We start from the raw sequence: 132181 nt of genomic DNA on the forward strand, positions 1-132181 counted from the left end.
ATCAGAGGTTCTAATGGGGAGAAAAAGAAGCAGAAGTAAAAATAAAAGTTGCTCTGGATTATTAAACTCCATCCAATCGCCCGAGTATGCTTTACAAGAGCTGAAAACAAAGAGGAGGTGGTGGCCAAAATTTATTTTTAAGCTGGTTTTAAAGAGGTAGATGACTCCATTAAAGCTGCACGCGTGAAGAAGTCCGGGGATGAGGCAGAGACATCTAAGGAGTGATGTTCCTTTTATTGTAGGAAATGAAGGGTAAGGTGAAGACTGAGTAGGTGGGATTAAGTAGGCCAAAAAAAAAAAAAAGTGTTTTCTATAAGAGTCATAATTTTAGAGCTAGAAGAGAACACTGAGATACTCAAGCAGTATTTAGCTGCGGATTTTGCCCTTTAGCAAAGGTATTTCTTTCATTGTATAGATGAGAAAGCAACCCAGGTTCGTGATGTCCCAGCCTGAGGTTTCAGCTGGTAATGGCAAGGTCAGGCATGGGCCCGGGTCTCCTGAATTCAGAGTGTTCTCTTACCCTCCACTATGCCAGGCTGACGGGGGCTCCCATCGCCGAGAGACCAGGTGAGCAGAGGAAGCTAATGTAACTAATTATTAAGGTGACCGTCCACTTCCTCATCTAAACTTAGACACTCCTGAGAGTAAAAGGGGGACATTAGGCAAACATCAACTTATTTCTCTTTAAATCCCATTTGCCATCTTTCTTGTGTCACCTTATTGATAATTCTACCATCAGTAATACTTCCGTTTGGACAGTGGCTTTTATAAGCTTTTCAATGACCTTCAACTCATCTGTCAGCCCTTCCAGGTGAGAATGCCAACTTGTCAATCAAAAGAAAAGTTGCCTGGTTCTAACTCCTGTTAATTTTCTTTTTCCTGTTATCTGGATCCTAGCATTCCTGTAAGGCAACTCAGGGACTCTTGGGAGAGCAGTTTCACAAACACACCTGTGGTGGGAGTGAGGTCTCACATGTGCATCCTGCACCTTGCTATCCACTTGCTTTCTGTGGAGTTTCTGTAGGGAGGCTCTCTGAGTTAACCTCTCTCTTTCCCAGAGACAAAGTGTTGCTTCCCCGGTGAACACACTATTTCTCCTTCCTTCATTATGTTTCCTTTCTGAGAAGGCAACACTTTGATTTCTGCAACTGTTTTGCTTGCTAAAAGACAGATCTGCCCTCTTTGCAGACGAGGCCCTGTTTAGTTAGGGCTGGATTTTTAAATATGCACCAAATATTGGTCAGCGACAATGATGGCTGTTAGTCAGTTTTCTGTCAGTGGTGCTCTTACCTTCCTGTGTTAAAAATTTATTTTTGGGGGAACCCACCAAGAACAGAGTGCCATTTCCTTACAGAAAAGGAATGCTGTCTCCAATTGGGCTAATCATATATCTCTCCTGCACCACACAGGTTACAGACTCACAGATACTGGGTAAGCCCCTTTAGTATCTCTCCGTACTGATATTCAGTGAATTCCTATTAAAAACTCTTGAGATTGGCTTTTGGAACTCCTTTCTAATCAAGATTGGGACCAATCAGGAGCAGGACTCAGTCAAGGTTACACAATCTGTATAAAATATATAGATTTCAGTTATCAATACTTCAATGTTCACCCAACTGTTGCTGCTTCATCTTGAGATTTCCTAACACAGCAGCTGGTTAATTCATTTATCTTAATTTAATAGCCTGCCAACAATTGGTATTCTTCAGTTTGCTGTTACTGTAGATTTTTGCTATATGAAAGAAACTTAAGCCTATTTATTCTCGGATGTGTCAGGACTTTTGCTGTAGCACTATCTCCCAACTTTGTTGGAGCTTTTCCTACCTTATCGTGTTGTCTTGATTTTCGTTAGCTTCCCTACACAAAGCAGTGTTTTCTCCTAGATGAGTTGCTTGGGGCCATGAAGCTCACTGGTGATTAAAGAGGTTAACTTGTGAAGGTGGGTCCCTGTGCTGGATGGAAATCCTTAGGTTGGAAAGGTTCTGACAGAGAACGTAGTGGGACACTCAATAGCATTTTCATTCAAGTTGCAGAATGAAAAATCACATGCTTTTCGTTCTGCAACTTTGTGGGAATTGTGAACGTTGCTGGGGTGGATAAGGTTAGATTGTGGAAGTGGGTGCTTCAAATACCATTTGCAGAGTGATGTCTCATCTAATTTCCCATGCTGAAAGCAATTTTGAAGTTCAACTTTTGTTGTAGCTTTATGACCTTTAAAATAAGAAATTATTAAATTTCAATGTTTATTGCAAAACTACCGACATACCATGTCAGAGAGGTTTTTTTCAGATCTATTAAGCATAAGCCTGGTTTGATTCCCTGAGCTTTCAATTTTCTCTAAAGCCATCTTCAAGTGTTTGTGGAAGCATTCATAACCTTATTGGGGGGTAGTGTGTTCTAAAGATGGGGGTACAATCATACCAAGCCATATTTTAAGGCCTCAAGGAGAGTTTACATGTTTTACCCCCAAGGAAATTTTCCTTGGCCAGTTACAGTTTGATTGGTTTTAAAATGTATGTGTTGAAGGACATATCTTCTGTAAGTGCTCTGGATCACAGTACAGTACCAAGATAAACAGTAGAGAAATAATCAGCTTGGTGAGACAATGAAAAGAACATTATCTAACTAGCTGGGTGACCTCAAAAATCAACCAGTGTTTAATAACAAACGCCTTAACCTCTTAGAACTCTGGTGTTTTTATTTATCTTATGAACATCTTTGAGACAATATACATGACAAACAAGGCTAGTATACTGTCCCATTGTAAAATATTATTGTTGATTTTGTTGTCCTAATAATATTTTGCAATTTAAGATTTGAAACCTTAATTGTGGTAAAAACTGAAGTGGATAGGGCTTTGGCTCACTCAAAAATTTGGAGGGTGAGAACAGGAAGACCTGCATTGGCACCCCATCCCCCCATACACTTCAGGGGTTCTCAGTGCTTAAGGCAGACTGAATACCAAACCATGATTCGAATTTACAAGTGCTATTGTGGAGATAGGGCATTGTGAAGGGTGTGTCAATATCAAAGGCTATTTTCTTTATGGTTAAGTGGCAAACTGTTGCTTTGGGGGCTTAGAAGCAACATGGATTGGACTTGGATATAATAGAATAGGATTCAGTAATTAATATGAATGGACCCCTGGATTCTTTAGTGTATCAGAACCAAAAGTTTATCCAAATAATTAGTGTGAAGCTGACGAATACAAAGACTGGTGGAGGCACATCAAAGGATCTAGTATTCAGGGTTGAGGGTTCCCTGGCTAAAAATGTGTGTAAGGAAGGAAATGTGTGTAAGTAAGGGCTCATGGAAATACTGTGTCATCAGTATTGTCAATTAGTCCAGTGGGATAATCAGGGACAGTGTAGAATCTCCAGCCGCGAGTCTTGGAAGAATCATTAGCACAAAAGAGTTTCTCATGACTTGCTACAGAATGCCCTGAGCTAGAGTGGGGAGTGGATAATGGCAAGATACAATGAACCTAATGTAATGGATGTCCACAATAAGCACAGAAAAAAATGCTTAAGTAAGGCCTAAAATGCATTATCAAACATTGGAGCAGAGTTGTGGACTGACTTTTGGTGGGGGAACTATGGGAGCTATACAACTGGCAGTGGGGTTAGAAATGAATAAGTAACAGCACTGAGCATGTCCAGCCAATCCTTACTCAAAAGCAACCTTGATTTGTAAGAATAGATTTTGTTTGATATTGGTTGGTCAGGCTTCATTCATTCTAACATGACAATTTTGCCATCTCAGTAAAAAAGAATGTTCACATCCAAGGTACAGGCATATTTTAGTAAACATCCTAAAACTGAAAATTTAAAATAAAAAGTTCAGACTCATCATGGTGATGAGGGTCATCATAACTGGACCATGTCAATGGGAAGAAATGCTTCAGGGTAAAAATAAGCTGATTAGAAAGGAAAGCAGAGTATAACTGTAGGGCAGAGATTTGCTTATGTGGAAGGCCATAAATTCATGGGCAGTGATGTGCTGGCAAATGTTTAACAACCAGTTGTTTTGCAGGGGGGGAGAGGGGGAGAGGGGGAGAGGGGCATTCAGGCTTTTGGGAGGGAGCACTGACTTCTAGTATTTGCTGATTTCTGAGGTATAAATATTCCCATCGTGGCCAATTGCGACCACACAGATACAATAAATGTAAAGAACCTCAAGAGCATAGAAAATAGTAAAATGTAGTGAAAATAATTAGGAAGTGATGATATTTTAGTACTTATTACCTTTGCTTATAATATAAGCAATTTAATTATAAGTTTTTAAAATTTAATTTTTAAAAATGGCTGTTTTCAACAAACAGCTTGCAAAATTCCTAAAAATTTAACAACCAGCTCTGAGAGCAATACGAGCTGGCTCCATCACACCACTGCCTGAGTGAAAGCAGAGCACCTTTAGGGAAAGATAAGAGGAGAAAGGCCCTGCTGGCTTGTCTCATTGGTGATGGTTGACCTATGAACCTGGAGGTCATGGTTTGATTCCCCAATGGGGGATATGCAGGAGGCAACCAATCAATGATTCTCTCTCATCATTGATGTTTCGGCCTCTCTCCCTCTGAAATCAATAAAAATAATTTTGTAAAAAAAGATAAAGCAATAGCAGTGAAATATGTTTTAATTTGTGAAGAAAATATGGATAAATGTGAGTTTAGACTCTTTTTCATTTAATACTTCAACATAGAATGGAAGTTGTTTTTTTAAATATATTTTTATTGATTTCAGAGAGGAAGAGAGGGAGAGAGAGATAATTGGCTGCCTCCTGCATGCCCCCTACTGGGGATGGAGCCCGAAACCCCCACGGGAATCTAACCGTGACCTCCTGGTTCAAAGCTCTATGCTCAACTACTGAGCAATACTGGTCAGGCTAGAATGGAAGTTTTAAAGCTACGGTTGTATGAATACCAAAAGGCATGTTGAATAGGGAATTTAAGTATCTCTGGTGAGAACTGGGCTTGTTAGTGCCTAAAGTTCCTTCCAACCTTGAGCCTATACATTTCTGTGTTTAGGCATAAGACACATACCAGTGTCATAGCTAAACTCAAATGCCAGCTAAAAAACTACAGTGTGGAAGGAGACTCATACTTCAAAAAACTGTCTATTTGGATAACAGTTGTCTACACTACAGGTTATTTATGATCAAGTAATAAGAACACTGAAGATAGGTTTCAGAGATAATGTTTAATTTCACAAAGTTTGCATTTTATACCAAAGAGATATTCAGCTTATATATTTATAGGCTTTACCTCCCATGAAAGCATAAAACAAGATTTTAGTTGCAATTTACAAACAGAAGGTATTGGTATAAATTTACCAATCTCTCATCCATCTTTACATATGCACACTGTTAAATGACCAAAACAAAATGTTCCTGTTTTATGGTCAAACCAGGGATTAAATCACAGTTATAATGGACTATAACTTTTACTTTAATGTGGAAAATCTATAACATAGATTTTTTATCATGTTCTAATACCAGTATTAGAATTAACTTTATAAATTAAGGTTATTCTTTCCCTTAATATATGTTGATTATACAATACTAGAGGCCCAGTGCACAAAATTTGTGCACGGGGTGGGGGAGGGGTGTCCCTCAGCCCAGCCTACACCCTCTCCAATCTGGGACCCCTCAAGGGATGTCCGACTGTCCGTTTAGGCCTGATTCCACCAGTCGGACATCCCTCTCACAATCCAGGACTGCTGGCTCCCAACTGCTCACCTGCCTGCCTTCCTGATTGCCCCTAACTGCTTCTGCCTGCCAGCCTGATCACCCCCTAACCACTCCCCTGCCAGCCTGATTGATGCCTAACTGCTCCCCTGCCGGCCCAATTGCCCCTAACTGCCCTCCCCTGCCGTCCTGGTCACACCTAACTGCCCTCCCTTGCCAGCCTGGTTGCCCCTAACTACCCTTCCCTGCCAGCCTGATTGCCCCTAACTGCCCTCCCTTGCCAGCCTGGTCGCCCCTAATTGCCCTCCCCTGCCAGCCTGGTTGCCCCCAACTGCCCTCCCCTACTGGCCTGGTCCCCCCCAACTGCCCTCCCCTACTGGCCTGGTCCCCCCCAACTGCCCTCCCTTGCAGGCCTGTTCCCTCCCAACTGCCCTCCCCTGCTGGCCTGATTGTCCACAACTGCCCTCTCCTGCTGGCCATCTTGTGGTGGCCATCTTGTGTCCACATGGGGTGGCCATATTATGTGTTGGAGTGATGGTCAATTTGCATATTACTCTTTTATTAGATAGGATTTGGAGAAACACAACTGTCAAAAGGAGAAAAAAATTATCTGTTGTGTCACTGCCAGGAACATTTGGCATACCTTGGTACATTTCCTTCCTGTCTTTTTTGGCTCCATACATTTTGTTTATTTGTTGTACATACTGTGATCATATTGTATCTTCATTTTTGTATCCTGATCCAAAAGCACAAGCAATTTCTTCTGTTTTTACAATCATTTGACTACATAATAATCCACCTGGTGGATTCACTGTAGTTTTTCTTAAACAACTGCTAGTGTAAGATTTTTGGTGATTTGATAGTGAGTTCTACGCTTTGAACATCGTGGTGTGAATTGTCATTGTAATCTACATTTTGCAGAGTTTTAGGAAACTGCCTTCCAGGCCAAGTCTGTAGATATGAAGAAAGTACATAAAAATATTCTTATAATTTTCCCCTGTAAAGCTCTTGAACCTGTTCCATGTCAGAAAGTATGGGTATGGTTTGCCAATATTTTAAACTGTCTTTTTCTAATCAGGGACTCCTTTTACCCATGATCTTTCCTAGACAAACCACTCCCCCACCCCCAACCCCGCTCCTCCCACTCTCCAGTTCTAACTGCCTAGAGGAAGAAGCTTCTAAACAGTGTCACTTCTTATTCAGTGTAGGGGAAGGTTGTGTTTATCTAACTTCAAGGAAAAAGAACAACTTTCAAGTGATTCTTCTCTCATCATCCTATATAATAAAACCCTAATATGCAAATCGACCGAACGGCAGAATGACCGGTCGCTATGACGTGTGTGACCACCGGGGGGCAGACACTCAACACAGGAGCTGCCCCCTGGTGGTCAGTGTGCTCCCACAGGGGGAGCGCCGCTCAGCCAGAAGACAGGCTCATGGCTGGTGAGCGCAGCGGCGGTGGTGGGAGCCTCTCCCACACCTGCTGCAGGCGGGTGGTAAGGAGCCAGGGGTCCCAGACTGCAAGAGCCCCAGACTGCGAGAGGGATGTCTGACTACTGGCTTAGGCCCAATCCCCTCCGGACATCCCCCAAGGAGTCCCGGACTGCGAGAGGGCGCAAGGCGGGCTGAGGGACTCCCTCCCCCGCAGTGCACAAATTTCATGCACTGGGCCTCTAGTATAATATACTTTTAAAAGCTGTCTTATAAAAACCCACAGGTGAGTCCCATTAGCTTCCATTCTGCTGGCAAGATTGTGGGTGTCATAGGTGCCTCTCAGCTCAGACTGGAAGTAGAACACATCCAGGACTTACAGATTCTCCAGGACTTCACCAGGAAAACTCACAGCCAGTTTTCCTCCTGTGTACCTAAGTTGAACTCAGTTCTGCAAGGAGCATCTTACATGTGGCCAGGTGTTGAAATTCTGGCTAGCAGCTCACATGAAAAAATGCTTTCATGATAGCAGGTGGATCATGTGAATGAGAGAGCAGTGCCCTATAGAATTCTCTTGTATAATATGTATTCAGGGACAAAGGACCAGTTAGAAATAGTTGAGATGAATCTATCTATAAGCAACTTACATATTTAACCAACTATGGCCTAACAAATGTAGATCAGAATGACCAAAATAATTTGTAAAATGTCTCTTTCTTCCAGGGATAAGAAGGGTGAGTAAAAACATTTATGATATGGCAAGCTTTAAGGAGCCAACATTCCACTGGTTTTCTTCCCAAGCCAGAGAGATTTATTCATTCATCCATTAGTCCAACAAATTATGTGACTGAATATATATGGGGACATACTTCCTACCCTCAAAGAACTCAGTCTAATAACAGACACATATTTAGATAATTTAAACATACTCTAGGAACAGAGAAGCACACTAAATTTATTGAGACTATTCAGGAAGGGCACCCAGCTTAGGGTAAGGTGGGTAGATAATGGAAAAAAAATATCAGTGGCCTAGCTGGTATAGCTCAGTGTTTGAGCATTGACCTATGAACCAGGAGGTCCCAGTTGAATTCTGTCAGTGCACATGCCTGAGTTTTGGGCTTGATTGCCAGTAGGAGGCATTCAGGAGGCAGCAGATGAATGATTTTCTCTCATCATTGATATTTCTCTCTCCTTCTCCCTCTCCCTTCCTCTCTGAAATCAATAAAAATATATTTTAAAATAAATAAAGAGCAAATTTTTTGTTGTTAATCCTCCCCTGAGGATATTTTTCCATTGATTTTTAGAGAGAGTGGAAAGGAGGGGGAGAATCAGAGAGAAACATCAATGTGAGAGAGACACATCGATTGGTTGCCTCCTACACATGCCCCAATGAGGGCTGGGGATCGAGCCTGCAGCCCAGGTATGTGCCCATGACCTGAATTGAATCCGGGACCCTTCAGTCCATGGGCTGATGCTCTATCCACGGAACCAAACCGGCTAGGGCAGAGCAAAATATTTTTTTAAAAAAATCAGGGAAGCCTTCCTGGAGGCAGTTACATCTAAATTGGTTTTGAAAGAACTATTTACTGGGTGAGGAAAGAAGAATGGGATTGGGGGAACGTTGGGGCAGGGGTGGGTGAGTGGATGGTGATGTTCCTGGCAGAGAAACAGCATCAGCCAAGGTGGAGAGGACGTGGTATCAAGACTTGTATTCTGGCAGTGCTTGTTAAAATGCTTATTGTATACTGTAAAAATGTCAAGTAGGCAGGTAGAGGTGTGTGTGTCTGCAGTTCTGGGGGGAGGACAGAGCTGGAGATCTAGATTTGGCAGCCACTGGTAAATACATGGCATTTGCATCTGTAAATATCTGGAAATGGTATATGAGGTTGTCCGGAAGAGTGAGAAGGGGGTCCAGGACAGAGGCCAAGAAGACAGATCATACTAATATTTAGAGGGCGGTCTGGGAGGAGAAGCCAACAAAGGAAACTGAGAGGAATGGCTAAAAAGGTTGGAAGGAAACCAATCATGGGTCAAGGAAAAAAAGGGTCTCAATGGGGATGTGGTGATCAGCTATTTCAAATGCCTTTGGGAAGTAGAGAAAGATAAAACCAAATAAGTACCTGTAACCATTAGATTTGGTAACATGGAGATTGTTAATGACCTTGACAGAAACCATTTCAGTAAAGTGGTAGGGACAAAAGCCTTAGTGCAGGGGACAGAAGACAGAATGTAAGATAAGGAAGGGGAGATAGACAAGAGCAACTCTTGCCTCTGGGCTAGTGGGTGTGCTGACCTCTCTTCCTAAGAGCCATTCAGAAGAAAGGGAGGCAGTTTATGGTCTGCTGAAATGACCGCTCAGGGCCAAAAGTGCCAGGCCACTTGTATCTGGGTCCCAGACCTTTGATAATTAGACCCATCTCAGCTCATCTCATGACTCTATACAATGTTCTTAGAAAAATGCTCAGGACATTATCTGTGCTATAGGAACTTTTGTTATAATTATCACAGTTTTAGATAAGCTTTAATGGCTTCTAAGAACAAATAATTTATGTAGACGAAATCGTTTTTCAGGATGTGTGAAGATTCAAATCTTACATATGGCAAAAACCGAAGCCTAAGAAAAATGATTTCCCCAGTTTAATGGTCTGTTCTCTCTCTCTCTTCTGAGTTCTGGTTAAGGTGGAGAGCCCTCACTAGGGAAAAGGAAAAGAAATAGTAAAGACATATGCAGAGAAGTACATTTATGAAAGCAACCAAAATAGAAATACAGCAGTGTGCATTTAAGGTTTATACCTGTTTGTAGCTGAAAGATGAGATACAGGGTGGATTTTTAATTTTGGTTTGTCCATTGTTAAAGTGAATATTTTTAATGTAGAAATGGAGGAATAATAACACTGGTGCAGCTGTTCCATCGTGGAGGAATTCTGAAACTTGTACAATTCAACTTTCTGGAAATGGAGAATAAGATAGAAAGTGGAAATGATGGACAGGAGGTTAAGGTCAAATTCTGGGTATTTTTGCAGGTGTTTTTCATGTGGAACATGTGGACATCTATCTCATAGGAGTATTGTGGAGATTGACATGTAAATGTACAGTATTGTGACTGCAGCATTAATACATCTTTAATGAAGTGCACATCCCTTCTTGGCTGATGACTGGTTTCCTGTTTATTTTTTTCTTACACCTCTTAACTGCATAGAAGATGCTTTCAGTACACATCTAATAATAACGGCAGTTAACATTTATCATGCACTCAAATTAAGTCATTTAATCTTTGAAACAGTCCTATAAGGTAGAAAGAATGACCATCATCTCATGTGTGGATTCAGTATTTGGCAGCCTGGCTCTTAATTACTGTTTCTACGCTTTTAGTTAGACAGAAACTGGGCCACTTTTTCGGCCATATTCTTCTACTAGCAAACTCAGTTTGCTGTTTAGAAACCATACTTAACAGCGTTCAGTCGCCAAGGACTCTCGCCGCAGTTTCCGGGTCACCCACATGGAACCAGCTCAGCTACGTCCTCCTCAGCTCCGCGAACTTTCACCTTGGCTAAGCAGAATTTGCACCCCTGTCCCTTTCCCCCCACTGGCCTCAGGACTAACCCACAGAGTCACTATTTTAAGTAGCAAAACGGGTATTCGCTAAAAAGACACAGGCCCGCACGAATCCCGGCGAGCGAGGACTTTTTCGGGACAGCTGCGCCGCCCCAGGGTCCGGCACGGCGCGAGGGCTGGAGACCGGGGGAGCTGGGCCGAGAGGAGTGCGCACCGGTCGCCGAAAGAGGCCAGATCCCCGATCCCCAGCGCGCGGGCCGGGGCGCGGCACAGGACGGTGGGACCAGGCGCCCCCGCGGAGAGGAAGGGGCGGGACCAGGAGGCCGCCCGGCCGCTCCCCGCCTCGCCCCGCCCCCGGCCCCGCCCGGCGGTCCCGCCCCCGATGACGTCACTGTCCAGGACAGCCGGCGCCATTTTGAAAGTGGAGTCGCCTGCTCCTGCTGCCGCCGCCGCCGTCGCTGTCGTAGCTGCCGCCGCTGCTGCAGGAGGAAGAGCAAGAACGGGGAAGCCCCTGAGTGAAACCCACCATCCTGCTGGCTCGTCTGCCCGCCCCTCCTTCCTTCTCCCCCGACCCCCGACCCCCACAGGTGCCATCCGCCGCCATCCGCCCTCTCTACCCCCCCATCCCCAGGTGAGGGGGGTGAGTTCAGGAAGCGGAGACCCCGAGGCACCCAGCAGGGTCACCATTTGCAGCGCAACATGGCAGGTAAAGGAGAAATCACCCTCGGCTACTGACAAGGCTCTGCTTCCTTTCTCCTCCCTCCGTCACCCCCTAGCGACCGCTGTGCCTCTCGGAGAGCTGCGGGCGCCTCGGGTTTCGGGGAACTGGTCAAGTGGGGTGCGGTGGGTGGGGAGGGCTCTGTGCGGCCAGTGGTCGCAGTGATGTCGAATTGGCTTTTAAAATGAGGGCTGAGCCTCGGCATGGATGGGGGTGGGGTGTGCGCCGGCGAGCTGCGGGGTGAGGCGTGGGTGGGGCGGGGTGGGGGCGCGGGCCGATTTGTCCCTCCTGCTCTGGAGCCGGGTGTAACCTCCATGCCACCCTCTGCCCGGACTTTTTGGCGGATCTTTCTTGATTTAATTACTGTTTTCCCCCTTGATGCAAGCCTTCTTGGGTGTTTATACAAATATATTTTGCACTGAGAAGGAAAAGTGCTTTACAAGTTAAAATGCAATATGCCCCTCTCCCCCGGTAGGCACGTATATTTTGAGACTATTAACCTGAGTTTTTTTGTGTCGAACCATCTCCTTTTCGTTTCTTACCCTTGACGTCCAAAGAGTGCAAGGCCTTTAATAGAGCAAGTTGCATGAAAAATGTGATTTCAACTTTCCGTTTTGCATCTTAGCTTTTGTGCAGATGTCCTTTTCCCAAAAGGGTTTCAATTGAGTTAAAATAGTTGTGGAGTTCAGTGATATAAATAGCCAAGAAGGAAGAGATTTAGGTAAAAGCTTGGAAGGGGGGATGATGCATAGGGAAAAACAGGTTTGAATATTTAGCAAAGAATAGAAGTGAAGGAAGAGAAAGGTAATTTTGCTTCGAGGATTCCTTTTGTACATTTTGGTGTGGCTGAATATCTTCATCTAGTAGACTTAATTCTAGATCTAGGTTCGGTTTCCCCATAGATCCAGGACATTTCCTCTTCAAGTATTTAGACCTGAAATAGAAACATTCAGGGACCAAACCAGTTTTCTTGGCTTATTTTAATATTTAGATAGGATAGGTAATTAAACCTTTGAAAGAGTTAACAAGTTGGATTGACTTATGGTTTGTTATAAACAAGTTGCTCTTTGGATAATTAAGTAAAATTAAAATTGTTTTGCTCAGGATGATGACAAATGAGCAAAATTAATTCTTTGCAAGGTCCTTTGGAATCTGAGGGGTAAGGTGAAGAGAGGCATGACAGGCTTCCTTTGAGAATCTTTTCACCAGCTTTTTCCCTCTGGAGCCAGTGATTTGCTGGCAATTCAGTGCAAGAAGTGGGTGGTGAGTGTTGTGTTTGCTCTATATGCGCTTTGGTGATAGGGTTCATACTCTACCGTTCATTACTCCTCACCCGGGCAGTGATGTTCCTTGAAGTTTTCTACCCGTTCCATGTTTTATGGTAGTTTAACCTTACTGATTCTTCTGCAGACTTTGTACACTTAAAGAAAAACGAACTTTGGCTATTTGCTTTTTTTTTCCTTACATTTAAGCAAGACCTACCAGTCAGTATTTGAGGGGAAGGGAACTTTTGAACACATGTACAATGTTAATGACAGTAGATGGCCTTTTAATTTTTCATACCCAGATCTCTTTTTTTCCTAAAGCAGTACCAACTATCTGGGACTAACCTTTTCCCAATTAGTGCTCTGGGGTGGTGGTTATGTATGTGGGCAGTACTGGACTATTAGTATCATGCCAACCATGGATGCCATCTCAATGTTTAGTACAGTAGACATGAACAGAACTCAGTTTTAATCGGTATGTGTTCTTTTTTCCAGGAGCTGGAGGAGGGAATGATATTCAGTGGTGCTTTTCTCAGGTGAAAGGAGCAGTAGATGATGATGTAGCAGAAGGTAAGAAAGCATTTATGAATGCAAATTTTGAATACAGAATCTTCAAAATCTTGATTACTAAAGGATTTCTTTGTAGATGAGTCTGTTATATAGGAACATGTTGTGTTTTCCAAGCAACAGAAGAACAGTTTCAGGAAAATAGTCTCAAATCTTTCATTCTTTAGGCCTCATTATTAATTTTCCATGAATTAAACGAAAGGAGCAGTAGATGATATATGTAAAGCCATCAAAAGAGAAATCCAAGGTCTATATGATAAAGGTTTCCTTGCTATGTAAATTCCACATACAAGTAAATGGTGATGCCTTTTCATGTTGTACATCATTTTTAGGTAATTGAAATAGGTGCCATCAACATTCAGCTCAGAAAGCATCTTGACAGTATCTTGTATTTTAGAGGGAAGCTTTTTAGTGTTTTGGTTTTTTTAATTTGCCTACTTTGAAGGTGTGGTGTTGATTAGCGTATTCGGTGAAGAAATGTTGGCTCAAATGATTCATTTTATTGTCTTACAAGGATTAATTTAGGTGGATAAAAATAACTGCTATGGATATATCACATGTGTTCTAGGGAGCTTATTGTGCACTTAAAAGCTGGATTTGATCAGTTGAGGTAATAGAATAGTATTAGTTTTTCCTCCAAATTTGTTTATTAGTGTATTTCAAAAGCTTAAAGTTTTGAAACTTTAGGATTGTGTTCTCATTTGAGATGTGGAGGAGACATTATTTCCCAAAAGTAGTTGCATTGTTTTATTCAGCAATATAATTTTTAAAGTTAAAATTTTAATAGTATTCTGTCTTGAATGACAGTAGGAATTTTCCAACAAAACTCAGATAAATTAAAACGTGTACTTTTAAGCCCTGGCTGGGGAGCTCAGTTGGTTAGAGTTGTGGTCGGCAAACTGCGGCTCGCGAGCCACATGCGACTCTTTGGCCCCTTGAGTGTGGCTCTTCCACAAAATACCACGGCCTGGGAGAGTCTATTTTGAAGAAGTGGTGTTAGAAGAAGTTTAAGTTTAAAAAATTTGGCTCTCAAAAGAAATTTCAGTCGTTGTACTGTTGATATTTGGCTCTGCTGACTAATGAGTTTGCCGACCACTGGTTAGAGCATTGTTCCGATACGCCAAAGATGCAGGTTTTATCCCTGGTCAGGGCACATTCAAGAAGCAACCATTGAGGCAACAAGTTGATGTTTCCCTTTCTCTCTCTCCCACTCTCTCCCTCCCTTCCTTTTTTCTTTCTCTAATAATAATTTTAAAATGTACTTTAATTTTTAAAATTGTCTAGTGAAAGTTTATAATTCTCAAGATTATATTGTCCTCATATTAAGACCCTGTTTTTTGACTTAAAATACTGTTTTGAGGATTTTTTCATGTTATGGTAGGATAATGGCTTTGTGTTAAGCCAGTAGAATACTTGGATATATCAGTGTCATTTTTAATGCAGTGTCTGATCAGACTTTGGTGAGTTGTGTGAGGAGCCAACTGGCATACATTATACTTGTGATACTTTACAGGGCACTCTCACATTTCTTCTTTTGAATCCTCATCTGTTTTTCACATGAGAAACCAGAACCTTAAAGAAGTTAAGAGACTCATTTATGGTCACACAAATAAGGCAAATCAAGGTTTTCTGGTGAAACCTTTTGGTGTTAGACTTGTTTAGAGAAATAAATTCTAAGTTCCAGGGAGGAGTCATGTGTTACTCATTTTGTAACTTCATTACCTGTTGAGTAGTAGGCACTCAAATACTGGATCATAGCTCTGTGCTGTTGTATAATACTCACCAAGTTATGAAAGTGCTGTATACTTGAAAAACATTCCTTGGTGATTTATTTCCATTTATTCCTTTTATCAGAGATCTGTTGGGGGGCCTCCTGAAATCTGAGCACTGGGGCCACGAGGTGTCTAGAACAGCCTTGGGCATACTACGGCCCGCGGGCCGGATCTGGCTGTTCTATCCGGTTCTCTTGCTCTCCCCCTCCGCTCCTTTACTTTGAATTTATATTAGTTCACACAAACACTCCATCCATGCTTTTGTTCCGGCCCTCCGGTCCAGTTTAAGAACCCATTGTGGCCCTCGAGTCAAAATGTTTGCCCACCCCTGGTCTAGAACATAAACCCTGCCCTGAAGGAGCTCATACTTTTTACTTGTTAAATGATAGTCAGAAAGACTCCATGGTTTTTTTTGTTGTTTACTCTTTTGTTTTTTAAAATAGAAAATGCCCAAAATTCCAGGAGTACATGAGGGGGGTGCCATAAGAAAATGCAGTTGACGTTTATGTGCTATTTTGGACAAAGGAGAATGGAGTGGTGGGGCGGGGCGGGGGAAGGGGGAGTGCTGGGATTTCAAAGGGAAAATAGGTAGTTTACAGGTAGATGGGAGAGTGAACGTGTAAAATTCTTTCTGAGCCACTCAAAAACAGTGTTACCCAGAGGGAAGTGCAATAAACAGGCTTTACTAGATATTTCTCTGTATGCCACATTTACTTTATAGTATGATGCTAAGGTGACCCTTCCTTTAAGCAGGATGTTCTTTCTGAATCTTTTGTTTTCTAACAACCAACCCAAAATCAATACCCTAAAAGGCATATTTGGGGGTGGCAAAACTTTGGTCCCCTTCAGCCCTGCCTTTGAAACTTTGAATAAAAAGTTTAACATTCCAAAAGCTAAGTTGGTAGGTTGCTCCTTTTTAATTTAACCAACCAGTTCAGTTAAACCTTTGTGTCTCGTTTGATGAGGCATTGGTGCAGATGAGCTCCCAAATTAGGCACATGGGTTTTATTTAATCAGGAGAAATTGATAATTGCAGACTTAACCTAACTGAACTAAATGATTGTGGATATGTATGATAGATCAGTTGTTCTCTTCTGCTGATACTTAGTAGCTTCATTTTGCTACTGATTTATTGCATATTTTTCTGAGATTGTTAAACATTACTTTAGCATACAGTATATTCCTAGCATTAACATGGTGAGGCTTAATATGTATATTTTAATAAAAATATGACTTGTTCTAGTATCTGTGTCTATACAAATGTACTAATTTTCAATTTTCAACTTACACTCTTTTAATTTTGGGTATTTTTGCATACTATAATTTGCATATCATAGTCTATTGTGTTTCCTAAGGGAAGATTTGCTTTACTAAAATAAAGTAAGATTAATACATTGTCCCCCTTGGTTTGTACTGATCTCTACACAGGTTATATGTAGCTCAATCTTTAGCTTTGTTTGCCTGTTTTCTGTTAATGATATAGCCCAAGTTCTTTTCCATCAAATTGTCTCTTTCCCCTCTTACTTGTAGTTGCTATCATGGCATACCATTTTTACTTCTGTAATGTTATAATCTTTCCATACTCACTTTCACCTTAGTACAGGTTCTCAATATCTCTCATCAGGATTGGATTAACTTCCCAAATGATTCCCTGCTTCTTGTGCTGTTTTCTTCTAAGTTAACCTTAATGCAGTCCCAGTGTTATTTTCTTTAGAAATCTTCAGTGGTCACTGTATCCACAGGATTATAAATTACTTTCAGATATTTCAGTCTAGAATATGAGACCCTTCACCACTTTGGCCTCTACTTCTCTAAGTTGATTAGCTAATATGGTTTACAGTACAGCTAAATGGATACTGTTCTTCAAACAAGTCCTGTACACTTACTTTTGAGTCTTTGTGTTTTGCTGTTCCCTCCCTTGGAATGCCAGTCACTCCTCTCACAAACTTCCTTCATAACATTTTGTATATACAGTATATTTAGTACCTCAAACCTCTACTGTGATACTTACTGAAAGCTTAGTGCAGGACTAATGTATCTTTGTTCTCTACACTGGCCTATATAAAAACCGCTGTGCTTAGAACAATGCCTGGCACACAGTAGGTGTTCAGTATTTGTTGAATGAAGGGATATAAGTGTTACTATTATTATGAGGTTATGAAGGGGGAAGACAGGTGAAATGTAGGCTGATGAGATCTTTCTGGCCATTATGGATTTATTTATTTGGTAGGCTTTATAACTGGATTGATGACATACAGTATCATAGAAGTCAGGAGAACTTGGGTTTTTATCCTAATGACAAATTAGTATATATCACTTTAGATAAGTTCGCCTTTGGTTCTAGTTTATTTAATTTTAAGATTACTAGACTGGATTAGGTGATTTCTATTGTTCCTTCTAATCTTGTTAATTCTCAAAGGTGTCCTAGAAAGAAACAGTTAAATTGATTGAGATGCTCCACTCTCTGGGAGCCTTAATTTAAAAATAAGTCTACTGGACTTAGTTACTCAAGTCTTAGAATTTTCATTAATTTAATATTAATATTGTTAAATATTAAATACTTTTTTGGTTTTCATTATTTTATGTAAGTATAATTTTCCTTAGCTTCATATTTGATACTCTTAGACTTCCTTTCATAGGAAATTATTTTAAAATGTGATTTTATTACATGAAGCCTGTTTTTATGAGCCTTTGATCCAAATGCAGTGCATCTTTTCAACACTTGGCTTCCTGTTTATTTTTGATAGGATATAGACATTTATGGATGGTTCTCAGGAAAATAATTTTAAATGGTAGAGTGGAAATACTCCCCAAATAAGGACATAAATAAAATTATGAGAAACAACTAATCTTTGGGGTTTCACATAATATTTAATAGTTTTAAATCCATTCTATATGTAATGCTACGTATTTTTTAGAGTAGAATGCATCTTAGATTTAGGCACTACTGTCAATTAGTAGGAAAAAAAGTGGTAGAACCCTATTGTTTGCAGATTTCAAATATTGGCACACTAGAGGCCCGGTGCACGGATTCGACCAGGGTGTGTCCGACCCGTCTTGCCCAGTCTCTACCGGTCGGAGCATCTGCCCCCTGGTGGTCAGTGCATGTCATAGCGACTGGTTGACTGGTCAAATGAACGGTCGGACACTTAGCATATTAGGCTTTTATTTATAGGATTAGCTATATTCTAAAACCTAATGACCCATAGCAATGGTTTTATTTAACATTTTTACCTTATATCCCATGAGGTACTCCTCGTCTCTTTTAACTACCATTACTGATAGAAGTCTAGTACTTAATGCAGTACAATCACTTAGAGTAATGTAAAATTGCCCATAAATAACATGAATGACCATATTTATCTGGTTTTAAGCAGTATCTGTGTCTTCTTTTTAAGATACTAATTTTCTTATTCCTTTATTGATAAAAATACTTATATACAGGGTGCACGAAATTTGTGCACGAGGGTGGGGTGTATCCCTCCGTCCAGCCTGCACCCTCTCCAATCTGGGACCCCTCTCACAATCCAGGACTGCTGGCTCCCAACTGCTCACCTGTCTGCCTGCCTGCCTGCCTGATTGCTCCTAACTGCATCTGCCTGCCAGCCTGATCACCCTCTAACCATTCCCTGCCAGCCTGATTGACACCTAACTGGTCTCCTGCCAGCCCAATTGCCCCTAACTGCCCTCTCCTGCTGGCCTGGTTGCCCCTAACTGTCCTTCTCTGCAGGCCTGGTTGCCCCCAACTGCCATTCCCTGCTGGTCCAGTCACCCCTAACTGCCCTCCCCTGCCAGCCTGGTCGCCCCTAACTGCCCTCCCCTGCCTGCCCGATTGCCCCTAACTGCCCTCCAATGATGGACTTGGGGATGTGTCCGAAACCAAGGTACATGCCCTTGACTGGAATCGAACCCGGGACCCTTCAGTCCACAGGCCGACGCTCTATCCACTGAGCCAGACGGGTCAGGGCTTAGCTGACATTTTGTCTCAGGTTATTAAAATAAACAAAAACCAAAAATTAAACTTAGTTATTTCCTAATACTCTCTTCTAGTGAACTAAAATTTAAGCTTCTTAAAACATGGAGTAAGCAGAATGATGAAAAGTTGTTTGAAGCAAAGAATTAATTTTAGTAAAAAGATTCCCATATTATGTATTTGCACACATATATTGCCTAATTTAGTTGAGTTGCAGGAAGAAAGGTAAACTATATTTTAAGTTTCTTATAAGTCGGAAAATTGAAGGGCTGGGGATAGATGTTTTAGTTAATACCCTCAACAATAATCTCCCTTATGTGGTAATGGAAATTATAATTGAGTAATCAAGGGTCAGCAAGTTTCTTTCTTAGTAGAAGGAAAGGCCTGGTTATATGTAAAATATATTTCTTACAGATAATTGAATTTAATTATTATCACTATATAATATAGTCAGTATCAGGAAGAAATGGCATGGCCATCTTAATTACAGCAGCCAGCATTTATTCAGTGCTTAACTAGGTATTGTTTCAGGTGTCTTATATACAGGGTGTCCACCCTCCCCCCCCCCCCCCCAAATGTATATACTACTAAGAGCTGGTAGCCCAATTGATGTTTCTTTTTTTTTTTTAATTGTATTGATTTCAGAGAGGAAGGGAGAAGGGAGAGAGTTAGGAACATCAGTGATGAGAGAGAATCATTGATAGGCTGCTTCCTGTACACCCCACACTGGGGGATCGAGCCTGCAACCCCGGCTTGTGCCCTGACCAGAAATCGATCCATGACCTCCAGATTCATAGGTCAATGCTCAACCACTGAGCCACAGTGACTGGGCTGATGTTTCTTTCTTTTGAGATTTAACCCATTGGGATTAGTAAGATTTAAAGTGTGTATAGTTTTTTTGGAGGACACCCTACATGTTCATTAATCTTCACAAAAACTCCATGAAATAAGTAGACACTTGTTTTTCTTTTTTCTTTCCCCTCCCCCTTCTTTTTAAAATGCTCACCTGAGGATATGTTTAGAAAGAGGAAGGGAGAGAGAAACATCGATGTGAGAGAGAAACTTCGATCAGTTGCCTCCTGTATGAGCCCTGACTGGGAATCAAACCTATAACCTTTGGTTTACTAGGACAACGATCCAATCAACTAAGCCACCCGACCAGGGCAACACTGTTGTGTTTCCATATTACAGATGAGAAACTGGTCTAGGAAGGTTAATTTAGTAACTGTGTGTTCTTGAGCAGGTGGTGGACCTGGGATTCTTAACCTGAAACCTTTTACTTTCCCTAATGTAATTCTTTTTTTTCAAAACTTGAGCTACTTCTTTTAGTTCAGGTGAAGTTGTTTGAGGTTGTCAGAATGTGACTTGCTTATAATAAAGTTTGTTTATAGTGTCTAGTAGATTGTTATTGTTTTGAAGTAAATTTGCAGGCCTGAGTTTTCTGCTGATGGAATTCTTTAGCTAGAACATGATATAAATGGGCAATAATGGCTTTGTGAATCTTCTGAAGTCGTATGTAAAATTGTATTGCGTGTACTTGTTTGTATGTGCACTTTTCTGGTCAGAGAGGGTCCGTAACCACTGTTAAAACAGCTATCATTTACTGCATTTCAAAGTGTGATCTGGGTGACCCTTCAATTCTTTCAAAAAGCTTATCAAGTCGAAAGTATTTTCATAATAACAAAAATGAATGTGCACCAATGGTACAAAAGCAACGTGGGTAAATTTGCTGGCGCCTTTACATGAGTCAAGGTTTTGGCACCAAACTATACCAGTAAGTAGTCATGGTCATCTTCCATCATCATGTACCAGCAGTTTAAAAATGCCAATTTTACTTAAAAATGTTCTTGATGAAAAGTAAAAATTATTAATTTTATTAAATCTTGACTCTGGAGTACATGTCTGTTTGTGTGACAAAATGAGAAGTATACCTAAAGCACTTCTTCCATTGGCCAGAGTACAGTGGTTTTCTGGAGGAAAAGCATTGGTGTAAGTAATTACTATTTGAGTTTCAAGCTGAATTATCTGCTCTTTTCACTGAGCATTATTTTTACTAGTATTTTTACTACTGATAAATTGTGGTTATTGAGACTTGGATGTTTTGGCAGATATTTTTCTCAAATGAACAATGAATCTTTTGCCTCAAAGGACAGTATTTGTTGCCCTTGATAAATTTTGAGTTTTCAAGCAAAAATTAGATTTTAGAAATTGGTATCTGCCATCCTGAGCTTGATAACTTTCCAGTACCTAAAGATTTTCCGGATGAGATCAGTAATGATGTTAATGACTGCGATTTTTGATATTGTGTAATGAAATGTGCCAGCCTTTGAGAGATCTGTGTAACTGAATCAGTATTTTACCTGTGATGTTTAAACATCATGCCTAAGCCCAACCGGTGCGGCTCAGTGGTTGAGCGTCAACCTATAAACCAGGAGGTCATGGTTCGATTCCCAGTCAGGGCACATGTGGGCTCCATCTCCAGTGTGGGGTGTGCAGGAGGCAACTGATCAACAATTCTCATCATTGGTGTGTCTATCTCTCCTCCCTTCCTCTCTGGAATCAATAAAAATATATATTTTAAAAAACATAAAAAACATCATGCATAAGTAAAAGCGCACATTGGAACATTGGATTTTAATGTAATGAACAGCTAATAGGGTTTCAGATACCACAAACCTTTAAGAAACTACCATATGTTGAGTTTTGGTGTAATATCTAAGAGATATTCATAACTGCCTACAAAGCCTGTTAAAATACTTCTCCCTTTCCAACTATATACCTACGTGAGGCTGGATTTTCTTCATGTATTTAACCAGCACAACAAGAGTAGTATGTTGATGCTCTAACCGGTTTGGCTCAGTGGATATAGAGCGTCGGCCTGCGGACTCAAGGGTCCCAGGTTCGATTCCGGTCAAGGGCATGTACCTTGGTTGCAGGCACATACCCAGTAGGCAGTGTGCAGGAGGCAACTGATCGATGTTTCTCTCTCACCGATGTTTCTAACTCTCTATCCCTCTCCCTTCCTCTCTGTAAAAAATCAATAAAATATATTTTTTAAAAAAAGAGTAGTATGTTGAATGCAGAAGCAATTAAGATAATCTGGGTATCTTCTGTTAAAACGGGCATTAGAGAGACTTGCAGCAATGTAAAATGCCATTTTTCTTACTAATTTATTTTGGGAGGAAATAGTTATTTTTCATAAATTTGTTACTGTATAAGGCTTAGCATTACTACTTTTTAGATGAATAAATATTTTAAAGTTTAAAAAACCCACGAACCTCAAGATAAGTGATAAGAATAGTGTGCTACTTTTGTACATGAAAGCTTTCCTCTGACTTGAGATTGTTTCAGCTTGCCGTTCTTTAGATACCAAATCAGATCAGCCTTAAACTCTTTCATCTGGTGATCTTGGTGAAGAAAGGATACTTTCAGGACTTTAAAATATGTGTTTTTAAATTTAACTGCCCCTTAGATTAAATACCAGTACATATTTGCCAAAATACTTTAGCTCTAAAAGTTTTCCAGGGCATTTTCCACTCTGCTCAGGTCCAGCTATCATTAGTAGTTAATGTAGGATTGCTGAACTCCTCAGAGCCTAGTCTAGTGCAATTCTGGGTTGGCCGCCTGGTCATTAGAAAATAATTGGTGCCCTTGGCATTGTGTTTTAAGCCCAACATGTTGAAGTTTGATATGTTGTTTTATTCCTGAAAGGCATAAAATATGCATAATAACTTTCTATTTCCAACTCTTCTAACTACTAAAAGGAGAAAAGGAGAAGAAACAGTATTTTTCTTTAAATTCTACTTTAAAGTACAACATAATTCTATTTTAAAATAGTTGCTTAATTTCCCATTCTTAGAATGCAGTATCAACTATTTGTTGCTTGGTATTTTCAGTATTTTTGTGGCTATTTCTGTCCTTAAAAAATTTGTCCAAGTATTTAGGACTTTTAAAACTTGATGTACCAATTTTCTTTCCATGTTCAAACATTGGGTTTATTTTAAAAGAAAGCTAATCTTGCCCTAACCGGTTTGGCTCAGTGGATAGAGAGTCGGCCTGCAGACTCAAGGGTCCCAGGTTTGATTCCGGTCAAGGGCATGTACCTTGGTTGCGGGCACATCCCCAGTAGGGAGTGTGCAGGAGGTAGCTGATAGATGTTTCTCTCTCATCGATGTTTCTAACTCTGTCTCCCTCTACCTTCCTCTTTGTAGAAAATCAATAAAATATATAATTTTTTTAAAAAAGAAAGCAAGCTAATCTTTTATTAATATGAACTACTTTTAGTTAATATTAGCAGTAATTGATTAAAATGCCATCTAGATCCTTGCCAGTGGCATATGTGGAATCCTTAGCGAATTATTACTGAATGCTTCTGTACACCATGATATACTAGTACACCCTTAATTGTAGTTTCTGTTGGTTGACTTCCTTGAATGTTCAGATGTCAACTGGAGTCTCTGCATGATCTTTGTCCAGTTCAAGGGGAATCGTGGACCAACCAATGACCCTGTTTAAGAACCTCAGCTTTAATGTAATATTTTGCCTATGGTTTTATGCCTACTGAAATTTGGAGGAGTCAAGGAAGTCCTGTCACATGCTACAACATGGATAAATCTTGAGGACATGAAATCCAATCACAAAAAAAACAAATGCTGTTAAGATTCTACTTGCATGAGGTATCTAAATTAGTTAAATTCATAGAAACAAAAAACAGAGTGGTGGAAACCAAGGACTCAGGGGAGGACAGAATGGAGAGGCTTTTAATGGGTCCAGTTCCAGTTTTACAAGATGAGAAAGTTCTAAAGATGTTTTACAACAGTATGAATATAGCTAACACACTACTGAACTATAACTTAAAATGCCTAAGATGGTAAACTTTATGTCAAGTGTATTTTACAATAAAAATGCATTAAAATATTAGGGAGCTAAAAAGTATTTCCCTGGAAGAATTAGTTCTGCTGCTAGGACCGGGTTTTGGCTCCATCCCTGCTGGGCATGGAGGAGGCAGCTTATTGATTTTTCCACTCTTGCATCATTGTTTCTCTCTCTCTCCCTCTCCCTATAAAAAGTTAATAAGAAATAATTTTTAGTCCATTAAGAAGGTATTGTTTCTTAGGAATCCTCTTAGTTTTTTTTTTTTTTTAATCTTTTTAATGTCAAAGGAAAATAAAACCTAGGTGCAATCCCATCTCTACTACCAGTTTCTATAATAACCATTTTGCATGTTGCATCCCATCCCTAAATAAAGAATTTGACAATAACTATTTATTGCCTACAACAGCCTGTGTGTGTTGCAACAGAGCCTTCCCTGTCTATCAGCCAATAGAAAATATTAAAAATTCCTCTTACGTAATCTTAGAAACATATCTACTCCAGGCTCATAAAAACTATTACCTACGGGAAGCTGGGGAAAAGGGTAACACTAAAAAGATTCTATTTCTCCTTTCAAATGAAGCAGACCTGAACCTCTACAATGGCAAATTCCAGATCTTTGGAAAATGTTTAAAAATTGCCTACCAATCCCTATTACCTACTTTGGTTTCTCTCTTAATACAGACTACTGAAGAAGAATTTAGATCCCTTCTAAATGAAATTAAAAAGGGGCAATTGGTTCAAAATCCAATATATTCCTCTAATATTTTTGCCTATGGTTCAAGTGACAGTAGTTTGTAATTTAAAAAAAAAAATTTATCAAGGGAATACACTAAAGCCATTAAGTCCAATATCTTAGAGAAGATTCATCCCTCTAATATTACATCACAATAAAGAATTATTAAGATGCCCTGCTGGTGTGGCTCAGTTGTTAAGGGCATGCTCCTGGGTTGCAGGTTTGATCCCTGGCCCTGGTTGGGGTTCGTGTGGGAGGCAACCAGTCTATATGTGTCTCTTTCACATTGATGTTTCTCTTTCTCTACTCCCCCCATACACTCTCCAAAAATCAATGGAAAATATATCCTGGAGTGAGGATTAACAGCAAAAACAAAACAAAACAAAAAAGATCATGTATTCATATAATGGAATAATATGCAGTCATAGAAAGGAATGAAGCACTGACTGATACACACTGCAACATGGATGAACTTTGAAAACATTATGAAAAGTGAAGAATGCAGTCACAAAAGACTGCATGTTATATGATTCCATTAACTTACCAGACACTGAATAACTGCACAAATTAATAAGCGTAACGCAAATAAACCTATTTTTCTTGTTCTCCGAAAGCAAACTATTTACTGTTGCGTACACCAAACAGGTCAGTCCAAAACTAATGATGTGGTAATCGGCTGCTAAAATATTTGCTGCTAGTATTAGTAGAGAGAAATGGTGCACCTGTGCATAAGGCGCATAAAGGAAATGAATGCAACATGATTATAGTAATCAGTCATTAGCGAATGTTGTAGTTTGTTATTAATATGTATAACAGGATATTGTAAAAATTAAGTCACAAAATTTTTATTAAAACGTTTCTTACATACTGTTATATAGGCTGGGCTGCAAAAATATTCATTGTGGGTTGCAAGTTTGACATGCTTGCTCTACATCTACACTAATAAAAGAGTAACATGCTAATTGACCGTACCTTCGTGACACCCACCAGCCAATCAGGAGTGAGTATGCAAATTAACCCAACAAAGATGGAGGGTTCATTTGCATATGCAGGCGCCGAGTGGCCAGGGGCGGGGCATTCCGCACCACCCCAGCCGCTCTGGGCCTCTGGGCAACGTGGGAAGGTGGAAAGGCAGCTCCGGCCAGTGCGAAGGCAGTGCCGGCAGCCGGGGGAAGGAAGGCCCATTCTTGCATGAATCTTCATGCATCGGGCCTCTAGTCCAGAATAATATAATTGGGAAATGAAAGGGGACTTGGAACATGCATTAGTGTTCAAAGCATCCTTTGCTATTAGTTTCATTTTCCCTTAGAAGGTAGGAGTGGAGTTTGGGAGCATTTGAAGGTCTGATCTCAGGAAAATCCCATAAAGATATTGACCCATAACTGCTAAGGCTGTAAAAAGCCCTGCCTTCCTTCCCCTTTGTTGCCTAAGGCAGTGGTCAGCAAACTGCGGCTGGGGCTCGCGAGCCGCAGCTTGCCGCTCTGTTGACTAATGAGTTTGCTGACCATTGCACTGTGTAAGGCATTACCCTTAACCAGAAGTTTTGACTTCAGGTTAAAGACATTATTAAAATGTTTTTTAAGTGTTTTTTCCTAAGGCAGGGGTTGGCAAACTCATTAGTCAACAGAGCGGCAAACGGCGGCTCACGAGCTGCACTTTGCCGACCACTGGCCTAAGGCAACATTGTAAGTACAGTATTCTTTTACATTGTAAGTATTTTCTTATTACACTTTCCTCCACAGCTTAGCTGATTATCTGAATTCTTTACCAGATCTTGAGTAGGATGAAGAATATATGTAGAGCCCATAAAAAATTCTACAAGAGTCTGAAGAGAAAGCAGATTTTGCTGTAGTAATGAGGACCCTTTTTTCTCTTGATTCCTTATTCAGAAGTGTGCAATATTATTGTTGTTTTTTATTTTTATTTTTTTTATTTTTTATTTTTTTTAAATATATATATATATTTTTTTATTAAGGTATTATATGTGTACATATCTTACCATTGCCCCCCCCCCCACCCCACTCCCATACATGCCTCACCCCCCAATGTTTTGAATCCGTTGGTTACTCTTATATACATGCATATAAGTCCTTCAGTTGATCTCTTATTTCCTTATTGTTGTTTTTTAATACTAGAGGCCCAGTGCATGAATTCGTGCACGGGGGGGGGGGGTCCCCTCAGTCCAGCCTGCACCCTCTCCAATTTGGGACCCCTTGGGGGATGTCCAACTGCCGGTTTAGGCCCGATCCCAGGGATTGGGCCTAAACTAGCAGTTGGACATCCCTCTCACAATCCTGGACCGCTGGCTCCTAATTGCTCACCTGCCTGCCTGCCTGGTCGTCCCTAACTGCCCCCCCCCCCACCCCCCCCGCTGCTGGCCAGGTCACCCCCACCTGCCCCCTTCCTGCTGGCCTGATCGCTCCTAACTGCCCCCACTGGCCTGGTCACCCCTTACTGCCCCCCCCTACTGGCCTGGTCGCCCCCAACTGCCCTTCCCACCAGCGTAGTCTCCTCTCACTGCCCTCCCCCCCCGCCAGCCTAATCACCCCCAACTGCCCTCTCCCCTCCCCCCCCCGCTGGCCTGGTCACCCCCAACTGCACTCCCCCCCACCCCTGCTGGCCTGGTTGTCCCTAACTGTCCCCGCCAGCCTGGTCGCCCCCAACTGCCCCCCCTGCCAGCCTGGTTGCCCCTCGCAGCCCCCCCACCGGCCTGGCCGCCCCACGCAGCCTTGCTTGTTCATTCGTTTGGTCGTTCCTCACTAACCCCCCTGCCGGCCTGGTCGTAGGCAGCCATCTTTGTGAGGGCGTGGTGGTCAATTTGCATATTACCTCTATTATATAGGATGTTTTTATTGATTTCAGAGAGAAGAAGGGAGAGAGAGAGAGATAATGAAACATCAATGATGAGAGAGAATCATTGATCGGCTGCCTCCTGCATGCTCCCTACTGAGGATCAAGCCCACAACCAGAGAATGTGCCTTGACTGGGAATTGAACTGTGACCTCCTGGGTCATGGGTCTATGCTCAACCACTGAACCATACTGGCCAGACTGCAGTTTTGTTTTGTCAAAAGAATTGTATTAGGCGGATACCAGTACTTCTGGAGCTTTTGAATTTCCTAGGAACCTTGTTAAAATGCAGATTATGATTCTTCTTGCAGGTATGTAGGTCTGGGGTAGAGCCTGTGATTTTTGCATTTTTAACCATTTGCATGATGTCCATGTTGCTGCTGCTGCTCTGGTGGTCTGCAGTCTGCACTTGGAAGGACAGACAAGGTAGCTTTTAGTCTTTTTTTAGAGAAAGGGGCAACAGGTAGGGTGGTTATCTTAACTTTTTTACTCAGTATCCATTGTGCTATTCTCACATCAGTTAACATTTCAATAAATGAATAAACACCTCCTAGGGAGCTTTGTCCTAGCTGTTAAAGGAGTAGCTTCCATCATAGCATTATATGTTAGCTATCTCTAATTGTTAGATTAAATTTGTGTTTGCATTTCAAGTTTAGCTCAGATCTTACCAAAAGGTTTTCTTTTGCTAGTAATTTGCCTTTTTTTAAAAATGTATTTTATTGATTTTTTTACAGAGAGGAAGGGAGAGGGAGAGTTAGAAACATCAGTGAGAGAGAAACATCGATCAGCTGCCTCCTGCACACCTCCTACTGGGGATGTGCTCACAACCAAGGTACATGCTCTTGACCGGAATCAAACCTGGGACCTTTCAGTCCTAAGGCGAAGGCGGATGCTCTATCCACTGAGCCAAACCGGTTAGGGCAGTAATTTGCCTTTTTAATGCAGATTGTCCCTCAGTGCTGTAAAAAGGATGAATTTAGGGAATGAAATTTTAACTTCATAATTGGTTGTTTCATAACATCTAACACAGGTTTTTAATAAGTATAAATGATTAACCTTTTAATTTTTATGTTTGTGATTTTGTTTGCTTCATTAGCCTTGAAGTACTTTTTCATTCTCCAATCAGAATTTCTCTCCCTCCCAAGCTACCTAATCTTAGTTTTGTTTTAGGTTGATTTTGATTTATCTGCATAGCTCATGCACAAGTTAATAGTTTCAAAATGCTTGTGAGGAAAATTAAGTTTTATGTCCTGTTACATATCCTCAACTTGTGTCTTTTTTGCTCTTCTGGTATTTATTTTCCTACTTCAAAACATTATGCTCATATAGCTGTTTCTTTATCAGTTTGCATCCTCAAATATAAATGGTAGCTAACAATTGAGCTCTAGCCTGCCCCTGCTACAGCTCCTCCCCTGTTTTCTCAACCTTTTATACCATTAATATTATTTGAACTAATGTTCAGAGTTGTAGCAGTCTGAATAATGCTTCCTCTTTCAAAAGATAACCACATCCAATCCTGAGAACTAGTGAATATTACCTAGTATGGCAAAGGGACTGGAGGTATAACTAAAGGCTTTTGAGATGGATTTATTTAGGATTATGTTCTTAGGCCTAAGTGTAATCACAAGGGTCCTTATAAAGAAAAAAATGGGAGATAAAAAGATCTAAATGGGAAGTAGTAGATGTGACACCAGAAGCAAGAGGCTGGAATGATGAAAGGACAGGGTTGCACAAACAAAGGAATGCAGGAGGCCAGAAGCTTAAAAGAAAGAAAGAAAGAAAGAGGGGAGGGAAGGGAAGGGAAGGGGAAGGGGAAGGGGAAGGGGAAGGGGAAGGGGAAGGGGAAGGGAGGGGAAGGGGGAAGGGAAGGGGGAAGGGGGAAGGGGGAAGGGGGAAGGGAAGGGGGAAGGGAAGGGGGAAGGGGGAAGGGAAGGGGGAAGGGAAGGGGGAAGGGGGAAGGGAAGGGGGAAGGGAAGGGGGAAGGGAAGGGGGAAGGGGGAAGGGAAGGGGGAAGGGGGAAGGGAAGGGGGAAGGGGGAAGGGAAGGGGGAAGGGGGAAGGGGGAAGGGAAGGGGGAAGGGGGAAGGGAAGGGGGAAGGGGGAAGGGAAGGGAAGAGGGAAAGGAAGGGAAGAGAGAAAGGAAGGGAAGAGAGAAAGGAAATCAAGGGAGGAGATTTTCCCCTAGAGTTTCTAGAAGTAGCTTGCTTAGCTGACACCTTTAATCCTGTAAACCTGACTTTGGACTTCTGGCTTCCAGAACTGGAAGAAAATTTGTGTTGTGTTAAACCACCAAACTTGTGGTAATTTGTTACAGTAGCCATAGGAAACTAATGCAGTGGAACCTTGGTTCTCCAACTGAATTTGTTCTGGAAGGCTATTTGAGAAACAATTTGTTCGAAAACCGAATCAGTTTTTCCCATTAGAAATAATGTAAATTGAATTAATTCGTTCCAGACTCCCCGCCACCCCGCAATGATTCCGTTTTTAGCCTTTTTTATATACAGTACATGTCTAATGCACTGTTTAATCTATAAAGAAACACTTTTTTTCTTAAATGTATCGAACCACCCCCTAGTAGCCTTAATTTAGCTTCAGGTCCAGGGGTGTCTTTTAGGAAGTCGGCATGCTTTTTCACTTATGGTGGCCTCCGAAATGCTGTCACCAGCTAACTGCTTTTCATTTGTCCAATTCAGCAGTTTTTCTACCTCTTCAATTGCCTGTGATCATTGTTTCTTTCACACCTTTAGCAACATTAGCACTCTTGATGGTCTCTTTATGTTTTAAAATTGTCCTAATTATCCATTTCTCTAGTAACAAAAGCAGGAAACACACACAAAAATATTCACAGCACAATTTCCTGAGATGTTAGCAAGGCAGGGTTTAGCTGTAAACTGACTTTACTGGTCCACTCTCTTTTTTTGTGATATATCAGCATGAAAGGGTTGTCAGGTGGAGAAGCGACATTAAAACAGACTTTTCGTGAATAACTTGGTCGAGAACCCTATTCAAGTTGGGAAATGTTCGAGAACTGAGATTTGATTGTATAAGAGTAGGCATTTATTATGTCCATATAAATCATGTTCACTGCTATAAATTGTTTCCTCTAGTGTTAATAATTTTACCTTGTTTTTCACTTTTTGTTTTTTTGTTCACTCTACCATACATTTCTGTACTTTTCAATGTAATTTTCTTCATGATCAAAAGAATCAGATAATCTATTAGTTCCTCGTCTCCCTTCACCCATACCCAAGTTCTCCATCGTGATATTTCAGTCTGGAATGATTTCCTTCATTTTCTGTGAATCTATCACTAAATCATCCTCAAATCTGTCATTATATTGAAGCACATCAGATATCCTATTAGTTTTACTTTTCCCTTGAGTTCTATCCCTTCCATATTCCTTCAGACTGGCCTGTACGTTTTCTAATTTTATTGTGTAGCTATCGTCCTTGGATTTTCCTTTGTTATTAGCATTTTCACGTCACCATCATGGGAATTCTTTTTTGCCTCTGCTTTGTTGGATCTCCTTGTCTGGGGATCCTGTTACCAGAAGGGGAACCTGGCCCTGAGCAGGTCTGCCTAGGGCCGACCAGTAGTGTGTGGGTTCCTGGCTTCATGAAGGAAAAATTTCACAACATGAGTCCAGATGAATTTTAGAGGGTGTTAGTTAAAGTTGGGGACAGTGAAACAAGAAAGGCTGGGGAAATGAGCCTAAGCTGGTCTGCTTTCGCTCACTAAGAAATCAAAGAAAAAGGGGCCTTGAGGACCGGTTCAGGGGAGTTGCATAGGATGAACTACCATTGCCCATTGCTGTCCTGGTTGCAAGCCTCATGGGGTCCCTTACAGTAAAGGAAATGCATGCTAGTGGGCCAGAGAGAGTTAGGAGGCATGGGCGTGTGCTGGACCTTAATTGAAAGGGGTTTTAAAGGTTGCGTGTACCCAGCCAATGTGGCTCTGTGGTTGAGTGTTGACCTATGAACTAGGACAGTGGTCGGCAAACTCATTAGTCAACAGAGCCAAATATCAACAGTACAACGATTGAAATTTCTTCTGAGAGCCAAATTTTTTAAACTTAAACTTCTTCTAACGCCACTTCTTCAAAATAGACTTGCCCAGGCCGTGGTATTTTGTGGAAGAGCCACACTCAAGGGGCCAAAGAGCCGCATGTGGCTCGCGAGCCGCAGTTTGCTGACCACTGAACTGGGAAGTTACAGTTCGATTCCCAGTCTAGACACATGCCTGTGTTGGCAGTGGGGGGTGTTCAGGAAGCAGCCAATCAATGATTCTTTATCATCATTGATGTTTCTGGCTCCCTTTCCCTCTCCCTTCCTCTCTGAAATCAATTACACACACACATACACACACACACACACACACACACACACACACACACACACATATACAGTCTTAAAAATAAAAGAAAAAAAATTTTTAAAGGCTGGGTTTTTGAGGGGGGGGTCTTAAGGGAAGATTTCAATAGAATATTCATCACCTTTATGCTGATGTATAAAAATGAGGTTTATTCTGTTAACTTTATCTGTCCTTGGGAGTGGTTGGCAAATGGCACTAATTGGATTTCTGCTGTCTCCCTGAGTAAGGTGATTTAAGCTATTTACTCTCTGGTTGGGGAGAAGTGCAAACCATTTACTCTTTCTAAATGTCCCTGGTTTAGTGAAGATACGTTACTAGATGGCTGCAAACTGTGTTTAACTATCTGGTCTCAGTTTCCCTATTTCACATGTCCTGGCTTATTGGCCTGTGTCAATCCCATCCATGTATTTTTCTTTTTTGGTTTACTCCCTCATTTACTGGTACACAGCATCCAGTATTTCATGAGAAAGAGTGAATGCAAGGGTGGTACAGCTTTTGAGACCATGCCTATTTGGAAAAGATATCTTTATTCTGTTTTCACTTTATTCTGATGAGCACTTTCAATAAAACCTCAATATAACTGACCAATTCAGGTGAGGAGGTGTCCATTAAAGCTGAAAGTTAATTATCTTCTATAATAAAGAGCCAGGGTGTAACACGTTAGGACCAAAGCTCAACCAGACTGCTTCTGCTGTAGGCGCAGTGCCCCAGCACTGACTGCTGAGGGGGCTGCCAATCAGGGCCAGAGAGAGGCCTGAAGAGAGAAGCAGGGACTGATCCATTGCCTCTGTGGCAGCTTTTGACCAGCATGTGCCTCTCTATCTCCCAGTCTGGCCAGCAGCCGCACCTCCATTTCTCTGGAGGACTCCACCATGGCTGCTGATCAGCCCCGCCTTTCTGATCAGACCCCGTTGATAGGCCCAGAGACACTGACTGGCATAGAAACTGACCAGTCAGAACCAAATCTGGGTGAAGTGTGAGGAACCAATGGCTGCCTTGGAGGTGGAGCTTTTGACGCTGACTGGCATAGAAACTGACCAATCAGAACCAAATCTGGGGGTTTAGAGGTCTTTCTGTCCAGGGAGAGCAGTCGATCCGGAGGCCGGCTCCAGCAATAGCCTTCGCAAATCTCCAGAAAGTGCTCATCAGTGACAGCCTGGACCCTTGCTGCCAGAAGAACCTGCAAGATGGAGGGCTGCAGGTGGTGGAGAAACAGAACCTGAGCAAAGAGGAGCTGATAGCCGAGCTGCAGGACTGCGAAGGCTTTATCGTCTGCTCGCCACCAAGGTGACCATGGATGTCATCAACGCAGCAGAGAAGCTCCAGATGGTGGGCAGGGCCAGCACCGGCGTGGACAACGTGGATCTGGAGGCTGCCACAAGGAAGGGCACCATGGTCATGAACACTCCCAGTGGGAACAGTCTTAGTACTGCGGAGCTCACCTGTGGGATGATCATGTTTCTGGCCAGGCAGATTCCCCAGGCGATGGCTTTGATGAAGGATGGCAAATGGGACCGAAAGAAGTTCGTGGGAACTGAGTTGAATGGAAAGACCCTGGGAATTCTTGGCCTGGGGAGGATCGGGAGAGGTGGCTGTCTGGATGTAGTCCTTCGGGATGAAGACTGTAAGGTACGACCCCATCATCTCACCAGAGGTCTCGGCCTCCTTCAGCGTTCTGCAGCTGCCCCTGGAGGAGATCTGGCCCCTGTGTGACTTTATCACTGTGCACACCCCTCTTCTGCTCTCCATGACAGGCCTGCTGAATGACAGCACCTTTGCCCTGTGCAAGAAGGACGTGCACGTGGTGAACTGCGCCCGCAGAGGGATCGTGGACGAGGGCGCCCTGCTCTGGGCCTTGCAGTTGGGGCAGTGTGCGAGCACAGCACTGGACGTGTTGACGGAGGAGCCGCCTCGGGACCGTGCCTTGGTGGACCACGAGAACGTCATCAGCTGCCCCCACCTGGGTGCCAGCACCAAGGAGGCCCATAGCTGCTGCGGAGAGGAGATCACTGTCCAGTTCGTGGACATGGTGAAGGGGAGAGCCCTTGTGGGGGTCGTGAATGCCCAGGCCCTTACCAGCACCTTCTCTCCGCACATCAAACCTTGGATTGGTCTGGCAGAAGATCTGGGGACTCTGATGTGAGCCTGGGCAGTGTCCCTAAAGGGACTATCCAGGTGGTAACGCAGGGCTTTTCCCTGAAGAATGCCAGGAACTGCCTGAGCCCCGCAGTCATTGTCGACTTCCTCAAAGATGCTTCTAATCATGCGGATGTGAACTTGGCGAACGCCAAGCTGCTGGTGAAGGAGGCCGGCCTCAATGTAACCACCTCCCATAACCCACTGTGCCAGGAGAGCAAGGATGCAGGGAAGGCCTCCTGAGCATGGCCTTGGCAGGTGCCCCCTACCAGGCTGTGGGCTTTGTCCAGGGCACCTCACCTGTGCTGCAGGCACTCAGCGGAGCTGTCTTCAGACCAGAAGTGCCTCTCCACAGGGGTCTGCCCCTGCTCCTGTTCCGGGCTCAGCCCTCCAACCCTGCCATGCTGCCTACCATGATTGGGCTCCTGGCAGAGGCAGGTGTGCAGCTGCTGTCCTACCAGATCTCGGTGGTGTCCGATGGGGAGACCTGGCACGTCATGGGCATCTCCTCCCTGCTGCCCAGCCTGGACGCCTGGAAGCAGCATGTGACCAAGGCCTTTCAGTTTCATTTCTGACCTTGGGGTTCACCAGGACTAGCCTTTGGGGCTTTGTGATCAACATTGACAGGTCACATTCCTGGGGCTGACACCACTATGTGGTCTGACCCCTGTAATAACCACTTAATAAACAGCCCACCCTCCCCCCCCAAAAAAAAAAAAACAAAAAACAAAAAAAAAGGAGAGAGAGAGAGAGAGAACCAAATCTGGGTCAACTGTGAGGAGCCAATGGCTGCCTAGGAGGCGGAGCTTTTGCCTCTGACTGGCATAGAAACCGACGAATCAGAACCAAATTGGCCGGCAGAGGAGGGCAGTTGGGGGCGAGATCAGGCAGGCAGGGGAGGGCAGTTGGGAGCAACCAGGCCGGCAAGGGGAGGGCAGTTAGGGACGAGATCAGGCTGGCAGGGGAGGGCTGTTGGGGGCGAGATCAGGCTGGCAGCAGAGGGCAGTTGGGGGTGAGATCAGGTCGGCAGGGGAGGGCAGTTGGAGGCAACCAGGCCGGCAGGGGAGGGCAGTTGGGGGCGAGATCAGGTCGGCAGGGGAGGGCAGTTAGGGGTGATCAGGCAAGGCAGGCAGAGGCAGTTAGGGTGATCAGGCAGGCAGGCAGGTGAGCGGTTAGGAGCCAGCGGTCCCAGATTGCGAGAGGGATGTCCGATTGGAGAGGGTACAGGCTGGGCTGAGGGAACACACCCCCCCTCCGTGCACGAATTTTGTCACCGGGCCACTAGTATAATAATAAAGGTAGGTTTAATTAAGTATGTATGAGAAGTTTAATTTCACAGGAAAGTTTTCTATATGTATTATAGTAATTTTAAGTTTATACTGAATTGGTCTAGTACAGTGGTCGGCAAACTGCGGCTCGCGAGCCGCAGTTTGCCGCTCTATTGACTAATGAGTTTGCCAACCACGGGTCTAGTACATGCTTGAAATCACCAGTTACCTCAAGTAAACAAATGTACACAGCTGGAGCCTAGCTTAGTGCATTAAAACTGCTACAGAAAGTCACAGAACCAATTACTACCAGAGGTGTGATCACATGCTTATCATTTGCTGTTTTAGTGGTAACTTGGATTTAGGCTATAGTTGTAGATAGGTAATATTTATTTATGTGGGTAAAATTACTACAGTTTTTTCAAACATATGGCCTATCGCTAAAATTCTCAAAAATAACTGAGTTAATAAAAAAAAAAAGCACATTAATTTAATTATAAGCAAATCTTAGCTAAAAGCACTTTAAAATTAACAGGAAGTTAATTTTCACATGTGACATATGGACCAGAAAATTTGTTTGCTAAATTGGGAGTCCATTAAATCAAGGTCCGCAAAATCGAGGGTTTACTGTAACAAGTTTGGCTAGTTATTGGAAATCATTTTTCCTCAGAATTTGTAAGACATGTCCACTGTGGCAATGGAGAAGCCTGATGCCATTTTGGTCACTATTTTTTTCTCTCTAAAATGATACACCTGGTATTTTGTCCTGATTTCTGGGACAGTTTCTCATTTTGTTTCCAACTATGTCACTGATTTTTTGCTTCAATTACTGTATTTTTAAAAGCTTCTCCCTCCCCCCTTTGGAGTATTTTTTTTTTTTTTTAGCAACCCTTGTTTTGTAAATGGAGTATCTTTGAGAAGATTAATTTTATTAAAAATTTTGGCATTCCATTTCCTTTGAATTCTTCTTTTCTTGTGTTAGTAGATTGCAGTATCTGGCCATCCCTGGTTGTCTAGGGATGAAGTGCTGAAAAGCAGTAATTAGCTGAACTAATTATCTGTTGGGCTTTACTGGAAGGTTATGAGCCAGGGACTCGCATTGTCTCAGTGTGAGAAGGAACTTCCAGTGTCCTGTCTCAGAAGGAGGTTTGTGTGGGAGATGTCATCCTCAAGCCTGTGTGCCCTGCCCACAATCTGGGAGTCAGGAAGATAGGTGAACAACTCACTGTTCAGTATGTATCTTTTCACTTACTATTGCTCTCAGGTACTTCACTGATATCTTCTCTGGTCCAGTTTCTTCAGAAAGTAAAGTAGTTTTCTTCCTCAGAGTGGAGCTTCTTTACATCTTTGGTAGATGTTTCAACCAGTATCCCTTTTTTGAATCCCATGCCTCATGGTGGTCCTTTTCCTGACACTTTGCAGGGTCTGTAGCGTGAATCTGCTTGCCTCTACTTGGCAACTTCTTCCAAATGGTCTTAGGTTTCAAGTTCCTTTATTCTGCCAAGTTACCTCCTTACATTTTCCAGCACATTTGTCCTTGAGTTCCTTCTGCAGCTTCCCTGCATGTTCCCTTTGTTCTTATTGTCTTAAACAGTTTTATTCACTTACTGTCATTTTTAGTGGGATCTGGAGGGGAGAGATAAATGAATGTTTTAAAGCTCCATGTTTAACAAGTGTATCAACAAAATGATTATAGTTTTGTTTCCTTTATGTCTCAAAACTATACTTGGTAATCACTTTCTCTGCCATGGAAAAGGAAAATTCACAGGTTTTCTTAGATATAAATTATAATGTATGCTATAGTTTTAAATTTTATCATTTTAATTGATATCCCCTATTCACTCCTCCTCTCTTTCCCCCCTCCACCCAGTTCCTGCTCCATGCCTTCTCCACACTATTGTCTGTATCCATGGGCTACGCATATATGCCTATATGTCCTTTGATTAATCTTTTCCTGTCCCCCTCCCTTCTGAGATCTGTCAGTCTATTCCCTGCATCTGGACCTATTTTGTTTGTCAATTTATTTTGTTCATTAGATTCCACATATAAGTGAGATCATGTAGTATTTGTCTTCCTGTGCTATAATTTTTAATTCACCAAACCTTGTTAAATTGTGTAATTCTTTTCTTCAATTACAGCAAAAAAAAATGAGAAAAATTTAAATAAAGCCACTAACTTGCTTTTTCAAATCTAAATTTTAGGCATTAAGGAGTCAGCCAAAAGCAGTGAGGTTTTAAAAAAATGTATTAACTTTATTAGAAATGAAGGAGTTTCAGTTTTCTCTACTCTTAAAATCACTTTTAATTAATTAAAATGCTTGTCCAATAGTAAAGACATTTATAAGTAAAATGTAAGCTTACAGTCAGTTGCTGATTGCAGGGCAGCTAAGATCATAATATTCTATTGGGAATATCATTTATTCCTGAAACCAAGACATAGAATTTAGGGAGTAGTAATAGGAGCACTCATCTCCTGATATTAATAACATAGCATTAGTGTGTTCCATAACATGCCGCCTCTTCTACCTCTTAGATATTTTCATTCATTCTCTCCCTTGCTCAGTAGTAGCTCAAGCTACAGGGGCTTTCTTGGTGGTCCAGGAATATACACTGTCTTGTTCTTACTGAGGACTTTGAACTTATCTTTTTTAACCTGGAATATATTTACCCAGGGTTTTGCATGATCTTGGCTACCCTGTGTAAATTAAATGATTCCTCTTCCAATCCCAAAGTGTGCTACATTTAATTAATGTATCTGCTTTTTTGTCCTTTTTCAATAGCCTTATTATTACTTAAAATAATCTTGTTCATTACTTTCTTGCTTCTTTTAGGCTCCCTCTCAAAGTTTAAGTTTCACTCATGAAGGAATAAGCTATTCATTCTGTTCTACCACTTTATTCTTAGCATCTTGAATAGTTTCAGATACTTAATAGTATCTGACACTTAGTCAGCTATTTGTAATTATTTGTTGAATGGGTAGATAAATCGTACACGGTGTTTTCACATATCATCTCATTTAAAAATATTTGAAAGTTCCAATTTTTATTTTACTAAATGTACATTTAAAAAAAAAGGAAACAGTAAGCTAAAGAAGTTTAATAACACAAATCATTCTTCCCAGTTTTGTGAATCAATAAAATAAGGCCCAGAGAAGTACTCAGCAACACACAAGCTATTGATACAGGCCAAGCTACTGTAAAAGTCCCAAATATACAGTGGTTCCCAAAATTAAAAGCTTATTTCTCTCACGTAATCCCCCAGTGGTAGAGAGGAATCTGAAGTGGATAAGCTGCTTTTGTCCCAGGTTTCTTCTCTCATGTTGTTAACCTTTCCGTAGAATATTGCTGTTGTCTGCGTGGTCAGATGTGACTCATCTGTGTCCAGCCTATGGGAGAGAAACAGAGGAGGGCAAGTAGGCTCTTTTTAAGAAAGTGACATGGAAATTTCAGATCCCCTTGTTCAAAACTTGTCACAGAATAGTAACAATTAAAAATCTTCAACTTGGGTATAATTATGTCTTGTTTGGGGGTGGAAAAGGCTTCCATCTTCCTTTTAAGAGGCATGAATGCTCCTCCCCCAATTATGAATGCTCTACACTGAGTGGCCAGATTATTATGACCACCCCATCAGTACTTCATTGGGCCACCTTTTGCCTTCAATACTGCAGCGATTCTTCTTGGCATTGACTCCATGAGATGTTGAAAGGTGATGCGAGGAATCTGACACCATGCCTGATGAATAGCACTGTCCAGTTCTGTGAGATTTGATGGTTGTGGAACCAGCTGCCTGATGGCTCTTTTAACTTTGTCCCACAAATGCTCAATTGGATTGAAATCTGGTGATTGTGGGGGCCACCTAAGCAAGGTAAAGTCTCCCTCTTGTTCTTGAAACCACTCCTGCACAATACAAGCGCCGTGGCATGGCGCATTGTCTTGTTGGAAGAAGCCATCTCCATTTGGATACGTCATCAACATGATAGAATGAACTTGATCAGCAAGGATACTTAGGTATGTTGTGCTATTCAGACATTGTTCCACACGAATTAAAGGGCCCAAATCACGCCAGGAAAACATGCCCCAAACCATAACACTGCCGCCACCAGCTTGAAGGGTTGTACTCATGCATGTGAGGTGCATGCTTTCATGCTGTTCCTGCGAATTTCTCACTGCCATCTGCATGATGCAACTGGAAACGTGATTCATCGGACACATGACTTTTTTCCAATGCTCGACTGTCCAATCCGTGTGTTCCTGTGCGAATTGGAGACATTTTATCTTGGTAACTGCAGACAGCAAAGGTGTTCGAACAGGCCTTTGGCTTCCATATCCCATACAATGCAGTATATGGCTAATTTGCCTACAAATGTCAGGTGGTCATAATAATCTGGCCACTCAGTGCATATGTCCTGGTTAGAATAGGGGAGATTATTAGGCTGAGTGATAGTTTGGGAAAAACATGCCACCTTAGATCTTGTTTTTTGTGCTGGCTAGGTGAGAAAAGGCAAGTCTGGCATTTTTTTCATTGTAGGTGGATTCATGGTTTTAGGACTAAGCTAAATATGAAATGAGGTCAGGCAGATAATATTAGATCTATACAATGAAATATGAAGAGCTGTGTCTGCTGGAGGCAGGAGCCAGGGGGGTTCTGTGAAAGGCATTGCAGCCCTTTAAAAAGAAACCCAAGGAAGAGAGTCTCTTGTTTTGCTACAGTGTATGAGAATATATGGAGCTGCTGTATTCCCTTCTTCTGTTCCTCTGTTTTGTGACTCATTTTGAAAATTTTTAAGCCCGTAAAGAAGTTGAAAAATAAATAGGACTATTTTTTATATTCACCAATTATAAACATTTGCCACATTTTCCTTATCTCTTCTCTTATATACACATCTGCACTCATGCCCCCAGATTTTTTGGAAAGTAAGATGGAAACAGCAGATGGTTCTTTACCCCTAAATAACCCACTCAGCCTATATCTCTTTGAACAAGAATATTCTCTTATACAGCCACAATCTTATATAATAAAAGAGTAATATGCAAATTGACCATCACTCCAACACACAAGATGGCCGCCCCCATTTGGACACAAGATGGCTGCCACAAGATGGCCAGCAGGGGAGGGCAGTTGGGGGTGATCAGGCCTGCAGGGGCGGGAAGTTAGGGGTAACCGGGCCCCTACTAGAGTAGTCAGATTCACAGCAGAGGAGGGCAGTTGGGGGGAACCAGGCCTGCAGGGGAGGGCAGTTGGGGGGAACCAGGCCTGCAGGGGTGGGGGGTTGGGGGCAACCAGGCCTGCAGGGGAGGGCAGTTGGGGGCAACAAGGCTGGCAAGGGAGGGCAGTTTGGGGTTACCAGGCCAACAGGGGAGGGCAGTTAGGGGCAATCGGGCCAGCAGGGGAGCAGTTAGGCATCAATCAGGCTGGCAGGGGAGTGGTTAGGGGGTGATCAGGCTGGCAGGCAGAAGTGGTTAGGGGCAATCAGCCAGGCAGGCAGGCGAGCGGTTGGGAGCCAGCAGTCCTGGATTGTGAGAGGGATGTCCAACTGCCCGTTTAGGCCCGATCCCAAATGGGCAGTCAGACATCCCTTGAGGGGTCCCAGATTGGATAGGGTGTAGGCTGGGCTGAGGGACATCCTCCCACCCCCATGCATGAGTTTTGTGCACCGGGCCTCTAGTATCATTATAATACCCAAGAAATTTAGCATTCATTCAGAAATGTTCTTTATTATTTTAAATATTTTTATTTATTTCAGAGAAGAAGGGAAAGGGAGAGATAGAAACATCAATAATGAGAGAATCATTGATTGGCTGCCTCCTGCACGCCCCCTACTGGGGATTGAGCCCGCAACCTGGGCATGTGCCCTTGACCGGAATCGAACCTGGGACCCTTCAGTTTGCAGGCTGACACTATCCACTGAGCCAAACTGGCTAGGGTCAGAAATGTTCTTTTTTAAACAGTTCATATTTAAACTTCTTCAACTAACTCAAAAACTATCCTTAAAATATTTTTTCAATCCGGGATCCAGTCAGTATTTGGCTAATTTTGAAGAGTCAAGGCTTGTTATCTTACATATAAAGAACACTTTCTAGATTTTACTAACTTTTAAATTCAGGTTAAACAATAAAATCCAGGTTAAATATTTTTGGCAAGACATATAAGTGTACATAATGTGTACTTCCTGGTGCATCAAATCATGTAAATTTCTCATTATTGATGATTCTTAGTTCGATCACTTGGTCATGTAGTGTCTGCCAGATCTCTTAAAAAGAACTTTTTACCCCTTTGTTATTAATAAGCATTCAGTAATGGTCTTTACCTGAGGTATTCTGCTTTGGCAGATGCAGAATGGTAATTTTCTTCTTTTTTTTTTTTTTTTAATTTGTTGGGGTGACATTGGTTAATAAAGTTATAGGTTTCAGATGTACAATCTATAACATATCATCTGTAGAATGGTGATTTTCTAATTTCCCAGTTTTTCCTCTTCTTTTTAGTATCTCTGTGAACTCATATTTGTTTGTTTTTTTATTATGTATTAACTAATGCCACCATTCCTTTTGATGTTCAATTTGTCTTAAATTTGGCCTAATGAAAGACCCATCAAATCCCTCCTGTTTATATGTCCCAATCAGTCCTTGATCACTTCCTGTTTTTCTGACACAGGATGATTCAAATTGTACTTTTCTCTACCCAGACCTGGAATTAATATTATTCTAAGGATCCTTGGGTTCTGTTAGTAGGGAATGGTATTTAGAAACCATTTTCTGTGCTGTGTTTTTTACTACAGGAATGGAATTATTTCTAGGTCCTGTCATTTTTTTTTCTAGACAGAACTAGTAAATTAAAAAGGGTAAGGGGGGTTTTGTTTTTAAATTATGAGTTCATATAGGATGAACTACACACAGTACCTGATTTCTTCAAAAGATACAAATTGCAAGAGAAAAATAGGCATATATAGATTTAAAAAGACTTAAAAGATATAACAATCAATTGTAGTTTGAAAACCTTACTGGATTGTTAAACAGTTAAAAAATATTTTTGGACATAAATCGGAAATTTAAATATACACTATATATTTGATATTAAGAAAATACTATTGGTTTTTTTCAGATATGATAATATTTGGTTATATTAAAACTGGTGGTCTGTTCAAGATATCTTTTGAAATATTTATGGGTGATGTAATTTGTTATCTGAGATGTTCATAAAATAATATGGCATGGCTTTGTAGATGAAACAAAATTGCCCATGAGTTTGTTGTAACTGCTATGAAGTTTGTTATGAAGCCTAAATGGACTAAGGCAAGGACATTATGCCAAGTGAAATAAGCCAGTCACAAAAGGTCAAATACTATGTAATTCCACTTTTATGGGGTACCTAGAGTAGTCAGATTCACAGACAGAAAGACTAGGGAGTTGTCAGTGGATGAGAAAGGAGAGAATGGGAAGTTACCATTTAATGGCAATGCTGTTATAGTTTGGGAAGATAGGACACTGTTGAAACAGTGTCCTAGAAACATAGGAATTCATTATACTCTGCTCTTCTACATATTTTTGTGTATCACTGAAATACTCTGGGATAAAAATTTTTAATTATCAATTTATACTGATCTGCCGATTTAGATTGAATACCAGAGTTCTTCCTTACCTCTTCCATTATATATTTGTGGGTTATTGTTTTTTTCCTCTCACGGTGAGAACCCTAATTCCCAATCCTATAACTATGTTTTGTCAGATAAAGATGAAAAGAACCTGAATTTTTTATGAAATAAACCAGTGAATTAATTAACCTTGAATTTAATTGCCCTAACTTGGGACTGTGTAGGGGTTAACAATTTATTATGGGAGAGAACAGGTAATTTTATTATGATAAAATACAGGAATGGGCAAAAGTAAGTTTACAGTTGTTTGTATGGTAAATAATGCAATAATTAATGAGTAATAATACAATAATAAACTGTGTTTTACATACTTGTAACTGTGAACCTACTTTTGCTCACCTCTGTATACATAACATAAGACTTACTGTTTTAAGTATTTTTCAGTAGCTTTAAGTACACACACCATCATCCATCTCCGGAACTTTTTTTATCTTCCCAAACTGAAACAGCATTGCCATTAAGTGGTAACTTCCCATTCTCTCCTTTCTCATCCACTGACAACTCCCTAGTCTTTCTGTCTGTGAATCTGACTACTCTAGGTACCCCATAAAAGTGGAATTATATAGTATTTAACCTTTTGTGACTGGCTTATTTCACTTGGCATAATGTCCTTGTCTTAGTCCATTTAGGCTTCATAACAAACTACCGTAGACTGGGTGGCTCAAACAACAATTTATTTCTCACAGTTGTGGAAAATCAAAGATCAAGGCACTGGCAGATTCTGTGTCTGGTGAAGGCCCTGCTTCTTTATTCACAGAGGGCTCTTACTGTTTTCTTACATGGAAGAAGGGACGAGAGAGCTCTTTGGGGTCTCTTTTAGGGTCTGTTCTTTAAGGGCACCTACTTGCTAATAGCACACTGCAGGTTAGGCTTTCAACATAGGAATTAGGGGTTAGGGAAGAATACAAACATTCAGTTTATAACAGTCCTCAGAGCTCACCTATGTTGTAGTATGTGTTGGAATTTTCTTTTTAAAGCTGAATAATCCATTGTTTGTATGTATGTACCATTTTATATATCCATTCATCTGAGTTGCTTCCAACTTTTGGCTATTGTGAATAATATTGCTATGAACATTAGTGCTTGAATATCTGTTTGAGTCCCTACTTTGAATTCATTTGGGTATATACTGAGAAGTACCCTGTTTTCCCGAAAATAAGACAGTGTCTTATATTAATTTTTGCCCCCAAAGACACGCTAGGTCTTATTTTCAGGGGATGTCTTATTTTTCCATGAAGAAGAATATGGTACACATTTATTGTTAAATGAAAATAAAGGAAATTTATTACCTGTATACGGTACGGTAGTACGGTAGTTGTCAACACAAACCAGACAAACTGTGAATCCTACAGTATCAAGAATTTACTCATTTATTCAATGACTATCATGTCATCATCTTCTGGAACATCATCATAACAATCCAATTCCTGAATTTCCTGGTGAATTTCTTGTGACTCCATTTCTTTCAGAATCAGTGGACCAAATCTCTCATGTTTAGCAATAGCACTGTCTTTAAATGAGTACTTCTTGTCAAGGTAGCCTGCTCGCAGTGCATTTGCAATGCAACTGCCAGTGATTTTCTCCCATGAATTCTTCACCCAAGTCACAACTTCTTGTAGTTTAGGTTTCACAAAGTTTCCACACTGATTTCTCTCCATTCTATTTTCAATGTAGTCATTAATTTCCATGCGCAAATTGTCTTTGAATGGCTTGTTTATTGCAATATCAAGAGTCTGGAGATAGGCCGTCATTCCTGCGGGAATCATTATCTGATCTATTTTTCTTTCGTGAAGAAATGTCTTCATGTCTTTAGCGTGGTGAGTTCTGGCTGCATCCCGGACTAGCAGACCTCTTTGGCTCCCTCACGTAACAAGCGGCAGCATTAAATCGACCCACTTCCTTATAACTGCTTGTGTGGCCCAGGCTTTTTCAGTTTCAAGAATAAAAATGCCCAAAACACGTTCAATCTTTTCCTTCTTGCCCTTAGAAATGATTAAAGGTGGGATTTTAGTGCCATCCAGACGAATTGCCAAAATACAGGAAACACGTGCACTTTCATAAGCAGTGGAGGGAATGTACGCTAAGGAGGCACCCCGCTGTTCAATTGTTGTTTGAGATGATTGGCCCATAAACACTGCAGTTTCATCCATAGCAATCATGTTGGAAAGATTGTATTTAGAGAAGTCAGCATCATCAATAAAGGACTTGAATGCAAGTGCTCGCTTAATAACTTGAGTATCTTCCAACCTAAACAATGTTGTAGATCTTCTTAAAGACAGTTCACTTAGCTGAAGGAAATTATCCAGCCAGTGTTGTGATGCTTTGAAGTCTTCGGGGGCTATGTCAAACTGTGGTGCCATTGCAAGGGCAAATTCTTGAATCTGAGCCCTATTCACAACCAAAGCCTTTGCTCTCCTGTCAACAACCCATTCACAGATCAGGTCTTCCAGCTCGGAAAATAATGGTTGCCGACCTGATCCACACTTGCGTTTTTTAGCATTTCCCTTGTCCACTTGTTCAATGAGGTTACCATACTCTGCTCGCCATTTTCGGACCAATCGGATACTCAACATCTTCTCTTTGCAGAAAGCAGTAAGATTTTGGCCCCAAGAGTCTTCCACGATTCCTTTCTTGTACTCCACGGAGTAGCTTTTACTTTTTGCGCTCATTTCTAGGGGTAAAAAAAAAAAAAAGGAATTGGGGTATCAAGGTGGGGGGAGGGGGATCACTCAAAATGACACAGGGGGGATCAGAGGGGGGATTACCATTTTAATAACCCCTTTTGAACCTCCTGTGTCATTTTGATTGTCCCCTCTGACCCTCCTGTGTCATTTTGATTGTCCCCTCTGATCCTCCTGTGTCATTTTGATCGTCTGCTCTAATCCTCCTGTTCTTCTACACGCATCTGCAAAAATCTCCTCCTCTCTCCCGCCCCGCGCTCACTGCTCACTCCGACCTCTGCTCTGCCTCCACACAGCAGTGACGTCAGGACTCCGTGAAATGTCACTGGTTGCTAGACGCCAGTCGGGGCGGCCCTAGGGACCAGTTTACGGTAAATTAATTTTCATTCTGAGACAGAGCCTGGGGGCCTTATTTTCGGGGGATGCCTTATATTTCACTCAAAAGGAAACCTGTAAGTAGGTCTTATTTTCGGATGATGTTTTATTTTCGGGGAAACACGGGTAACAATTTATTGGATCATAAGGTAATTAATTGTATGTTTAACTTTTCGAGGAACTACCATATTGTTTTCCACAGTGGCTGCACCATTACCTTTCCCACCAGCAATGCACTAAGGTTCCAATTTCTCCACATTCTTACCAACATTAGTGCTTTTGTTTTTGTGTTTGACACTAGAGAGCCTAATAGATGTGAAATGGTTTCTCATTGTGGTTTTGATTTATATTTCCCAGATGATTAGTTATGTTGTGCTTCTCTTCAGTTTTTGTTTTTAGTCTTTTCAAGTTCTTTGCCTATTTTTAAATTGTTGTTGTTTAGTTGTAGGAATTCTTTATATATTCTGGATATTAACCCAGTATCAGATATATGATTTGCACATATTTTGTCTCATTTCATGGGTTGCCTTTTCACTCTGTTGGTTGTATTCTTTGATGCACAAAAGTTTTGAATTTTGTTGAATTTCAATTTATCTATTTTTTTTGTTGCTGGTTTTTTCAGTATTCAAGAAGTGGTTGCCAAATCCAACTTCATTGTCACAAAGCTTTTTCCTTGTGTTTTCTTCTAAAACTTTTATAGTTTTATATCTTTAATCCATTTAGAGTTAATGCTTATAGATGGTATAAGGTGAGGCTCCAACTTCATTCTTTAGCATGTGGACACCTGTTTTGATCCTTTGAGATTCCATACAAATTTTAGAATGGATTTTATATTTGTATTTTTAATTTCTTTTAGCAGTGTTTTGTAGTTTTCAGTGTATAAGACTTTCATCTCATTAAGTTTATTCCTAAATATTTTATTCATTTTGATGCTACTGTAAAAGAAATTGTTTACTATTTTTGTTTTTGGATTGTTCATTGCTAATGTGTAGACATGTAACTGATTTTGTTTGTTGATTTTGTATCCTGCAACTTTGCTGAGATACCAAGTAATTTTATTCCTTAAGTGAAGTGCTACAGTGTTTGAAAATCCCTTTTCTTTGACTAAGAACATAGCACCTAGAAATCTGATAAGATACAGGATTACCCAAGCACACTGTATCTGTACAGGATGGCTGCTTGTATAGGTTAGATCCCGTGTAGCAGTGTGTGTAGGCCTTGTGTCTGCTTAACATGTTTGTGTTAAGTCCCTTATTTCTGTTTCTTTCATATTCATCCACAGAGTACAAAATGACTGAATTCCGGTAGTTATCCGGTAGTCTATATACTTACTCTCTACTAGAGTATCCGATCAGAAAATTTGTTAGCATTTAATTTAGTTTTTGTTGATTCTCCCTTGGGCTCTTTATTAGTGTCCTAAAGAAATAGGGTGAAAAAATTTACTTCATGGAATTGAGAATGGGGTAGAGAGTAATATAGTATAGGAACATTTTTTTCATTATTAAAAATGTATACTTTGGTTTGTGAGTTAGAATACTGTTGGTATTGTGACTAAAGGTTTTGTCTTCAATTAAGTATTATGTCCATTTTGCAGTGTTAGGTGACCACTGCTGTGCTGGGCACATAGTTGTAGGGGCATCTTTACAACCATGTATGATTAGTTCATCCTTCTAAGCAGCTGTGTGTCTGATTCTTTTTAAGATTGTATGTACATTGTTAAGTGTTTCTATGCTTACTAAGTTTTGTAATTAGTCACATTTCAAACTGAAGTAAGTTTGAAGACATTGCATTTTTCTTAAAAATTTATAAAATTTAGTTACTTAAATTACTTATTCTGCAAATGGATGATGTAGATTAAAACACCTTTGTTTTATCTAACAGTAAAATTGAATTATATGGCTAGGAAAACCAACAAGGATTTTCTGTCATATTTATTAAAATAGAGGCTTTTATAAAATGTATAAAGTGCTTTCCTTAAAAAAAAAAAATAGCTTTGTTGACTTATGGTGGAGGGTGATGATCTAAGCCCATGTGTTAAAACAAATAGACACACTGAAATAACCAACAAGCATAACGGGGAGAGTTCTGTCTCCTTGGAAACCTGGAAGGGTGCCATAACTAAACTAAAAAGAATTTGCGGGAAACAGTACAAATGAGAAACATAGTGAGGTAAGTCCTTACTGGCTGACTTGGTGTTCATTTATGCGATGGAAAACCCTCCTGGGATGTGAGTAAAGGGACCTACCTTGAGCAACTAGAGCTAGAATTGAAGGGTGGTCCATATTTTGTACTTTGAAGCAGGGATTAAAAACTGAATGATTCAGAATGGTCTTGCCAAGGGAAATAGGACCAGTGAAGAGAGGCTGGTTACTCATGGTTGCAGGAGAGAGACTAATGAAGCACAAAGTTGAAACTCTCTTCTCCAAAGCTGCCTTCTTTGGCCTGCAATCCTGCTGCCTGATGCCATATTGCTGAATCTGTAAGCTGACCGAGGAAGTGTGTAGACATCCTCTATGGTGTTCCCCAGTACTTTGCCTCTTAATATTCATGTTTTTTAGTGTAATTCCCTCCCCTTTGAGTGTAGCTGGACCTAGTGACTTGCTTCTGCAAGTATGGTAAAGTGATGAGATGTCACTTTTGAGGTTAGGTTACAAAAAATGCTTTTGGCTTCTGTGTTGGGCTGCCCACTCATTTGCTCTGAGGGAAACCATCTTCCATTTTATGAGCTTGCCTGTGGCTCTCATGTGGCAAGGAGCTAGTGTTTTTGGCCAACAGCCAGTGGAGATGTGGTGCCTGCCAACAGCTGTGTGCGTGAGCTTGAATTGCAAGCAGATTCTTTCACCATCAAGTTTTGAGATGACAGAGACCTTGGCTGATACATTGACACAACCTTGTGAGAGACCCTGAGCTAAATGCACCCAGCTAAGCCATACTCAAGTTCCTGATCCACAGAAACTGAGATAATACATGTTGTTTCAACTGTTAAATTTGGGGTTATTTGTTAGGCAGCAATTGAGAATGTATTAATATAGGAAGTAAAAAATGTAATCATCTTCCCTTCTGAAAAAAAGATTTGAATTTGGTTCTTAATTTTTTTTTCTGATTGAACCCAATACAATTCAATCTATAATAATAAAAGGGTAATATGCAAATTAGACTGGATGTATTCCTGATGAAGCCAGGCTGGAGGGAAGCCAGCCTGGGTCCGGGTGCCTGCTGGCAGCCAGAGGAGGGAGGAGGGAAGACGGTGCTGGCAGCCTGGAGAAGGAAGGCCTACTCTTGCACAAATTTTCATGCATCAGGCCTCTAGTATTTCAAAAATGTAGACTTCTTTAAACATAGTCTTCTTAAAAGATAGGCACATATAGGCTTAGTAATCTGAACGATGATCAGTGTGAGCAAGTAATTTCCCATGAACAGACTTATTGCAACAAACAAGAAAATTGAAATTTAAAGAACAACTAATTAGTATTCTCAATGAGACTCATGAGTATTTGAAGAAAAAGTCAGAGGGCAGGAAGGAGTTCTAAAGTGTAATTTGTAATTCTTAACTACTGACTCTTTGGGGGCTCTAGAAATATTCCCACGATTCAGAGGAAATAAGATGAAAATTAAAGACAAAAATACAAGAAACACAGAGAGTAGATCCAGTATGTAATAAAAGTTTAGAGTAAGAAGTCAGAGGAAACAGATAAAAGATAAAGTCAGAGAAACAGTAAAAAATTTCTAGAGCTAGAGCACAGATCAAAAGGGCTATAGATTATAGTTAACATACATTGGACACTTATAATGTGCCAATTATTTAGCAAGTTGAAGCTCATTTAACTTCCATGTGGTAGGACCTGTTAATATTCTCTTGCAGGTAACTAATGTGCATACCAAGTAAAATAAATGAGATAAATGCCAAATGGCTTAGTGGAATTTTAAATTTTAGGATATAGAAATAGTGTAAATATCCAGATAAGAAACAGGTTACTTAGATAGGTATATCAGGTAAGTATTGCCTCGGTACTGTCCAGCTAATGGTAGCCACTAGTCATGTGTAGTTATTAAATTAAATTAAATTAAATTAAATTAAATTCATTCATTTCCTCAGTTTCACTGTGCAAAGTTTAAGTACTCAGTAAAAAGCTACTTGTGGCTAGAGGCTGTCATGTTTGGGCAATGCAGAATAAAACGTTTCTGTTATCACATTGTTTTGTTGGATGGTGTTGTGATAAAAAGACAGTAGAGTAGCACCTAGAAAACTGAGGGGAAAACTGTTTTAACCTAAGACTCTTAAATTGATTGAAATTTTCCTTCACATAGGCAGGGCAACAAAATGGGCATTTTTCAGGCTTGTAATGAATGACTCAAAGTACTCATCACTCAAGTACTTTTCTTGAAAAAAATACTACTCAGTACACTTAGCCCACTAACAAGTCAGCAACTCAGAAGCATGATGAGTCAGCTTCACAGTCCTATTTTGTTTAACTGTTTTCCAGCATAACCAAAGGCATAAATAAAGGAAAATCTTTATGGATGGCACATATAAAGAGAATGCTCTTTATAAGCCTAACTGCAGACTGTCAGAACATTTGATTTCAACCTGGGCAATGCAACTCCAAAGCTGCTGCTTCTCACAACTATAAAATAAAGCCACAGAAAACACGTTTTATTTTAAGGATACTGAAAACACTTTGTTGTTGCCAAATCCAAGTTTAATTCTCAGCCCTCTAATTGATCTTTATACCCTTTTTTTTTTTTTTAATGCACTTTTTGACACAGTTCCTCACTCCTTCTTTTAGAAACACTTGTCTTTGCCTGGCTTCCAGAAAAGTTCTTCATACTTCACCAGTAGTTCTTGCACAATCTCCTTTCTTAGCTGGTTCCTCCTCTTTAGTGTTAAATGTGGGACAGCCTCAAGCGCCTCTTCTTTTTTTTTTTTCTGTAATCACACACTAGGAAATCACATTTAGTCTTTAAATGCCTTCTATTAGCTGATGATACTCTAATTCTATCCCTTCTTCCTTCTCTAAATTGCTATGAAATCTATCTTGCTGCCTATATGACCTTTGTACTTGTATGTCTGCTTGAAATCAACACCAAAGATGTGGAAATGGAACTTTTGGCTCCTTTCTTACCCCAACCCTCCTCTTTTCTGGTGTATCTCTCCCCAGTAAATGGCACCATCTTTCCTCCATAGATAGGGCTTGGTTCTAAAAACCTTGGAATCTTCTGATCATCAGCAAGTTAGTTCTTAGCAGTGCTATCTTCAGAATGTATTTTGTATTCACCCATTCTTCTATGGCTGCCTCCTGAATTCAGACCATCATTATCTTTTGCTTAGGCTACTGCAATAAATTATAAACAATTCTCCCATTTTTGCACTGTATTCATACAACGGATAATCACTTTAACACATAAATTAGAAACTCTCCGGTGACTCCTTACATTCATATAACAAATCCACAGTTCTTCTACGATGGCCTACAAGGCTGTATATGGTCTGGCCTCTGCTGAATGTTCTATCTCCTCTACCACCTTGTTCTGCATTAGTCTTACCAAGTTTAGCATACACATTCAACTTAGGTCTTCTCCTAGGAATACTTTTCCTTTATAAGTTTGGATGACTTATTCTTTGCTCATTTTGGTTCTTGCCCAAGTCACTTAAGAGAGGCTGTCTCTGACCACCATACCTGAAGTACCACCCCCCACCACCAACATTACTTCCTGTTTTCTTACTGGTCTTTATATTTTTACTAGAGATCAGGTGCATGAAAGTTCGTGCATTCTGGTGTGGGAGGGTGGTCCCTCAGCCCAGCCTGCACCCTCTAGCAGTCCGGGAGCCCTCAGGGGATGATGTCCAACTGACTGCTTAAGCTGCAGTCTGGCCTCCCTCTGCAGGAGGCAACTGGGCAGGCCCATCAGGGGATGGTGGCTGGCGAGTGGCCGGACCCAACCTCCACCCCCACCCCCATCGCCAGCCCCTCCCTCTGCCTGCTGGCACGCCCCTAGCGCTGCCTGCTCACTGCCCTGCGGGCCCCCTGCGCTCCACCCCACCCCCCCCCCACCCCCGTCTTTCTGCCATTTGGTCAATTTGCATACTAGTATTCCGCTTTTATTATATAGGATAGTGCTTAGCACCACCTAATACATTTTATATTTATGATTCATTGTTGTAATATGCCCCATCACTAGAATATAAAATCCATGAGGGCAGGGACTTTTTTTTTCTATCTTATTTAGTCTTGTATCCCTAAAACCTAGAAATACTAGCGTGAGCGTGTCAGGGATGTAGTAAATGGATTTGTTGAAGGAATGACTCTTAAGAATGAACAAAACAACAAAAATGTACAAGATTTATAAAAAATTAGACCAGTTTTTAGAATTAGAGAAATAAACTGTTCAAGTAAGTGGAGAAAACAAAACCTTAAATGTTTAATTCTCTTTTTCAATGAGATTTCATGAAAGAAATTGCATCTTTGAAAAGGGAATCATGAAAATAATTTCAAATCATTTGAAAAAACATGATTACAATAATTTAAAATGGAAACATGAATTGCAGTGTAAATACAATTGAACACAAGATAAGGAAATTATCATCTTGAGCAAACTAGGCTACAAGAACCAAGAGAAAAAGGATAAAAAATGGAAAATATGAACAAAAGGAATTTTCTTTAAATTCCTTTTTTTGTATTTCTATGGATAAGAGTTTTGGTGAAAGCAGTCATGATACAATCTTTTGTATTTAGCCAGTGGATTTTTTAAAATATATTTTTATTGATATCAGAGAAGAAGGAAGAGGGAGAGATAGAAACATAAATGATGAGAGAGAATCATTCATTGGCTGCCTCCTGCACACCCCCTACTGGGGATCCAGTCCATAATCCAGGCATGTGCCCTTGACCGGAATCAAACCCGGGACCCTTGAGTCTACAGGCCAAGGCTCTAGCCACTGAGCCAAACCAGCTAGGGCTGGATATTGTTTTTTTGCAACCTGAAATTATACCTGCCATTTAGATGATGTTAAATACTTAATGTAAGGTAAATATTTATTCATGCTATGAAGTACCAGCATCAGGACCTGGATGTTATTATTACTTTCATCTTTAGAGCTCCACACCATATCAATTATAGTCTTACTTTATATACTTTATAGGTGTATTTTCAAATCTGTACACTTTGTTCCCTCTTGCCTTTATGCTTTAGTTTCTTCCTCTGTTAAATGGATATATTAATACAACCAACTTTATAGGTTTCTTGTGAGGATTGCATACCTACCATAATGTAAATGTATTTTAAGTGTTGGCTAATTATGATAATATTGTTACTGTACTATTTTGGATTAGATCACTATCATTGTGTACCAGGATTTCCAGAGTACTCATATTGGTCTCCATACTTCCTTCTACTTACCCATCTTCCAGTTCCCAGTCCTCTTCACTTGACGCTGAGTAATCGAACAGCATATTTAATTGGCTTGCTCATATTTAAAACTCCCTAATCGACTCCATTTTGCTACTGGGATCAAGTCGATGAAATTTTCTGTAACATACCTTAGAGATCTCTAGCCTCTTTCTCTTAATATTCTGCCCCTTTTTACCCAGTTAATAGGTGAGCTGGAGGAATCCTTTCAGAAAACAAACTTAAATTGGGTGTGAATCTATCAAGACAAACAGACAGTGAAGTGCTTTCTGGTTCTTGAGCATGGCCCAAACAATCCTAGTTTATAATGATTTTAGGTAGATATTGTTAATAACCAGGTAGCCATTCTTGTTAAAAAAAATTGCTTAATAACGCTTGCATAGATGTGCAGGAGCTTATGCAGTACTATTTCTTTGTATAATCTCCATGAGAAATTGCAATATAAGGCAACTTAATGAGGTGATTTGCTTTGTGAAATTAATTATGAGCCGATTAAAAATTGGTAAACATTTAACGAAGATGGTAACTTTAGTTTTAGAATGATTCACTTAAAGCTCCTCTTTTTAATATTATATATAACATTAATACACCAAGGGTTGTTTGTTAAGATCACAACCTTTAGACTAAATGTATTAGCAACTATTTATCTTTCTGTTCTTTGTTGCAGGAGGGTATGGTTCCATTCCATTTTATCCATACATGATATCAGATTATCCGGGAACAAGTTAAAAAGAAGGGAGACTGGTTCCAGAACACATCTCTGGAAATTACCCTATGGACCCTGACTCTCATGGCAACATTACAATGTAGGTTCTGTATGAGCATCTATAGCCAGTGAGTGGTCTTTGTTGAGCTTATCACATAACATGTTCCCGTTCTGAGTCAGAGGTTTAGAAAAGGTTATAAAGGGCCATTAGCACTTACTTCATTGTGGGAAATTATGGTATAATCAAGGTGATATTTTACTAATAGACATAGGGGTGCAGAATTCTATCCTGACCAATCTGGCTTCAACCTGAGGCCTTTTTTGGTGTCTATGCAAAGAAGCAGCAAAAAAAAAAAAAGTCATCTGTAACACTCTGTTACTAGTTGGGGCTTTAGCCTTACGTTGCAGTGATCTAAGCTGGAGCATGTGGAGAACTTGTTATCTAGGCTAGATTGATTTGAATAGCCTAGAAACAAGTGAGGTTAAATGCTTGTTTCTACTTTGCAACAAGGCCCAAACCCCAACCAGTGTCTTCTGCTTGCTTATCAATGCATCTACCATGTGCCTCATACAAAGCTCATATCTTTGTATTTATTCATGTTTAGCAGCTCCATTAGGTATTTAAAGATGACGAAACTGAGCCTTTAAGGGACTGAGTTACTTCCTCAGAGTCATATATAGATAGGTGAAGTGGAGATTTGACAGTCTGATTTATCGTCATTTCCTGTACAACTTCCCTACAGATGTGGCCCCAAGAATGTGCTACAGGTGTGCTATGGTAATGATCCCTCTGTCCTTGGGGCTGGGTGCCTGAATGGGAGTTTAACTGACTAGAGTTCCTAGGCAAACATGAGCCAGTCTCATCTTAGCATTATACTAGTGAGCCATACAAATCTCTACCTTCCCCATGTGCGCCCTGATATGGGGAAGGTAGAGATTCATTGGCCTGCTACCCTGAAAGTACCAAGAGTCAGCAAGAGGGAGCATTTGCCTCCAGTGCCTACAGCTATCCTCTTTTCAGGCTATAGTAATATGCCTAATCAATGCCAAGTGGGAAAGAGAATGAATGTTTGAAGAGTCACAGGAGTCTGGAAGGAAGAGAAGAAATGGTTGGGGCCTTCTTCACTGCTGAGGAGCAATAGATTCCTAAAGGGATCGCACACATTTAACTTACTCTTCAGAGTACCATAATAAAATGTTCTTAAATTTTAAATATACCACCTTTGTAGGAGTCCTGATAACAAGAACTCTGAGCTCCCTCTAGAGGTCAACAATGATAAAAGAGCATTATAGTTGAAATAACTATACTTAAAGCTACCCTACCCCTTTCACAAGAAACTAACATTTTATAGATGCTTTTTTCAGTAAAGTATTTTCTTATATTGGGGAGTAATTAGTTACCATGGAGAAGAAATTTGGCTTGATCATATTCTAATTAGCTATGTTGAGCCAATCTTGAAGTTTGCCATATAGGATATATTGAACTAATAAAAGAGAAAAGATCATGAAAATTGATCATGTCCAGACAAAATAGCATGCTTCTTAATGGGAGCACTGAATCTGAAACAAACTAGATTAAAATGAGAATTTCTGTGCTGTGGTGTGCCAGAATGTTTTGACAGCAGTCCTTGCCTTTAACAGAGATAAAGGTGGTAGTATACCTGCAATGTTCTCACCCTCACCTCCCCAACATCTGAAAGAAAAGCACAGTGAGTACCAGAAGATTCATATGAAATCCAACTTGCAGGGATATGGCAAAACTTCTAAGAAAGCTAACACATGAAGTTTCTTAACTTTAAAGTACCCTAGTTTACTAAATGAGAAATTATTCCAGGACAGAAATCTTAGTCACAGTCAGATGCTTCTCTTCAGAACTCACTGAGAGAGTTCAGTTCTTTAAAACTTAGTATGTAACTATAAAATGAAAGAAATCATTTAATATGTGGTAATATTGAGAATATATGAAAGTTACACATGTTTTTTAAAAGTTCCAGAAGTCTCAAGAAACAGAAAGATGGGAGCATGTCAAAGGAACCCAAGAATCAACCTGAAAGAGCTCTCAATGGCCAAATCTGGAACAATTTGAGCAACACATTAAGTTACATTGCGTTTGAAATAAATATCCATAAGTTTATACTGATAAATGATTGGACAAATAAATGGGGGGAAAGGGATAAATTTCCCATACAGAAGAATCCAAATTTATGTAGATACTCGGGGGAGCTTAATACTCTCCCTACCCCCATCCCTTGAATGTGGGCTGTACTTAGTGACTTCCTTCCAGGATACCTTCTGTGGGAGCAGGTAACATTACAGTTTTTTCATATCCTGGCAAACTGTACCTTGGCCAGATGATCTAGACCAGTGGTTGGCAAACTGAGGCTTGCGAGCCGCAGTTTGCTGCTCTGTTGACTAATGAGTTTGCCGACCATTGACCTAGACTCTCGATTCCAATAATTACAAGCTGTTGTTCCTTGTGATTAAACCCCTATCCCAGTGGTCGGCAAACTCATTAGTCAACAGAGCGGCAAACCGCGGCTCGCGAGCCGCAGTTTGCCAACCACTGAATTCTGGACTATCGTCAGGAAGTCATATTGATAGATTGTAGCCTTGATATGATGTGATAAGAATGACATTTCACCTTGATCTTCCTGCCCATTAAGCCATAATTATAGTGTGGTCATGAGAAAAACACCTGAGAATTCCAAATTGAGAGACATATCACAAAGTACCTGAGACCAAGTACTCTTCAAAACTGTTAAGGTCATCAAAAACAAGAAAAGTCTGAGAAGCTCACAGACTAGAGGAAGCTCTACACATGATGACTACATGTACTGTGGGATCCTGGGTGGATCCTGAAACTGAAAAACGACACGGGAGAAAACTAGTGGAATCTGAATAAAGTGTGGAGTTTAGTTAATAATAATATTCTATTGTTTGTTCCTTGATCATGATAAATGTACCATAGTAATGTAAGATGTAAACAGTAGAAGAAATTAGGGAAGTATACGGCACTCTCTGTAATATCTTTGGAACTCTTTTGTAAGTCTAAAATGCTAAAATAAATTTACAGAAAACAAAGAGATTCTTCTCAGCTCTTTGATATGTTTTGTTCAGTGATGTTTGAAAAATGGGGAGTTTGTCTTAGATGTATATACATTATCACTTGCAATTAAGTAGTTTCTGACTTTTATATATAAAGGATGGGCAAGATACCATCTCAAAAACTCGTAGTGAATAATGATAGAGGACATGAAAATCTCCAGTACCATGGTTTAGTGCTGCAACAGTGGTGTGACAAGCCCAGCAGAAAGTATCATGCTTCATTGTCTCAGTTCTATTCTGATCTCATAATTGATTGGCTTGTAACTTACCGAAAGTACCTTTCATTAAATAACTATTTTTATGAATTCCAGGTTTAAAAGAAGTAAATCTGAGACTAATTTTTGTCAGGGTGTGATCTCTATAGGAGATTCATGGTCATGGGTAGAGTTACACAACATTTGCAATATATTGTCATTTCAGGTCCTCGATTTTCCATGTTGGAAGTTTTCTAATAAAAGCATGTTGTTTTTCCCCAGTTGTTACTGTTTTTTTTCCTCCCCCAGAAGTTTGGAGTTTATCTAAATACCTGAACATATGTTGTATATGCTCTATGAAAGAGAAATTCTCTGAAGAGAGAGTTTGCCTTAATTTATGTTTCTTTGCAAATGAGAAATTTGAAATTCATAAAAATTAATTGACTTACTAGTATTCTTGGTCAAATTATTACTTAGAGTTGAGACTACATCTCCAGTTATCTTGTTGCACTTGTTGATGGTTAATAAAGGGCCAAGGCTTGTAGAAAAAGGGGTAAAAAGGGAGAAGGATTTCAGGGAAAATTAGAGCAAAATGTGAAAATGGCAGAATTAGAACATTTGATGTTCCAAGGGAATGAATATTTTGTGGCTTTTGATATAAATTATGAAATTCTTTTCCAAAGTAGTATGTATATCTACAACGTAGTCAAATATCAGTCTTTTGAACAATTTGTATTTTTCCTGTAGCTTATGAGATAGAAAATAGTGTTATATTAAATTTGATTTGACTGGCTATTTCCTTACATTTTACCAGTATTCTCTTGTGAATTATCTTCCTGTATTGTATGAACTGTGTTTAGAAATAAAAGTATTTTTCCTACTTGTCTTTAGTTATTGTGTAAAAATTGCTTTTTTAAAAAATTACATCTATAGACATTATCCTTCTGGTGTATTACTACTGTTATAGAAATATATGAATTTAACTCCCCCCCCCCTTTTTTTCCCCTTTAATGGCCAACATATAGAAGGGCTGAAAGAATCGGGAAAAGAGGAAAGGAGGTATTATAGGCAAGGTAGACAATACACCTAACTAAACAAGGCATGAGGGTGAGCGTAAGTATTTATATGGTAGGTGCAAAACATTTAACCTTCCTAGAGAATTTGGTGAATGCTGTAGTACTAGAAAGTAATATTGGAGGAGATTGAATGCCAGTGTTGCCCAAAGTCTTATGGTACTCCTTAGGCCGCAGGGGTGGGCAAACTTTTTGACTCGAGGGCCACAATGGGTTCTTAAACTGGACCGGAGGGCCGGAACAAAAGCATGGATGGAGTGTTTGTGTGAACTAATATAAATTCAAGGTAAAGGAGCGGAGGGGAGAGCAAGAGAACCCTCCGCTCTTTCGGCTCCGCGGGCCGGATAGAACAGCCGAACGGGCCGGATCCGGCCCGCGGGCCGTAGTTTGCCCACGGCTGCCTTAGGGGAAGGCATTGTATAACCAGTAAGTAAAATATCATATTAGGCTTTGAAATGTCTGTGATGAGATTCCAGTGTTTGGATTTTGTTGTTTTCTTGTAGTATAATTTACCTACATTGAAATTTGTCCTTTTTAGCATAGTTCTTCAAGCTTTGATTTAAAAAACACACAAAACAGTCATATAGTGACTACCACATTCAAGATAAAAAGTTCATCACTCTAAAAAGTTCCCTGTTCCTTTCTTTGAAGTCCACCTCTGTCCCACCTTTAGCCCCCAGCATCCACTGATCTGTCCCTCTAGTTGTACCTTTTCCAGAATGTCAGATAAATGGAATAATATAGTATGTAGCCTTTTGAATTTGGCTTCTTTTACTTAGCATAATGCATTTTGAGTTTTATCCATGTTATTGCTTGTATCAGTAGTTCTTTTTATTGCTGAGTAATGTTTCATTATATGGATATACCACTTTTGTTCAGTTTCCAGTTGAGGATTGCTTGTGTTGTGTCTAGTTTTTGGCAGTTATAAATAAAGCTGCTATGAACATTAGTATTCAGATTTTTGTGTGAACATAAGTTTTCATTTGATTTGGGTAAATATCTAGTAATGAGATTTTGGAATCACATGGTGTTTGTTTTAACTATATAAGAAACTGCCAAGCTTTGTTTTTTCCCCTAAAGTGGGTGTGCCATGTTACAGTCATACCAGCTTATGTGAGGAGTTCCCGTTGCTCAATATCATCAGTACTAGGGACTGTCATTTTTTAAAAAAAATTTTAGTCATTTGAATGGTGTGTAGTGGTATCTTGTTACATTCTTTACCTTGTAGAAATTCACTTATTGCCAGTTTTCATGTTATTATCATGCTAATGATATCAAGCTTATGTTTCTTGGTTTCCCTGTCTAAATTCTAATTTCATGATGCTTCAATGGTTTTATTAATGCTATACAAATATAATCAAACACACTTTGTAACTTTTGTTTTAAACTCAGTGATATAAGGTAGACAACATTCTTTCTCAATACAAATGTGTTATTTTTGTACTGAGCATGTGAAATACACATGGAAAAGGTTTGGAAGGATATATCTTACATATATATAAAAGACTAAGCAACGATGGTTACGACAGAATGACTGACTGGTCAACCAGTCGCTATGCCGCGCACTGACTACCAGAGGGCAGACACTAACACAGGAGCTGCCCGCTGGTGGTCAGTGCGCTCCCATAGCAGGAGTGCTGTTCAGCCAGAAGCCGGGCTCATGGCTGGTGAGCATTGTGGTGGCGGCAGCAGGCACAGCAGAGCTGGGATGAGTGGGAGCAGTGCCCGGCCCCGGCTCGGGCTCCTCCTCAGCCGCCTGCTGCTTAGTGCACTGCTACATCCCTTGTACCCCATAAGCCTGCAGTTACAATCTCTGGAGAACGGTCGAAGCACAGACCTTTGGAATAACCAGGACGAGCCTGATATCGCCGCCGGGCTCCTGGAACTCAGCCTTGGGCATCAGGATCAAATCTCATCCCTTATCGATTGCCCCAAAGCTGCAGAGGAAGGCAGCAATATAACAGTGGCCACAAGTAGCGACTGACAATCGGGGTTAGAGTCAAGAGAGATGGATCTGAAGGGTGGGGGTGTGGGCAACAGAGCACCCTCGCCCCCAAGATCCCCAACTTTGTATTGTTCACCTTGGAGCATCTCTTATCCGGCTCTGAGCAGTGGAAAGCGTCCAGCACAGCCCAAGGCATCCACTGGGGACCTCCCGGCCAGCAAGGTGCGACCCTGGCCGCAGAAGGGACATTTGGAAATATTTTTTTGAGGAAGCTGTGGGGAGGAGGACAGACTCCCTACACAACTTCCTGGCGACTCATGGGGACCTGGAAACTCCCCGGGCACACGGGTGTGGACTCCCAATTTCCTTTCAATGCACATGAATCTGTGCACCAGGCCACTAGTACTAAAATAACCATAGTGGTTCTCTCAGAAGTGGGGCTCACTTGCAAGATAATCTTTTTTTTACAAAGTAGTTTACTTGTAGAATTTTAAAAAGTAAAATTAATTAATCCTTTAATCTGGGATTGATTTTATAGAAATCATATATAAATACATCTGATGTATATCTTGCAGTTTACATGAGTTTGCTAAAATTCTTCATTTATTATCTATGGTTATCTTATCTCTTGGTGGTATTTCAAGTTTTTTATTTCAATTTTTATAAGTTGGTTAGCATATAGTAATCATTGTATAATTTTTTACAAAAACAATGCTATTTTAAGTATTTACATACATAGTTTCCTGTAAATCTTTTTAAGGTATTTTTATTGCAATACTGATTTTTTTTCTTTGCCCTTAAGATTACCAAGTGGTTGGTTAGAACCAATAGTTGTTATCATTCTTAAGCTAATTTTATTGTTGATAGAGAATGTGATCTTTAAATTATCAGTTATATTTTCCAGTATCCCATCTCCATCCCAGATACCCCTTTCCCTACCTTTTTATTTTTTTGTCAGGCTTGGAAAAGGATATGTCAGTCTTCTATTATAATTATGACTAGAGGCCCGATGCATGAAATTTGTGCAAGGAGCTCGGCCCTCGCAGCCGCAGTGGTTTGCCTCGGCCCTTGCAGCCCCAGCTTCATCCAGAAGGATATCCGGTCTAATTAGCATATTATGTTTTTATTATAGATTTTTGTAAACTCCTCTATTCCTAGTAAAAATCTTTGAGCATACTTATGAGTTTTGTATCTTTACCTTACTTTTTATTATATATAAAATAAACTCTTGTCCTATTAAGTTCAGTTTTACTTAATTTTGCCAATGATTTGCCATTTACTAGTAATGGACCAGGTATGCTAGCTATTTGACAGTTTTCAGGACCATCTTGAGCAAAAGAAAAAAATTGTCCCTTGATCTGCATGACTCAGAATATTCTCCCAAATGTTCACAGTACTGAAAAAACCTTTTATCTTCTAAGCCTAAAACTCAACTTTTTTAAAATTAGGTTTGTTTTGTTTTGCATGGGTTTAATGTGCAAACTTACATTTACTGTGTGTAAATCAAGGGAAGATTGTGCTGTGAAATACTGAAATTTCACAAAGAATTTTTCATTATTTTGCAGTCACATTACCAGTGCAAGGCTTATTGATGTTTTTTGAGTTGCCACTTGGTTTGATTATTCTACTTACAGTGCCATCATGCTTGAGTACTTACATACTGGTTATTTTTTCAAATATTCCCCACCTTTTTTCATAGTACTGCAGTGTTACATATGTTAGAACAGTTGATACTATGCTGCAAGTCAAGTTTTTTTTTTTCTTTTTACACCCCTTTGCTTTTTTTAAAAAAATTATTCCATTACTAGGCCTTCACAGTTATTGATCTTATCTACTGCACTGCCTAGTCTATTAATCCCATCCATTCTATCTTTTTTTAAATTTAATTTTCAATTACAATTGACATACATTATAATATAGTTTCAGGTGTACAGCCCCAGTAATTAGACATTACATAACTTACTAAGTGATCATCCCAATTAATCTCATAACCATCTAATACCAAGCACAGTTATTAGAATACTAGAGGCTCGGGACACAAAAATTTGTGCACTCGGGGGTCCCTCAGCCCGGCCTGCTCCCTCTCATAGTCCAGGACCCCTTGGGGGATGTCCACCTGCTGGCTTAGGCCAGCTTCCCGGGAGGTTGGGCCTAAGCAGCCCAGGAGCTCTCCGGAGGTGTCCGACTAATGGCTTAGGGCCGCTCTCCGTGGGGTACGGGCCTAAGCTGTCAGTCGGACATCCTTAGCGCTGCCGGGGAGGCAGGAGAGGCTCCCTGCCACCACTGCTGCGCTCGCAGCCGTCAGCCCAGCTTATGGCTGAGCGGAGCTCCCCCTGTGAGAGCGCACTGATCACCAGGGGGTAGCTCCTGCGTTGAGCGTCTGCCCACTTGTGGTCAATGCGTGTCATAGCAACTGGTTGTTCTGCCGTTAGGATCAATTTGCATATTACCCTTTTATTATATAGGATTATTGACTATATTCCCTATGCTGTACTTTACATACTTATGACTATTCTGTAACAACCAATTTGTACTTAATCCCTTTACCCTTTATACCTATACCTTCAACTTCCCCCCCTCCCCTCTGGTAAGCATCAAAATGTTCTCTATATCTGTGAGTCTCTTTATGTTCTGCTTGTTCCTTTGTTTTTTTTTTTAGATTCAATTGTTAATAGATAGGTACTTATTGCCATTTTCTTGTTCATATATTTTTTTTCTTTTCATAAAGAAGAAGACTCTAACATTTCATATAATACTGATTTGGTGGTGACGAACTCCTTTAACTTTTCCTTCTCTGGGAAGCTCTTTATCTGTCCTTAGATGCTAAATAATAGCTTTGCTGGGTAGAGTACTAGTCTTGGTTGTAGGTCCTTGCTTTTCATCACTTTGAATATTTCTTGCCAATCCCTCTGGCCTGCAAAGTTTCTGTTGAGAAATAAGTTGACAGTCTAATGGGAGCTCCCTTGTATGTAACTGCTTTTCTCTTGCTACTTTAAGATTCTCTCTGTCTTTAACCTTTGACATTTTAATTATGATGTGTCTTTGCGGGTGTACCCCCCACATCCCGCTTGGGGTTCAGGGTTCAGGTTCAGGGTTCGGGCTCTGGAGGAGGCCACACACAAATGAAAGAGACTAGACAAGAAAATATTAATTTGGGAATTGGGGGCCAGGTGGAAGCCCAAGAGAGGACTACGCTTTGCTCTGGCCTTGCCATCCTTTTTATTCAGGTCTGGGATCCACCCATAGCCCTTAGGCAGGCAATTTCCAGTAATAGCTCCATGATAGCCCATCAGCAAGGATTTACATAAGACTAAAAGGTGGAAGTTGCTTCAGCTCCCTTTGTCTCAACCAGACAGTGGGTGCATAGCTCTGACCCTTGCCAGAGCCTCAAGGTTGACCAGCCTTCTGGACTCCTTGTCCACACCTCTCTGCTAGTGAAGGCAATGGGCAGCTTCCAACATGTCTTGGTGTGGGCCTCTTTGTGTTTATCTTTGTATTAAAAAAAATTTTTTTTTTTTTGCTGTTGTGATTGGGTGATTGGGTGTGTTTACTTCTTTATATATTACAAATTACTGATTTGATTCTTGGCTTCATCTACTGTTGATTCCCTGTAAATTACTCTTTATTTTAGTTAGTGTATCCTTCATTTCTGACAGGTCCTTTTTTTATTCTTGATGTTTCTCACTAAATTAATTGAGCATCCTTATAACCAATGTTTTGAACTCTGCATCTAGTAGATTGCTTGTCTCCTTTTGGTTTAGTTCTTTTTCTGGAGTTTTGTTCTGTTCTTTCATTTGGGACATGTTTCTTTGTCTCCTCATTTTGGCAGCCTCCCTGTGTTAGTTTCTATGTATTAGGTAAAGCTGCTATGTCTCCCAAGCTTGGTAGAGTGTCCTAATGTAGTAGGTGTTATATAGGGTCTAGTAGCCCAGCCTCTCTGATCACCCAAGCTGGGCACTTGAGGTGTGGGCTGAGCACACCTTCCTCCTCTAGTTGAGCCTTAATTGAAATCGGCACGTCAGTGGGGGGTGGGGGAGATTTACCCCTAGTTTGATCAGCTGCAAGGATTGGCTGTGACCACCTACCACCAAGCACTGATCACTGCAGAGGATCGGCTGTGCAGGGGCTAACTCCACAGAGCAGGACTTATTTCAGTGGGGCTCTGGTGCCTCCTGAGTCCACTGCTTAAGTGTGTCACTTGTAGAGGTGGTTGGGTGGTGGTGCTTCAAAGTGGTCTGAAGCTGTCCACTGGGTGCACTGGCTCTGGGTCCTCCTAGGAGTTGTAGGCCAAGGTCAGCTGCTGCCTATGTTCTGCCTGGGCATGAGCTACCAAGCCATCTGCAGGTGGCTGATACTTGTGCTGGCATTGAGGTGCTCAGGCGAGGCCAAGCTGCAAACCAAGGCTGGCTGCGTATCTTTCATTTTAGATAGTATGTTTTCATTTTTTAGATGTTCCTTCTTTATCTTCCATTTCTCATCAGGTTCATGTTCTTGAGCATATGGAACATATTTACAATAGCTATTGGCCCTTGTCTGCTCAGACCTTAGTTCTATCATTTTTGTTTTCTGGCTCTGTTTCTATTGATTTAGTTTTCTTATGGTTATAGGTCATATTTTTCTGCTTCTTTACATTCCTGGTGATTTTAGATTGGATTTAGACATTGTGAATTTACATTGTTGAGTGTTGGATTTTGTTCTAGCACATAGTTAAGTTACTTGAGATTAATTTAATCCTTTTAAAGTTTGCTTTTAAGTGTTGTTAGGACAGATTGAGTCTTCAGTTCTAAATAGCCCTACTACTAAGATGATACTCTTGGGAGGACTCTACCTGATGCCTCGTTAAATGAGGTTTCTCGATTCCGGCTGGTGGGACCCTCAACTACTCTGAGCCCTCATAAGCTTTCTGGTGGTTCTTTTCCTAGGCTTGGTGGAGTGTCAACCATATATCCTCAGATCTCTCAACCAAAGATACTTAAGTGAACCCTATTTAAATCCCTTGAGCTTTCTCTCTGTACTTCTACACATTCTAGCTGTTTTGGCTTTTCCTAACCCCCTGCTTCTGTCTCCACAAGTCATTGAGGTTGCTACTTGGTGCTTGGATTCTTCCCGACTCATACACTGTCCAGGCAGTAGCTGGGGCAAACACAGTGTTCACTTTCTTTCTCTTCTCCAAGGGTTCATAGCCCTTATACTCCACGTTGCCCATTGTTTGAAAACCGTTCTTTCATATAGTATTTTGTTTTCTAGTCGTTCACAGTAAGAGGATGAATCCAGATTATCTTATTCCCTAATGGCAGGAAGCAGAAGGCCAATTATAGATTTTTAATTTTTACTTGTTTCTTTCACTTCAGTCTTTTAAAAGAGGAAGTGCTAAGTTACTGCACATTTTTATCGGGTTCTTTCATGTATACCTTTGTACAGTTAGTTTTAGTGTTCTTTGTTAATCTTTGTTTTTACTGAAATGAAACTAAAAGGAGAGGAAACTAATTACCTGGTATAGTTTTGTGGAAATCAAATATTAATTATAAAAAGATAGTATTAAGTATACCACACTGGTAATTGCTCTTGTAGCACGTCTTTGTAGACACTTGCTCTTTTATCACCAGAGCAGGCTTTTTGTTGTCAATCCTTACCTGAGGATATTTTTCCTGTTGATTTTTTTGAGAGACTCATTGATTGGTTGCCTCCTGCATGCACCCTGACTGGGGCCAGGAATCGAGCCTATGACCCTTCTGTGCGTGGGCCGGCGCTTTAACTACTCAACAACACAGGCCAGGGCCAGCGCAGTCCCTTTTGAGATAATATTCAGAATGCAGAATTTTAAGTAAGAATGGTTAATTATAGAATTTATGTGAACCTCATAATTAAATTAAGATTCATGCTGTCTTGTGTCACACAAGACAGGTAATGTCTGAATTTTTAGAGTTATTTGCTGCAGTAATGTTTATAGTATTTTATGAGTTTCAACCTTTAAATTTTTCTTCTGTTATTTAGCTTTAAAGCCTAGTCATATTGAGACAAAGAAAAGAATCAGGTTTGTTAGCATCCAGTGGATGCTTATTAACTATTTTAAGTGGAACTTTCAGGTATCTATAATTCAGATGGTTAAAAATGTGTAAGGAATTCCTCCCAGTTGATTTCTCCCTCTTTTATTTTAAAAAGGAGTGAGCATCTTTATGTATTTACTCAGTCTGTATGTGTTATAATTCATTTTGTAATTGTTTAATTTGCTTTATAATATTCCTTTGGTTTTCTTAAACATTTACCAAATCCTTTCTTGGTTAACTATCCATCTGTTGTGATTATATTCCACTTATAAGCCTCTTTTAGGGATAGACTTCAGAATGTGCATCACCAAGTTATTTGAATGTAGTGTGTGCTGAAACAATGTAGGGACAGGCAGTAGTCATTAGTGGTCATTAGTAAATGTGTGAAATTGTAGTTTGACCCTTCTATTGAACACAGGCATTTTGGCAACGAAAAAGGCAGTAATCTGAGCACTTACACATTATTGCTCTATTCATCATTCAGTGACTTAGAGAATTCTGTGCTGTGCCTTATTCATATGATTGTTCATACCTGCTAAATTTGAATCCTGGCTCTGACACTTGGTAGAGGTGTGATAGCCAAGTTAACTTAAACTCTCAGTGCTTCACTATATTCTTGTATAAATTTAAAATATCTGTGTTATTGTAAGGATTAGATGATAATATATATAAATGCTCACTTAGCACAGTGCTTGACACATTATAGTTGTACATACCTGTGTGTACAGTGTGTGCTTTGACATTAGTTGGTTATGTCTTTGTAGCCACAAAAACCATATTTGTTATTTTAATGTTAATATACAATTAATATATAAGAGCAGGGGTTGATAAGCATTTTCTTAAAGGGCCAGATAGTAAAAATTTTCAATCTGTCCCAGCTATTCAACAAAGTAAACGGGCATAGTTGGGTTCCAATAAAACATTATTTATAAAAACAACTGATGGTCCATAGTTTTTCCATCTGTGTACTAGAGGTTACTTTTTAATTTTTTAAATCATTTTTATTTTCAGTTACAGTTGACACATTATTATATAGTGATCATCCTGACAAATCTCACATCCATCTTAGAGGTTACTTTTACATTTCCTAATTATTGAATGTTTGAAATGTGTTCAGCTTTTTTTATTATAGGGATAAGACAGCCATAAGCATTTCTGTTCTAATTTTAATTGGTTTCATTCAAATTATTTATTTGGGCCATAGTCCCAAAATGGAATTATAAAGTCAATCAATAGCCCTATAAAGTTCCTCACAATGCAAGCATTGAAGTATTTAGAGAATGTCATAGCTAATACTAACTTGGTGACTTGTTTATTACTACCATTTTTATACTATTTAATTTTCTCTCATCTGATTTTTATGCTGAGTGTGTTATATTTTTGAACCTTTAGCTATCTAATTATGTCCTATTCTGTTTATAATGTTATAGCACATAAGAAATAAATTAACCAGAAGGGAATGGTGTGATGTGCCCTGTGAAGTGAAAACAGACCAGCAACATGTAGTGCTGTCATCATTCCCACCACCAACTACCATTCCACCTCCAAAAGCAAGCAATTATTTCACCTTAGGATGAAAATCGGGTGCTGACAGTTTAGAAAGAAGGGGTAGGAAGAAATAAGAATTCCATTTTATATAACACACTAGAGGCCCAGTGCACGAAATTCGTGCACGGGGAGGGGGGGTCGTCTCAGTCCAGCCTGCACCCTCTCCAATCTGGGACCCCTTGGGGGATGATTGACTGCCGGTTTAAACACAATCCTGGACCGCTGGCTCCTAATCGCTCACCTGCCTGCCTGGTCACTCGTAACTGACCCCTCGCCCCCCGCCGGCCTGGTTGCCCCCAACTGTGTGCATGCACGCGCACGCACACACACACACACACACACACACACCCACACCCAGCTGGCCTGGTCGCCCCTCATGCCCCCCCCCCCCCCCCTTGCCGCCAGCCTGGTTGCCCCATGCAGCCTGTTGTTCAGTCGTTTGGTCGTTCCTCACTAACCCCCCTGCCAGCCTGGTCATAGGCAGCCATCTTGTGAGGGCATGAGGGTTAATTTGCATATTACCTCTTTATTATATAGGATGATAAGTTCCTTGGTTTTTATTAATAGTATATAGGATTTAACAACAAAGGTCAGAAGCATTGTGTTCAGTTTTTTCTAATTTTTTAAAAATATTTTTTTATTGGTTTCAGAGAGAGAGAGAAAGAGAGAGAAACATCAATGATGAGAGAATCATTGATTGGCTGCCTCCTGCATGTCCCCTACTGTGAATTGAGCCTGCAACCTGGGCACGTGCCCTTGACTGGAATCAAACCTGGGACCCTTCAGTCCGCAGGCCGATGCTCTGTCCACGGAGCCAAACCAGCTAGGGCTGTGTTCAGTTTTCCTACCAATATTTGAGCATTCCTTTTAAATGTTGTCTTTATGTTAACACACTTTAGAAGTTACTGTGTATCAAACATTGCTATGATGATTTAATGCACAGTAGTGCAGTTGACTACTGTTCCAAAAGGGAGGCCTTTCCTTTTATTATATTAAAATGTTCTCTTCTAAGATTAACACAGGCATTTTTTCATTGTAAAATAACATTTTTATTGGTCATAAGAAAGATTCTTGGTTTTCATTTTGTTTGAAAGAAGTGTCTTGTACTTTGGTTTTTTTGTTGTTGTTGTTGCTATTTGTTGTTGAACACATTTTAAACATTGAATATTTAGGAAATATAAAAGTAACCTCTAAGCCCTGGCTGGTTTGGCTCAGTGGATAGAGTGTCAGCCTGCAGACTGAAGGGTCCTGGGTTCGATTCCGGTCAAGGGCACATGCTCGGGTTGCAGGCTCAATCCCCAGTGTTGAGGGGTGCGGGAGGTAGCCAATCAATGATTCTTTCTCATCATTGATGTTTCAGTCTCCCTCTCTCTCCCTTCCTCTCTGAAATCAATAAAACTATATTTTTTAAAAAAGTAATCTCTTGCCGAAACCGGTTTGGCTCAGTGAATAGAGCGTCGGCCTGCGGACTGAAGGGTCCCAGGTTCGATTCCGGTCAAGGGCATGTACCTTGGTTGTGGGCACATCCCCAGTGGGAGGTGTGCAGGAGGCAGCTGATCGATGTTTCTCTCTCATCGATGTTTCTAGCTCTCTAACCCTCTCTCCCTTCCTCTCTCTGTAAAATATCAATAAAATACATTTTTTTTTAAAAAAAGTAATCTCTAAGATGTGTGTGAGAACATGACCCAGTTGTGTTATACTGGACCATGCCTCAAGTTTGGTATTATGGCTTTAACAGAGAATTTGATGTCTTTGCTTTTTAAAAGTATATTATAGTTACTTTAATCTCAAGAGTAAAATGTTTTTCAGTACTTGTAATTTTCATTAGTAGTTTGTTGTAAAACTCTAGTATACAGGATTCTAAATTTTCATGAAATACATTTATATTTTGGCCTGCTTCTCCTTGGGGCAATAGAGTGTGTGTGTGTGTGTGTGTGTGTGTGTGTGTGTGTGTGTGTGTGTTATTTTACCCAGAGTGCATTGCTGAAAGGTACAAAATTCTCCTGGTTTTAGCATTCTGGGCTTTTCAATAAAAGTAATTGTTCAGCCCTAACCGGTTTGGCTCAGTGGATAGAGCGTCAGCCTGCGGACTCAAAAGAGTCCCAGGTTCAATTCCAGTCAAGGGCATGTACTTTGGTTGCGGGCACATACCCAGCAGGGAATGTGCAGGAGGCAGCTGATCGATGTTTCTCTCTCATTGATGTTTCTACCTGTCTATCCCTTCCCCTTCCTCTCTGTAAAAAAATCAATAAAAATACATTTTTTTTAAAAAAGTAATTGTTCACCTGAAATGTTTTAGACCTAGGCTGTCCAGTGTGGGTGACCCTAGATACAATTTGACTAAAACATTCAGGAGCCACATGTGGCTAGTAATTACAGTGCAGATTCAGGATTCTTCCATTGTAACAGAAAGTTCTGTTAAACAGCACTGTTGCAGACTTTCTGCAATCATTACTCGAAATGTTTTTTTGTTGTTGTTTGTTTTGTTTTAAATATATTTTATTGATTTTTTACAGAGAGGAAGGGGAAGGGATAGAGAGTTAGAAACATTGATGAGAGAGAAACATCGATCAGCTGCCTCCTGCACACTCCCCACTGGGGATGTGCCCGCAACCAAGGTACATGCCCTTGACCGGAATCGAACCTGGGACCCTTCAGTCCGCAGGCCGACGCTCTATCCACTGAGCCAAACCAGCTAGGGCTCGAAATGTTTTTAATGATATAGGAATCAGAGCACTAGAAGAATATTTTCTAGAAATAGGTTTATTGCTGTTTTCAACACCTTAACCTTGTCTGGGTATGCCATAATGTGGGAGCACAAGTTTTAGAATCATGCTTCCTTACGTTTTGCACATCATGGCACACCTTGAAAACAGTAATGTTTGTATGGCACACTGAAATAAACAGGTAGCTCATAGCTGGAGATCACAGGTTTCGGTGCTCTGCAGAATCCAGGCAAATTTAACACACCACTATGCAGTAGCACAAACAGTTCAAAGCTCAGTTTCATCATTCCTGGATGTTTTTTATGAACTACTAGAGGCCCGTGTATGAAATTTGTGCACTTGGGAGGCATCCCTCAGCCTGGCCTGCGCCCTCTCGCAGTCCGGGAGCCCTGGGGGGATGTCCGACTGACGGCTTAGTGGGCCTAAGCCGTCAGTTGGACATTCTTAGGATTGCCACGGAGGCGGGAGAGGCTCCCACCACTGCCGCTGTGATTGCCAGCCATGAGCCTGGCTTCTGGCTGAGCGGCGCTCCCTCTGTGGGAGCACACTGACCACCAGGGGCCAGCTCCTGCATTGAGTGTCTGCCCCCTGGTGGTCAGCGCACATCATAGTGACCAGTCATTCCACCATTTCGTTATTTGCATATTAGCCTTTTATTATGTAGGATAAATACTATTTGATTTTGTTCTCCCTTTTATTCATCCTTTTTATATGTCTTACTAGAGGCCCGGTGCATGAAAATTCATGCACTGAGGGGGGGCGTCCCTCAGCCCGGCCTGCCCCCTCTCACAGTCCAGGAGCCCTCAGTGGCGGGAGGCAACCCGGCAATCAGGGGAAGGTGACGCCCCATCACACCTCTGCTGCTGCCACTGCTGGCAGCACAAATCTCGGCCGGTCCTTGTTCCCTGAGCCTTGGGCGGGGCTGGGCGGCTGTGCAGCTGCCATCTGAGGCTTGCCTGTGCCTCGGGCCAGCCCTGGGCACCTGGGGGGCTAAGGGGACTAGGGGGACTCTGGTGGTAGGCGCGTGGAGTGGCCGGGCCCGCCCTGCCGCACGCCTGCCCACCCCGGTGGGGCTGAGGGGACTAGGTGCCGCCACCTTGTGGCTGTGGGTGCCACCATCTTTGAGGGTGGGGCAGTCAATTAGCATATTCCCTCCTTATTGGCTGTGGGCACCGCCATCTTTGCAACGGCATGAGGATCAATTAGCATATTCCCTCTTTATTAGATAGGATTCCAAGTGAGGCCTTCTGAGATCTTGACATTTTACAACTCAGAAAAACTTTCAAAGCATAGTTTTATGTTCACATTAGCTCCTTTATTTGATGAGTTAGCCAAAGAAACACCAATGTTGTGAAGAAATTAGCCTACTTGGACTTAGAAGGGAAAGAATTCTCCTAAGTGCTGGTGTCTGAGGAATTTGAATTTAAAGATATTTTTTACCATGTATGATTTTTACCTCATTCCCTGATTTTAGAACCTAACCTCCTAATATTGTTAATTCCTACTTTTTTCTTTCTCCAGCTGTACTCCATTGTGCTTTAAGTGTAGGAACTAGGTATGCTTGTAAAGCTTTGTTATATTCACTATAAGTCAGTACAGTAGAGCACCTACTAGATCGACTTTTAAGTACTAATTGATATTTGGCTTTACAGAGTACTACAGTACATTGTTTTACACCTTTGTGTTACATATGTATGTAGTGTAAACAGTAAACATTCTTCACTCCTAATACCACTGACTCTGGTGGGCTGTCTGCGCTAACATTTTTAACCTGGAAGTGAGATGCTGTCCAGACCCTATGAAATTGTATGCATATTTTTATGTGCATTTAAATTTGTACAATCTCTTGGGAGAGCATGTGTAACTTTCATTAGGTTCTCAGAGTTTCAGAAAGGTAAAATGCCTTGGACTTATGGAAAAAGCAAAGAAAACTTTCAAAAATCAAGCTGGGCTTGGAAAAATCACTAAAAAAAAAAAAAAGAAAATTGTAAACTGCAATGCTGGACAGATTATTGATAAGATATATTGGTCAGTACATTTTTAGGGACATAGTGTTCTTTATAAAGTTACATTGTTAAATTCTTTTTTTGTTAATCCTCACCTGAGGTTATTTTCCCATTGATTTTTAGAGAGAGTGAAAGGTGGGAGGAGAGAAACACACATAGATTGGTTGCCTCCCGCATGAGCATCGACCCCCATGAACATCAACCCAGGGCCAGGATCCAGCATGCCTTTGACTGTGATGGAACCTGGGACTCTTCAGTTCACGGGTTCGTGCTCTGTCCACTGAGCCAAACAGGCTGGGGCTGTTAAATTCTTAGAGTGAGCTAATGTAGACCAGAAAATAACCCCTTTCTTGTAGAAAAAGTTGACTTATTTCCTAATGAGACATAATGCTTTATAGAAGAACTTGTTAGTAACAGTGCTGAATGTTCAGTGTATTGCTTTATCTTAATGCCCAATTCTGTAACTTGGATTTTTTTCCTTAGGAAAATGGTTCTGGTGTCAAAAAGCAAGGAAAAAACCCTGATAATTTTATTTGAACTTGACTGTGAAGTTAGCACCAACTTTGGGTGTATGTGACTGATTCTAGTACCCCTGCAGTGTTTGGGAGCCACAGGAAGAGCTGTGCTTACTGAAGGTGCATAGCACAAAGCATATCTGATATAAATGTGTTGTTTGCAGATTTTTGTTTGAGAGGCCATAATTTGAGTTTATGAATTTGTGACTTAAAATTTCATGTGAAATTATTTTTACATTTAAATATTTTCCCCATTTTAATGATATCTGCCTTAATTCTAGAGTCCATCTTTGGGTTTGCATAAAAGAGCTTATCCAAAGTATATAAGAAAGAAAATTAGCAAGATGATTATTAATGTTTAATGGTGCTATCATAGAATGTTTCACAAGTTGTTGATTTCGTTACACTCATGAATTCAATGAAATATTAATAAGCCACTAATATTTATTACTTGTGTTCCTGTTTGTTAAAATGGTGTGTCATATTGGTTTATTCTGGGGAGAATTATTTTTTATGAACCAAAATATTTATGAAAGAACTTTAGATTTACTTTATTTCTGATGGCAGGATGAATGTATAGACTTGGAATATGTTAGGGAAAGCATGCAAAGTTCTAAAACTCTAGGGAGTTGGGAGAGAAAAACTAATGCCTATTTTTGTTTGTTTCAATTATACAGCAGATATAATTTCTACAGTAGAATTTAATCATTCTGGAGAATTACTAGCAACAGGAGATAAAGGTGGTAGAGTTGTCATCTTTCAACAGGAGCAGGAGGTAAGTGTTTTTAAGTTATAACATATAAATTTCAGTTTGCTCTTGGGACTGGAGCTTCTGTTGCACTGGAGAATTTCATCAGAGTATATTGGCAGTTTTTAAAAGAAATGTCTGTTTATTGAGAAGATTATCCAATGTATACTGTTTCTCTTAGCTTTGTGTGTGTACATGTGTGTGTATTGCTTTAATTTTTAAACAATGCTTTAATTGTAAAAAGATTTGTTGGGAGAAAGGGGTGGGGAGTGGTGGAGTGATCCAAGATATTAACTGGTTTTGAAGCTTTGGCCCTCTTTATTTTTCTCTTAAAACTCCATAAGGCAAAATTGCTTTGACCTCCTCTTACTGCTTAGTTTGCTTTGTGTAGTTGGGGGTGGGAGGCCAGCTTAAAGAAAAGGGTAGCTCAATTATTTTTTTGTCAGTCCATATTGATTCTGTTATTCTGATTTAAATATAAAGGTTTACATGACAGTTGCATGTATATAAGCTCAGTACCCCTTTTAAAATGGAATTGATTTGAAAATTGTTTTCCTTTTCTCTTTGAAGAAAAGAATTTCTCATTGTAGAATCTGCAATTAAAGTGGGGTTTTTGTTTTTGTTGTTGGTACAAAAGTTAGGCACACTTCTAAATCTGATTGACAGGATTTCTCACTAAAATTTTACCTAAACAAAATTTGTCACACTAGATTTTCCTTACTCTCTCCCTCCATTTGTAGATCAAAGTTAAACCTTTAAAATTATTATTTATACATCCTGACCTTCTCTACCTATAATATATTTAAAAATAGTTAAGAATAATGTGGATTATGTACAAGGTTTTACAAATAGATGTCTAAATTATAACACAGAGTTAGGTTTTAAAGGATTGTGAAATTCCTTAAATAAGCAAAGAATCTAGTAATAATACTACTACTTTGCACTTCTATAGCGCCTTTGACCTGAGGATCTCAAAGTGCTTTACAAATACTAATGAATTAATCCTCACAACACCCCAGTGAGGTAGGTAATTTAATTTTAAAAGAAATGATTAATAGTGTCTGATTAGAAGATGCACATACACTAAATATGTCTCCTTTTATTTATTATTTTTGGTTGGAAGAAAATAAGACTCAAGGTTTTCTTGACAAAGAATATTCTTGTGGGAATGGGGATGCAAAATCAGTTTTCTGTTCCTATTTTCAAGCAGCTAAAAATTAGACCATAAGAATCTTGAAATACTTGGTTGAAATGCATCCTTACAGATTATTACAATTTCAGTGTGTTTACAAATGAGAGTCAAGATATTAAGAGATCACTTGATTACTTAGTGGCAGAACTAACAAATAGAACCCAGAATTTCTGATGTGTCATCTTTTCAATGCTCTTTGAGAACAAAAATATGAATGTTAATTTTGCTGTTCATAATTTACATCTGCCTTTCCTGTAGGCATTCTCTGCCTTTTAATTTAATTTTTTACTGAAATTCAGTGGCTTTTCTATATATTTTTTGTTTTAAAGAAAGGTGTTTTGAGAAAAACATTTAAAATTAATTTTGCTTCTTAAACAGTTCCATCTTGCTTACATTGAGGGTTTCTGAGAAAGTCTACATTTTTAATGAGGGCTTTATGTTATTTTAAAATCTAAGTTGTTAATTAAAAACTAATTTAGAAATATTTTGCTTGAGAAAGAGGTCATTTTCACCAGTAGAAGGTGGTTTGTTATTAAAGTAAAAATTAAATGTAAAAAAAATGACTCATTTAATGGAGGAGGTTTACTTTAATAGGGATTCAGTAAATGTAGTCAAAGCAATGCTCAATATTTTCCTAAAGGCTGCCAGTAATATATTGAATTGGATTTAAAGATCTAACATGGAGTTACTGAAACTGCTACACATTTTACTTGTATCAGATAATAAGGCCAACATTTCCTGTGATTCTTTCCTGAAGTTTCACTGAAGATTCTAAAGCACTCATATTTATATTTAAAATATATAAGAAGGCATTAACAAAGTGACTGACATTTTTAAAGGTACACTGGTAGGAAAAAGGGACTTCCTTTTTCATGTATCTAGCATCCTTAACTGCATTTAAGAATTCAAGATAAGGTTCATTATCTAGAATCTTGAATTAGTAGTGTGTCTTTTGAGAATTACTTAGCGTAAATATTATTGTATATTTTTAAGTGATAGATTAAATGATGATGATAATAATTGAATTCCCCACCCCTGGAACTTGATCTTATTAGTATTAATTTGGTGCATTTTACCTAATTTATTTTCTACATTTTTAAGTCCTCTCGTATACTGGAGTTTCTAATAATAGTATTGCCTTCAGCAAAATCAACACCACATCATTGAGTATAAATATGGGTACCTTACACCTCTGGAGGCACCTTTATTTCAGTACCTAACGTATTTATATTATACTAGGGGCCCGGTGCACGAAATTCGTGCACTGGGAAGGGGTCCCTCAGCCCAGCCTGCCCCCTCTCACATACTGGGAGCCCTCAGGGGATGTCCTACTGATGGCTTAGGCCTGCTCCACATTGGGAGCAGACCTAAGCCGCAGTCTGGCCTCCCTTTGTGGGAGGCGACCGGGGTGATCAGGGGAAGGCGCCAGCCCCATCACCCTGCTGCTGCAGCTGCCAAGATATTTTCATCAACATGGAGTCCAGTCCCTTCACCATGAAAAAAATGACAACTTTCTTTAGGCATTTTCAAGATGTGTTTTTCATAGGATATGACATTTCTTTATTTTTCTTTTTATCCTCACCTGAGGATATGTTTCCATTGATTTTTTTTTTTTTTCCCCCTCCCTCCGGTCCCAGGCTCGGCCCCTACCCAAGCCTAAAGCCTCCACCCCAGGCTTTAGGCTTGGGAAGGGGGACCCCTGGCACCTCCAAAGCAGGCTCGGCCCCTTACCAAGCCTAAAGCCTCCACTGCCCCAGGCTTTAGGCTTGGGAAGGGGGACCCCCCCCCCCCCCCGGCCCCTCCGATGGCTGGCTGGGAGTGACCTGGGTGTCGAGGTTCCTGGGTCCCAGGTATGTATGCAAATTAACCGCCATCTTTGTTGGGTTAATTTGTATACTCTGTTTGGCTGTGGGCGTAGCGGAGGTACGTCAATTTACATGTTTCTCTATTATTAGGTAAGATTTTATGAATTCGTGTGTGTGTGTGTGTGTGTGTAAAATAGTGTTGTGTTTTGAAAAGAGGAGAACTTAGAGATGGTCTGTTCCTACTTTTTAGATAAATCCCAGGGAAAGTTTATAATATAAGCTCTGGAATTAGAATTTGGTTCTCTAAATTTCAGTTCCGCTTCTTCTTACAACCACAGCTGTGATGGTACATTCCAGGGTACACACTAGTACCTGTCCAGTGAGTACATCTTAGTCTATGATAATGGTGCTAGTACTGTTTGCTAAAGACAATGGCATTTGCACTATTGTGGCTTTATCCTCTCTCCTTCAGCTTCAAGTTTGGCAGGGTTCCTTGCAAAACTTCACTTGACTGGAGACAATTTATTGTTCACTCCTTTTGTTGTCCTCAGTTATTGAAGAGAAAGTCATAAAGTAGCATCAGTGAACCTGGCACATCACATCTTTAACCCACTTTTCTGTCTCACTCCTTTTACCCTTCAGACATTGCAGGTCCCCTTCCTATAATTCCATAGGGTATCTCTTGCTGCCTGTATTCCCCAATGAGAGAATCCCAGTAATCATTAGAGGGTCTTGATTCAGTTTAAATATATTTCAGCTTAGTGATACTGTGTCATTTAATAGTATTTTCATAACTAATATGTTTGAGTAGTTTTTGTTCAACAGAATCTCTGTGATAGAAGCAGGGCATGTAGGGAAGTTGAAGCACAAGGGTAAAATTATTTCCATGAGGCATCACACCCCACCACATGGTCAGTAAGGGTCCAGAATTCAATACCACTTATAAAAAGGGTTTGATTTAGTTTGATATTTATTTAAGTGAAAGAGAATACCTGGTTTAGGGTGATGTAGCATCATTCACATAACATGGTACTTACTGTATGCAATCAGAATAGCAAATTGAGACATGTCAGTGGGGAATGGTTGAAGGGATCGAGGTATAGCCAGAAGAAACTATGAAGAGTCTTGATATTTAGGGATTCGTGTGTAAAGAAGAGAGTAGTTTATTTTGTGTATGGAAATAAATATATAAGAGTTGGATGCCTGTCAGGAAGAAAGAATACACGAAGTTCAAGAAAATATCACCATGGTTTCTTCCAAACCAAAATATCTGTTAAATAAGGTTCTTTTCTTAGCTACCAGGCCTTATCTGTTCTTTTCATTCACACTGTAATCTGCTGTGCTTTTCAGAGTATAAAATGTCAGTATCACCTGGGGCATGTATTTAAAATGTAGATTCCTAGACTACACCTCAAAACCACTAAGTCAGAATTTCTGGAGCCTCAAGATTCCCAACACTTTTACTTTTTTTAAAAGTCCTTTAGGGATTTCACCTGATAAAATATATAAAATTAAAATGGTCTGTATTCCAATACCAAGATAATGATAAAAGCTCCAAAATACAATTTCAAGTTTATATAATCTAAAAATATTTTTAAGGATTTTTCCCAAGATAGATCATGCATATAGAAAAATGCACAGAATCATAGGTATACAGTTCCATGAATTTTCACAAAACAAACGCTTGTGTAACTTTCCCCTGGATCAGGAAATGGGATATTCCTCTAGCTGGTTTGGCTCAGTGGATAGAGAGTCCTCCTGTGGACCAAAGGGTCCTGGGTTCGATTCCTGTTATGGGCATGTACCTTGGTTGCAGGCTTCTCCCCGCTCAGTCCCTGGTCAGGGCTGGTGCAGGAGGCAACCAGTCAATGTGTGTTTCTCTCACATAGATGTTTCTCTCTGTCTTTAACTTTCTCTTCCACTCTCCCCAAAAATCAATGGAAAAAATCCTCATCTGAGGATTAACCAAAAAAAAAAAAAAAAAGTGGGGGGGATAATACTGTGGCATTCTAAATAATAAAAGTTATTATTTTTTTGGTCTGTTTTGAATTTATATGTATCTGGTACATTCATAGAAATTAAGAGATAACATTTATAGGATTGTGCATGGGTTCTTAACCTTTTTTGTGCCATTGATTCCCTTCCGTGACCTTGTAAATTCTGTGGACTTCTCAGGATGTTTTAATTGCATGAAATACATTGGATTATGAAGGAAATCATTGAAATATGTTCTCCAATGTATTATAAAAACATAGAGTAATGTGTTTTTTATGCTGGAATGTGATTTTTAAAACATGTCATTTCTATAGTAACAAAGTCACAGGTGTTGCTCATACTGTGGTTTGTTGCTGCCATCCATAATTGGAAGTAGTGCTGAATTTCAGCTAGAGGTTAGTGATAATAAATGTGTTAATTTCCACTGCATCCAAGTTCACAAAATCCCTGGGAGTTTGCAGAGTCTATGGGCCCCGAATCTACAGCCCCTGGTAATGCAATCTCTATTTACCTATAAAGAAACTGGGGGGACCAGACAACAGATGAACTTATCTGAAGTCTTTACAGTTAACAAAGAGGTAAACCCTTTCTCTAGAAACCACATGTCCTGATTTTCTGCCCCCATAGCTTTCCCATTCTTAACCTGGGTATAGCAACAACAGTTTATCTGCCAAGGCCCCTAAATCCTACTTAATCTTCACAGGAAAATGATGGTTGCAATCTAAGTCTTCACTTACTATCTTACTAGAGGCCCGGTGCACGAAACTCGTTCATGGGGGTGTGTGTCCCTCAGCCCAGCCTGCACCTTCTCCAATCTGGGACCCCTCGAGGGATGTCCGACTGCCCGTTTAGTCCCGGTAGGATCGGGCCTAAACGGGCAGTCGGACATCCCTCTCACAATCCGGGACTTCTGGCTTCCAACTGCTCACCTGCCTGCCTTCCTGATTGCCCCTTACCGCTTCTGCCTGCCAGCCTGATCACCCCCTAACCACTCCCCTGCCAGCCTGATTGATGCTTAACTGCTCCCCTTGCAACCTTTTTGCCCCTAACTGCCCTCCCCTGCAGGCCTGGTCTCCCCCAACTGGTCTCCCCTTCAGGCCTGGGTCCCCCCCAACTGCCCTTCCCTGCAGGCCTGGTCACCCCCAACTTCCCTCCTCTGCCAGCCTAGTCACTCCTAACTGCCCTCCCTTGCAGGCCTGGTCCCTCCCAACTGCCCTCCCTGCTGGCCATCTTTGACCACATGGGGACAGCCATCTTGTGTGTTGGAGTGATGGTCAATTTGCATATTACTCTTTTATTAGATAGGATGTCTCTGTTTACTACAAACTTATAAATGAATTGAGACTTAGAGAAGATAACTTTTCAAATATCACACACCCAGTTAAGTGGGTAAAAATTAATACTGTATAAATTGGGATGAATACCAACAATACTGGATATTGTTTAACATGAAAAAAAAATCTTAACTGCTCTAAGTAATAAGCCTGAAATTATATAATCACACAGGAAAAACAATCAGTTTTATTCCTTTACTAGTGACCCGGTGCACGAAATTCGTGCACATTAGAAGGGGATTAGAGAAAATAATTTAATACTGCTATTTGCCCTTTCTCTATAATAGAAGTGTCAGAGATGAAAGAAAATTAGTAAAATGTATATGAAAACCTTCCTCCTATCAGAGTCTGGGGCACACCACGAGACCCAGAGTTAAGACCCTGCCCACCCACATGCATCTCAAAATCACGTGAGACCCAGACCTGGCCAGTCCCACCCTTGTCAAGCCCTGCCGGGCAGGGGGCGTAGCCTCGGGTCCCCTGGACTGGTGCCAGGACGGGGGGTGTGGCCTGAGGTCCCCCAGCCCAGACTGGGGCCGGGAGTGTGCCTTGAGGTCCTCCATCAAGCCCTGCCAGGTGGGGGACACGGCCTGAGGTCCCCTGTCAAGCCCTGCCAGGTGGAGGGGCGCAGCCTCAGGTGCCCCATCAAGCCCCACTGGGCGGGGGCGCGGCCTGAGTTCCCCCAACCCAGCACTGGGGGTGCACCTTGAGGTCCCCTGTCAAGCCCTGCTGGGTGGGGGGTGCAGCCTCAGGTCCCTGCTGATTGCTTGTTAAGGCTCTTGATGGGAATTTGGCCTCAGCTGTGGGTGCATCCATCTTTGTGACAGAGTGATGGTCAATTAGCATATTCCGTCTTTATTAGATAGGATTAGCAATGAGGAAAGAACTTGAATTCTGGCTTTCCCAGACTTTATGAGAAGCACCTGGTAACTTCATTTTGACAAACGCAAGACTGCTGGCTTTACTGGTTAAACAGTGGGATGAGATACACTGCACTCTTTCCCACTCACTCCCCTGCTGCTTTAACAACTTCAGGATGATTTGTACTAAGTAGTCTCTAGTTAGTGGAAAGTTGAATTAGGATTCCTTCTCCTCTCCCCCTTTCCTGCTCCTCTCCTGCATTCTTTTATGAGAAAGAGGGATTTTAACCCTTTGATCTCAAGATAAGACCCTGCTAAAAGCCCCTACAAAGCTTTTTGGCTTTATTTTATTTTCCTGTCTCAGTTTCCTTTTCCTCCTGCCCTGAAATTTTCCTAGCTTATTACTACCCTATAACAAAATCCTTCTCATTTCCCTTCTCAGTCCATAATTTCTCCTTCCTCTCCTTTAAGCCTATCTTCTGATACTTAATTTGGCCTAAAGATTTAGAGCCTCTTATAAATTTTGAATCATATAGTATTTTGTGTCTGGCCCTTTTGATCAGTATTATGTTTGTGTAGACATAAGTTGCTCACTTTCATTGCTAGAAATGTTCTTTTGTATTATTACTATACCACAATAAATCCATTGTGTTGTAGATGCAAACACTTTGGTTGTTTCATTTATGACTGTTAAGAAGCTGCTGTGAACATTCTTGATGATGTGTTTTTTGGTGTACATAGACATTTATGAAATTACTGTGTCATGGGGTAGTTATTCATTTTTAGGAGACAGCACAGTAAAAAGTGGTTCTGTCTATTTTATTCTCATGCACAATATGTGAAATTTCCAGCTGTTTCACATCTTTGCCAATGTTTCATATTGTCACTTATGTTAAAATTTCAAACATTTTGGAGGTTATAAGTACATCTTAGTGTGGTTTTATTTTGTGTTTTTTTTTCAGAGTTTTGAATATGAACTCTTTGTCAGTTATATTTATTTGAAGTATCTTCCATTTTATGACTTGGCCTTTCATTTTTCTGAATGGTATATAATTTGACAAATTGAGGTTATTAATATTAATACAATCCAATATATTAGTGCTTTCCTTAGGTTTACTGCCTTTTCTGTCCTGTATAGGAAATATCCTCTACCCCAAGGCCTAATCTGGCCACTCAGTGTATATCCCATTATCTTTTAGAGCTGTGCTTTTCTAGTAGTCACTAGCTCCACTGGCTATTTAAATTTTAATACATTAAAGTTTACTTTCTTAGTCACAGTAGCCACCTTTTAGGTGCTCAAGCAACCACATGTGGCTAGTGGCTATCATTTTAGACAGCACAGATACAGGTTATTGTCATCACTGCAGAAAGCTGTCTTTGACAGTGTCCTAAAACCCAATTATTGAACATTTCACATTTATATTTGATTTACCTGGCATCAGTTTACATGAATAGTTTGAGATAGTAGGGGTCAAGATTTATTTTGTTACATATGAATAGCCAGTTCACTGAAAATCATTCAGTGAAATGACCATCCTGGCTCAACAATGCCACTTTTACCATAATTCAGGCCTGTTTCTGGGTTTTCTGTTCCATTGGTATATTTGTCAATCCATGTGTGAGTACCACACTGTCTTCATTACTTTGCTTTTAAAGTGACATAGTATTTCTTTATATATTTATGGATTCTTTTTGCATCTGTGTTGAAATGTGTAATTCTGTTTTTGTGTACTGTGTTTCTAATGTATGTGAAGGAGCCTGTGCCTCATCTCATTGTGCCCTACTTTTTTTCAATAAGAACTGTGTTTTCAAGATCCTCCTGTCTTGCTATGTGTGCATCTAACCCATTCCTTCTCATTTCTGCACCATACTCCATTTACCAGGTTAACTCCAACCTCTCTTTACCATACCAGCACCACCATTTATTCATTCTTTTTGCTATAACTTTTGTGCATGTATAAAATCTTTATTGAATGTCTGTTATATGCCAGACACTATCACATGTTAGGGATAAAACACTTAAATATTTATCCTAGAAAATTTCACATAAATAGATTGTGTGGTTAATAAAATAGACCTCTGCTTAGTGATTACAATGCCAAGCTAAGAAAAAAGGGAGGTGCAAAGAACTGTGCAAGAAAACCTAAATATGAGGCATTTTAGAATGTATCACAAGTCTCTAGTTGTAGGAGAGTTTTTAGAATAAAAACAAAAAAGCCTTCTTTGACTTTGATGCATTCTTGTTTGAATGGCACAGTGTTAAGGACATGAGATTATGCTCACTGTACTTAGTTCATACTGAGAACAATAATGTCATGGTCATTATAATGTGAACACCCCTCCCCAAGTTTTAGGAGAGATCCTACTGCTGGATATAGGTCTAGCTCTCTGTAGTCCACTAAGTCACCATTCATGCATCTGTTTTATGGCCTCTTCCATTTATGACTGCTGCTGTCTTCTCTGCTGTTAGTCTTTTTTCTTGTCAATTTGTCTTTAAAAATCCTTTTTACTGTAATTTTAGCAAAGTGTCAGGAGAGCGTGGGTGTTAGTACATGAGCCCACTGTAGAAGTTTTAAGCTTTAGACATAATTTTTTCCTCGCATGATAGTTTTTTTTTTTTCCTGCTACAAAGAAACTGCTTCTTGCACTCCATTGAAATTGCCAAACACCTCCATGATTTTGTTTAGATCCATGTAGTTATTCCTGATTCTTTAGGATTATGTTCTTTTTCTGTTTTAGGAAATATTTTCATAAGTTTGTGCTTTTCTTCACTTATCATCAAATAAAGCTTGACCTGTGTAGAGCCAGTTTTTAAATATAGAATGGTATGTGCTTGCCCTTGGCTCTTTATATTGCCTACCATTTTTATATGGACCTTAAGTTCTGCTTTGGGCTAAAGTTTCACATACGTATTAAAAATTGAATTGCTATTATTGTAGTTTCTTGGAGAGTAAATGACAAACCTTTTGAGACTGAGTGGGTAATTAGAAGTGGGAGATTTCTGGAATTTCTTTTAAAGTGGTATTAGTGTATGCATATATAATGAATTTGGGTTATCTAATTTGGTATGAGGTTATGGTAATGAGTTTAAGGTTCTTTTTAAAATTTTTACACCTTTCATACACACTGCATTCTTTAAAAATTTTTTTTGTTTAATTCATTGATTTTAGAGGGAGAGAGAGAGACATCAATTTGCTGTTTCACAAATGTCTGCATATATTGGTTGCTTCTTGGATGTGCCCTGACCGGGGATCAAACCTACAACCTTGGTGCATCAGAACAACACCCTAACCAACTGAGCTATCTGGCCAGGGCTGCTCTGCATTCCTAATATTGACAAATCCACTCAATAACAATTGGTACTGCTATCAGAGGGTCCAGATAGAATTGTAACCATGAATGATCAATACAGATAATCAAGCTACAGGAAAAAACAACCCAAAACCTATGTTTTCAAGGTGTGATGATAAATAAGGTTTTCTTTTTCAATGGAGACTAATAACTAATGGGCTATTCTTATTAACAAGTAGTGTTAAACATTTTATCTGATAATTCACTTTTATTTAAAATCGCTGACTAACAATATCTTTTCTATTATTTTTCCATAGGTTCTTTTTTGAACTAGACTTTGAATATTTTTTATGGAAAGATTTTGAATTATGTGATGATAGGTTAAAAGATAAAATTCTGAACAGTTAGAATTCTCACTTTTGCTAAGGTATTAGTGTTAACTAAAGAAGTTCACAAGTAGTCTCTTTATCTAATAACTTAAAACTATGTTTATACTCACTGATAGTAAATGAAATAAATTACCAGTGTGTTCTAGGCTCATAATATAAGAAGGCTAATTTCAGGACGGTAAGCAGTTGTTGATAGGGCTGTGGGGTGAGGTTTGCTAAATAACTCTGAATGTGGACTTAATGAGTATCAGACCTCTATAACTGTAGCCTCAGATGGGAGGTGGGGTCAAATGGTGCAGTGAAATTACCTAAAGATTCTGGACATTCTTCCTGACAAAGCTGGGTCCCGGGCAAAGCCGTCCTGGGTCCCAGGTGCCTGCGGCCGGCCCGGGTGAAGCTGGCCCGGGTCCTGGTTGCCTGCGGCTGGCCAGAGGGAGGGAAGCCTGGGTCTCGGGTGCGGGGGCCAAGGCAGAGGCGGTTAGGGGCAATCAGGCAGGCAAGCGGTTAGGAGCCAGCGGTCCCGGATTGCAAGAAGGGATGTCACAGGATCAGGCCTAAACCGGCAGTCAGACATTCCCCGAGGGGTTCTGGATTGCAAGGGGTTCTGGTGCAAGCCGGGCTGAGTGGACCCCCCCCCCCCCCCCGTGCATGAATTTTGTGCACCAGGCCTCTAGTCTATATATATAAAAGCCTAAGTGACTGAACGATCAAATGACTGGTCAACCAGTCGTTATGACGCGCACTGACCACCAGGGGACAGATGTTCATCGCACAGGATCAGGCTCCCTCCTGTCTGGATCGGGTCTGCGGGGATTGGGCTGAAACCTGCCATCCGAGGGACCCCCATTTGTGCACCGAGCCTCTAGTATTAAATAACTGATTGAGACTTGACTCTAAAGTGGGCAGAGAATGGAAGTGTGCCGCAGACAGCTAGCTTCCTTCCTTCCTTCCTCCCTTCCTTCCTTCCTTCCTTCCTTCCTTCTTTCCTTCCTTCCTTCCTTCCTTTCTTTCGAAGATGAATGGTCTATTACAGCAAAAACAATAACAATGTATTATAGGGTTACATGTAGAAGCAAAATGTATGTAAATTATAGAACAAACACTGGGAGGAAGGAAATTAAAGTGTACTGCACTGCCAGTGTGGCTCATTGGTTGAGCATCAACCTATGAACCAGGAGGTCATGGTTCGATTCCTGGCCAGGGCACATGCCCAGGTTTCGGGCTCGATCCCCAGTAGGGGGCATGCAAGAGGCAGCCAATTAACAATTCTCTCTCATCATTTTTTTTCCTTTTTTTAAAATAAATCTTTATTGTTCAGATTATTACAGGTGTTCCTCTTCCCCTCCACCTGATTCCCCACCCCACCCCATGCTTCTATTCCTAGAGAAGTCTAATCACCTGTGGGGCAACCAGCACTGCCCAAATGCAAAGGGCTTCTTGGGGCTCCTCCAAAAACCACAGTCAACTCTTCCCCTCCATCTCTACAGCCCCCACTCCAGCCCCTCACGCCTTCCTAACCTCACTCCCAGACCTCCAACACAGGCAACCAATCATCAGTCTGATGGCTATCTTTCCAAACACTTTGCTTTTTCTATGAAATTACATATCTCTGTGTGTCCGTGTTGAGATAAAAATGTAGACTTTTGTAGGTATTTATTTTATTTTATTTTTTATTTTATTTTATTATTTTTTTAATAAATCTTTATTGTTCAGATTATTACAGGTGTTCCTCTTTTTTTCCCCCATAGCTCCCCTCCACCTGATTCCCCACCCCACCCCATGCCCTTACCCCAGCCACTGTCTTCATCCATAGGTGTAAGATTTTTGTCCAATCTCTTCCTGCACCCTTCATACCCCTCCCCCCTGAGAATTGTCAGTCCACTCCCTTTCTATGTCCCTGATTCTATTATATTCACCAGTCCATTCTGTTCTCCAGATTTTTTATTCACTTGATTTTTAGATTCACTTGTTGGTAGGTATGTATTTGATGTCGTTTTGTTATTCATAATTTTTATCTTTACCTTTTTCTTCTTCTTCCTCTTCTTAAAGAACACCCTTCAGCATTTCATGTAATCCTGGTTTGGTGGTGATGAACTCCTTTAGCTTTTTCTTGTCTGTGAAGCTCTTTATCTGACCTTCAACTCTGAATGATAGCTTTGCTGGGTAGAGTAATCTTGGTTGTAGGTTCTTGCTGTTCATCACTTTGAATATTTCTTGCCACTCCCTTCTGGCCTGCATAGTTTCTGCCGAGAAATCAGCTGACAGTCGTATGGGTACTCCCTTGTAGGTAACTAACCATTTTTCTCTTGCTGCTTTCAAGATTCTCTCTTTGTCTTTTGCCCTTGGCATTTTAATTATGATGTGTCTTGGTGTGGTCCTCTTTGGATTCCTCTTGTATGGGGTTCTGTGAGCTTCCTGAACTTGTAAGTCTATTTCTTTGACCAGGTAGGGCAAGTTTTCTGTCATTATTTCTTCTAATAGGTTTTTAATATTTTGCTCTCTCTCTTCTTCTGGCACCCCAAAAATTCGGATGTTGGTACGCTTAAAGTTGTCCCAGAGGCTCCTTACACTATCTTCATATTTTTGGATTCTTTTTTCTTTTTGTTTTTCTGGTTGGGTGTTTTTTGTTTCCTCATATTTCAGATCTTTGGTTTGATTCTTGGGGTACGTTGATCTACAGTTGAGTTTCTGTATATTCTTTATTTCAGACAGTGTATGCTTAATTTCTGACTGGTCCTTTTCCATTTTTTTTTTTTGGCATTCTCATTAAGATCCTTAAAGGTCTCACTAAGTTCCTTAGCGGTTTTTAGAAGATTCTTGAGTAACCTTATAAATGTGGTTCTGAACTCTATGTCATCCAGTAGTTTGCTTTCCTCCATTTCTTTCATTCGTGACATGTTTCTTTGTCTCCGCATTTTGCTGCTTCCTTGTGCTGATGGAGTGGCTTTGTGTGGTAGGTGACCTATAGGGGCCAGTAGCTCAGCCTCCCCAATCACCTGAGGTGGACGCCTTTGGTACACCCCTTTGTCGGCTGAGTGCAAAGTCTTGGTGTAGTTAAGTCTTGATTGCTGTTGGTACAATGGGAGGAATTGACCTCCAGGCCAATTGGCTGTGAGGACCCGCTATGTCTATAATGGAAGAACTGCTGCTCTGGAGACACGCTTATGGTGCAGGACTTGTTTCGGTGGGACTTTGGTGCTCACTGAGTCTGCCTCTTGAATGTGTCACTTATGGATGTGAGGAGTTGAAATCTGGTGTCTCACACTGACCACTAGGTACACTGGCTTCTGGATCTCTAATGGGGTGCAGGTTAGCTACTGTCGGAGGCCACCCAGCAGGCGCTACAGCGAGAACTACAGTTTTCTCCTCTTTGCTTGGGGTTTGGAGGTTTTGGAGCTGTCTGTCCTGGGCTGCAAGTTTGCTAGGTTAAGCTGCGATAGGGCAGGCCATTCATATGCTAAAGCCGCTGCTTGGAGCTTGGGTGGGTTTGTAGATTGTGCCGGGTGGGGTCTCAGGGCGTGACTAGGCTAAGGCGTGGCAAACAGCCATGGCTGCCAGTTAGCCTGCTCTGCATCTCCGACTGTGTCCCCGTGTCCCGTGCCCCAGCACAGTAAACAATTATTCCTGCGCGCAGCCCTGCAAACAAGCCACCCTCACTTTCCTACCCCACGGAAGACAGTCCAGCTTCTCCCTGTAGGAGTTTGTGTCCCCCACGTCTCCCCAGAAACTGGAGTTTGGAGTAATTGAGAGCTTGTCTCCCTTCGGGTTGAAAAAAGCAGTGCTCCCAGACGCCCGTCGCCAGCCCGATTTGCGTGCCTCTGTACCTCAGCTTTTCAGCACTTGTGCACCTCTCAATGCTGTTTGCTCTTTCCTTCTAGTTGTAGAACTTCCACTAAGCCAGCTTTCCCGTAGTTCTGGGTGATATACGTTTTGTCTTTTAGTTGTAGTTTTGAAATTGTTGTGTGAGGCAGCAGTTTAGGTGTTTATGTACGCCGCCATCTTGGATCCTCTCTTCTCTCTCATCATTTTTTAAAATATATTTTTTATTGATTTCAGAGAGGAAGGGAGAGGGAGAGAGAGATAGAAACATCAATGATGAGAATCATTGATCAGCTGCCTCCTGCATGCCCCCCACTGGTGACCGAGTCCACAACCCAGGCATGTGCCCTTGACCAGAATCAAACCCGGGACCCTTCAGTCTGCAGGCCGACACTTTCCACTGAGCCAAACCGACCAGGGCATCATCATTGATGTTTCTATCTCCCTCTCCCTTCCTCTCTCTGAAATCAATTTAAAAAAAAAAAAAAGTCATACTGTAGGTTAGTCAGGCTGTGATAAAGATGTATATTGTAAACCTTATAAGCCATTATTAAACACAACAAAATAATAAAAAATACCAAATAAAAAGACAAAATAGAAAGAAGGTATCCATGAGATCACAATAAAATTAAAAACTGAATAGGAGAGAAAGGAGTTCTTCCTTAATATAAAAAGCCAGCTAATTGTAGAAACAAGAAGAAACATTTTTTTAAATTATCATTTACAATTACTCTAGCAATAATTGTTTCAGTAAGAATTATGGATGAATGGTAGAACTAGTCAGTGAAAGTTTTAGAATAGTCTGTCGTGTCAAAGTATCTCCCTAAAGATAATTATTCATTACAAAGAGAAAAAATACTAACTTTCCAGTAGATACACCTCATAGACACTACCTGAAACAAGAAAAGTTAACATCACCAGTGCTAGATCACATCAACATCATCACCTGCCTCCTAATATGCACTGGGATAAATACAACATCCCTTTTGTGATATTCCTCCCCAAAATGCCTAACTTGTATTTAATAGTGGGGACATCGGACAAACCCAAATAAAGGGACAATGCAAAATAAACTGTTCGGTGCTTCTGAAAAATGTCAGCGTCATGAAATACTAAGACAGATCCAGAAACTATTACCAACTAAAGAGATATGGCAACTGAATGTAAGGTATGATGCTGGCTTTTCTGTTGTAAAAAGACATGGGGACCATTGGAAGAACCTGAATATTTGATAACTGGATTGTACTACAAGAGAATAGAGAATGACTTTGTTTTTAGAGAGATAATATGAAGGGCAGATGGGAGAGAAGGAAATGAGAAAAACGAAATGGGAAGAGAAGGGTGAGAAAAAGAAAGCAGGTGTGAGGGAGAAAGAGAAAACGCAGAAAGAGAGAGGGGGGATAATTAGGGAGAGAAAGGGGAAAAGGAGGAAGGGAGGAAAAAGATGAAAGCCATGCATAAACAAAAGTGCAGTAAAATGTTAATGCAGTAAATGTTTACAGAATTTGGGTGCAGGATATGGGAGTGGTAAAGAACTCGGCCTTGCCCAAAGACAGTAATTGTCTTTGCCTTTACCTTCTTGAAGGCAATCTGTACCTGATTGGACTATCTTTGTTTAGGTTAGGAGCTATCAGCCAGCTGTTTCTGGCAAGCTTTTCTCATTTAATCTTTACTTTTTAGATGAAGCACCCTTATTAAGGATACTCAGGTGTTTTTTACTAGTTTGAGTCGATATTATTTAAAATATAATAGTAAATTAATAATCAAATTGATCCATAATTCAGAGTCACTTTTCCTAGTAAATTGGGCTTAATCATTATACTTTATTTAGCTTTTCCTTTTTTTTTTCTTTTCCTTGAAAGCCTTTAAATATTTTTTTAAAACAACATAATGTATATGAGATACAGGTAATGAATTAACCAGAACCTGCAAGATCTATTGGAACTGATAACATTTTACTATTTTGAAATCTTTCTCAACAGTGGTCCGAATATTTTTGTTTCCATTTTAGAACAAAATCCAGTCTCATAGCAGAGGAGAATATAATGTTTACAGCACCTTTCAGAGCCATGAACCAGAGTTTGACTACTTGAAAAGTTTAGAAATAGAAGAAAAGATCAACAAAATTAGGTGGTTACCCCAGAAAAATGCTGCTCAGTTTTTGTTGTCTACCAATGGTAAGTGTAAATTTTATTTCATGTGCTTTGTATGTACACATACTCTGTAGGATACGTTTCCCTTTTCAAAGAGGGGTAGTTGTTAAGAGATATTTACAAATAGACATTTGGAAATATTTCTTCCCCACATAGAATATAAACTCTTTTTTTATGTCTTTCCTTTTTTATTTGCATTTAGTTTTTAAATTCTATTAAAGGGATTTTCAGGTGTCAAGTTTCTTTTTGCACGCCCACACATTTTGTAGTGAAAAGAATGGACTGATTCTCTTTATGCCACTTCATGGCTTAGTCTTGGGCAGGTTACTAACGCCGAGTCAAATTTCTCACCTGCAAAGTGGAGATAGTAATATCTATATTATCGTACTGTTATGAATAGTAAATGTGGTAACTCCTAATGTACATAATACATGCTCAGTAAATGTTAATTTCCTTTCTTCCCTTCCTCCTTTTTAAGTGTGCTCAAACTCTCCAAAGAGTATTTCAAACTGTAAATTCAAAATGCTCTGTCAAAGGATTGTCTCCATTCAAGGATACTCTCTAGGAGGGCACTCTTCGTACTCGATCTAGACCAGGAAGGACACAAACTGGAATTGACACACTGCCTTCTTCCCCACAATCCTCATGGCTAGAAGAATTTGTTTTCTTACTCTCAGGAAAAGTTTTTAAGTCAGGGTTAGAATTGTGTGGTGACTCTACCACAATTTAAACTCCTTTATGACAAGTTAAGAATTGGGTCGTTTTGTTGTTGTTCTAATTTATTTATTTATTTTTTTTTCATATACGTTGTTGTGACTTGGTTTAGCTTTTGGGATCAGGGGTCTGAAGAGACATTGAAGTGACTGAGAGATACTTCCAGATTCAGGGTAGCCATAGTCTGTAAAAATTTAGATTACAACTTATTTGAGGCTGGCACAAGGGTTGGGGAAAACCTCATATTTTCTCATATCTTAACTATTGAATAAAAGCAGATTTTTAGCACCTAGACCTTATCATTCTTTGCCATTCACAGACTGTATACTCAAGTGATTTCTGGGGTGACACAGTGGAAAATACTGAGTTCCCCCTTCATCTAGTTTAGGTCTCATCACCCTCTATATCTAGTTCTTTAAAATGCATTTGCCACTCTCTGACACTATAGATGTGTGCTTCCTATAACCCAATTTTTTTTAAATCATCAAGGTGTTCCCTAAGCAGCCCTTAACATTCATACCCTCTACCCCTCTCTTTTTACATAAACTGCATTCCTCTCTCTGATTATTAAAAGAAAAATAAATAGAAATAATGATTTAAAGCTTATAACCTATAGCATCATAGATTGAGGTACTGTGTATACTTGTGTCATATATTGGTTTCTAATTTGGTTCAGTTTTAATTTATGTGGTAAACTAAGTTATTTCAAATAGCATTTCAGATACTGCTTTTTTCTTTGACATCAAATAATGCATAATTTTACCATTATATAGTTTCTACTTTTGGAAGTAAATGTTCCAGGGAAGTGTGTGTGTGTGTGTGTGTGTGTGTGTGTGTGTGTGTGTGTGATTTTGTTTTTAAATATATTTTTATTGATTTCAGAGAAGGAGAGAGAGAGAACCTCCTGGTTCATAGGTCGATGGTCAGCCACTGAGCAACACTGACTGGGCTAGAATATTTATTCTTAATAATTTGCCAGTTCACTTCTTAGTGGCTATATAGTTTGTTTTTATTTTTAAAGGGGAATTTTTAATATATAGGCTGAGATAGAATAGTGTAATGAAGACCTACATACCCCCCCCACCCAGCTTCAGTAATTCTTAGTTCATAGCTAATTCTGTTTTTCAGATCTTTCTTCCCCTTTCAGTATTATTTGAAAGCAGATTCCATTTTGATTTATTTATGGATTAAATCTTAAATAGCTTTCAATTCCCAGCTTAGGTTCATGTGTCTTCCTTGCAGGCTTTCTTGTACTCCTGTGGCTTGAAATAACAAGGCAGTGTATAACCAGATGAGCCTTTCTAGATACTAAACTCTACAAAGGCTCAATACAAGGAGAGACACTGGGAATTCCAGTGGTTAGGTCGGGGTATGTGACTCTATGTAGTACTTTTCTGTAGACAAATCAGAGTGTCTCCCAAATAGGTTTACTATGTAAATTTGAAAAATCATTGATTAATACTCGGTGTACCGGTTAATAATGTGGATTTTTTTCAATAGATGGAGTTACACATATGTTGATATATATGCGATTTGATATGTATGCTCTTGTTGTATTGACAACAAGCTTCAAAACTTCATATGTCAAATTTGCTGAAGGTGTTAACATCATAGATATTTTTACACTTAAAAATGTTGAATTTTGTGCCAAAAAAAGCATTTGCGGGAAGTTATAATTCATTATTTTGAAGGAAAGTGCTGCTGAATACTTCGGGAAGCTTATGGTGAACATGCTCCATCTCAAGATACTTGTGAACACTGGTTTAAACGCTTTAAAAGTAGTGATTTCAGTGTGAAAGACAACGTCCAGGTCAACCGAAAAAGTTTAAAGACCAACAATTACAAGCATTATTGGATGAAGATGTGTGTCAAACTCAAAAACAACTTGCAGAAAGATTAAACATTGCTAAGCAAACAATTTCCGATCATTTACAAGCAATGGGAAAGATTTTAAAGGAAGGAAAATGAGTGCCACATCAACTGAACGAAAGACAAATGAAAAACTGAAAAGTCATCAGTAAAATGTTGCTTCAACGGCACAAAAGAAAGTCTTTTTTGTATCGAATTGTGACTGGCGATGAAAAGTGGATTTATTTTGAGAATCCCAAATGTACAAAATCATGGGTTGATCCAGGTCAATCATCAATATCGACTGCAAGGCCAAATCGCTACAGGAAGAAGACAGTGCTCTGCGTTTGGTGTGATCAGGAAGGTGTGGTGTATTATGAGCTTCTAAAACCAGGTGAAACCATTAATACTGATCATTACCGAGAACAAATAATCAATTTGAACCATGCTTTGATTGTGAAATGACCAGTATGTTCCAGAAGACAGGGCAAAGTAATTTTGCTTCATGATGACGCACCATCACACACTTCAAAACCAGTTAAAGACACGTTAAAAGATGTTGCCTGGGAAGTATTAACCCACCCACCTTATTCACCAGACCTTGCTCCTTCAGATTACCACTTGTTCTGATCCATGGCACATGCACTTTCTGAGCAGCACTTCAAAACATACAAAGAAGTGGAAAATTGGGTCTCTGAATGGTTTGCCTCAAAACAAGAAAAGTTCTATTGGGATGGTATCCACAAATTACCTGAAAGATGGGGAAATGTGTAGCTAGCGATGGACATTACTTTGAATAAAGCACTTTTGATGTTTCTCTTGAAATTATCGTGTTTTCTTTGATTACAAAATCCGCTATTATTAACCGGTACACCTAGTGAAGTTATTTTAAAGGGCACTACACAATGAATCATAGGTTTTTATCTATTTGTTGTAAGTGGTGGTGTTAATGAATACTAAATAAAATACAGGTATTTTAGAGCTGCCTTTATTTTTTATTTTTGTATGCTATAAAAGTAGAGTCCCACTGGAAGGATAGAACAGGAATCGGAATTTTACAAATTGCTGTGTCTGGGAATGGTGGCATAAAAAGAAGGATGGGAGGAGTAGGACTTGAGCTATATCTGGAAAGTGTTATTCTTTAAAAAGAAAGAAAGCAATTAAGGGTAAATGTCAATATCTATTAAATATGAGTAATATCTTCACAATATTTTGTTTAGTTTTCTCCGTGAAATATAGAATAATAATACCTCCTTCCACCAATGTGCAATAAAAAAAGGGTCTTGATACTCATAAAAACTAGAGGCCCAATGCACGAAATTCGTACAAGAGTAGGCCTTTCTTCCCCTGGTGCCAGCACCGGCTTCCCATCTGGCACCCAGGACCTGGGCTTCCCTCGCAGCCCCAGCTTCTTCTGGAAGGACATCCGGTCTAATTAGCATATTATGCTTTTATTATTATAGACTAGAGGCCCAATGCACAAAATCGTGCAAGAGCAGGCCTTCCTTTCCCCAGCTGCCGGGACCCGGGCTTCCCTCAAAGCCCCGGCTTTATCCGGAAGGTTGCCCAGAAGGATGTCTGGTCTAATTAGCATATTATGCTTTATTATTATAGATTAGGAATTCCTGTGGGAGAATGATAGAAAATATGACCCAACATTTCCACTTTGATTCACCACAATTAATCTTACTTTCATTCTTGCATTGACTTCCCATGATCATCATAAACTGGTTTTTCCCAGATCATTTTTACTTAACTTTATAGTCATCTCTTATAACTTTAATTCACTTGATGTTTCCTCAAGTTATTTTATTCCCTTTCTTTTACCTTATTTCCCCTTTCTTGGAATTCTCCTCGATTCCTCCACATTACAAAAAGGTCCAATTGTAATCTGTTGACCATGGATGGATGGGTCTTGAATATAAGAGTGATAGTTCACTCATAAATAAGTTGCCTTTTAACAGCTTGTTAATAAAGATTTTTTTATCTTATTTAAAACTGCATTCCCACAAGAGGAAGCTTAGTAGCCTGGTTTTACCTGTCCCAGCCCTCTGTTTATGGCCAGAGATACACATGGACCTTTGGACATCTTGAATACTTCTTTAGTTCTTAGGGTTCACAATTTAGGGAATCACCATAGAGCAGTAGCTCTTAAATTTTTGTAAGTAACAGATATCTTTGAGAATCTTACAATCCCTTCACAGAAAAGTTGTGTATAAAATAACATAATCTTGCATGCACTTTTATGGAGTTGATCAGTATCTCCATCTATAGGCCAAGGACTCCAGATTAAGTCACTTCCAAAGAACATATAAATGAAAAAATATTTTTAATTTTAAATCATACTTGTTAAAACATTATTTTATATCCAGCCTGCCTTATCCCCAAGCACTGCACTGAAATTGTGTAGTACTTCTGTATCCTGTCCTGTGTTTATGCTACTTAAAAAAATGTTTTACCCTCTTATGTCACAAATTTTATCACTTTAAAATTTTTGAAGTTTAATTTGTTTTTCAAAAGATATTTACCTTATTTTTCATAATTTTTAGTATTTTCTTCTGATAGCATATTGGGAACCACAAATGAATTTCATCTCATTTGAAAGTTTGATAAGTATATTGTAGTTTCTTTATCTGGATCTCTAAGGTAGATGAATTTGAACAGGCCATAAGACAGTCATGGCAGGCATCCTCAACATTTTTTAAAAATATATTTTTATTGATTTCAGAGATGAAGAAGAGGGGTAGAGATAGACACATTAATGATGAGAGAGAATCATTGGTCAGCTGCCCCCTGCATGCCTCACACTGGGGATTGAGCCCACAACCCAGGCATGTGTCTTGACCAGGAATTGAACCATGACCTCCTGGTTCAGAAGTCAATGCTCAACCACTGAGCCACATCAGTTGGGCCATCCTCATTATCTTTAGATGATAATTTCTCCCAAAATATAGAATTTAGGCTTGACTGTATTACATATTTGGAAATGAAGTATTCTAAAGTATATAATGATGTATCTAAATTATATAAATTAAATAGCACATAGAAAACACACATAACTGAATTGCAAATAACTAGAAACATGATTACATAGGGTTTAGATGAAACTTTAGATTACAAATTAGAGTTAGCTGGGTGGGTTTTTTTGTTTGTTTTTTTTGTGTTGTTTTTTTCCTGTTTAGACTTCATCTTTGCAGAGGACATCCACAGGAGCAGCTGGCATGCTTTTCTCCACCAGGCAGAGAGAGGTGGCCAAGCTAGAGGCATCCCTGCTACCTCTCTGTATGACAGAGTTTTATAAAGTGTCTTTATACACTATTTTTTAAAATTATATTATGCTCATTTGCTTATGAAAGACCATTAAGAATGTGATAGTCTTATATGAATGCAATTTTAGAATAACAGAATATTAAACAAATATGCATGCATCCATAGTGATATGAAGAAATGATTGTTTGAACAAATACGTGGTAGAGAAGGAAAGCTTCTTATAGGAGAACTAGAGGCCTGGCACATGAAATTCATGCATGGTTACGGTCCCTAGGCCTGGCCTGGGTTCAGGGCCATCTTCCCTGGCTACCTACAGCCAGCCCCACCCCCCGTTGCTACCCACCCCCGGTTCCCCATTCGCCATCAGGTGATCAGAGCCTGCCGGCCAGGGGGAAGAACTGAGAGGTTGGCTGTTCCCACCCCTGCCATGAGTTGCCCTCTGTGTGTGGGGCAACTGGTGGGGCGAGGGCCTTGGCCTGGCGCCACCCGCATCCCCCGCCACCCATCCCCGGTTCTCAGTTTGCCATCGGGCGATTGGAGCCTGCCAGCCAGGGAAAGAAACCAAGAGGTGGTCAGTGTGCCTCACAGTGACTGGTTGAGTGGTCGTTCCAGGTTCTGGTCATTCCGCCGTTAGGGTCAATTTGCATATTACCCTTTTATTATATAGGACTAGAGGCCTGGTGCACGAAATTTGTGCACGGGGGGCGGGTCCGTCAGCCCAACCTGCACCCTTTCCAACCTGGGAGCCCTCGGGGGGTGTCCAAGCAGGATTGGGCCTAAACTGGGACCTCTCGCAATCCGGAACCTCTGGCTTCTAACCGCTTACCTGCCTGCCTGCCCTAACCACTCTGCCTGTTGGCCTGATCCCCCTAACTGCCCTGCCCTGCCTGCCTGATCCCCCTAACTATCCTCCCTTGCCGGCCTGGTCACCCCTAACTGCCCTCCCCTGCTGGCCTGGTCACCCCTATTAACTTTTTTTTTAATATTATCCCCTTCACACACAATTGTATTTGACTTCCTTATTGGCTTCTCCCTGTCACACAGTTTTTCTCTCTCCTTTATGTAACACTTTTTCCTACTGACTCATCATGTATAAACTTTTCTTTCCTCCTTATTTCCTACTTCTGTTCCATTATCCTTCTTCCCATTTTTCTTCTACCCTCCCTCCCTCCCCACATTCCTTCTTTCTTCTGTCTTTACCCCTGCCCTCCCTCCCCTTTTCCTTCCTTCCCATCTTAATTTTTTTCTTCCCTTCCTCCCTCGGACCTGCTTTGCTCCCTCCCCCATTTCTTCCTTCTTCCCATTCTCCTTTTAAACTCTACCAGCTCCCTTTTAAAACTTTTCTTCCCTCCCTCTTTCTCTCTCATCCACATTCTTCTCTACTTACTTCCACTGTTTTAATATCTATTACTTGCCTAATTATTCACTATCATTTTTCTTTTCTGACTCCTACTTTTAAAATCTGTCCCCAGTACACAACTATACTTGATTTTCATTAAAGCTCCTACAGTTCACTCACACATCCTCTTCTTTAACTCTTCTCTCTACTGACTCCTTTATAAAGTTCTTCCCTCCCTCCTTTCCTTCTTAAAGCTTCCATTGGGGGAGGGAGGCGTTAATCCCCAGCCCAGGGCTCAGCCCTGGCCAGGTATTTGCTACCCCCCCCCCCCTTCCCCAGCATCCCCGCCACTATCCTGCTCCCATTCCCTGCCCGGGATGCCTGGCCCAGTGAGGGTGGCCGAGGCCCGCATGGCCCGGGCGCTGCTGCCGCGAAGCAGGAGCGCCTCCACCCAGAAGGCCTGGGATCATTCTCCATTCTGTCCCAGACCCATGGGCACCTCCCAGCCAACGGCCACCACTGCCCTCCTCCCACGTCTGCACCCCATCCCTCGCCAGGCGCACCTGCTCTGCCCCCCGCGGTTGCCACCCCCTTCCGCATGCAGTTTTCTTCCCCTCCTATTGTATCCTATCCTACCCCAGGCCTTGCAGCTGCCTGAGCAGAGGGCGGGAATGCAGCCTGGTGATCCGGTCGTGACCCGTGACACTGTAATGAACAAATTTGCATATTCCTCTATTACTAGATTAGATAGGATTAGAAATAGTATGTGGATGGCTACTTCTTCCTACAGGAAATGTAACTTAATTCTCCCTTTAAGTGTGGACTGGACTTAGTGACTCACTTCCAAAAAATAGAGTATGGGAAGGTGAAAAATTGTAACTGCAGTGGAGAAACTTGGCATATACTGCCTTAACCAAGTGATTAAAGCAGAAAAGTCCTATTGATACTATGTATGCCTTCACTTTACTCTGGTGCTCTTCCTAAAAACCCATGATTCCATTCTGATCATAAGAAAACAGCTAACCTACCCTTTTGAGGGACATCCTACAAAATATCTCACCACTGCTCAGAACTGTATGAAAAATAAAGTCTGAGGAATTGTTAAAGTTAGAGAGACTGAGACTTGATAACTAAAGTGTTGTTTGGATCCTGGGTGGGGTCCTGAAACAGAAGGGAAGTTAGTAGAAAACCTGGTGTAATCTGAGTGAAGTCTGGAGTTCGGTTAGTAGGAATGTACCAGTACAATGTTAATTTTTTAGTTTTAACGAATGTACCAGGTTGCCTAAGATGTTAACAGAAGAAACTGGGTAAATAGTGTATGGAAACATGTGCTGTCTTTGTAACTTCTCTGGAAATCAACTTAATTCCAGAATAAAAGATTATTTTATATATCCTTGATACATAAGAATTTTGTCTTGAAGAACTTGAATCAGTCAAATTTGCCTACTTATGAATTGCTAATACAATGGGAAAATATAGATTTAAACAGGCAGCCAGGCCTGTAAAGGAATTTGTGGGATCTGCTAGTAGTAGTTAGGCTATCTTAACCATTTTTGTTTGTTCTCTGTTGAAAATTAAGTATTGAGCATATAAAGATATATGTTTTTATGTATGTATAGACATATATGTATTTATATACCCATGTAATCTTTTCCCCTCTGGCTTTATTTAGTTTTAAACAGTAAGGACCTGGCTATGACTTGATTCTAATAGCAAATGGAATTTTATGAATTTGATTAACATAAAAGTGCAATATCTATACTGTTTTTCCCAGGTAATAAGAAATTTGTTTTTTTGTTGTGTCAGATAAGGGATTTTATTCTTGGGATATTTTCTTTCCTTTTTTTTTTAATCCTTACCTGAGGTTATGCTTTTATTGATTTGAGAGAGAAAGGAAGGGAGAGAGAGACAGACAGAGATCTCAATTGGTTGCCTCCTGTATATGCTAACTTGGGATTGAATCCACAGCCTTTTGGTGTACAGGGTGACGCTCCAACCAACTGAGCCACACCTTGCCAGGGAATTCTTGGGATCTTTTAGATGAAATATGAAATGGCATGTTTAAATATACCTTAAAAGTGTTTTTCTCCTATAAGTATTACTCCTTTTTTGAGGACTTTATTCATTGTCTCCTCAGATAAAACTATAAAACTATGGAAAATCAGTGAAAGGGACAAAAGACCAGAAGGGTATAACTTGAAAGAGGAAGATGGAAGGTATAGAGATCCTACTACAGTCACTACACTACGAGTAAGTACATAAGAAAAAATTATTCTAATTCTGACAAATAGTGCTTTTGTATGTATGTGGGTGGGTTTTAAATATTTTTATTGATTTTTAAAGAGAGGGGTAGAGAGAAAGAGAAACATCAGAGTGAGAGGGGACCATTGATCGAGGGGATCGAGCCTGCAACCCGGGCATGTGCCCTTTTGGTGCACGGGACAACACCCAACCAACTGAGCCAAACTGGCATTTTGTATTCATATTACATATTCTAGATCCTGAGCAGAACTTAAATAGGAATAATTACAACTTCCCCCGTCCCAACAATTCTGTAACTAGATAAGACACTAAAAACTCTCATTTCAAACATAGAGGTTGCACTGTGGCCAAGGGCAGAACCAGGATTCTACACAAGACTGTTATGTTCTGTGCCACATTCTCCATCGCTCTTGTGGTTTGAATATCAACTATTACAAACTTAAGTTTCAAGATTACTTTTCTTTGGAGATGAAAAAAGTAGAAATGGACCAAATCTTGTTGCAGCCAAAAAAAAAAAAAAATACCAAGAATTAGACACACTGGGCTAATTTCTTTTTTAACCACTTTAATTTAAACCATAAACATTTTATTAGCTTTGCAAGTCTTTTTGTTAATCTTCACCCGAGGATATTTTTCCACTGATTTTTTTAGGGAGAATAGAAGAGAGAGGGAAAGACAGAGAGAAACATCGATGTGAGAGAAACACACATCGATTGGTTGCCTCCTGCACGAGCCCCAGCCAGGGCCTGGGCCGGGGAGCCTGCAACCAAGGTATGTGCCCTTGACTGGAATCGAACCCAGGACCCTTTGGTCTGCAGGCTGACGCTCTATCCACTGAGCCAAACCAGCTGGGCTGCAAGTCTTTTAAGCAAAGATTGGAACTAGGAAGAATGGCAAATCCTAGTAGTATTGCTACCTGTAAAAGAAGATAAATTATTCAGATTGTTAATTTTTCTTCCCATTTCAATACTTTAAAAGATCAATATCAGTTACTTTTTAAAACTAAATTTGTGTAATGTTGTACTATTTTATAGTTCCTCAAAAACTGTAGAAATGAAGTGTTTACAATATCTTAGGTGATATTGTAAACAATGAACATTTGTAATGACTTTTTCATGTATCTTATTGACAGGTGCCAGTCTTTAGGCCCATGGATCTAATGGTTGAGGCCAGTCCACGAAGAATATTTGCCAATGCTCATACATATCACATCAACTCAATTTCCATTAATAGTGATTATGAAACATATTTATCTGCAGATGATTTGAGGATTAATCTTTGGCATCTGGAAATTACAGATAGGAGTTTTAGTATCCGTTTGGTTTCTCTCTTTTTGGGGGTGGGGGAGGTATAAAATCAATATAAATGTTTCTCCAAATCCCACTTTCATTGTTTATATTATCCTGAAAATTTTCTGTGCACATACAAGTATGTGATATATAAACATATATACCTGGCATATACATATACTATAGGTATATATATAGAGAGAGAAAGAGATGTATACAGATATACTCGTTTTTAAGTATGTTGTAAAAATAAAACGTTAGCTATACGGAATTATACATTTGAAATGGGTGAATTGTATGTATGTGAATTAAATTTCCATAAAGCTGTTTTTTTGTTTTGTTTTTTAAGGTAAAATGTTAGCAGCTTTTACTACTACTTATATATTTCCAAGTACATATCATTTGAAAAAATTAACACTTTAATTATAATTCATAATCTGTTAATAGTGTATAAAAGAGCCAGTGTTCCTATACCTTTACCAGTCTAGCTAGTAAAAGTCCTCTTTTGTTGTTTTGATTAGCATTTTTTTCATCATGAGTAAATGAACATTTTTTCATATTTGTATTTTTTTCTAATTTTTTTCATTAGATTTGCATGTTTTGTTGTTAATATATTTTTATTTATTTCAGAGAGGAAGGGAGAGGGAGAGAGAGATTAGAAACATCAATGATGAGAGAGAATCATTGATCAGCTGCCTCCTGCACACCCCACACTGGGATCGAGCCCAAAACCCAGGCATGTACCCTAACCAGGAATTGAACCTTGACCTCCTGGTTCATAGGTCACTGAACCATCTTCGGGCTGTTTTTAAAGCACTTTTTTATGTTAAGTAAATCAGCTCCATCCTTTGTGGTGCAAATAGTTTTCCCTTTTTTGCTCCCCTTGAAGAGTTTTGTTATGTTGTGTTTGGAATGTACACTAAATTTCTTAATATTTAGGAAGATAAACTTATATCAGTCTATTCTTCATGGCTTCTGGGATTTGTATCATAGTCAGAAAAACAGGCCTCTGCATTTTAAAATGATTTAAGATTTGCCCATGTTTTCTTCTAAGAATTTTTTTGTAGGCTTTATTAAAGGGATCAAATAAGGTCTGGAATGTAATTCAGAATATTTGTGCTTTGAAAAATGTAAAATTATATTTGCCCTTTTTCCTAAGTGGAAATTCCTTAATAAAATGCTATCCAGATATTGTGGATATCAAGCCTGCCAACATGGAAGAGCTAACAGAGGTGATTACAGCAGCAGAGTTCCATCCAAATAGCTGTAACACGTTTGTATACAGCAGCAGTAAAGGCACTATTCGGTTATGTGACATGAGGGCATCTGCCCTCTGTGATAGGCATTCTAAACGTAAGTTATTTACATCTTTTTTTTTAAATGATAACATTTTCTGTTTATCTAAAATCTTTAGCCTCAGACATGGTAATCATATATACATAGGTTTACAAGTCTTAGTTAAACCTTTATGCCCAGGGCTGCCTGTACCCTTTGGAAAACTGCTGATTCTACATGAGGCATCATAGGTTATTCTACTAGAAAAACATAGAAGGCTTTATCAGAGCATGTCTGTTGATATCCCAGTGGAGATACATGCCTAAATGACCGAACAACCGGTGGACCAGTTGCTATGATGCGCACTGATCAACAGGGGGTAGACGTTCAACGCAGGAGCTGCCCCCTGGTGGTCAGTGTGATCCCACAGCCGATCTCCTGTGGCCCCTCCCCCTAGCGGACCCCCATCTCTCCCCCCCCCCCCCCCCCCCCCGCAGTCCCTTTGTATGGCCGGCCGGCCAGGCCAAGGGACCCCACTGGTGCACAAATTCGTGCACTGGGCATCTAGTGTGTGTATTTATTAAATTGATTTCAGAGAGGGAGAGAGAGATAGAAACATCAATGGTGAGAGAGAATCATTCATCAGCCGCCTCCTGCATTCCCCTCCCCACTGGGGATCAAACCCAGGACCCTTCAGTCCGCCGACTGAACCTCTGTTCACTGAGCCAAACCAGCCAGGGCCCAGTGAATATATTTGTAATGAACTGTTACTGTTTGAGAACTTGGGGTGATGTTCTCCAACCCTATATTTAGATAGAGCAATTCCTTTTCTTCCTCCCCCACCCCCCCTTTCTTCCTATTTTGAGCTTCCTATTTCTTCTAAGAAGAGGTTTCCTTTGCTTTAAAAAAAAAAAAAAAAAAAGTTTAAAAAGCACTGGGCTTTAAATAATGAGTTGCAGTAATTTTACCTGGCCAGTAAAAAATAAAATGCTGGTATGAATGTGAATGGTGAGGAGGGTGTGTTTTTGTGCTGACATCACAGGCAAAGCCAGTGAGGTATATGCAGAACCTACAAACCTGGGGCAGTGAAGTCAGAAGTCCTGTGTAAGTCTGGTTCTGCTAAATTAGTTGTGGGCTCTGGGAGTATAAATCTCTCACATCTTTAATTGTAGTGTTTATCTCCTAAGAAACTTTCAGGGAGATTATCTTATAGCCAGAGAGTTGTCAGTTTTTTATTAGGCTGCATTTTTAGCTGCCTCTTAGGAAATTTGTGAATTGTTTCAACAAATGCTTTGTGTAAGCCAGAAGATTATACAAATTGCCCTTTTTTGTGTGCTTGTTTTTAGTGTTTGAAGAACCTGAAGATCCCAGTAATAGGTCTTTCTTTTCTGAAATCATCTCCTCTATTTCTGATGTAAAATTCAGCCATAGTGGTCGATATATGATGACTAGAGACTACTTGTCAGTCAAAATTTGGGACTTAAATATGGAAAACAGGCCTGTGGAAACATATCAGGTATTTGCAGTTTTTTTCTTTCAATGATCATACACCCTATTTACTTTGAAGTTTTTATAGAGAAGGATTTTTTATTTTGTGTTAATCCTAACACAGTGCTTGTTCACAGTGAGGCTTTTGATCCACAAGTATACTTTTCCTTATGTTAAATTTATATATGCTTTTATAGGCATTATAGTAGTTTTACAGTTAAAGTGTGATTATGTTACTGGTTTGGTTCAATATTGATAATGGTTTTCCCAGCTTTTGTCTATATTTAAAGTGAGGAGGGAAGAGCACTCTATTAAGGTCTTGGGGGTGGGAGGGAGGATTGGGAAGAGTGGTCATTCTGTCCCAGTTGAAGTATCTGCAAGAATAGCTTATCTAGAGCTTAGCTTTGGCATGCCAGGTAAAAGGGACTGACATTCTACCTTTGGGCTAATAACTATTGTCGCAGGTGTCCTCAAACTACGGCCCGCGGGCCACCGAGGACATTTATCCGGCCAGCCGGGTGCCGCTGCCTGTCCTGCTTAGCAGCCAACTTGTCCCGGGCCCGCAGTGCGCATAGGAATTTGTTCATAGTTTTTTTTTTAAACTGTAGTCTGGCCCTCCAACGGTCTGAGGGACAGTGAACTGGCCCCCTGTTTAAAAAGTTTGAGGACCCCTGTTAGACTAAAGGAAAAGGCCGTGAAAGCCCAGCAGACAGCTTTAGGAGTTGTCTATCTCTTGTGGGGTGTGAGTATGGATTCACTTCCTGTCAGCCAGCCACTAGCATTGATCCCTAGCCTGCTGCTCTTCTAGAAAAGAGAATGAAGACGTGTAGGGCCGGGAACAGGGTGGGCATCAGATGCCTATGTTAGGTCCTACGTCGCTAGAGTGTAGAAAACACTTAACGCTGCTTTAGGAATGCAGACTTGATAAATTTGCCTTACGTTGTATATTACCAGTAAAATTGGAATGCTATTTCTCAAAGTTTTTAATCCTGTTTGACAAACCTAAACCACTTAATAGTCTCCTTCATGGTATTCGAAATTTCCAAATACATGTTACGTTTGAAGCAAAAGCAGAGGGATACAATATTGCCACGGATTCAAATTACATCTGTATAACTGCCAAAATTCTTGTCTCCTAGTGATCCTCACTATTACTACCCCAATCCCTTTGAGAATAATTGATTTGAACCTTAACTTCATACTCATAAATTGTTTTTGAGAAACCCTGTATGTGCATTCTAAAACTTTGCTGAATTGTTACGATTTACCTAATTTTACCTGAATGTCAGTTTTCCTGCCTATGCTGAGTTAGATTAGTGATTGAGAATAGTGTCACATCATACTCAAACGTAGCATATGCAGATCGAGCTGTTGTTGAGTGGTAAATTTGGCATCTTGCTGAGCTGTGTGTTATTGAAGGGTAATTGTGATTTTGTTCATTTTTCACTTTTAATCCTGACCCTACATGAATTGCAGTTCCTCCAGGTTAACAAATTTTACTCAATGATGTGGCCTGAATCATTTCACTGTACTTAAAGTTAAGATGACTTTGTGTTATTTCATAAATAATAGAGAATTCTAATATTTAGAAGGTACCTACTCCTTTCTGTCATCACTAGTGTTTAAGGTTCTTTTTTTCCTTCTGATCCCAAGAATTACTTGAAATTTTCCTTTGTAATTTAACAATGTTGATTAAAGGTATAATTTATTAGGACACATTTTAAATACTAGATCCATTTATTTAGAATTATATTTTTTTAAAAAGGTATATTTTCATTAGCTCTTGATATCACATAAGTAATGTGAAGTGGAACCAAATTTTTCAATGATGCATACGTGCAATATCCATATAATTTATCACCAAACTGAGGGATGATCATGCTGTGCATAGCATACACACTTAATTATAATGTAGGCTTTAGTTATTTATGCCCAGAAAATTATATTTTAAAAGGAAGTAAAGCACAGTATTGAGTGTTGTTAAATCAGCAATTAATAGACTGAAAGACAAGTGTTAGCATATTAAAATATTGCTGTAATATTCTTTAATCTCTTATTTGTGCCATTTTCACATGTTTTCTGGCCTAAATATTTTAGTTGAGCTTACAGAGTGCATCTGCCATGCCCAGAGGGTAGTTTCTCTATTGTTCAAAAGAAAATGTTTGTTCATTGAAGGGGACTCATATGTTTGTAAATGGATTAAATAAACACTTTTATTGTTACTAAGGGGATCAAATTTTAATAAGATTGACAGGTATGTGTATATGTCTACATATGCCTTATTTTTTAAAAAAAAATAATACTGACTTATTAAATCAGTTTTCTAAATTTAATCAGTAAATCTTGAGGTGTAAACTAAGAATATATATATTTATGTTTTTCCCCAGGTGCATGAATACCTCAGAAGTAAACTTTGTTCTCTGTATGAAAATGACTGCATATTTGACAAATTTGAATGTTGTTGGAATGGTTCTGATAGGTAATTGATTTTAATTTGAATTTATTCAAATGTGATTTTATTTTATTTTTTTAAAATAATCCACTGTATGAATATAGTTTTGTTTATTCATTCATCAGTTGAAGGACATTTGGGTCATTTTCAACTTTTGGCTATTTGCGTGCAAGTTTTGTTTAACTATTTTTTTAATACTTTGGGAAATGTTCCAAATGCCTTTTCTTTTTTTTTTTTAATATATATTTTTATTGATTTCAGAGAGGGAGAGAGAGAAACATCAATGATGAGAATCATTAATTGGCTGCCTCCTCCATGCCCCCCAATGAGGATTGAGCCAGCAACCCTGGCATGTGCCCTGACCAGGAGGAACCCATGACCTTCTGATTCATGGGTCGGCACTCAACCACTGAGCCATGTCGGCTGGGCCAAATGTAATTTGATAAGAGCAGCAGTTTTCAGCCTTTTTCATCTCCTGGCACACGTAAACTAATTACCAAAATTCTGTGGCACACCAAAATATATATATATTTTTTGCCAATCTGATAAAAAAAATACTTTACTTATTCACACCAGCCGGCTGCTGTTGTGTTGGCTGCTGTCATTTTTTTATTTGATAGTCTAAGGGAAAAGAGGTCAGTGACCCTGACTATTTATTCAGGTATTGTATATTTTAAAAATTCTTGTGGCACCATAGGTTGACAATTGCTATATTAGAGGAAAGAAATGTGCTATTTCATCACTCCTCCTAGTATGGTTGCCATGTTTACTAAAAATATGGTGAACTTTTTTTAGATTGACATAAATTACAAATCCTAACTTGATTTCCCCTTTCCCCCAGAGTTTCCTTGAAATAAATTTAGTAATTTTATAGCAGTATTGGCAGATAAAAATTAAACATTGTGTATGACTAGTAAGTGTAAAAGTACACACAATTCTAGATATTGTAAATTATTTAAATATCTTAAAATTTTTCCCTTTTATGAGCCAGATCAGTCATAAGTTTGACATGCCAACAGTTAAAATGTTGAAATTTCAGTTTGGTTTGTTACTCTATTAAACTATTTAGAAATACTTAGGGCCTTGGCCAGTTAGCTCAGTTGGTTAGAGCATTGTCCCAATATGCCAGGGTTGCAGGTTTGATCCCAGTCAAGGCATGTACAAGAATCAACCAATGAATGTATAAACAAGTATAACGACAAATATGTTTTTCTCTTGCTCTTTCCCTCCCTCTCTCTGTCCTCCCCCTTCCTCTCACGCTCTTAAAAAAAAAAATCAGTAGAAATATTTAGATAGTAGTTATTTCGTGTGGAATGTTACACACTAGTGTCTCCAGATAATACATTTATACCTCATAGAAGCGATAATCTTATCTCATAAAAAGTGAATATGCTAATTGACCATCACACCCTCACAAAGCTGGAAGCACCCACAGCCAATAAGAAGGGAATATCCTAATTGAGTGTCACACCCTCAAAGATGGCGGTGCCCAGTCCCCTCAGCCCCGCCGGGGCGGCAGGCACGCAGCACAGCTGGGCCCGCCCCAAGGCGGGTCCAGCCACTCCACACGCCTGCCTCCGGAGTCCCCCAGTCCCCTCAGCCCCCCAGCCACCCAGGGCCAGCCCTAGGCGCAGGCAAGGCTCAGGTAACCAGGCCCGGCTGAGGCTTGTGCTGCCAGCAGTGGCGGCAGCAGAGGTGTGATGGGGGCATCGCCTTCCCCTGATTGCCAGGTCGCTTCCCGCCCCTGAGGGCTTCCAGACTGTGAGAGGGGACAGGCTGGGCTGAGGGACCCCCCCTCCAGTGCATGAATTTTCATGTACCATGCCTCTAGTTGCTATATATTATTTTAACCATATTACCATGAGTAATTAGGTTTTTTATAATCCACAAATTTGCCATAGTATTTCTTTTCACTATGTTGTCAAAATGTACTATTATTTCCAAAGATAAACAAGATAAACCTTTCCATTTTATTTGTCAATATTTGTTTACCATTTATTATGTTCCAATAGAACAGAAAATAGTAAAACATCATTTTGAAATTATTTAAATTCGCCTTCAAGGTGATTTGAAGTTCTTTATTGAACAATAGTTTTATCATGGAAGCTTGATATGATTCAGGTTTCATGGTGTTATGTGTTACAGAAGAGAATAGAACTGGGATCATTTATCTTTTGTCTGATTTTTAAAATTACTTTATCTGATTATAACATGAGGCCCACTATTTAGACTGGCCACTGTAAAGCTAGAGTAGGAATAAGCAAGCTTTACAGAATGCCACTACTAAACCTAAGGTATCAAATTGGAAAAAGGAAAGGGAGGAAGATAAGAAGAAAGTAGCAAATTTGAAGAGAAGATATTGCTATACAGGGTTGGTTCACTGCCACAGCTAGTACTTCCTCACATTGTTTACACATGTTGTTAAACAGTTAGGTTTCACTGTCAGAAGTTATTTCCCTTAACACTTAAAAAAATTTTTTGAGCCCTAGCTGGTTTGGCTCAGTGGATATAGCGTCAGCCTGCGGACTGAAGGGTCCCAGGTTTGATTCCAATCGAGGGCACATGCCAGGGTTGCGGGCTCGATCCCCAGTAGAGGGTGTGCAGGAGTCAGCCAATCATTGATTCTCTCATCGTTGTTTCCATCTCTCTCTCTCCCTCTCCCTTCCTCTCTGAAATCAATAAAAATATATTTTTAAAGAAATTTTTTTGAGATTATCTCAAACTTAGAGAAAATTTACAAGAATAACACAACTCTTATTTAGCCTCTACTCAAGTTCCTCCTGTTGTTGTTGCTGTGTCATTCTTTATGTATATTTATACATAAACACAAACACACTTGTTACTTTGTGTGTATGTGTGTGCATGTGTGTGGACCAGTTGGGCATAAACTCCAAACATGATGCCCCGTTGCCCCTAACTTTGAGTATTTCCTAAAAGGCACTCTCCTTCATAATGACAGGGCAGCAGAAAAATTATCATTGATACACTACTTCTATCTACTCCACAGATTCCAATAAAATTTATCCAGTTCTCAATCATGTCCTCTCTAGCCAAAAAAAAAAAGGGGGGGGGGGGGTTCAGTAGCAAATCCAAAAGCATATATGACATTTGCTTGTCCTATCTCATTAGTCTCCTTTAATTTGGAATAATTCTTTATTCTTTCCTCATCTTTCATGACCTTGGCATTTTCAAAAACACAGGCCAGTTATTATACAGAAAGGTTCCTTTAAATATATATATATATATATATATATATATATATATATATATATATATATATATACACACATACATATATATATACACACACACATATATACATATATATATATTATATATATTTTATTTCAGAGAGGAAGAGAGAGGGGGAGAGAGAGATAGGAACATCGATGATGAGAGAAATAATTGATTGGCTACCTCCTTCATGCCCCCTACTAGGGATTGAGCCTGCAACCCCAGCATGTGCCCTTGACCAGAATCAAACCCAGGACTCTTTATTCCGCAGGCTGATGCTCTATCCACTGAGCCAAACCAGCTAGAGCCATGAGAAATTAGGCTTTTTAATTAGTGTTTCCTCGTGAATAAATTCACATAACATGGGGATGCCAGTTTAATTACATTCATTGTTTGAAAGAAATACAGTTTTATTACCTTCAGGTACATGCATCAACATGAGTGCGATTAAAATGTTATCAGTTGTTCTTTGGGGAGATTGACTTTACTAAATAGATGTCAGTCTTTTGCATTCAAAATATGACCTGTTTGGTGTATAATCCTATATAATAAAAGGGTAATATGCAAATTGATCCTAACGGTGGAACGACCAGTCGCTATGACACGCACTGACCACCAGGGGGCAGACACTCAACGCAGGAGCTGCCCCCTGGTGGTCAGTGTGCTTCCACAGTGGGGGCGCCACTCAGCCAGAAGCTGGCTCATGGCTGGCCAGTGCAGCGGCGGTAGCAGGAGCCTGTCCCAACTCCGCGGCAGTGCTAAGAATGTCCGACTAACAGCTTAGGTGGGGAGCAGGCCTAAGCCATTAGTTGGACATCCCCCAAGGGCTCCCAGGCTGCCAGAGGGATGTCTGACTGCCAGTTTAGGCCCAATCCCCCGGGGAGAGGGCCTAAGCCAGCCAGTGGACATTCCCCGAGGGGTCCCGGACTGCGAGAGGGCGCAGGCCGGGCAGGGACCCCCCTGAGTGCACAAATTTTTGTGTACCAGGCCTCTAATATTTGTGATAAGAGTTGTTTTCAAGCATTACTTTAAGCAGTTTCTTGGTATCCTATAATCTTATTTACAATTATAATTTAAACTAGAGGCCCAGTGCATGAAAATTCATGCACTGGAGGTGGGGTTCCTGAGTTCGGCCTGCCCCTTCTCACAGTCCGGGAGCCCTCAGGGGTGGGAGGCGACGTCCCATCACACCTCTGCTGCTGCCATGGGTGGCTGGGCAGCCTCCATCCAAGGCTTGCCAGCACCTTGAGCCAGCCCTGGGCGGCTGGGAGGGTGAGGGCACTGGAAGACTCCAGAGGCAGGTGCCCTGGCGGGGCTGAGGGGACTGGGCGCTGCCATATTTGAGGGAGTGGCAGTCAATTAGCATATTCCCTCATTGGCTGTGGGCACTGCCATCTTTTTTTTTTTTAATATATTTTTATTGATTTTAGAGAAGGGAGAGGGATAGAGAGAGAGAAACATAAATGATGAGAGAGAATCATTGATTGGCTGCCTCCTGCACGCCCCCCACTGGAGATCGAGCCCGCAACCCAGGCATGTGCCCTTGGCCAGAATCAAACCTGGGACCCTTCAGTCCGCAGGCCAACGCTCTATCCACTGAGCCAAACTGGCTAGGGCAGGCGCCACCATCTTTGAGGGCGAGGCAATCAATTAGCATATTCTCTCCTTATTGGCTGTGGGTGCTGCCATCTTTGTGATGGCATGAGGGTTAAATTAGCATATTCCCTCTTTATTAGATAGGATTATATAGGAAGGATGTGGTAATAATAATAGCACCAGACCCTTTGCAAATTAATGGTTTCAAATGTGAAGTTTTGCTTACTGGAATACTTGATAAATGTTGAGCAGTGATGGATGGCAAGTAGAATTGACAGAACATGTCTTGGGCAGGGTAAGAATTTGGCACCCTTTAAACTGATATTTAAAATATTTGTCCAAAAATTTGCTTAAAATGTATTCAGTGTAACAAGTTAATTTTTTTTCTGTTAATAAAAATTGTATATGCTACTTTCTGAATATTCTCAGAAGCAGGTTTCCTATAAGCATCATAAGATGTGATTATCCAAACTAATGTCTTGGGAACAAATTAAATAGTTTACAATTTAAATCATAAAGAAAGCATTGGTTTCTAATGAACAATTGTATACCATGCATTTTTCTTTTTGGTTTTAGATTAGAACCTGTGAGTCCCCCCGTTGGTATTTCTAGAAGTTGGCCGGTCAGGTTGATCACATAGTTGACAGTTGCAAAAATACTCAACAAAGATAATACTACTAAGAAGCTTTACTTAGGATGTTTCCAACTTTAGTGATAGTTTTGGTATTCATGAGGAGTAATTAATTTTTAAAAAATTAACTAGCACTATGTTTCTGGGTTTGTGTCAGCGGCCTTCACCCTAAAATTAAAATCTGCTTAAAGTAGCTAGCTGTTTCTGATAGAGCACCAGGCTAGGTTTCATCACTGAATCATTTTACTCAAAACAAACTCTTATGCACTTATTTGACTGAATGTTCTGTCTACTTTTACAGTGTTGTCATGACTGGATCTTACAATAATTTCTTCAGAATGTTTGACAGGAACACAAAGCGAGACATAACCCTCGAAGCATCACGAGAAAACAATAAACCTCGCACGGTTCTGAAGCCACGCAAAGTCTGTGCAAGTGGCAAGAGAAAGAAGGATGAAATAAGTGTTGACAGTCTAGACTTCAACAAGAAAATACTTCACACAGCCTGGCACCCCAAGGAAAATATCATTGCTGTAGCGACTACAAACAATCTGTATATATTTCAAGACAAAGTGAATTAGGGTTGGCATTCCTAGCAGAAGAGCCCACTTCCTGCTTAGTTGAGATAGTTGAATCTAGCATTTGTACCTAAAAAAGAGAGGTCCATTGTGGCGCCCCCTTCCAGTGTTTGACAATGTGCCATTCAACAATTTTTATAGCTACATGGAGAAAGCTCTGTGGGTTCATCACTGTGGTGTTCTCCATGTCTGCTAGCCATTTAGGTAAGGATAGGGCACTTTTAATTTAAATGACTTCTTGCACCATCTTGCCTAATGGACTAGATTGGACTGTGTCAACATTGATTTACTCCACTTTTTATGCCTTCCATTGTGATGACGTCAAACACAGTGAAAGCCTCAGTCATGCTTATGGGATTTAATTGTGTATCCTCATTACTGTATCATTTGTGGGGTACACCCCGCCACCCTTTTTTAAATTAAATACAGCTCATTCTTACTGTGGCTTGTAGCATTCCTCCTCTTCTGGCCTCCTGGACTCTTCCCTTCATGTCTCTTACCCTTGCCCCTCCACCCAGTCTTGGTGGTGGTATATTAAAAAAAGAAAGAACGAAAGCACACAAAATGAGTCAGTTTGGGGTCAGTGGTAAAGGGGGGTATATATTGCGAACAAATGTTTTAATAACAGTTGGCTGTAATCACTCCTTGCCGTGTCTGGCACTGAAAATAAGGGAAAAAAAACTACTACTGAATAAAAGTGACAAAGAATGGTGAATCTGGTTTTCTTTTTCTTTTTAATCTACCTCTTTAAGCCAGTATTTTGTGTCATAACTTTTGGGCGAAATGAAATGAGTTTTCATTGTTGTTTTAGTATTTTTGTTAATTATTTTTTTAACAAGTGTTCTTTTACAAGGAGTCAGCGAGGTATTGGTTCTGTATGAACATGTTTTGGATATATATTGGTATTACTAAGGATTTCACAGCCTATAAATGCTATTAGAGTTTTTTTTTTTTTTCCTGTGGTTTTAAGGGTATTGGATCTGTTGTACCTACACTGATCTGTTAATGAAACTGTACATAGGAACCAAATTTGTAGCTTCATTTTAAAAGACTTTTTACAGTACCTAATTTCATTTTTGCCTTACTAAATACTAAGACAAAGACTTAACAAGTAAAAACCTTTTTTGACATTCAATCATAAAACAACACAAAACTGTCCTCAAGTGATTATCATAGATAAAATTGACATTGCACTAAATATTTTTTTTGTATCTTACTGATATCAAATCTGAATGAAATGTACTTTGTCTCAGATGTTTTTTTCTCTATTTTTGGTTTTCCAAAGCTATTAATATTAAAGACAAACTTTAAAGTTACAGTGTTCGAAAAGTGCTTAATGGACTCCAACAGCTGCCTCAAAAGTTTAGTAATCTGTATATGACTACATTTCCCTAAGTGGTGATACCTTATCCAAAGATGAAGAGTACCCCTATTTTATATAGGTAGAATGTACCTTTGTCAATCTTGCAGAAGCTTTAATGGAGAACAAATGGACTTTATTTTTAAAAGATAAATTGAGTAGGCATTTATATTATTAAAGAATAGTAGTATGCTTTGCTTGAGCAGTAATATAACCTTGAATTTTAGAGGACTCAGTGCTTCTATATATGTCCACTACCTATTGTTCTATTCTCATCAATGAAAAATGATTAAGCAATTTGACCATAACTCCCTCTACACTTATATAAATATTATGTCTTGTAAGTTAACATTTTTAGCACACAGGAGGAATTTTATGTAATAAAATTACTGTATCTTTTGGACTTAACATTTGAATTTGTGTTTAAGTACATTGATTACATGTCTGATCATTCTTAAAATAATGGCACTTTTACTAATTTATTTGGGGATCTTGGGTGCATTCGTAATTTGTGTTGCTGGTTTTTCACACTTGGAAGTGGGCTATTCTCCTGCCACCAGTATCAAACACTGATACTCTGTTTCTGAGCATGCAATTTTCCAGATCTTTTTGGAAGATTGTTTCCCTAAAGTTTGGGTGTAGATCTTAAGATAAAACGTCAAACAGCTCTTGGAATTTTTTAAATTTAGCAGTAGCTATAATGATTCTCATTCATGACACTAAAGGTTAGTTTTTTTATATTTAAGGAAACATTGCTAAAATTAAAATGCCTCTATAAAGGAATGCTATATTATAAATTATTGTAACAATATTCTTAACTATCAATTTTTAATTTCTTTGGTGTAGCAAACTATAAGCCCAGCCACTCATGGTCATGGTTCATCTTTTTATTAATAAAAATTATATACTTAGAATAAACTTTAGTCTTGTCAACTTGCTTGTATTCTATTCTCTTGATACCTACAAACATACATATTCTACTTTTGTCGTAACCTTTTTTAAAAAGTATATGAAAAAGAACTCATTCTGTTAATCTCCTTTGATCTTTTATTTAGTGGCTGGGCATTAGTTACTTTATAAGTCTGTATCTATATCAATACATTTTTATATAACTACTGGATATTAATCTTTTTTTGTGACACTATTAGTCTTGGAATAAAAGAAATACACTTTTCCTTTCAAATTAAGTGAGGATTTTTCTGTTTACAGTTATTTCTAAAGAAAACTAGAAATAAAAAGTAATGTTTTTCATAGGAAATTATATGCGAAAGCTAAAACTGATAAAAGTAATTTTAGTGAAATATTTTTAGGAAACACTTCAGCGTGCTTTATTCTACCATATAAATTCAAGTGGAGATAGTAATGTGCACTTTAGAAAGAACAAAATCAAGTTTTCCCTTTCCCCCAAAGAAAAGATGCATGTTAGGTAATCCAGATTCAAGTCATTTTTCTTTAGTATTTGGGAGCATACTATTTTAGGTTTCTGTTCAGAAGGTTGATAATTTAATTGTGTATGTGTTACCATGGTTAAAAATGTTTTTTACATGCCCCACCCCCCAAAGCTTTGGAAATAGACCCTGCTTCATTCTGTAATTATGCATATGAAGTCAAGACATTGTAACTCAATTTAGTATAACTTGGATGTTTGGTGCATTTACGAAGTCGTGGGGTGTTCTCAAATGCTGGAGATACTTTTTTAAGTGTAATAATCAATTGAATTTTTTCTACTTGACATTTCATTGCATAGTGGTATTAGACTTTGTGACCTATGAAAATTAAGAAACACCCACTTTACCAGTTTAAATGAATAATCCTAGCTAATAAAAGGGTAATATGCAAATTAGCTGTCACTCCGTCACAAAGATGGCGGCGCCCATGGCCACAAGATGGCAGCACCCAGTCCTCTCAGCCCTGCCTGGAGTCCCCCAGTCCTGGGGTGAGGGGCGCTGAGAGCGGGCAGCATGAGCGGCCTGGCGGAATGCTTGCTTCGCAGCCACAACAAGGCAAGCGTTGCACACCCAGCCGCAGATGGGCCTCTGGCCAGGCTGGGGCACAGAACACTTGAGTTGTCGCCCCGGTGACAAGGCAAGCGTTCTGCGCTCAGCCGCAGATGGGCCTCTGGGCTGCAGAGAGCCTCTGGGAAGTGGGCGTGGAGCAGCCAGGCCCTGTCGAGAGCTACTAGCACATGGATTCGTACGCAGGGCTACTAGTACCATATAAAAGGCCCTCCTAACACAGTCCCTAACAGAAGGCACTACAAAGATTAGTTTCCTCCAAAAGGAATTTGGTGACCTAAACTGACATATAGGAAAAAGCTAATATTTGTAGTTTTTATGTTTTACACCTGTTAATTACCATTATGTGAACAGCAACAAGTTATTTGAGGACTTTCCCACTAGGGGCAACAGTCAAGTCTTCAACAGCATTTACCAGATATTGAGAACAAACAGGTTGTTTGTTTCCTGGAAGAACTTCATAATTAAAAACAAAATTGGGAACTAAATAAAGTCCAAAACATTTATGCCCAAGTAACACGACAGAGGAGTGAGAACTTGAAGGCCCAGTAATGGAGGGAAAACCCAAATGTCAATATGATGTCATTTTAATGCAGAAGCAGCAAAAATGAAATTGGAAGAGAGTTTTGGGCTGCCCTTTCAATCAGAGGTTACTCAGTCTGCCTACCCCTTTGCAAAATCAGATCCTTATTAGCTTTCTCCTTACAAGAATTTCATGTTGCACATTTATGCTAATAGGAATGTCAGTTCCTTTTAAAACTTATGTGGTCTGAATATATGTTCAGAAAATACAAAAAAAATCAGAAATTTAATTCAGAACCCCCATTCATGTTTGCATATTGTTATTCTCTTGTGAGTATACATTTTTAATGGAAAATGGAATTGTGCATACAGTTCAATGTCCTGTTTCTCCACAACTGTATTTTGAGCAGTTTCCTATATCAAATATTTTCTTTAAACAAGATTTTCTTGTCTTCTAGCCTCACATTTATGGATCATCTGTTATTTTAACCAGTCCCTGTTGTCAAGACTGATTTTTGTTTTCATTTTTGCAAGTTTAAGGATTGGAGTAGTAACCATGCATGCCAGTTGTGATGTGTAAGATTTTTAGGTGACATTCCTAGAAATAAAGTCAGATTTCCCTTCCAAATATGGAAGTTCCATCACAAGTGCAATGGGGTTTTGAATAATGTCTTTTCATTGTAAGATTGATGAGATGCCATGGGAAATTACCCTATGGTAAAAGTGGTTTTATTATATGTCGCTTCACTGTGGGTCCAAGAACCTATCAACACTTATATATGGTGTTACCCATATATTCACACTCACTAATGGACAAAATCCCATGTTTTATCTTTGTCAATATGAAAATGACCCAGTTTGTTTTTTCCTATTTCTAACCAGATACTAATATGTATAATCTGGAAACAGACCTTTACCAGACACGTGCTTTATAAGTATCTCCTCCCAGTCTGAGGTTTGTCCTTCATTCTCTTAACAGCTTTTAGAAAAGTAGAAATTCTAAATTCATAAAGTCCACTTTACCAACTTTTTCTTTAATACTTTTTCTTTAATGCATTATGCTTATCTAAGAAATCTGCCTAGCTTAAAGTGATAATAGAAGTTTAATAGTATTCAGTTGTTACATTTAGGTCTGGGATCCACTTGAATATATCATATAAAATTATACATCATTTTCCTATGCACCTTTGTCAAAAAATCAGTTGACACTTAAGTCTCTAAACTATTCCATTAGTTTGTGCTTTCACCCATCCTGCATTGCCTAGATTACTTCAGCTTTACATAAGCAAGTAATCCAACCTTTTTTTCTTCAAATTGTCTTGCTAATTCAGTTCCTTGGTCTTTTCATCAACATTTTAGAATCAGCCTGTTAACAAGAAAACTACCCACTTCGATTTTCATGATGATTGCATTGAATCCATAAACCAGTTCAGGGAAAGTGGACATCTTAATATTTGTCCTGCAGTCCACAAGTGCAGCATATTGCTCCACTGATGCAGGTCTTTGATTTCTTTTATCAGTGTTTTGTTTTTTTAGCATTCAGATCTTGCACAAAAATTGTTAGTATCTCAAAGTTTATGTGTTGCTGTTACTGTGTTATTTTAAAATTTCAATTTCCAGTTCATGCATAATAACTAGAAATACAATTGATTTTTTAAAATACATTTTTATTGATTTCAGAGAGAAAGGGAGAGATAGAAACATCAATGATGAGAATCATCCATCAGCTGCCTCCTGCATGCCCTCATTAGGGATTGAGCCCACAATCCAGGCATGTGCCCTGACCAGGAATTGAACCAGAACCTCCTGGTTCATAGGTCAATGCTCAGCAGCTGAGCCACACCAGCCAGGCGATTTTTGTTTATTGACCTGTATCCTGACTCCTTGCCAAATAAACTTACATAGATCTTTAAAAAGTTTTCTGCTTAGTCATGTTATCAGCAGATTATTATCCTATATAATAAAAGGCTAATATGCAAATTGACTGAACAGCAGAACGACTGGTCCCTATGACGCACACTGCAGCAGCCTACCAGCCCGATCCGCCCTGATACCACCCCTCCCCGCCATCGGCCCCTCCCCACAGCTGGCCACGCCCCCAATTGCCCTCCCACCCCCACCCCGGGCTCAGGCATTGAGCATCTGCCTACCCTGGGGCCGCTTGTTCTCCACAGCGCAGCTTGGTCTCCACAGGGCGAGGCTGTTTCAGCAGGTGCGCTGCACCCATATCTACAGCACTCTGGACCAGACAGCCAGCAAGATCAACCTGGCCAAGTTCACCCATGGCAAGTGCTCCACCCTCATCATGACTGACCTGGCAGCCGGAGCCTGAACAATCCCGCTGCTGGACAACATCGTCAACTTCAGCTTCCCGGCCAAGGCAAGCTCTTCCTGCACTGCGTGGGTCGTGTGGCCTGGGCTGGCGCAAGTGGCATAGCCTACTCCTTGGTGGCTCCATGTGAGGTCCCTTACCTGCTGGACCTGCACGTGTTCCTGAGCTGTGCCCTCACCCTCCCCTGCCCCGAGGAGCCCTTAGGTGTGGTTGGCATGATGGTGTGCTGGGCCTGGTGCCACAGAGCATCGTGGACAACGAGGACTGCGGCCTGCGGAACACCCTGGAAGCGTTGCTGGAGCTGCGGGGCCTGGGCTGCATGGCCAGCAACACCCACCAGCAGTATGTGCACTTGCAGCCAGAGCCCTCGCCAGAGTCCATCAAGTGGGTCAAGGAGCTGGACCTCACAGGGCTGGGCCTGCACCCCCTCTTCAGCTCGAGCTTCGAGGAGGAGGAGCTGCAGCCGGCTGAGGCTGGTGGACAGCATCAAGCAGTACCGCTCATGGCGACCATCTTTGAGATCAATGCCTCCAGCCGGGTCCTGAGCAGCCAGGTGATGCGGGCCAAGCAGCTGAAGGCCTGCAAGGCCATTACCAGCTTTCAGCAGGGCCAGCAGGAGGGCCTGGCTGGCCCAGCCCCGAGCTGCCCAGTGTGACAGGTGGAGCAGCCTGGGAAAGAGAGGAGGAGGAGAGGAAAAGGAGGAGGAAGAGGGAGAGAGCAGGGAGGACGTCTTCACAAAGGTCGTGGGCTGGAAATGGCAGCAGCCAGGACCTGAGCAGGGGAGCCAAGAGGCGAAGGAGAAGGCCCGGCCACTGGACCAGGATTTCTATGTACCCCTCTTGGCCCAAGGACTTTGACAGTGAACAGGGCCTGAGTGTTGGTGGGGACAGGGGCGCCTTTGAGCAGTGGGTGGCTGGTACTGTCCTGGACCTGATGGGGACGAGGCCCAGATCCTGACCAGGGGCTGGCAGCAGCTCAAGTGGGGACTCAAGTGGACTGGAAGAAGAAGCGGTTTGTGGGACAATAAGGACAGGAGGACAAGAAGATCAAGACAGAAAGTGGTCGAGAAACCAAGATGGCAGCATAGGTAAGCACCTAAACTGCTGCCTCGCACAACAATTTCAAAACTACAACTAAAAGACAGAACGGACACCAGAACCACAGGAAAGCTGGCTGAGTGAAAATTCTACAACTAGAAGGAAAGAGAAAAGCTCACAGAGAATTGGAGGTATGGCAAAGGGTCTTTGTGCGCGCAGAGAGGAAGGGCGGCTGAGAGCCTGGCTGACTTTCTCCGGCGGAAGGGGGAAGGAAGCCCCCCGACCGCACTGAACCTCAGTTCTGACTGCACTGAACCCCAGTTCCGGGCGAGCCTCTGGGGACCCACGCTCTTGTGGGAGGAGTCTGGACTCTCGGGCGGAGACTCGGGAGCTGGGGAAGGCAGAGGTCTGAAGGAGCACGCGTGCCAGTGCGCAAAAGGCTGCGGAGGTTGCCACAGGCTTTCCCTAGTGGAAGTGAGTCAGAGGCTCCTGACTGCACTGGGCCCCAGTTCTGACTTCACTGAACCCCGGTTCCAGGAGAGCCCCTGGGGACCCACGCTCTTTGTGGGGGGAGTCTGGACTCTCGGGCGGAGACTCGGGAGCTGGGGAAGGCAGAGGTCTACGAGTGCGCGCAAGGGCAAGGCTGAAGGGAAGCCAAGACTGTCTGTTCCGCCCTGAGACTCCACCCCATCCAAGCTGAGCACAGAGGCTATTGCAATTTGGCAAGTCTAATCCTATAAGGCTGTCTCCAGCACCGAACTTCTCCCACCATAGACACAGCTGATCCTTACAGCCAACTGGCCTGGAGGTCAATTCCTCCAGTGATACCAACAACAATCAAGACTTCATTACAACAAGGCTGTACACACAGTCCACAAAGGGGTGCACCAAGAGTGTCCACCTCAGGTTAACTGGGGAGGCCGACCCACTGGGCCATATAGGAAACCTAGCACACAAATTTACCCTACCAACTCAGGGAAGCAGTGGAAAATGCGGGCATCAAAGAAACAGATCACAAACGAAAGAAATGGAGGAAAACAAACGACTGGATATAGAATTCAAAACCACGGTTATAAGGCTTTTCAAGAATATCCTAGAAAAGGCCAATAAATATAACGAGACCCTCGAAGATATGAAAAAGGACCAACTAGAAATTAAACATACACTGACTGAAATAAAAAATATTATACAGAGACCCAAAAACCAGACTAGAGGAACACAAGAATCAAGTCAAAGAATTGAAATACAAAGAAGCAAAAAACTCTCAACCGAAAAAGCAAAAAGAAAGAAAAAAAAATCCGAAAAGTTTAAGATTAGTGTAAGAAGACTCTGGGACAACTTCAAGCGTACCAACATCAGAATTATGGGGGTGCCAGAAGGAGAGAGAGAGCAAGATACTGAAAACCTATTGGAAGAAATAATGACAGAAAACTTCCTCCACCTGGTGAAAGAAATAGACTTACAAGTCCAGAAAGCGCACAGAAACCCAAAACAAAAGGAATCCAAAGAGGACCACACCAAGACACATCATAATTAAGATGCCAAGAGCAAAAAGACAAAGAGAGAATATTAAAAGCAGCAAGAGAAAAACAGTTAATTACCTACAAGGGAGCACCCATACTACTGTCAGCTGATTTCTCAACAGAAACTATGCAGGCCAGACGGGAGTGGCAAGAAATTGTGATGAAGAGCAAGAACCTACAACCAAGATTACTCTACCCAGCAAAGCTATCATTCAGAATTGACGGGCAGATAAAGAGCTTCACAGATAAGAAAAAGCTAAAGGAGTTCATCACCACCAAACCAGTATTATATGAAATGCTGAAAGGTATTCTTAAAGAAGAGGAAGAAGAAAAAAGTAAAGATAAAAATTATGAACAACAAATACATATCTATCAACAAGCGAACCTAAAAATCAAGTGAATTAAAAACCTGAGGAACAGAATAATCTGGTGAATATAATAGAATCAGGGGCATAGAAAGGGAGTGGACTGATAATTCTCAGGGGGAAAGGGGTATGGGGGGTTCAGGAAGAGACTGGACAAAAATCATACACCTATGGATCAGGACAGTGGTGGGGGAGGTAAGGGCAGAAGGTGGGGTGGGAACCGGGTGGAGGGGAGCTATGGGGGGAAAAAGGGGAAACAATTGTAATAATCTGAATAAAGATTTATTTTTTTTAAAAAAAAGACAGAAAGTGGTCGCTACATCAGCAGCTCCTACAAGTGGGACCTCTACCAGAAGTGGAAGCAGAAACAGAAAATCGCCATATGCTCAACGCCTCAGCCCCAGCAGGCTGCCAGCAGTCGGCCCTGTCGGTGGTGCTGTTTCCGCCCAATCCGGTCGGGGCATGTTCAAGAGGTAACCCATTGATGTGTGTTTCTCACATCCACGTTTATCTCTCGCCTTCCCTTCTACTCTAAAAATCAATGAAAAATGTCCTCAGGTGAGGATTAACAAAAAAAAAAAAATGCATATACACACATATACATAAATACATGAATACTGGGGGGCAGGGGCCCCACAGGTGCACAAATTTTGTGCACCGGGACTCTAGTTAAAATAATGTTTTAACCCCCTAACAATGGGCAAGGAGACACCTGATTGGTGGTGTTGCTCTTCTATCAATCAGGGGCAAAGCAAACATACAGTCCTTAGTTCATCCTAGCTTGATGCCTGTCTTGGTGGCCAGAGCTGTTTCATGCCTGAGGCACATTAAAAATAATAATGTTTTATTTCTTTCTAGTCTTTTCAATTTTCTTTTCCAGTGCCTTTTATGTATTTCTTTTTTCTTGTCCTGCTGCACTGGTTAGACCTTCCAATGATGGTGAAAGGAGCTATGAGATGAGACATAGCCTTCCCTCGTCACCCACATTACGGGACAACATTCAGCATTTTACCATTAAGTATGTTTGTTGCAGGATTTTTGTAGATGGCCTTTGTCAGGTTGAGTAAATTATTTTAATCCTATCTTTTTAAGAGTTATTAATCATGAACAGATGTTGGGTTTTGTCAGTTTTCTGTATCTATTGAAATGATCATGTAGTTTTTCTTTATAATGTCAATATGGCGAATTACATTGAATTTTGATTGTGGGATCAGGCTTGCATTCCCAGAATATCACTGGATTCTTTCACTAGAATTTTACTATTTTGCATCAGTGTTCATGAATGATACTGATCTCCAGTTTATCTTTTTTAATGTGAAATGTTCTATTTTCCATATTTTTATTTTATTATTTTGTTGTTAATCCTCACCTGAGGATATTTTTCCATTGATTTTTAGGGAGAGTTGAAGAGAGAGGGAAAGACAGAGAGAAACATCTATGTGAGAGAAACACATCAATTGGTTGCCTCCTGCATGAGCCTTGGCCAGGACCTGGCCAAGAGGAGCCTACAACCAAGGTACATGCCCTTGATTGGAATCTAACCCAGACTCTTTGGCTGCAGGCTGGCGTTCTAGCCACTGAGCCAAACTGGACAGGGCTATATTTTTATTGATTTCAGAGGGGAAGGGAAAGAGAGAGAGGAACATCAGTGATGAGAGAGAATCATTGATAGACTGCCTCCTGTACGCCCCAAACTGGGGATCTAGCCCACAACTCTGGCATGTGTCCTTGACCGGAATGGAACCCAGGACCCTTCAGTCCGCAGGCTGATGCTCTACCCACTGAGCCAAACCAGATATGGCTCTATTTTATCTCTTAAAGTCATTGTCTGGTCATTGTAATATTGACTTTATGAGTTTCCCTTCTCTATTTTGGAAGAATGTGTATAGAATTTATATCATTTCCTCCTTAAATAGTGCGTAGAATTCACCAGTGATGCCATTTGGCCTTTATTGGAAAATTTTTATCTGAATTCAATTTTTAAATAGACATAGAATATGCAGATTATCTATTTCTTCCTAAATGAGGTTTGCCAGTTTGTCTTTCAAGTAAATTGTCCATTTCATCTAAGTTGTCAGATTTAGGAACATTCTTTTATAAACTTTTGTCTTAAGTCTGGTCAGGCTGCTATAACAAAATACCATAGATTTTTTGTTTGTTGTTTGTTTCGTGGTCAAGCCAAAGAGTTAATTTCACTTATGGTTAGGAAATCCTCCAACCTAAAATGAGAAAAAGGGACTTTATGTTCACTTTTTACATATAATGCTTTTATTATGAACTAGAGGCCCGATGCATGAAATTTCTATTCCTACTGATCCTCTGGCCATTGTTTCACTCCTTCCTCGCAGTCCCGGCTGCCTTGGTCCTTGTAGCCCCTGCTTCATCCGGAAGGTCATCCAGAAGGACGTCGAGAAGGTCGTTCGGCTGTCCGGTCTAATTAGCATATTACACTTTTATTATTATAGACAATGGAACTGAATTTCCCGTAAGAAGTGCAAGGATATGTAGTTCAGGAGAATTTCTTTTCTTTAATGGAAGCAGTATCTGTGGGGCTTGGCAGTAGAGTCCCCCTCACAGCAGGTCAATTTTGAGTGCAGACTGCATCCCAGCAGTCACCACTGCCCTGGGTCAGCACAGAGAAGCCTGTCCCCCAGCGCTACACATTCAGAGGGCACTGCAGCCCTTCCATTCCAGCCTGAGGTCTCCAGAGCACACTGCTGTCAATTCCCTGGACAGCCTCCGATCCTGTGCAAGAACACAGGTCCACAGGCGCGACCTTAAATATGAGGTGCCACTGCCGCTTCACTAAATGCTTCCTGTGGTAGTGTGGAGCCAGCCTGGCCCTGTAGTTTGGAAATATTTACAGGTTGTAATGATGTAAAAACATAGATAAGTTATATTTCTATCAATTCAATGCCAGAGAGAGCACTTTATGCCAGATAGTGTCATTGGACCCAAAAATAAATTCCCAAAGTTACAATTTTGAAGCCTCAATTCTCCACCCTCCCCTTGTTTTTGTGTGAATACCACAAAATTTCTTAATCTGACCACTATTCCAATATCCAATATCTCAAATCACATTGCCAATACTATTGCCTATGTTCCTTTTTCTCTCCACCTTGATTTCTATTCCTACTGATCCTCTGGCCATGTTTCACTCCTTCCTGACAGTCACTATTATGGTGATCTACACCTTCCCTGCCCCCGCCCCCCCCCCCACACCCCATTTCTCAATATTTCCAATTCAACCCACATCCCTGTTCATGGAGTGGCATTGACAGCTTTGATGCTCTACTTATGACTCTGTTGGAAGGAAGCAGGGGAAGGACTTGTGGATGGTATATAAAGTCTACAGCAGTGTACAGTAATGTTCTAGGCTGTCACATTCACCCACCCCTCACTCACCAATCACCCAGAGCTTCCTGTCCTGCAGGTTCCATTCATGATAAGTGCCCTACACAGGTGTACCATTTTTTATCTTTTATCTTTTACCATAATTGCACTACTTTTTCTATGTTTCGATACACAAATCTACTCATTGTTACAGCTGCCTACAGTATCTACTACAGTAACATGCTGTACAGGCTTGTAGCCCAGAAGCAATAGTCTATACCAGCCGTGGGCAAACTACGGCCCGCGGGCCGGATCTGGCCCATTCGGCTGTTCTGTCCGGCCTGCAGAGCCAAAAGAGCAGAGGGTTCTCTTGCTCTCCCCTCTGCTCCTTTACTTTGAATTTATATTAGTTCACACAAACACTCCATCCATGCTTTTGTTCCGGCCCTCTGGTCCAGTTTAAGAACCCATTGTGGCCCTCGAGTCAAAAAGTTTGCCCACTCCTGGTCTATACCATCTAGCCTAGGCTATACCACATGGGTTTGTGTAAGTGCACGCTGAACTCTGAGCATGCCAAATTTCTGATTACCGTAGGCTGTCTCCTTTAAGTCTCAGTTCAAATGTCTGCTCCTCAGAGAGCTTTCCGAGACTAAAACTAGTCCACTCCCCCGAAATCTCAATCTTCAACCCCAAGGCCTTATATTTTCTTCATGGCACTTGTTACTAGCTGATGTTATGTCAATAATTCATTTAAAAATTATCTGTATCATGAATGAAACAAGAAAGAGGCCTTGTCTGACTTAACTTTCTTAACTGCAGTGGTCTGGATTCCAAAACATGCCTGGCACTTAATAAATGCACAAAGAATATTTTATTGACTGACTGAATAAATACATCCTGGCTTTTTTATCAATTCTCTGTAACCTTGTCCAAGATACAATTCCTTATTGGTAAAATGGCACTAATAATGATGCTTAACTCATAGGTTGTAATGGGATCAATTGAGGTATATATGTAAAATACCTAGCTGAGTCCCTGGCACTAAACAGTAGCTGTTACGATTTTGGCATTTAAAATATATTTTTTTATTGATTTTAGAGAGGAAGAGAGAGGGAGAGATAGACAGAAATGTCAATGATGAGAGAGAACCAGTGATTGGCTGCCTCCTGCACACCCCACACTGGGGTTTGAACCTGCAACCCAGGCATGTGCCCTGACCAGGAATTGAACCGTGACCTCCTGGTTCATAGGTCAACACTCAACCACTGAGCCACGCTGGCCAGGCTGATGTTGGCATTTTTAATGATGATGTGATATTTTGTAATGTATTCATTGAAGGAAGTTTTCACTACATGTAAAGTCTAGGTTAACTTTTTAAAAAAATATATTTTTATTGATTTCAGAGAGGAAGGGAGAGGGAGAGATAGAAAAATCAATGATGAATCATTGATTGGCTGCCTCCTGCACGTTCCATCCTGGGGATCGAGCCCACAACCTGAGCATGTGCCCTTGACTGCAATCGAACATGGGACCCGTCAGTCCATAAGCTGATGCTCTATCCACTGAGCCAAACCTGCTAGGTTCTTTTATACTTTTAGCAATTGAAAGAGATACCAGTATTTTCTGCCTTCCATCATTTCCAATAAGAAGTCTGCTGTATTCTTATCTTTGTCTATAAATTACATCGTTTTTTGTTGTTGCTTTTAAGTTTTTATCATTGTCTCTTCCCCTCCCCACCCCCCCACCCCCCCTACATTTGAGTACAATATGCCTTAGTATGGTTTTCTTCATGTTTTTCCTGCTTGGAGTTTTTTGAGTATTTGGTAAGCATGGTATCATAAATTTCATCAATTTGAGAGATTTTTCTTCAAAGGAATTATTTCTTTAATGGTTTTCTCTGTAGTTTCCTCTGCTCTCCTTCTAGGACTTCCAATTATATGTATGTTTTACTTTTTGATAACATCCTATAGGTTACTGAGGGCCTGTTCATTTTTTCCCCATCATTTTTCTGTCTTCTTCTTTTTAAATGGATTCTATTGCTTTGTCTTCATGTGCATAAGTCTTTTCTATACCCATCCAGTTCCTCAGCCACACTAGACATCTATCAAGTACTCAACAGCTACAGGTGGCTAGTAGCAACTCTGTTGGAAATCACTAGTCTCAAATATCTTTTACTCTAGAGATAGGTTAGACCTACAAGAAGTCATGACTTTTCTGGGGTCTCTACTGGGGTTTTCATTGACACTCCAATTTGTCTTAACATAATATATTCCATTTCTGAGTAATTTCCATCCCTGAAAATTGTTCATCTTGCAGTTCCCATGTATTACTTGCTTATGAAGTTTCATTCTATGCTTGCATGGCTTAGTATTAAGCAAAGAATAAAATGGATCAATATACAGATTTATTTTTCATGCACTGGTAGCTTCTCTGTTCAACAACTTCTGGTCATCTTACCTCCCTGGACTCAAACCTCTGTCTCTTCATCTCATCAAGTCCGCCAAACTCTGCTTTTGTTTCTCTTTTTTAATTTTAAATATATTTTTTATTGATTTCAGAGAGGAAGGGATAGAGAGATAGAAACATCAATGATGAGAGAGAATCATTGATCGGCTGCCTCCTGCATGCCCCCTACTGTGGATCAAGTCCGCAACCCAGGCATGTGCCATTGATCAGAATTGAACCCCGGACCTTTCAGTCCGCAGGCTGACACTCTATCCACTGAGCCAAACTGGCTAGGGCTGTTTCTCTTTTTAAATTTTATTTCTTGTCCTAGTGACTTATCCAAAATATCATAGATTTAATGAATTAATATTTCTACCACTATTATAGATAATGATGAAATTATACACTGTAGAGTAATTTTTGCAACATATTTTACTTAATATGCCTTTCCAATCAGTGATACAGTCTTCATTTCTCCCATATTTACATGATTTTTACTGTATATTTCTTTCATATTTAGAAACCTAAATATAAAACCTTATTCATAAAGAAAATCAAAACTCACCAGACAAGAGCCCCTGTGTGGGAGAATATATTTGGCAATGATACATCTGATAAAAGGTTAATATACAAACTATATAAGGAACTCATAGGACTTAACAAAAGGAACACAATCCAATCAAAAAATGGGTAAAGGACCTAAATAGACACTTCTCCAAAGTGGACATAGAGGCATATGAAAAAATGCTCAAAGTCACTGATCATCAGAGAGATGCAAATTAAAATGACAATGAGGTATCACCTCACACCTGTCAGAATGGCTACCATCAACCAATCAACAAATGACAAGTGCTGGCGAGGATGTGGCGAAAAGGGAACCCTAGTACACTGCTCATGAGAATGCAGACTGGTGCAGCCATTATGGGAAACAGTATGGAGTTTCCTCAAAATATTAAATATGGAACTGCCATTTGACCCAGTGATCCCACTTCTAGGAATATATCCTAAGAAACCCTAAACACCAATCAGAAAGAATATATGCACCCCTATGTTCATAGCAGCATTATTTACAACTAGTACCGGTGCACGAAATTCATGCACATTAAAAGGGAATTAATTAGAGGAAATATTTTAATATTGCTATTTGCCCTTTCTCTATAATAGAAGTGTTAGAAATGAATGAAAATTAGTAAAATGTATATGAAAAATCTCCCTCCTGTCAGAGTCTGGGGCATGCCGCAGGACCCAGAGTCAAGTCCCCGCCCACCTGCACCTTCAAGTCGCGCGAGACCCAGACCCGGCCGGCCCCATCCCCGTCAAGCCCCGCAGGGCAGGGTGTGCTGCCTCAAGTCCCCCGGCCAGTGCCGGGTGGGGGCACAGCCTCAGATCCCGTCAAGCCCCGCCAGGCGGGAGGTGCAGCCTCAGGTCCCCTGGCCCCTGTGCGAGGGCATGAGGGCGTGACGACCATTTGCATATTAGCTCTTTATTATATAGGATACCTAAGATCTGGAAACAGCCCAAGTGCCCATCAGTACATGAATGGATAAAAAAGCTGTGGTACATTTACACCATGGAATACTATGCAGCAGTAAAAAAGAAGAATCTTTTACCCTTTGAGACAGCATGGAGGGACCTGAAGAGTATTATGATGAACAAAATAAGCCAGTCAGAGAAAGACAAGTATCACATGATCTCACTCATATATGGAATCTAAGTAACAAAATAAACTGATGAACAGAGTGGATCCAGAGTCATGGAAGCATGGGACACAGTGTGGAATCTCAGAGAGAAGGTGGGGGAGGTTGGGTGGGTGGGAGGTAATCAACCAAAGAACGTGTGTGTGTGTGTGTGTGTGTGTGTGTGTGTGTGTACATATGTGCATAACCCATGGACACAGACAATAGGGTGGTGAAGACCTGGGGCAGGGGGGCAGGCAGACCTACGGGAGAGGGCAGGGGCCGGCTTGAGGAGGTTGATGGGGAGAAAAGTATATGTAATATTTTCAACAATATAGATGTTAAAAAAAAATTCCCAAACAAGAGAATAACTACATATTTTAGTGGAAATTCTGGACAATGACAATAAAATCTGTAGTATGTTAACAACAGAATGTAAAGGAAGAAATATCTAGTAAGAGGCATTAGTTCAAAAGTTGTAAACTCATTCATTTCTTATATCTAATCAATGTATCATTTTGATCTCTTCGTTTAAAAATAAATTATATTAAAGCAGGATATATAATAAATTCATCTATTGCTTCCAAGCAAATCACTACAAACTTAGAGGGTTAAAACAACACAAACTTATTATTTCACAGTTCTGTAGGTCAGAAGTCCAGTGGTCTTGGCTGGTTTCTCTCCTCCAGATTTCACAACAATGAAATAAAAATCATTGATCATCTGGAAAAGAGGGTGTAGGGGCAGGAGGGAGAAATTAAAAAGGGCATTAAGGAAATGTTGGTGATGATGGATATGTTCACTATCTTGATTGTGGTGGTGGTTTCACAATGTACACACATAGTCCAATGTTGTCAAATTGTGTATTTAGAAATATGTGGTTTGTTGTATGTCAATTATTGTGGGGGGTGGGGGGGAAGATGTTTCAAATAAAAATTCCGCAGCCAACAGGCCAATCTTCCAATAGGCCAACCTTTTAGAAATGCATTATCTTAGGAATGCTATCCTCAGAAAAGTTCAGCTAGCCAGAAGTAATTGCATAAATTGTGGCAATGGGACCCATAACGAGCAGTGAATATATAACTACAGAATTGAAACTAAAACAAATATGAGGGTGCTGTTGTAGATTACACTATTGTTCCCAATTCTTCATCCTCTGAGAATCTATTCCTTTCGCAAATTCACTTTGCAGGTGACTGTCTGACTTGCTTTGGCCAATAGAATGTGCATGAAATGATAGTTCAGAACTATCATTCTTTTTGAGCTTCTTTCATCATAGTGAAAGGAACATGCCTTGACCAACCCATGGTCCAAAGAGGATGACCGACAGGGGAGCAGAACTGGACCACCTTTCACTTTGAAACTAAATACATTTGAGCAAAGTCTATATTAATATCCTTCAGATGCATGAGAGAGAATTAATGTTTCTTGTTTAAGGCAATGAGTTGGGGTGGTTTGCTATGCAGCATGATTGTGGCAATTGTTATAGGATACATACATTATGATATATAAACTCTAATAATGTTGAAATTAATAATTAACAAAAGTTGGTTGGGGTGGGGAAAAGGGAGAAACAAAAGAGACTGGGCAAGATATGCTATCTTATGTAAACTCATCAAATTTATCATATTAAGTTGATGAATCAAGTGACAGATATACAACTCTATCTAAAACTACAAAAGTAAATATTAAGAGAGTATGATCAACTGAAAAATAGGTAGGTAGCTGAGGGAAAGGTGGAAGAAGAGGACTTATACTAATTTCATTATTGCTCCTTTCTGGGCATTAAAAGAAACTGTCTAAAGAAATAGAGATTAGCCCTAGCCAGTTTGGCTCAGTGAATAGAGCGTCGGCCTGTGGACTGAAGGGTCCCAGGTTCAATTCCAGTCAAGGGCATGTACCTGGGTTGCAGGCTCCATCCCTGGCTGTGGTTGGGGCCCTTGCAGGAGGCAACCAGTCAATGTGTCTCTCTTACATCAATATTTCTCTCTGTCTCTCCCCCACCCTTCCACTCTTTGTAAAACTCAATGGAAAAATATCCTCGGGTGAGGATTAATAAAAAACAAAACAAAGAAATAGAAATTAGCCCTAACCAGTTTCTCAGTGGTTAGAACATAGTCCTGTGGACTGAAAGGTCCCGGGTTCAATTCTGATCAAGAGGATGTACCTGGGGCCCTAGCCGGTTTGGCTCATTGGATAGAGTGTCGTGCTCCGGACTGAAGGGTTCCAGGTTCGGTCAAGGGCACATGCCCGGGTTGTGGGCTAGATCCCTAGTAGTGGGTGTGCAAGAGGCAGCTAGCCAATCAATGTTTCTCTCTCATCATTGATGTTTTTCTCTCTCTCTCCCTCTCCCTCTCCCTTTCTCTCTGAAATAAATAAAAAACATATTAAGAGCATGTACCTGGGTTGCAAGCTCAATCTCCAGCTCCAGTCAGGGTACGTGTGGGAGACAGTCAATATGTTTCTCTCACATTGATGTTTCTCTCTCTGTCTTTCCCCCTCCCTTCCATTCTCTCTAAAAAATAAAAATCAATGGAAAAAACTATCCTCAGGTGAGGATTAACAAAAAACAAAAAAGGGAAGAAATAGAAATTAAAACAATTATATAAATATATAGTTATAAAGGCAAATCACTAAACAAATTAAAAAATTTCAAGTTTTAGGATGAAATTTGTTGTAAAACAATGATCGCGTGTAACGTTTGTAATTAAAACGCTTGAAATTCTTTAACAACTAAAAGTCTAGTCTGCCTTATACTGTTCATGTTTTACCAGCTTTATTTCAGGTTTACGACAGGGAGACACTGGGGTCTTTCCTTCCTTTGTGTCAGTAGCATCACCTA

The 132181-nt window shown here is 40.3% G+C and overlaps 1 protein-coding gene and 1 pseudogene across 3 annotated transcripts; both read left to right on the forward strand.

Moving 5' to 3' along the window:
- Positions 1–11065: 11065 nt before the first annotated feature.
- On the forward strand, positions 11066–115276 carry PPP2R2A (protein phosphatase 2 regulatory subunit Balpha). Of its 2 annotated transcripts, none has more exons than XM_080676499.1 (10): positions 11066–11374; positions 13147–13221; positions 73847–73944; positions 90614–90779; positions 100064–100176; positions 101321–101498; positions 102666–102830; positions 104099–104268; positions 106628–106719; positions 112455–115276. In XM_080676499.1, the coding sequence occupies exons 1-10, from the start codon at positions 11368–11370 to the stop codon at positions 112732–112734; spliced, it is 1344 nt and encodes a 447-aa protein (XP_080532625.1). In that variant the 5' UTR covers positions 11066–11367; the 3' UTR covers positions 112735–115276. The 2 variants fall into 2 exon arrangements, with proteins under 2 accessions (XP_080532625.1, XP_080532626.1); XM_080676500.1 differs by having other exon boundaries at positions 73850–73944; positions 112455–115271.
- Positions 28963–34501, forward strand: LOC308250612 (D-3-phosphoglycerate dehydrogenase-like; annotated as a pseudogene). Its single transcript has 2 exons — positions 28963–28980; positions 32872–34501. The product of its transcript is annotated as a D-3-phosphoglycerate dehydrogenase-like (transcript).
- Positions 115277–132181: the final 16905 nt, after the last annotated feature.

This window comes from Plecotus auritus (genome assembly GCF_963455305.1).
Source record: "Plecotus auritus genome assembly, chromosome: 6".
NCBI classification, from domain to species: domain Eukaryota; kingdom Metazoa; phylum Chordata; class Mammalia; order Chiroptera; family Vespertilionidae; genus Plecotus; species Plecotus auritus.

Excerpts from the sequence above, each read along its gene's own strand:
- PPP2R2A (XM_080676499.1), top strand. Across the intron at positions 13,222-73,846 it reads AGATGATGATGTAGCAGAAG|CAGATATAATTTCTACAGTA; the intron begins GTAAGAAAGCAT and ends TCAATTATACAG. Across the intron at positions 90,780-100,063 it reads GTTTTTGTTGTCTACCAATG|ATAAAACTATAAAACTATGG; the intron begins GTAAGTGTAAAT and ends TTGTCTCCTCAG.